The following is a 144,179-nucleotide window of genomic DNA, read 5'->3' on the forward strand; positions in this document are numbered from 1 at the left end:
TGGCAAAAAGTCTCTCTCTCTTGCAACAAACACAAGTCTGGTTTTATACAATGGGCTGTGTGATTCAACAAACGAGTACAGGTGGTGCTATTCACAGGAATGTTCACTGATTGGTCCAATCAGCAGACACCTCAACGACCACCAATCAGGAACATACAGGACACCTGTGATTAGGGCAGAAAGAGTAGAAACACACAAAAACACAGGATACCTGTATCCGTAACACTCCCACCCTTAAAAGAGCAAACCAAAATGGTTTGCGACACACGTACCATCACAACACCCAAAATTCAATAATCCTCCTGCCGGGATAACAAAAAAACCTAGATCATTACACACGAGACAAAGCATCTGCCAACACATTATCTAACCCCTTTTTGTGGCGGATCTCCTCTTTCTGCCCTAATCACAGGTGTCCTGTATGTTCCTGATTGGTGGTCGTTGAGGTGTCTGCTGATTGGACCAATCAGTGAACATTCCTGTGAATAGCACCACCTGTACTCATTACATCTGCTCTTATTGACCCCATAGGCTCCAAAACAATCAGACACAGGAAATTATTCCAAATGACTTCTAGATTGAGACTATGTGTTCTTTAGTTTAGTTATTCTCACTAGAATGAATGATGTGATTCAAACTCGTCTGGGTTGTTGATGACAGGTGTTTATTTTCCTTTTTTCTTTTACACATGACATAACTGTAACCTCACACGTTTATCTCTGATGAGATACACTGATACTCAATGAGGTGGTTGTTTAAAAGGAAGGCTTTCCTCCTGTTCACAGACAATCAATAGCACATACTCTGTAGCTTTTTTCCAATATCCACACTAGCATACTTAGAATGAAGCATGTATTGGGCATGCATTCTAAGTTGTACGTAGCCTGGCTGACTACACAGTGAGCTGTGACGTCAAGAGGCTGGTGTTAGCAAGACTAAGTGGTACGCTAGTATGGATATTGGAACAGAGCCCTGTGAGTGCTTGTGGGCCCACAGCGCTCCTGCATTCTGATAGGTTATCAAAGGGGTTGTGGGGCAGAAGTTTATAAACCAGGAAGACACACATCTACAATGTATATTCAATTGTCTACTCAATTTCCATGAAATCCTTTAGATCCGCCAATGAACATTCTCGTACCAGCATGTTTTCCTTTTCTAATGCCTTCCACCCAGATTGAAGACCTGCTAGTCAGGGTGAAGGGTCCTCAGAGTTCACTAGTCTGACCTGCTTTCCCTACAAGTCCTCTACGGAGAAACTAATACAAAAACATTTAGTAAATCAAGTTCTAAGTCTTCTTGGTTCTTTCCCTGTGGGAGAGGGTAAAGCGAACACAGTTTATCAAGCACACACTGTAAACAGGGGAGCAACATTAAAAACCTCAATGGCGTACCATAGAATAGGCAACCCACTGGGCACCGACGTCAATTCAACATCTATTCCACGATGACTCAACGTAATTTCATTGAAATGACGTGGAAACAACGTTGATTCAACCATTGTGTGCCCAGTGGGGAGGGACCGCAAAACAAAGCATGACAAAGTGCTTCTTTCTTACAATGACAAAGTTCATGTTTTAGAAAACAAATAATGTTCTTTCATATTTGTTTACTTTTTAGTCGCTGAGAGGTAGAATTAAGCATTTGAATTTAAGTATGCAGGTTTGGTTGTCTGAATTTATCTTATCACTGAATATTATCAATATGAGTAAACCCATCACAGTTGACTAAGCAACCCCAGCCCTCTGAATATCCTGTGAAATCTGTACAAACATTTGTATTAATAAATTTTGTATCATTTTGATTTTTGTTCTGAAATTCTTTTTACTGTATGTATGTATGTATGTATGTATGTATGTATGTATGTATGTATGTATGTATGTATGTATGTATGTATGTATGTATGTATGTATGTATGTATGTATGTATGTATGTATGTATGTATCTCAAATGTCCCGTAGTACTGTAGCTGAGGAAAGGTTGCTTTAGTTATGGTTTTCACAGCACCCCTGAAATCTACAGGACACTGTGTAGTATGCCTCTATGTTTAATACTGTGATTGGCTCTGCCAGTTCATCGTTGGGTTGGGGTGATGTTGTGTGTGGAGGGTAAAATAATCAGTTGGAGGTATCCGAGTGAACACTTCCGGGTCCTTCTATGGGTGAGGTCACTGATGAGGGGGTCGGCGCATCCTGCCACCCACCGTTTGTCTGTGGAGTAAAAAAAACATCACATTTCTAGAGATAGAATTGTGATATAATTTGTTGTATGCCTCAGGTCAAATTTCCTGATAGATACAGAAATAATTACACATACTGTATATTATTTTATCTGCATCTGTAGCTAACATGAAACTCTTGAACTGACAAACACCCTTTTGCACTCTGCGGGATTATGCATCTTCCAAATACATTATAGTACAATTACTCTATCAAGGCACAACAATATAAGACTCCACCTCCCATCTGTCTCAAAATGGCCTCATGTACAGACAATAAAGAGACATGTTATTGAAAACATTTAGACAGCTCTTGCACACAACCTCCAAGATGGTTGATGGGAGAATCAATTATAGTAAATTATCACATCGGCTACTGGGTTGAAAATATAATGGTTTTGTAAAATAGGAGGCAATTTCAATTCCCCGAAGATAGGTAGGCTAAAGAGCATTTGGGACATTAATGGCAATTTCCATGCCATCGGTGAAAGCTGTTGGAGATGGGCTTTGGCACCCTCTTATTTTCAAAACCTGTTATTTCACATAGAGCCAGTCTTTCATCACATTGGAACCGAGGGGAGAGAAAAGAAAACGTTTCAAATCTTCAGCTTTGGTGACACCCTCCGCCTACTTCACAGCCGTAATTACTGTTCAATGATAGAAGAGGAGAGCTCTGCCATGTGAATGCTGCTTCCTGCCTCAGCTCAGTCATTAGAAACCTCAGAATGAGTGGAAATTGTTTCGCTGCACAATAAAAAGCTCCATCCAGGATTGAAAGCTTCTATAGAAAAATCGAAACGTCTAAATAATAACATGATTTCTACAATTTAAAAGAAGTGTCTTAGAATGACATAAACTTTTCTGTGTTTGGATTTGGCATAGGCCTATTTATTAGGCCTATTTATTCACTGCAAGTTGATGTTTGAATACTTGAAAAAATTATTGCATTCTGATTCGGCTCAGATTTTGAGGTATCGGGGCGGAGGGTCACAATATCTGCACAGACAGTTGTGTGTTGAAGACTGATGTCCTGCAAATGTGAATGCCCGTACTGGTTAGCCAAAGGCTGCCTCACAGAAACTACCTTCTATGCATTGACTAACATACCGCAACAGACCGTGATCTTATCATTGCCCATTTTCATCAGCCTTCATTTAGCTTAGTTCCAGCATAGTTTACTGAGGAAGCTTAGGAGGGGTTGAATGGAGAACATATTCATTCCACCACCACTTCCTTTTTTAGCATCTTGTCTAGGAAATTACAGGGCTCGCTGCTGTCAGTGTCATTGTGGTTGTTGGACGAATGATGCAACCAATGCGCTCGGACTGCTGGACCAGACCCCCTCTCAGCCTGCTGTGACTGTCTTATTGATTCCCCTCTCTACAACACAGCCTGTCACTGTAGATCTTAACACTATACACACCCCCTCCAGTGTTCCCAGCCCTGCCCAGCCCTGACAAAACCCCCTACCAGAGCGTGCTGTTCTTTAACATTGGCTGGCCGAGTTATTTTAGGGTGGTAGATAAATTGGACTAGAGCTTGTACTCCGGGGTGATTGTATTTATTTATTTGGCCCCAAATGAGGTCTGTGCTTCTTTTCATTTGGTGCCATGTGAGCTGAGTGTTGGACAGGCAGGGTGACACCTGTGGCCTTGCTCCTGTCGGCTGCAGGTGCCTCGCTAACACTAATGTCACCAGACAGACAGGCTCTAAGCGTGTCCGTACGTCCAGCTGACCGGCTTCTCGCTCCGTCTGACTCCTGCCTCGTTGCCTGGCGCCCGGGGCATGACCGGCACAGGGGCCGTTGCCTGGACAACAGCCCAGCCACCAACAGGCCACTGCTAACTAAGTGGTATCCCACACCCGTTGGCTTTGAAATAATTGGGCAAAGGGACAAACTGAAACCCTAATAAAGACAACTTTCTATCGAATTGTTGGTTAAATGTATGAACGCATTGCATCGGAACAAAAGAAGAATAGCTATAGAAGTATACTATAGAAATAGTTAGCTTCTTTTCCTTTCAAAAATACCAAAGTAAGAATAGAAAGGCAATATTGTGATGAAATGACAGAAGGTTGTTGTTCTTTTTTGGTGGTGGTGTTCTTACGTTGATGCCCTGTGGACTGTACATCTGGCTGGCGGCGAGGCTGTCACTGTATCCTCCTGTCTGGCTGATAACATGGCGAAGAGTATCCACCTGGAACGGACACACACACAGAGAGAAAAGGGTGGGTCAGACAGACAAAAGCTCTACATGACAAAGACCTTCATACATAAGAAAAGGTCAGTCTGATAGCAAAAGGGTATCATGCACTGGGAAAGGTTACAGCGACAGTTTAGAATGATCAGGTTTAACACAACAGATATCACAAATGAACAAAGACCAATGACCACAAACACCATCACGAGGGAACTCATATGAATATCTGATTACAATTCAAAAAGGAACAAAACTGCAACAAATCATGCAGCATTGACTATTTCCAATTGCTTCTACGACTCAAAACTAATCTCCTCTCCTCAGTGGCTGGGAAGGCATTTTGAAGTGCGCAGCCAAATGACCTTTTGACAAGGACATTGTTTTTCATTGAAGTATCAACCCAGGAGACCTCTTATCCACCTTAGGGGGTTAATCCTATGCATATTTATGAAACACCCGAGCATTTGGAGAGTTGATTTAAAAAGAAAGTAGGGATGGATGGAGGGATAGGGCTGGGGGGCTAGAGGGGGGTGAATCAAATGAGAATATCACCACTGGTGGTGACTCTCCCACCCAACCTATGGTGAATGAGACTCCCTCCCAATCCCAACACTCAGAAACTCTGTGTTGTTCATAGTTGTCCAACAGGGCAAGGTCAGAGAACTGTTGTGCACCAGTGGCTACGACAACCGTTGTCAGGAGTGTTGACGAGTCTTGTATTGTTTCCAAAACTGTCTGCAGTCGTCTATTCATTCATGAGCCTGACAATGGCCACCATATTAGTGCTATGGCTAAAGGCCACATATAACCTCTGTCTCACGGACTAGGTCAAGTGACTCTGCTCTGGGCTTTTGATGATTTCAATGGAACTTTATAGGCCGGGCAGTGCCTGAACAACTGAGCAGGGAAATTCAGTCTAATAATATAAGACCTTATATGGCTGTCCGCCTTGGTTGGTTGACTTTGCCTTCAACAGGCCATTAATAGGCCACTGTATGACTGCTAGCTGGGTTTCTATCTACATGACAACTAGTGTACCAATAATTCATGGTTTACGTACTATTCTCTGCGAGGATCCTACCTGGGACTGAACGTTGGCCCCCACCCCAGCCCCCTGGTATGAGTCCCCATTCAGAGCCTGCACACTCATGAACAAGTCTCCGGAGTTTGACATGTTAAAAGAGCCAGCAGAACCTGGAAGGACAGAGAGTGAAAGAGAGAACGAGAGAGAAGGGGGGGAAGGACGGTAGAAAGAGAAGAGAGGAGAGGAAAGAGGAGTTAACTTGATCATGCAACAGAAAAAGTGCAGTCAGGTGGGTTAGTGGTGGAGGGTTGAAAGCCAAATGTGGTGTAGTGAACAGGGAACCATATCAGTGACCAGTCACCATCTACACTGACTACAGTGAGGGAAAAAAGTATTTGATCCCCTGCTGATTTTGTACATTTGCCCACTGACAAAGACATGATCAGTCTATAATTTTAATGGTAGGTTTATTTGAACAGTGAGAGACAGAATAACAACACAAAAATCCAGAAAAACGCATGTCAAAAATGTTATAAATTGATTTGCATTTTAATGAGGGAAATAAGTATTTGACCCCTCTACAAAACATGACTTAGTACTTGGTGGCAAAACCTTTGTTGGCAATCACAGAGGTCAGACGTTTCTTGTAGTTGGCCACCAGGTTTGCATACATCTCAGGAGGGATTTTGTCCCACTCCTCTTTGCAGATCTTCTCCAAGTCATTAAGGTTTCGTGGCTGACGTTTGGCAACTTGAACCTTCAGCTCCCTCCACAGATTTTCTATGGGATTAAGGTCTGGAGACTGGCTAGGCCACTCCAGGACCTTCATGTGCTTCTTCTTGAGCCACTCCTTTGTTGCCTTGGCCGTGTGTTTTGGGTCATTGTCATGCTGGAATACCCATCCACAACCCATTTTCAATGCCCTGGCTGAGGGAAGGAGGTTCTCACCCAAGATTTGATGGTACATGGCCCCGTCCATCGTCCCTTTGATTCAGTGAAGTTGTCCTGTCCCCTTAGCAGAAAAACACCCCCAAAGCATAATGTTTCCACCTCCATGTTTGATGGTGGGGATGGTGTTCTTGGGGTCATAGGCAGCATTCCTCCTCCTCCATACACGGCGAGTTGAGTTGATGCCAAAGAGCTCAATTTTGGTCTCATCTGACCACAACACTTTTACCCAGTTCTCCTCTGAATCATTCAGATGTTCATTGGCAAACTTCAGACGGCCCTGTATATGTGCTTTCTTGAGCAGGGGGACCTTGCGGGCGCTGCAGGATTTCAGTCCTTCGCGGCGTAGTGTGTTACCAATTGTTTTCTTGGTGACTATGGTCCCAGCTGCCTTGAGATCATTTTCAAGATCCTCCCGTGTAGTTCTGGGCTGATTCCTCACCGTTCTCATGATCATTGCAACTCCACGAGGTGAGATCTTGCATGGAGCCCCAGGCCGAGGGAGATTGACAGTTCTTTTGTGTTTCTTCCATTTGCGAATAATCGCACCAACTGTTGTCACCTTCTCACCAAGCTGCTTGGCGATGGTCTTGTAGCCCATTCCAGCCTTGTGTAGGTCTATAATCTTGTCCCTGACATCCTAGGAGAGCTCTTTGGTCTTGGCCATGGTGGAGAGTTTGGAATCTGATTGATTGATTGCTTCTGTGGACAGGTGTCTTTTATACAGGTAACAAACTGAGATTAGGAGCACTCCCTTTAAGAGTGTGCTCCTAATCTCAGCTCGTTACCTGTATAAAAGACACCTGGGAGCCAGAAATCTTTCTGAATGAGAGGGGGTCAAATACTTATTTCCCTCATTAAAATGCAAATCAATTTATAACAATTTTGACATGCGTTTTTCTGGATTTTTGTGTTGTTATTCTGTCTCTCACTGTTCAAATAAACCTACCATTAAAATTATAGACTGATCATTTCTTTGTCAGTGGGCAAATGTACAAAATCAGCAGGGGATCAAATACTTTTTTCCCTCACTGTATATGTACCTATGGAAATGTATTGGCAAGGGGTGTTCTAAGCAAACTATCCTGGACTAATAATACTACACAAACTACTCCTTCTGTGGTAGTTATGATGATAATCGTATTATCAAGAATATTGAGGTTAGGGGTTAAAACCGGGGTGAAACTAATGCAGAATAGATGGATTGTCTTGCCATTTAAGTTCCTTGCTACCGGACCGGTTGGATCATTAAGGAAGTGCTAATCGTTCGACAGGAAGAACTGAAAGAATCCTCTTTGTCCTTTAATGGAGCCAAACTCCCCAGATGTTAAAGGAGAACGCAGCCTAACTTGATTTCAAGGCAGAAAAAACACAAGACTAGACCATAACCCAACACAGCTGAAGAGTCAACATGATGACAAAGGCTGGGACGCCTGTCATCAGCTTAATGACACACAAGAGGTCAACCGGACAAGTTACAGGATAGATATTTGTCTAACCAAGAGTCCAAAATGGCACCCTATTTCCTATATAGAGCAGGGCCCATAGGGTCAAGAGTTCAATATGTCTACTGTGTTTACCCGACAAACCCCAGAGAGAGAGCGAGAGAGAGGGAAAGGGCCAGAGGTTATTGGGTTAGTTTAGGAAAGGAGGGTGCAGACAGTATTTTGTTATTCAAAAGGAACAGAGCCAGAGACTGGATTCTTGAGTTGGGTGCCAGGGTTGCATAAAGCCAGGTTTTCTAATCAGTGCTCTATACCTCTCTGCTCAACTGTGTCATATTTCTGAACTGAATTGTCCATACTACTGTAGTGTGGATATCTTTCAATGTAGCCTATATAATGCTTTAGCACTATTTGATCTAGCATTGTTCAGTTGGGTATACTATGCAGTCAAACCAACATTAACAGTACTAACTTGGTCCTATACTGGTCAGATCCATTATGGCTGGCTGGTATTGATACTGACCTGCAGAGGTGGGGGTGGAGGGGGAGTTGGCCTGGCTGCCATGGGCTGATACATTGGTTGCACTGACGGCTGTCTTCGCGGCATACATGTTGGCTTCCTCTTGGAACTTGCCAATGTTTTTCTTGTATCGGATTCTCTTGTTTCCGAACCAGTTCGATACCTGTAACAGAAAGTACGTATTATTAATTATGTTTTACATGACAAGAAATTAAACTAAAGTTTATTACAACAATTGTTTGAGCAAGGTATTATATAGAAAACATATATTTTAAGAAACCAGATTGTCAAGAAACCAGATTCCCATTGAGATTGACAGCGCTCTGGTCAAAAGTAGTGCATTATGTAGGGAATAGGGTGCCATTTGGGATGCAGCCTCTGCTAGCTGACTTCCTGTTACATAGCAGTGTGCTTGCAGTTGTCGAAACAAATTACCATGCTAGCTAGATAGCTCATAGGTTTATGTGGGTCAAGAAAGACTATGTGGCGGAATACTGTACCTGTGACACTGTGATGGAGCACTTCTTGCCCAGCTCTTCCTTGGCCTCCTCACTGGGATAGGGGTTGGACAGGTGGGAGTAGAAATACTCATTTAGGATCTCTGTTGCCTGCTTGTTGAAGTTCCTTCTCTTTCGTCTGCAGAGAGAGAGCCAGAGAGAGAGAAACATTGAATATAACAATTACAGGTCATTTATTTCATTACAATACATTAGAGAGAGATATCTGGACTACATTATCTCTGTTTGTCATCACACTCTACAAAAATATGTTGTCTTCGGTGTAGAGTGACCCAGGATACACTTTTCATCAGCAGACACACGCAGAGAGAGACACACAGACACATGTCACACACACTGTACCACACAGACCTGGCGTCGAGGAAGCGGGAGCGTAGGATCATGACGGCCTCGCAGGTGCTCTGTTTGAGCTGCATCTGGATGGAGCTGAACTTGCGGTGGATAATGCCCACCATACGCTCGATCTCTTTGGGTGAGATGGGCCGTGTGCGACTCTGCTCCCTCAGCAGGTTCATCACATGGGTGGTAAACTCATTACATGCCTAAAGAGACAGACAGACACACTCATATGAGGCAGATAGCAATCACACGCACTTGGATACAGCAGAGAAGTAAGACACTGTGAGCATTGTTAGTATTATAAGTATCATAAGTAGTAGTAGTAATCAATGTATAGTAATGTAGTAGTAATGTATTGCAGTGCTGTGGCAGAAACAATAGCAGTGGATGAGGTAGACAAGCAGTGCGACTTTCTTTGTATATTGAGGAGACCTTTCTTCAATCGTGAAGAAAAAAGTAACAAGTAAAGACGTCTAAAATGACAGGAGGCTTTCATTCCTGTTCACGTTTAGCAGGTTTGAACTGTCTTCCTGTCTCTCTCGCTCCACTTCTCTCTCTGTCTTTTCACTCAGTGTCTCTCTCGGTCTCTCTCTCTGTCAGAATCAGTCACTGGGAAGTGTCTGCTGCGTTTGGGGTCAGGGGAGTCAGTTGAAACGAGACTCAGTTCGTTGCAACAGCCGTTCCACCCGTACACTCAGTAGCAGCAGTACACATAGCGGTGACATGGATATTCTCAGGTACAAATGTAACACTGTGACAGGAAGTGATGATGGGCCTGCTTTGAGATGATGACAGGCGGTAATATATTTGACATCGATGGGAAGGACGGGATGCTCTCTTGGAGCTAGGACTTGTGTGACTGATAAACTGATTGCCAGCTGGAAATGGATTTCTGAAAGCGTGGTTGTGTGCACTGACTTGTGTGCAGTCTGAGTGTAGTGAGATTGCAGTGGGGTTGTCTATTGGAAGGGAGAGAGGACAGTTACAAGGGGCTTGGTCCTCAATATATAGTGAGATGGCAGAAATCAGAGTAGAGGGACGCTTAGGGAGAGAGGGGTTGCCTACAGGAAGTGAGAGGGGTTGTGAGGATCTTCTTAGAGCAGAGAGGGCTTATGGGAAGGGAGAGAGCGGTTACGAGGGGTGTGGTCTGTCCTCACCTGTTCATACTTCTCCAGCTCTGTGTGGTAGATCCCACGGATCTGAGTAAGCTTGGCCCTATAGTCTGAGTGTTCTGTTGAGTTGTCCTGGCCCACCCCTCCTCCCGCTGCTGCCGCCGCTGCTGCCGCTGCCGCAGACCCGCCCCCTTTCTCTGGTCCGGACACGCCCTCCGCCAGCAGCATGTTGTCCAATCGCATGAGCTGGGCATCTGGAGCATCCTCCTCCTGGGCGCCACGGATACTGAGCACTGTAGAGACAATAGTTAGTAACAAACTTCTCTGGTGAGTAAAAAACTAACACAACACTGATGCAATGCAAAGTCTGATGATCACCACCGCAAAGAAAAGAGGCCCAGTTAATATGAATGAACAATGTTGTAATAAAAACCACTATTTGGGTGAGAAGTGGAGTGAGTGTACCAGTCACCAACAGTGAGACCGCAGTCTACTACTGTACTTTGTTCTTTCCACAGTCTTCAACCTGTTCTGTGTGAAATATGACCATCTCTTTAAAAGCCCACAACTGTGCCATAAAAACATGGATGTTAGTGAGGCTGGCAGCACCCAAGATGATAAAACTATAATCTCTTCGATTTTGAATATCATTTCATGTATTTAATTAACACAGACTTCCATAAGAGTTCATTTTTCCTATGCACTCCAGGGAAGCAGATGAAGATATTTACTCAGTGGCTAAAACAATAACATTGTGTCATAAAAAGATAAGAATCTTCCCGGACAGGTAAACTAATAATATCATCACAACCTAACGGGTTAAAATGGTGTAATAAATGACACGTCTAATATCAATATGGATAATCTCAGTGATAAGGGACAAAAACAATTTATCAACACCAGACTAAGAGGAAAAGCAAAGATGCTGTCTTAGTCTTATTTATGCGTCACAGTCACACCATGATCATTGTTTTTCAACTTAAAGATGCAAATCGCTCCGCCATTTCCTGGTGGCTAAAATTCTAAAATAGTTTATGTGACAAAACAAGAAAGTATAGTGTAGAGAATCATTGTACCATCTAAACCGCTGTAAAATATATTTTCCATAAACCAAAATATTGTATTTTCAACTGTTTGAAGCTGGTGCACAAAAGCAAAAGTAAAAGACGCAAAAAATAAACTTAAGAACAGGAAGCATAGAAATAGGGCACATAGAACAGCTTAGACTTGCTTTCAATTAGAATGACAGATCTATAACACACATTTCTATGTGAATTTGGTCGAGTTGCCCAAAAAGTTACATATTGCAGCTTTAATAAATAAATACTAAGCTAGATTTGGAGTAATAGCTAGAAAACAAGCAGCATAATTCATGGACTCCCTATGGCTGAAGAAAGGGTGCTAACAAGGTAGTTGTCAGACCTATTTAGGCTACTGGCCCTTCAGGCTACTGGCCCACTGCTGGCCGTGTTCACACAGTTTGGGGTGTCCAGTCACAGTGGTGGGTGTAGTGGCCCTAGTTTGAACCTGCACCTCACCCCTCACACCCCCACAGGCACTTAGCTCTCTGCTCCTCCCCCCTCCAGCCAGTACCACAGAGTGCAAAAGGAGGTTTCATGGCACATACCCCCCCATGCACACAGATACACACTTATCTACCCACTCCCACGCACGCAACAATGTTCACTTGTGATTGTTCACTTTATGTGACTGTGTTTCACTATGGTACTGGACCAACAGGGCTATGTTTCACTATGGTACTGGACCAACAGGGTTGTTTCACTATGGTACTGGACCAACAGGGCTGTGTTTCACTATGGTACTGGAACAACAGGGCTGTGTTTCACTATGGTACTGGACCAACAGGGCTATGTTTCACTATGGTACTGGACCAACAGGGCTGTGTTTCACTATGGTACTGGACCAACGGGGCTGTGTTTCACTATGGTACTGGACCAACAGGGCTATGTTTCACTATGGTACTGGACCAACAAGGTTGTTTCACTATGGTACTGGACCAACAGGGTTGTTTCACTATGGTACTGGACCAACAGGGCTATGTTTCACTATGGTACTGGCCCAACAGGGCTATGTTTCACTATGGTACTTGACCAACAGGGTTGTGTTTCACTATGGTACTGGACCAACAGGGCTGTGTTTCACTATGGTACTGGACCAACAGGGCTATGTTTCACTATGGTACTGGACCAACAGGGCTGTGTTTCACTATGGTACTGGACCAACAGGGCTGTGTTTCACTATGGTACTGGACCAACAGGGCTATGTTTCACTATGGTACTGGACCAACAGGGCTGTGTTTCAGTATGGTACTGGACCAACAGGGCTGTGTGTTCACTATGGTACTGGACCAACAGGGCTATGTTTCACTATGGTACTGGACCAACAGGGCTGTTTCACTATGGTACTGGACCAACAGGGCTATGTTTCACTATGATACTGGACCAACAGGGTTGTGTTTCACTATGGTACTGGACCAACAGGGTTGTTTCACTATGGTACTGGACCAACAGGGCTGTGTTTCACTATGGTACTGGACCAACAGGGCTATGTTTCACTATGGTACTGGACCAACAGGGCTGTTTCACTATGGTACTGGACCAACAGGGCTATGTTTCACTATGGTACTGGACCAACAGGGCTATGTTTCACTATGGTACTGGACCAACAGGGCTATGTTTCACTATGGTACTGGACCAACAGGGTTGTTTCACTATGGTACTGGACCAACAGGGCTGTGTTTCACTATGGTACTGGACCAACAGGGCTATGTTTCACTATGGTACTGGACCAACAGGGCTATGTTTCACTATGGTACTGGACCAACAGGGTTGTTTCACTATGGTACTGGACCAACAGGGCTATGTTTCACTATGGTACTGGACCAACAGGGCTATGTTTCACTATGGTACTGGACCAACAGGGTTGTTTCACTATGGTACTGGACCAACAGGGTTGTGTTTCACTATGGTACTGGACCAACAGGGCTATGTTTCACTATGGTACTGGACCAACAGGGCTATGTTTCACTATGGTACTGGACCAACAGGGTTGTGTGTTGTGGACCACCTTGCTCTCCCTCTGTCTGCCACTAGAAGGCTCCCTAAGTAAAGGAGCAGAGCTGTTTGTCTCCTCACAGAGGTGGTGAAAACAACCAGGTGTAGCCTGTTCATTTCATCCACCATCTTTACTAACAAAGACAGGCAGCATAAACTACACTATCAGGACATAGTACACGTCTGCATAAATTAATATGTATACTTACCAACTATAAGGGCTAAATAATTCCCTTTAAACATACAGTATTTACAATTGCTAAGAGTGACAATTTGACAGAATCATGGTAAATGACAGTGGCTTGCTGAGAGAGATGTGCTGGAGTAGACTGTCTGTCTGGCCCAGGTTACAGTGTGTTGCTATGCTCTGGTCTATGGCTTTGTCCACGAGGATGAACTGCCTGCCTGCTGACCTCTCCAGCAAGAGAGATGTCAAGATGGATTCCTAGGCCCTCACGGAGAAGCAGTCTCTCACATGAACCCTCTCCCCTCCTCCTCCCCCTTCCTCCCTCCTCCCTCCCCCCGATCAGCTCCACCATCTGAGCATGCAGACTCTCAATGGCTATCAGATGACTGGAAAGGTCAGGGGTTCAGAAAGGAGAGGAGTGTGTGCGTGTGCGTGTGTGTTTGTGTGTGTGTGTATTGCAGGTGTTCACTTCTGTCAATATTCTGTCAATATTTATCCTGCCTGCATTCCTTGAAACTTAAAAAGCCCTAAAGCTACAGCATTTCTATCTCAGTCAGTCATCTCCTAACTCATTTCTCATTCCTCAGCTGTAGAACCTTCCCAGCAGACCAAAACACAACAGTCCAACTCTCAGACACTGTCTCTCCAGTCACACTCACTATCTCTAACCTCTGAATTTAAAAGACTGAGGCGAGAGATAGAGAACAACAGATACTATATTGCCTTGCTATTCCTCGCAGACTCACACCAGTAGGAAAACTGGACTAGAATCCTATGGGGTTCTTCTGACAACAACATGTAGGCTACTTCCAACTGGAGAGGAAACCTAATGAGGCAAACAGTGATTTTTTCATTCCCCGTATCTTTCAGTGCAAGACTAAAAGCATGGAATGGATTAAATAAATACAATTAATAAAGATAATCATACAATTCACTGTGCTGTGACATAATTACTCAAACCATAGCCATCAGTTTTATTTATTCCTGTTCAGTAACGACAATGAAATCGATTAAAGGCCTTAATGCCAGTCCAGCATCAGTGAACTTTAAAACTTTACATTATCATAATTATCTGGCAATAGGAGGCAGATTCATAACGCTACTCCACAAATAAATGGCTCTTCTCTTTCACAACATAAAATGAAAACCTTGGTATTGACCATCTGTGCATGGATGAACATGGTTGGTTTGTGGTGGTTCTTATCTCAGACTAACAGTGTGTTTCTATAAAAAGACTGCCATCATTTCATCTTGACCATTACAGACAGGCTTTAATTGAACAGTGAGAGGACTCACAATCCCTCCCTCCCTCTGTACTCATGTTTAATTCTCTCTCTCTCTCTCTCTCTCTCTCTCTCTCTCTCTCTCTCTCTGAGGGATGAAGAGATCCCCCACAGAGCAAGAATATGACCAATAAAATTGCCAAATAACCATCCATCTATTAAATAACTGAAATCCTCTCACGTTCTGAATTAAGACTATTGCTTTGCTTTCGTTCAAATGACAGCTCATAGTCCAAACTTTTCTGTCTCATTGGGGTGTAAGATATTTGCAAAGCACAAGTCTGTACAAAAACACAAACCTACCACACAGCCACCCACACAAACACACAGAAAATGTAAAACATCCCTCTCTGCATATTGGCAAACTACCTCTCTCTCAGCCCCCAGCCCTGGCTCCCAGTGAGCGCTTTTAAATGAAAGCATGTTTAATTAATGACGTTGAAGTATTCTGTCACAATTAGGAAGATGTACAGCCAAACAAGGCAGCAGTGATGTCCCTGACAGCCATGATGAAAGTTTATCCTCCTCACCTCTGACTGGCAGCATGCAGCCAACGCTGGACCGGTTCCATTTCACATCGATACAGTAACGCAATACACTCCTCTGCAGTTCGGTGTGTACGTGTGTGTATATGTCTGTGTGTGTGTGTGTGTGTGTGTGTGTGTGTGTGTGTGTGTCTGTGTGTGTGTGCGCGCGCGTGCGTATGTATGTACTTCCTCTGCCTCGCTCTGGACCACGTCGCAGTGCCAGGCCTATAAGCAGGGTCTGTATTGATTCTGTGGACACACGTCATCCAGGGTTTCAGCAATTCATAAATCAGCTGTGTTCCTGACACAGGAGTGAGGTGCCTGTCTGTGTGGGCCTGTCACAACCCTCTGTGTGTGTGTGTCTGTGTGTTTGGGCCACAGTCAGTGGGAGTGGTAGCGACAGCAACATGATAATGGAACATCACTACCATTCATCCCTGCCACATGACATTCTGGGACAGAAAAAACAACAACCTGAAATCCTGAAGAAGCAGTATAATGATTTACAATGGACATGACAAGTATCACAAACAACTAAAACAAATGATCAACAATATCCCTAGTCCTTAAAGGGAAATTTCACCGCTATTTCATTGTATATGCCCATTAATATGGATTCATTGTTCAGGGCATTAAACTCATACACTGCATGTGTTGGCATCATGGTATGAGGAATCTGTCAGCATAGAAACAAGAAATTCTATTCATTTCAGTGTGGTTCATCTGATAGAAGCATAGGCTACTGATGCTAAGCAGCGCAATAGTTACTAAATGTATTGGTATCTACCGACATGGGTAGCACTGTGTCTATTAAAGTCAGTCAACAAGCATTTTATGTTCCTTTTTTTTAAGCAGTTTTGTCCTTAGAAAGGTTTACTCCCCAATGTGGTCACGTGAAAGCCTCCTTGGCCCAAAATGTCCACTCCATCACCAGATAATGGGGACTAGAACAACTCCAGTTGACAAGGGCAAAGCCATAAAGAACCTCTAAAACACTTGCTCTATTCTTTATCAGCCATCTCCAGAGTCATGTTTGGAAGTGGGCAGAACCCAGAGTGTTATAGCTGACAGAGGCCGGGCAGACGACAATGACAATAAAAAAATAAGGGAACAAGAAAGAGAGAGAGAGGAGGAAGAAGGAAGATTGGGAAAATAAGTAGAGAGGGCTGGATGGATGGAGGGAGAGAGGAAAGGTGAAAAATAGAAATGGAATATGAAAGCGAGGAGGTGTCAATTAAAAAAATGAACCCCAGTGCATTTGGGAGGTGACAGCTGGTGGGAGACGAGCTGACAGGCGTCACATTAGGCGGATTTGGTGGCCGCTCCCTCCCTCTCCCCCTCCCCCTCTCCTCTGCACTGGTGACTGATCGACCGACCGATGGTTCCTCATGCAGTCAGAGGCAGTGAGAGAGGCCAGACGAGGCAAGGCACGGCAGCGCAGGGCAAGGAGAGCAGGGCAAGACAAGGTCCACACAAGGCACTCAGCTTGGTGGGGTTTTTTCAGATAAACTTTCCCCTACATCTACTCTTAATAACGGTAATTATGGTGCCGGTCATCTGAGGCTTAAGCAGGTCAGGCTGAGGCTTGAGGGGCTGGTCCCGATAACGAGGCAGCAGCAACCAACCAATGCCTCCCTCCCGCCAGAGGAGAAAAGACCATTCAGACACCCCCATCCCCTCCCTGTCCCACACAGTTAAAGGCCCCTTCATTAAAATAATTCATTATTCAAAATAGGCAATACATTAGCCCCCCAGCAATTGTCAGTCCTTTCTTAAGGTGTCTTAAAATATATCGTCTTGATCTAATCAAACCCATGCTCGGCTCATGCAGTTTTAATCGCCCTGGGGCGTCAATGGAAATCATGATGGCTGAATATCCTCTTCTTGATAAGTCACGAGTGTTGTTGAGCAGGGAGCTGTATAGTCAGCTGACTATGAGATAAAGGCCTCTATATTAAGTATTATATAGTGCATTCGGAAAGTATTCAGACCCCTTCCCTTTTTCCACTTTTTGTTACATTACAGTCTTATTCTAAAATTGATTAAATACTTTTTTTGCCACATCAATCTACACACAGGATTTTAGAAATGTTTGCAAATATATTAAAAATAAAATTTAGAAATACCTTATTTACATAAGTACAGCACCTTGTAAAAGTATTCATCCCCCTTGGCGTTTTTCCTATTTTGTTGCAATACAACCTGTAATTTAAATGTTTTTTTATTTGGATTTAATGTAATGGACATACACAAAATAGTCAAAATTGGTGAAGTGAAATGAAAAAAATTACTTGTTTCAAATAATTCTAAAAAATAAATAGTTGTGGAGAAGTACAGACCAGGGTTGGGTTATAAAAAAATATCAGAAACTTTGAACATCCCACGGAGCACCATTAAATCAATTTTAAAAAATTGAAAGAATATGGCACCACATAAAAACCCGCCAAGAGAGGGCCGCCCACCAAAACTCACGGACCAGGCAAGGAGGGCGTTAATCAGAGAGGCAACAAAGAGACCAAAGATAACCCTGAAAGAGCTGCAAAGCTCCACAGTGGAGATAGAAGTTTCTGTCCATAGGACCACTTTAAGCCGTACACTCCACAGAGCTGGGCTTTACGGAAGAGTGGACAGAAAAAAGCCATTGATTAAAGAAAAAAATAAGCAAACACGTTTGGTGTTCGCCAAAAGGCATGTGGGAGACTCCCCAAACATATGGAAGAAGGTACTCTGGTCAGATGAGACTAAAATTTAGCTTTTTGGCCAACAAGGAAAACGCTATGTCTGGCGCAAACCCAACACCTCTCATCACCCCGAGAACACCATCCCCCACAGTGAAGCATGGTGGTGGCAGCATCATGCTGTGGGGATGTTTTTCATCGGCAGGGACTGGGAAACTGCTCAATCTTCCAAAGATTTGAGACTGGGACGGAGGTTCACCGTCCAGCAGGACAATGACCATAAGCATACCGCTAAAGCAACACTCGAGTCGTTTAAGGGGAAACATTGAAATGTCTTGGAATGGCCTAGTCAAAGCCCAGACCTCAATCCAATTGAGAATCTGTGGTATGACTTAAAGATTGTTGTACACCAGCGGAACCCATCCAACTTGAAGGAGCTGGAGCAGTTTTACCTTGAAGAATGGGCAAAAATCCCAGTAGCTAGAAGTGCCAAGCTTATAGAGACATACCCCAAGAGACTTGCAGCTGTAATTGCTACAAAAGGTGGCTCTACAAAGTATTGACTTTGGGGGGGTGAATAGTTATGCACACTCAAGTTCAGTTTTTTTGTCTTATTTCTTGTTTGTTTCAACCCCAAAAATATTTTGCATCTTCAAAGTGGTAGGCATGTTGTGTAAATCAAATTATAAAAATCCCCAGAAAATCCATTTAAATTCCAGGTCGTAAGGCAACAAAATAGGAAAAATGCCAAGGGGGGTGAATACTTTCGCAAGCCACTGTGTTCAGACCCTTTGCTATGAGAGTCAAAATTGAGCTCAGGTGCATCCTGTTCCATTGATCATCCTTGAGATGTTTCTACAACTTGATTGGAGTCCACCTGTGGTAAATTCAATTGATTTGACATGATTTGGAAAGGCACACACCTGTCTATATAAGTTCCCACAGTTGAGGTCGAAGAAATTGTCCGTAGAGCTCCGAGATTGTGTCGAGGGTACCAAAAAGGGTACCAAAAAATGTCTGCAGCATTGAAGGTCCCCAAGAACACAGTGGCCTCCATCATTCTTAAATGGAAGAAGTTTGGAACCACCAAGACTCTTCCTAGAGCTGGCCGCCCGGCCAAATTAAGCAATCGGGGGAGAAGGGCCTTGGTCAGGGAGGTGAACAAGAACCCAATGGTAACTCTGACAGAGCTGTAGAGTTCCTCTGTGGAGATGGGAGAACCTTCCAAAAGGACAACCATCCCTGCAGCACTCCACCAATCAGGCCTTTATGGTAGAGTGGCCAGACGGAAGCCACTCCTCAGTAAAAGGCATATGACAGCCCCGCTTGGAGTTTTCCAAAAGGCACCTAAGATTCTCTGGTCTGATGAAACCAAGATTGAACTCTTTGGCCTGAATGCCAAGCGTCTCGTCTAGAGGAAACCTGGCACCATCCCTACGGTGAAGCATAGTGGTGGCAGCATCATGCTGTGGGGATGTTTTTCAGCGGCAGGGACTGGGAGACTAGTCAGGATCGAGGGAAAGATGAATGGAGCAAAGTACAGAGAGATCCTTGATGAAAACCTGCTCAGACTGGGGGTGAAGGTTCACCTTCCAACAGGAAAACAACCTTAAACACACAGCCAAGACAACGCAGGAGTGGCTTCGGGACAAGTCTCTGAATGTCCTTGAGTGGCCCAACCAGAGCCCGGACTTGAACCCGATCGAACATCTCTGGACAGACCTGAAAATAGCTATGCAGCAACGCTCCCCATCCAACTTGACAGAGCTTGAGAGGATCTGCAGAGAAAAACGGAAGACACTCCCCAAATACAGGTGTGCCAAGCTTGTAGCGTCATACCCAAGAAGACTCAAGGCTGTAATCACTTCCAAAGGTGCTTCAACAAAGTACTGAGTAAAAGGTCTGAATACTTATGGAAAAGTGATATTTTTTTATTTATTTTTTTGCAAACATTTCTAAAAACCTGTTTTTGCTTTGTCATTATGGGTATTATGTGTAGATTGATGAGGGGGGAAAAAAACAATTTAATTTAACGTAACAAAATGTGGAAAAGTTTGCACATCTTCCAACGAACTAAATGTTCTAGCAGGGCTATTAGTAAAAAAACTAGTTAATAATGCTTAGTTTACTCATGGTCTCTCATCTCAGAGAGATGAAAACAGCTGTGCTCTTGAGTGTAATGAGTCATCAAGCTGGTGAATTACTACAGTGATTGTTTACCAGTTATTTTTCTATCTTTTTGTATTTACCTGTGTTGAAATGTCATATATTTTACCTGTTCTGTAACATGGTGTATGTGACACATATAGGGCCTAGGGATGATTCATTTGGGGGAAAACCATAAAGATTTAAATCACATTTAATTATCAACATCCCTCCCAACTCTAGATCTTATCAATCAAATAAGTCAATTTTATTTTAATGTTGTTAATTGTACGTGTGTGTGTGTGTGTGTGTGTGTGTGTGTGTGTGTGTTCGACTGTGTGTCACTGATGTACCTAAGGGACCGGGTCATTGTGATTTAATCTCCATTCCTGAGGGGGGAATCAGTTGGGGGTACGTTCATTACCTCTGGCGTCTTCCATCTACCCATCCAAGCTCTAACTAATTATAACCAACACACCTACTGACTGTCAGCATGGAAATGGGAAGACTGATTGTTTTGGGGTTCCCTCATTGGATAATAAAATATGGGTGGGTAGTTAGAATTAGTAATGTAGTGCCAGGAGTTTTTTCCTGGTGAGGTCACGAAAACCTCAGGACCTTACAAATATGCCCTGAATGGTTTTCCTAACTTCCGGCAAGGACTTGTTAGCCTGAAAGTCATGCAGCAAATGGCAGCAGCCACCAGAGACAGACGCAGTGCTCCAGAAGTTGGTGAAGCGATGGAACTGCATGGAGCTCAGAGGTGAGTGTCCACAAGTAGCTGGAGTCCTGCCCTTTACTGTGGCCCTACTGTGGCTCTACATGGGGCCTCTCTGCAACACACTGATCAGGCATCCAACGAGAGGCCAACAACATGCTCCTTCTGGGGTCCCTGTGGTGTGTGTTCGTGTGTATGGCACATTTCATAAGGCTCCGCTCTTTGACTGGTGATGAGTTTATGCGAAGTAATTAACAGTAATTAATCCTTAATTACAGTAATTAGCTGAGTCGCAGTAAATTAAGCCACATCTGGAGGCAGGCAGAGAACTAGGCTATACAAGCCAGGGCGGGTGGGTTTATTTTTGACAATGGGGAGACGCTGACTCCATCTGACAGCATTTGGTTAGGCCTACCTGGAACGTTCCAGAGTTCCCTCTGTAGTTTAGGGGGTGTTTACACCCCTGTGAGGGAGATAGGGGTCCTGGGACAAGGGAAGGATGAGTAGGGGGTTTGTTGGTGGGAAACAGATTAATTATAGAACAACATCATCTGATCTCTAGCAGGCAGAGGACATCCACCATATGGCCACTCGTAAACAACCACACTATTGCCACACTCCTCACACTCTGCCACCGCCATTAGAACACGTGAGACATTATTGTGACGTAAGGAGATGTGAGAACACAGATTTTCCCACAAACCGTTGTTGTTTAATTTTATTTTACAATGCAGCTGGTTGGTAACAAGTATTTAGCAGATCCACAGAAAGCAAAGAACAAGAGGAAAGGAAGCTTCAATGAATGCCTGAATTTGTGATACCATGACTGTATGTTCTCTGACTCATGTTTAGATTCAGACTCCCTAAACCTGAACACTACAGAGTATAGAGTGATAGAGAGTGAGGACCATTAATATTGTAAATCTTGAGCACTATAGCTGCTCTGGGTGGAAATATTGCCTCATCGCATTTATCAGGGAGTCTCCAATCCCATCAAGGCTGAAGTCAGTCGGGAGAAAAAGGAAAGCTGCAGATTTCTGCCGAGTGTGCGATTTGTTTGGATGCTGTCACTAGCTACCTGAGATCCCCAGGAGGGTTACTGTTGTCGCGACTGAGTCCTGCTGTAAAAAACACTGCCTGTGCAGTAAAACAATGTGAGCCCTCACACTGAATTACAGGAGGCTCTGCTCCACATACTGAGACAAGACCAGCATTTAACCCAGGAGAAAACAGGAAACCATAAAATAATGTACAATACTCTCCTTCCTTCTGTCTGTTTATCTTACATCTCAAAACTAAAGGAGAAATATGACACAACCCAACGCTGTGAAATGATTACATTTGAACATACCCCCTGACCCTTCGTTCATACTTCAATTGCAAAGTTTCTTCATCTGCATTAGTCTACCACCGTTGCCTTCCATAGAGAGGATTAGCAATCTACTTAATCGCAGTAATTAGCTGCATGGATCATCGTCCACAGAGGGAGAGAGAGAGGGAGAGGGTGAGAGGGGGCTCCTAAGGACCGGCGAGATCAGGGCTGTTGAAGCTGGAGCTGGGGCGGTGGATACTGGATATGACCGACAATCCTATGCCTGCAGGCCCCACACAGTGAGTGTCTCAGTCTATAGTAGACAGTGGCATGGGGCACAGGCCCCTCACACACCCCACACCCTTCCCAAAACTATCACCAATGTAGCGGACCCAGCTAGTCATTAATCATAGCCATAGGCCTTTGGGGGGGTTGAATTGATGCAAGAATAGTGGGTCACAGGGAGCCCCTGCTGTCAATCATCAGTGTGTGTGTGTGTGTGTGTGTGTGTGTGTGTGTGTGTGTGTGTGTGTGTGTGTGTGTGTGTGTGTGTGTGTGTGTGTGTGTGTGTGTGTGTGTGTGTGTGTGTGTGTGTGTGCATGCGCGTGTGTGTGGGGCAGGGTCATTGGATTAGCCTCCAGCCATGTTGACGGTATAGCCTAACGGTGGCAAAAAGTGACAATTCAAAACAGAGATATAAAATGTACTGCTAGACATCATTTGCATGAGAGACAGATCAAGTCGACAGTCATTCTTGCACCAAAAGCAAATATTTGTCTTTAACTGTCAGGGAAGGTTGAAGTCTCACATCGACAGTACTGCTAGCCCCGGAAGAATCAACAAACTGCAGTAACACTATGCAGAGAAGGGTCTGTTATTTCTGCACATCACACAAAGAGAGAGGACCTGGCCCTGTATAAACTCTGTTATCGCGCAATACTATACACAGGTCAACACTAGACTTGTCCCAAGTCTGTTTGTGCTGTCTTACCAACTCGCTGTGACAATAACCATAGGAGTTGGCAAGATCTTGGGACCAGGCTAGGTGGAGACTACAGAAAGAGTACTGACTCAGGTCCTGCTTGCTATGTATCAGAATCTGAGTGAAGATGTTTTTAAGACAGTGGGATATAAGGAGTTTTCTGTCGGTCAGCCCGTACACACCTGCCTCTCCAGCTGGACCCCCTGGTTCCCCCCTCCCCTCCTCCCTCCCGCCATTGTGAATAACTCCCAGCTGCCAGGCTTATTTTTATCCCCAGTTTGATTTCCATACCTGCGGGGAAGGAGAGTTGTCACAGTCGGGCTGGATGTCTCTCTCTGGAATACTGCATGTGAATGAAAATGCACTTTGCTGATGCAGTTAAGTTCTTCTCATCCTCACTCTCCTCTCAGGAGCGAGACTGTGATGTTATTGATGTACGGTGGATAATGTACAGCCTGATGTTCACCATTACTCTATGACCACAGAGGGGTGACACACTACAGGAGTGTCAATGTGGACGAACCTTTCGGATTATCAAATAAAACATACTACTACTAAAACCCACTATACTATGATAATAATGCCGCTAATGATAGTGTTACATTTCCCTACTGGTGATGAAAGCCCCAGAACATCAGTGTCCGCCCCTAAATAAACGGAGTGAAATAACAGAAATGCTGTTCTTTTTCCTTCTCTCTCTGATTATTTTGGCAGCAACACTAAGGGGTAAGCAAGTGCAACAACAGCAGCATAGATATTTTTTCCTATATTTATTTTTTCCTGTCATTTTTTCTTTCCTGATGTGTTGGGCTGAGGATTCATGCAGTCAGCGGATTACATGATCAGTCTGACCTAGTTGCTTGATATCTCCTGAGACCTGCGATGCTGCGATGCCAGGCTTTCTGCTGCACAGTACAGCCTTCCCTTCCACTGCTACACTACACTACAACATGCACACTGTGTAAGGGAAGAAGAGGGAGAAATGTGACAGGTTGACAGTTGTCTTCTCCTGCTACTCGAACAGTAGCTACCAGTCCCTGTGGTGGGTTGGTTAAGTGCCCTCCCTCTCTCTCTCTAACGGGGAGCGTGTTAAGCTATGCTAATGCTAATTTAGCTAATGCTAAGTGTGACTGGTGTGTCTCAGTATATTAGGGAACTAATCAGCTAGACTCAGCAGGTGCATTAGCCCTCTGTCATTTTAACCTGGACTTTAAGTTAATTGAAATTCAATTGAGGAACTGCATGATCGTCATTGCAAATTATGGGAACGCTTTACATTTTCTCAATCTCACACCACTAGTATGAAAAATGTATGCACTCACTAACTGTAAGTCGCTCTGGATAAGAGTGTCTGCTAAATGACTAAAATCTAAAATCTAGAGCATTTGTAGTGGACCACATTGCCGATGAGCATAATGACTGACACACTTAAATCAAGGTGTAGATTAAAATGTCTACAGTGTTGGTTGAACAATCCATCACTAAACCACCACTCAGTCGTAGTGTATGTCTTGAAAGTACAGTACCTTAAAATACTATTTTACAGAACTATTGTTAACGCTTTTCTGCTTTGTGCAATTAAGGTAAAACATAAATGATGTTCATATTAGCATAACAACAGATCCATTTGAATTCTCCCAGTGAAGAAAACACAATCTCAAATGAAGTTTCTCAAAACACAATGGAAATTACTTTAAAACACATACACACACACACAAAACCTTGGCAACAGCAGAATTAAAAGCACGATCCATTAAATCAAACTAAAACAATTACTATGACAATATGGAACAAGAACAAAAGCTGGAACATCAGTCAGCGAAAAAGTAAGTGAAGAAAAACAGAAATATTACAAAATACATAGTATATACTAATGGGGAAAAAACGATGTGCAAGGTAAGTGCACAGTCAATAGCAAAAAAGCAATAATGAGAGTTGTAACTGTAAACTGAACAGACTGACAGGAGAGAAGAGAAGAAATACAAGGCCACAATGATTGCCAAGTTCAGTTTATAAAAGGAGGGGGAAAGGGTAAAACAGTGACGTTATCCTTGCAAGGTGAGGTATTGAAAGGTATTTTTTTTACCCCTATCTTTTTTGAGAAAACAATGTCTTACTTACTAAACAAAATCCCTTTCTCTAAGAAATTATTAGTATAAAATAATATAATTTTCTAAATGTTTGAGCATTTAATATAGCTCAGTATTTTAATTATTTATTTAATAGTATTTTTTTTGTCTTTATCAAGGGTGCCAATCATTTTGGACCTGACTGTACATCAGTGGAGGCTGCTGAGGGGAGGACGGGTTATAATAATGGTCGGAATGGAGTGAATGGAATGGTATCATCTTTATTTATTTATTTTTTGGGGGGGGTTCATGTGTTTGATTTCATTACATTCACTCCATTACAGACATTATTATAATAATAATAATAATATGCCATTTAGCAGACGCTTTTATCCAAAGCGATTTACAGTCATGTGCGCATACATTTTTACGTATGGGTGGTCCCGGGGATCAAACCCACTACCCTGGCGTTACAAGCGCCATGCTCTACCAATTGAGCTACAGCTATGAGCCGTCCTCCCCTCAGCAGCCTCCACTGCTGTACATAAATATATGGAACATCCATCCATCTTTACAGACGGGGTGTAGAGGGTGAAGTAGCTGTGTCTATTTGGGTCAAGCCTATCTCCTCTTTGTGACAGAGTCGGCAATGTTATTTTCTGTGGGAATTTGGGGTGCATGTGTGTGGTGGTAGTGGAGGGGGGGAGATGTGCTCCTACCAGATTAGGGCTTGGTCTGTGCCAAGGTTATAAACAGGCTGTTATCAGCCTTCCAAACAGAATAATCCTCCCTGTATCAGCACCCAAACATATGGGCCCACACAAAGACCCAGTCGCCCTGACAGACACCCCCATTTAATTACACACAGAGCAGGGCCAGTACCCCTCTCGCTCACTCTCACTTTATATCTCCCTGTCTCTCTCTCCTTCTCTCTTGCACACACACACACACACACACACACACACACACACACACACACACACACACACTGAGAGAAAGGTGGATATTTTTTAGGTAGGATATTCCCTAATGCCCAAAATGAGTATTATACCACAACATCCTGCGTTCAGCACTCCAATTCATGAATGAGTTTATTAGATCTGAACAGCAGACAACCACATCAACTAACGTCACAGTCTGTTTCAGTCAAGTCTCAACTGCCTGGGACTGGGACACTCATCCCTTTCCCTCACTTTTTATATACTGCCTACTAGATTTTAAAGTCTTGTTCAATAAAGTAGAAAATGTCACAGAGGTGCAATAACCGCGATCACATAAAATCTTGGCGGCTTGGACAAGCTATGCAAAAATGACACTGTCCCCTTCCACTGGTGCAATAAAGTTTTATTTGGATGAATCGGCCATAAAAAAGGGTTTTGAAGGTTGTCAATGGGGAATAATTGGTCTGGTTTATTGCTGTGATCATATTTCTCAACAGCTTTTTTCCCTGTCCGCTGTATGACTCAGACTTAAGTCATGTTGTCGTTAACCTTTAACCACTATAGCTGAATGGATGGAAAATAAATATTTAAAAAACAGAGATGCTATGATATGACAATCAGCTGCTATAGTAGTTTCCCAAGCTCCAGATATACAGGACAATGTCACAATGTCTATCCACCTCATTTTCGAACGTTGCTATGGGCACAGCCAAACAACAGAAGTGATGGATTCAAGTTGTTTGCAAGTGATTTCCAGTTTTCTAATGGTTGTAAATTCCTTTGGGTCTTCTTTTTCACTGTGCTCATCCCTCTGTCTGTCCTGTGCAACTATTTGCAATACATCAGTGCAACAATGTTATCATAACCGGCCAAAAGTGATCACACCAATGCACTTACTCTCCTCAACTTTCCCCGACAGTTAAATTGGCCTATGCTGTAGACCTGTTTTACATTCAGCAATTAGCAAGAGCAAGCCTACTTCTTTCCCTGAATAGGCTATTAGGCCCAGTATAAAAAATATATCAAAATAAATGTCCTATATCTTTTGTAGCCTATAGCTTTTGTAGCCTATAGCTTTTGTAGCCTATAGCTTTTGTAGCCTATAGCGTTTCCTGGGATTTCACGAGAAGAGGAAGGGCCTATTGCGGAGAGGCTGGCGTAGGTTATAGCCTATTACACAACAGCTGGAAGAGAGAGACCAGTGATGTGTAGCCAAAGGAAGATGCTAAATATAAGCTAGATATTAGGTCATTCATTAGCTAAATATTATGCAACCATTTGGATCAGTTTGGGTCTATTCTCAACAGTTTAGAAGGTCCAGAAAGGTACATGAGCAGGCCACTCATATTATGTTTTTTGTCAGGATGTAGCCTATCAGTGTTAAAGATAGGCCTACTAAAGGAAAATACGGTTTTCTCCTTTCCAACTTCCCGCCTGTTCTTAATGCTGTAGTAGGGATGGGCATTTGACATGTTTGGACTGTCCGAGTACTCGCACTTGAATAAAAATTTCAAATTTCAAAATGTTAGAAAACAAGGCCCGCACTGGAAAAAACATTTTTATTTAATGCCAACTGTCACACTCTGGCTCCGGGACTTTGTATTTGAGCCAGGGTGTATTCGTTTTGTTGGGTTTGGTTTGGTTATGTTGGGTATTTGGGTGTGCTTGGTTTTGGTTGTTCTTGTTAGTCATATGACTCCCAATCGGAGGTAACGAGTGTCAGCTGTCGGCTCGTTATCTCTGATTGGGAGCCATATTTAAACCGTGTGTTTTCACCTTGTGTTTGTGGGTTTTTGTTCTATGTTCCTTTTGGTCAGTGTACCGTGGACTTCATTGAGTCGTCTTTTGTTTGTAGTTCGATAACGTTTATTTAATAAAGTCATGTTTCTTGGACACGCTGCGCCTTGGTCATACTTGGACGACATAGACGACCGTGACAGAAAAACCCACCAATCTAGGACCAAGCGGCGTGTCAAGCGGCAACAGGACCCACATACACAGGATTCATGGACGCCTATAAAGGATTCATGGACATGGGAGGAGATACTGGATGGAAAGGGTCCTTGGGCACAACCGGGAGAATATCGCCGCCCTCGTGAAGAGCTGGAGGCAGCTAAAGCCGAGAGGAGGCGATATGAGGAGGCAGCACGGAGGCAAGGCTGGAAGCCCGAGAGTACTACCCAAAAATTTCTTGGGGGGGGGCTTAAAGGGAGTGTGGCGAAGTCAGGTAGGAGACCTGCGCCTACTCCCTGTACTTACCGTGGAGAGCGAGAGTACGGGCAGACACCGTGTTACGCAGTAGAGCGCATGGTGTCTCCTGTACGCGTGCATAGCCCGGTTCGGTACATTCCAGCTCCACGTATCGGCCGGGCTAGATTGAGCGTTGAGCCGGATGTCATGAAGCCGGCCCCACGCATCCGGCCACCAGTGCGTCTCCTCGGGCCGGCTTACATGGCACCAGCCTTACGCATGGTGTCCCCGGTTCGCCTACATAGCCCGGTGCAGGTTATTCCACCTCCCCGTACTGGTCGGACGACGGGGAGCATACAACCAGGTAAGGTTGGGCAGGCTCAGTGCTCAAGGGAGCCAGTAAGCCTGCACGGTCCGGTATTTCCGGCGCCACCTTCCCGCTCCAGCCCAGTACCACCAGTGCCTACACCACGCACCAAGCCTCCTGTGTGTCCCCAGAGTCCTGTGCGTCCTGTTCCTGCTCCCGCACTAGCCCTGAGATGCGTGTCCTCAGCCCGGTACCTCCAGTTCCGGCACCACGCATCCGGCCACCAGTGCGTCTCAGCCGGCCAGAGTCTGCCGTCTGCCCAACGGCGCCTGAACTGCCCGTCTGCCCAACGGCGCCTGAACTGCCCGTCTGCCCAACGGCGCCTGAACTGCCCGTCTGCCAAGCGCTGCATAAGCCGCCCGTCTGTACTGAGCCTGCAAAGCCGCCCGTCTGCCATGAGCCTTCAGAGCCGTCCGCTAGACCGGAGCCGCTAGAGCCTTCCGCCAGACAGGAGCCGCTAGAGCCTTCCGCCAGACAGGAGCAGCCGAAGCCTTCCGCCAGACAGGAGCAGCCAGAGCCTTCCGCCAGACAGGATCAGCCAGAGCCTTCCGCCAGACAGGATCAGCCAGAGCCTTCCGCCAGACAGGATCAGCCAGAGCCTTCCGCCAGCCATGAGCAGCCAGATCCGTCAGCCAGCCATGAGCAGCCAGATCCGTCAGCCAGCCATGAGCAGCCAGATCCATCAGCCAGCCATGAGCAGCCAGATCCGTCAGCCAGCCATGAGCAGCCAGATCCGTCAGCCAGCCATGAGCAGCCAGATCCGTCAGCCAGCCATGAGCAGCCAGATCCGTCAGCCAGCCATGAGCCGTCCAGCCAGGATCCGCCAGAGCCGTCCAGCCAGGATCCGCCAGCCAGCCAGGATCCGCCAGAGCCAGCCAGCCAGGATCCGCCATTCAGTCCGGTGCTGCCCCTTAGTCCGGTGCTGCCCCTTATCCTGGTGCTGCCCCTTAGTCCGGTGCTGCCCCTTAGTTCGGTGCTACCCCTTAGTCCGGTGCTGCCTCTTAGTCCGGTGCTGCCCCTTAATCCAGTGGGGTTAAATTGGAGGGTGGTCATTTGGAGGAGGCTACGTAAGCGGGTAGTGACTATGGTGGGGTGGGGACCACGACCAGTGCCAGAGCCGCCACCGTGGACAGACGCCCTCCCAGACCCTCCCCTAGACTTTATGCTGGTGCGCCCGGAGTTCGCACCTTAAGAGGGGTTATGTCACACTCTGGCTCCGGGACTTTGTATTTGAGCCAGGGTGTATTCGTTTTGTTGGGTTTGGTTTGGTTATGTTGGGTATTTGGGTGTGCTTGGTTTTGGTTGTTCTTGTTAGTCATATGACTCCCAATCGGAGGTAACGAGTGTCAGCTGTCGGCTCGTTATCTCTGATTGGGAGCCATATTTAAACTGTGTGTTTTCACCTTGTGTTTGTGGGTTTTTGTTCTATGTTCCTTTTGGTCAGTGTACCGTGGACTTCATTGAGTCGTCTTTTGTTTGTAGTTCGATAACGTTTATTTAATAAAGTCATGTTTCTTGGACACGCTGCGCCTTGGTCATACTTGGACGACATAGACGACCGTGACACCAACAGATTGCAACAATGCCTAATTTATCATAACCATTATAGATAAGAAATCCTAATTGCTAAATTGCCCCATATACACTGAGTGTACAAAACATTAGTAACACCTTCCTAATATTGAGTTGCACCCCCTTTTGGTCACAGGCACTAAAATATTTTGTCTTGCCCATTCACCCTCTGAATGGCACAAACACAATCCATATCTCAATTGTCTCAAGGCTTAAAAATCCTTCTTTAACCTGTCTCCTCCCCTTCATCTACACTGATTGAATTTGATTTAACAGGATCATTTGAAACGGGCCTTAATTTGGCGAGTTGAAAGACATTTTTTCAGGGTTACAAACCAAAATCGGTCTTCTTTTTGATATACAGACATTCGATTCACACTGAACAGAAATATAAACGCAACATGTAAAGTGTTGGTCCCATGTTTCATGAGCTGAAATAAAAGATTGCAGAAATTTTCCATACGCACAAAAAAAGTATTTATCTCAAATGTTGTGCACAAATTTGTTTACATCCCTGTTACTGAGCATTTCTCCTTTGAGAATATAATCCATCCACCTGACAGGTGTGGCATATCAAGAAGCTGATTAAACAACATGATCATTACACAGGTGCACCTTGTGCTGGGGACAATAAAAGGCCACTCTAAAATGTGCAGTTTTGTCACACAACACAATGCCACAGATGTGTCAAGTTTTGAGGGAGCATGCAATTGGCATGCTGACTGCAGGAATGTCCACCAGAGCTGTTGCCAGAGAATTTAATGTTCAATTCTCTACCATAAGCCGCTTCCAACGTTGTTTTAGAGCATTTGGCAGTACGTCCAACTGGCCTCACAACCGCAGACCATATGTAACCACGCCAGCCCAGGACCTCCACATCTGGCTTCTTCACCCGCGGGATCGTCTGAGACCAGCCACCCGGACAGCTGATGAAACTGTGGGTTTGCACAACCGAAGGATTTCTGCACAAACTGTCAGAAACCGCCTCAGGGAAGTTCATCTGCATGCTTGTCGTCCTCACCAGGGTCTAGACCTGACTGCAGTTCGACGTCGTAACCAACTTTAGTGGGAAAATGCTCACCTTTGATGACCACTGGCACGCTGGAGAAGTGTGCTCTTCACAGATGAATCCCGGTTTCAACTGTACCAGGCAGATGGCAGACAGCGTGTATGGCATTGTGTGGGCCATCGGTTTGCTGACGTCAACGTTGTGATGGTGGGGCTATGGTATGGGCAGGCATAAGCTATAGACAACGAACACAATTGCATTTATCGATGGCAATTTGAATGAACAGAGATACCGTGACAAGATCCTGAGGCCCATTGTCATGCCATTCATCCGCCGCCATCACCTCATGTTTCAGCATGATAATGCATGTCCCCATGTCGCAAGGATCTGTACACAATTCCTGGAATCTGAAAATGTCCCAGTTCTTCCATGGCCTGCATACTCACCAGACATGTCAGCCATTGAGCACGTTTGGGATGCTCTGGATCGACGTGTACGACAGTGTGTTCCAGTTCCTGCCAATATCGAGCAACTTCGCACAGCCATTGAAGAGGAGTGGGACAACATTCCACAGGCCACAATCAACAGTCTGATCAACTCTGTGCGAAGGAGATGTTTCGTGCTGCATGAGACAAATGGGGGTCGCACCAGATACTGACTGGTTTTCTGATCCACCCCCCTACCTTTCTTTTTTAAAAGTTATCTGTGACCAACAGATGCATATTTGTATTCCCAGTCATGTTAAATCTATACATTAGCGCCTAATTAATGTATTTCAATTCACTGATTTCCTTAAATGAACTGTAACTCACTAAAATCTTTATTCTGCCTGTTATTTGGAATTTTCCAAATGGATGAACAATTCCACATTGAACACTGTACGGTGATGAATTACGGCCACGACATCTGTTTGGTGAGTAGGCATATACTTAATGATTCTGATGAAAATACACTCTTTGTCTTTATCAAACTATTGTTTTTGCATATTTTCAGTGTGGAACCTGTCTATGTTTAGGGGGGTTATAGCCTAGGCTAAACAATTCTAAATGGCACTAGCAGTTCACAAAGTAGCTTAAGAGAAAAATAGACGTGACACAATTATTTCAAAACTGCAGCACACATACTTCAATCAACCAGTCCATTTTGAATGTGTGATAAAACTGTCGTCATTCGGCAAGGAATGTAGCTTGTGTATCCCATCAGTTAGATACGTTTTTATAGGTATTTATTTCTGTAGGCCTAACTGGCGCTTATATGCGCTCTCAGCACACGTGTGTAGAGGCCGTGGTCGGAATGCAATTGAGTGAATGAGACACGGGGAGAAAGGGAATTTAGGGAGAAAAATGGTGTGATGCTTGGTTTATTTTTTGTTGTGCCCTGCAAATGCACATGTACAAATAGAACACTAGAGTCAAAGCAAATTAAGTTTGTCTTCAAGACAAATTTAACCTTCCATTCGGGCAGCCATAAAGCACATTCCACCAAATAGTTTTACACTATTTGAAAAAAAAGTGATCTCTGGTTAAAGATCAAGCTTTGACGTCCGTTCGAGTACTGGATTACTCATGCCCACCCCTATGCTATAGCCAATTTTACATTCAGCAAACAAGAGCAAGAGTGCATTTCTCCTCCAATAGGCTATTAGTAATCAAAATAAGTCTAAATAAGTGTCCAAAAAGCTTTTGTAGTCTGGCTTTTCCTGGGACTCAATGTAAATTCAACAGTATCATGTTGTACTGTGTGTATTGCCAGTAATACGTCTATAGGGAGCATAGAATCATCCTCACTAATACCTGGTTGAGTGCATCGAAATAAAAGGGATGCAGGAGGAGTCAATATGTATTCGTGTCTGCCTGTATGTGTGGGAGTCCTACACGCTTAGAAAAGAAAGTGCTATCTAGCACCTAAAAGGGTTCTTCGGCTGTCCCCATGGGAGAACCCTTTGAATAACTATTTTGAGTTCCATGTAGAGCCCTTTACACAGAGGGTTCTACATGGAACCAAAAAGGGTTCTCCTATGGGGACTGCCGAAGAACCCTTTTGGAACCCTTTTTTCTAAGAGTGTACTGAAACAAAGTATGTGGACTATCCATCCTTACGAGGGAGCATACTACGATGAGCCACTCATCAGATCACTATTGCCTCCTTGGAGCGGCACTCTGCCAATGTGCTTCTGCTACGGTGGGCTACCACCACAGAAACACACTGACACTGTTTGTCTCCCCCACTCCCTGTCTCTCCACACAAACACACTGTGTCTCCCCCACTCCCTGTCCCTCCACACAAACACACTGTGTCTCCCCCACTCCCTGTCCCTCCACACAAACACTGTGTGTCTACCTCCCTGTCTCCCCACCCTGATGGTGGCCCATGGTGAGGTGAGGGGGGTAAATAGCGTCGAGGCACAGCACAGGGATGGTGACGGTGGCTAATGATCTCCCCTCTGTTCCAGTGGGCTGAGAGAAACCATTACCTCTCGCCACATTACCCTGCCATCCCTCACATCCCCCTCTCCCTGTCTCTCTCTCCCTCTCTCTTTGTTATTTCTCTTCTCTACCTCGTCTCTCTCTCTATCCTCTCTCTCTCTCTCTTTCTCTCTCTATCCTCTCTCTCTTCTCTACCTCATCTCTCTCTCTCTCTATCCTCTCTCTCTTCTCTACATCGTCTCTCTCTCCTCCATCTCTCTTCCTCTCTCTCCATCTCTCTCTCTCGCTTTTCTTTCCCAGGAGCACCTTGCTGCTGCAGTCATGGCTGCTTGGCGGTGCCATTTCTCACCTTCTTACCTCCCCCTCCTCCTCATCCCCTCCACCTGCTCCACCTGCTCCTCCTCCCTCTGAACCCCCAGCTCTATACATCACATTTAACACTTTGACAGTAACAGTCTATAATGTTTCTATTCTACAAAATCACTCTGCCAACTCTGGGATAGCAGAGCAGAGACTGAGGAAAATAAATACCACTCTCAGCCGTTGGCAGTAAATTCTAAGGGAAAAGGAACAAAAAGAGACTCTTATTGCCTCTTACAATGGCTCTGTCTGCCTCTGTCCTTTAGCGCAAATGCAGGGTAATTCCAATCAATATATTTATCAACCTTTACTGACAAAAACAACAGCATCCATTGTGAGGCTTGTCACAGGACACTTTTAAGTGTTACAATGTGTCACACACTGGAGGGCACTTCAATTATTCAATTCAAAACTAACATGAATAAAAAAATCTAAAATAGTGTAAATAAATGATGTGCCTTGATGCATGACCTTTGCACATGTCTTAATATGTCAGTAGCACCAGAGATGGAAAGGGACATATGAACATGAAATATGTAGCATTAAAGTATGAAAATACCATAGAGGCATTGAATGGCTAAGACAGGAGACAGAAAAAATTGAAAACAGATTCTAAAGAAAGGGAGTGATGAAGAATGATCTACAACACCATGAAATTCCACGAGTTAGAAAAGGAACACCCCGATCCTACGTTGTTGGACTACATTCTGTTTCTCCCCTCTGTGATTTGTGTTCTGAGGGAAAATATACTTTGGTGAAATTCAATCTTTCCATTCGTTTTACTTTCCCGGAGTATTAGCTTTAATGTATCGTCAGCAGGATTGGCTTTGAGGGGGCATTAATTTCAATTCGCCGATTTAAACACTTCAGTTTGTCGCCATCCTTCATCACAGCCCGCCACCAAGTCAACAGACACAATGGGCCTATTTTTCAATCTAATAGCGGAGCTTACTGCATGTGCCTTTGAATGAGCCACTCCAAATTTGACTTGTGTTTCAAAATGAATTTGAATAATTAATTACACGTTAAAACAGAAATGAAACCGAGAAACGAGCTCGGGGTGGGAGCAGGAAATATATTTGCCCTGGGGCCAGTGGATTTCTCATCCTAGCCGAGCAGCGCAGGGCAGAGCGGGCCCAAGACCAGCCAGGCTTAGGAGGTAAGGAGAGCCAGAGTGTGCAATCTCCAGTGAATCTAATGAAACCAAGTAAAAGATAATGTCACAATTCATCACGTCAAAGCCAGAGTACTGAACTTCCTCTGAGTGACCCTGGAGGTGACAGAAATCCAGAATACTGAGGAAATCAGCCTTTTCAAAGTAGCAGGCAGTAGTTCAACTAGGCCTACGCCGGATTCTGACCTGACTCGCATGGTGATTGGTGGACGAGTAAATCCCTAGCTAACCCCCAGCCTTAAACTTTTTCTCTTTCTGTCCTATAAAATTGGCAATTTCAAAAGGCGATAAGGGGTTGTGCATTCACATAAATGTTACATTACATCGTATTGCATCAGCCAGAATGACACCAGTAGTATTTTATATCCATTCTAATACTTAATCATCCTTTTCTCATATTAGTTCTGGGTGGATACAGTATTCACCAACACTGAAGGTTAGTCCTTAGTCCCCCTGTTTATTTTCTGCCTCATTTTACCGCATATGACTTTTGGCAAAGCTACCTCCTTCCGTGACTTGTCCTTGTCCCATTCCTTTGCAGGGAGGGAGGTTGTCGTTATTATTTAAGTTTCTACGGCCATTACATTAATAATTGAGTGTGTGAGAGGAGACCTAGGCAGCCGCGAGCAGGCAGCAGGCTCCGCCAGGCACGCGCTGCATTGGGCTTCCTGGTGAGGAGTGTATTAAAAATGTGTGTGTTTATGTCCCCAGGGCATCTGTCCTGGCTGCATAAAATTGAATTGGTTATATCTAATATATCATCCCCTAAGGGGGAGTAGAGAGGGGGGGGGGTGAGATGGTTGCATCCTGCCATCAGGGGAATGAAAGCCGCGTCTGCCTGGGCTTGAGGATCCAGAGAGAGAGAGCGAGACAGAGAGAGAGAGAGAGAGAGAGAGAGAGAGAGAGAGAGAGAGAGAGAGAGAGAGAGAGACGCATGGAGCCTTGACATTAATGTCCCTGAATCAAATCGATGGATGTCCGAATTCTCAATGTGTATGGCCTTAAGGCTTGGAGAAGAAAACAAGCTCCAGAACCAGATTAAAGCCACTCGTTACAGCGCTCTCTCTTTGTTCAGTACTGGTATCTCTGACTGGGTGAAGTATTCTAAAGCATCACTGTATAAAACGGAGGGATGGATTTTTCATGGACCAGATTACCACCAACACCACCAGACAATACAACCAGAAGCTTATGGCAGCATTCATTTAAATCACTAAGAAGATTAATGTTTGGAACAATGTATGTGGATGTAGTAGATCATTCTAAACCCATGATCCCCCCTTTCATAGACTGAGCCACTGATGAAAGACGCTCATACCACTCTCCTCGTCTGTTATCTATCCTCTGTGCTCCCATCATCCCCATCCCCCACTCCTCCACCTACCTATGGCCCTAGCTAGCTCCTCAGCCTCAATTTATTCTGCGCCGCACCTTTAAGGGCCTGAGTCTCCAGACAGATGAGCTTTTTAACACTACCATTAAGGTCAGGGCCTAAATTATTGATCCCCTGTCTCCATCAGCATAGCGGTCACGTAGCCAGTATCACAATCTAACCCCCCCCGGCCTCCCTCAACACCGCCCGCACACCGCACAGCCGCCCGCTCACACAATTAGAGAGGGATTCTCATTAAGGATGAGAGAGAGAGAGAGAGAGAGAGAGAGAGAGAGAGAGAGAGAGAGAGAGAGAGAGAGAGAGAGAGAGAGAGAGAGAGAGAGAGAGATGAGAGAGAGTCCATCTCATAGACAGAGTGGGAGGGTTGACAGTGGCACTTTATACTCTCTCCCCTCCAGCCCCTCCACCCCTCCCTTTATCCTCCACCCCCTCCAGGCCTAAAATAACTCTCTAGGCGGGGCCTAAAAGGACAGGTCTTATCCATGACGAAATACACCCGATAAGGTGGCTGTAATTTTGTTTTTATAAAAGAATAATGCATGGAGAATAAAAGAGGAGGGGAGGCTGAGCCATGCAGAAGGAAGGAGGAGAGGAGAGGGGGAAGCAGCATAAATAAAGATGTGGTGAGGTGGAGGGTGGGTGGGTGCTGTTCCACCAGCAGCTCTCATAATGAATCCGGAGGTCCTGGATCAATAACGTCAGCACACTGCTGACTACACATCAGAAATGCAAAAGGATCTCTCTTTCCCTAGTGTTTCTGCCCCTGCTTTGGTTCTAGCCAGCACTAACATAGGACTTATTACTCCATCTCTATTCTACAACACCTATTTGAAACAATAAACCCTCAGCTAGCTATCTATGTCATAAAAGCTCTAATAATGCAACCCTAAAAAGATATGAACATCTGCTATGACTATTAACAACAGTTTGCGGAATTTCATGACAAATGAGTTTGTGTTTATGACAAGACTGATTTTAATCACAACAAAGAAAAGACAAAAGATCCCCATGCTTTTCCAGGTACACTAGGGCTGTATGTTTATGTAAATGAGTCTACTGGAATGGTATCAAGCAGCCGCAGCACTGGCATTGACTTGGTCTGTAAAAAAGTGCCCTCTCTCCCCAATCGCTCATACAGAATCATAGCCTAATGGCAATCCATTAACATAATTGCCAACACAACTAGTGTTCCGTGTCTGAGAGCCATTCCCTATACTCTAGATAGAAACAAGGAAAAGTGGAGTGAAGATGAAATTAAGCCAATCTGGGACACCCCCCAACAACACACACTACATACAAAGCGTGTGTGTGATTGTTAGATCCCCCCCCCCCCCTCAAAGCTAGCATGTTGTTATGTGGAGACCCCCTGGGAAGGCCTTGGCGGCTCCTGGAGTGTGGATTGTGTGTGTGTGTGTGTGTGTGTGTGTGTGTGTGTGTGTGTGTGTGTGTGTGTGTGTGTGTGTGTGTGAGCGAGAGAGAGAGAGAGATAGAGAGTGCAAGAGAGAGCGAGCAAAAGAGAGAGACGCTTCCTTCATGTTTTGGTATAGCTTGGTTCAGCAGTCAGACACTGGGCGAGACATGCACTTCACACCTAACACAACCTGCCAGGCGAAATGAAATTCCCATTCTATTTAATGAATCCCTAATTAAAATATATTACGCCACAGATTCCAGAAATCTCTCTTAATATGCAAATGTGGCCAATTCAAAGGATATTTACATATAATTAATTAAGGCGGCGCATTCTCTTAGTCTAATGAGCTGTGGCCTGAGCCTGCCAAGGAAAACTAAACGCAGGGCTCAGGAGGAGTGCTTAAGCATCGGGCGACACTCTGGATCACACATCTCTGTTGAGTCAGGAATGTCAGCCATCAAACCATTATTGAACTAAATAACAACATCAGGCAGCCCATATACAGTAGGTATACTGAGTAGCAATGTTCCCTCTAAGCTGCACAGCTGCCCCAGGACTGCCACGCAGAAAAAACACCAGCCCGCGCAGAGATGCACGAGATTGAACTTCACTATCAACGTTTCCCTCTAATGTGGGAATTTCGATCGAATCAACATATTAGGCCCTTTCAATGCAACATACCCAAACAAAATCTAACTATGCAAGTGTCACACCCTGATCGGTTTCACCTGTCTTGTGCTTGTCTCCACCCCCCACCAGGTGTCTCCCATTTGTCTCCTGTGTATTTATACCTGCATTTTCTGTTTGTCTGTTGCCAGTTCGTCTTGTCCGTCAAGTCCTACCAGCGTGTTCCCGTGTTTCCTGTGCTCTAGTTGTTGTTTTTCTTAGTCTTCCCAGTTCTGACCTTTCTGCCTGTCCTGACCCTGATCCTGCCTGCCGTCCTGTACCTGCCTGACTCTGATTTGGATTACGACTCTTTGCCTGCCTTGATTTACCTTTTGCCAGCCCCTTGAACTATAATAAACTCTGAGACTCGTACTATCTGCCTCCTGTGTCTGCATCTGGGTCTTAGCCTGAGCCGTGATAGTACGAACTGGCCACGACTGACCCAGCAGACTCCCAGCAAGGAGCCACCATTGGAGTTACTGTAATTCCTTATGGAAGGACTCCATACCCTGGTAGAACGCCATGACCATGCGTTCGATACATTGCTGGAGCAATTCCGCAGATTCCCTGCTAGGCAGCAAGGCACAACAGTAAACCCCAGACTCTCAGCAACCCCGCCACCAGCGGCGCTTCTTCACAGCCTATCCCGGTGTCCTTAGAACCTCGCTTACCTCCTCCGGAGTGCTATGCTGGAGATTATGGAACCTGCCGGGCCTTTCTCTCCCAGTGCTCCCTCACCTTCGAGCTGCAGCCTTCTTCGTTCCCCTTGGACCGCTCGAAGATAGCGTACCTCATAACGCTGATGTCCGGGAGGGCAATTGGCTGGGCTACGGCGGTGTGGGACCAACAGTCCGCCGTTTGCCTCAGTCTGGAGGAGTTCGTGGCGGAGGTACGAAAGGTGTTAGATTCTCCATTGTCCGGGAGAGAGGCTGCTCGTAAGCTTCTCCAGCTATGTCAAGACTCCCGTAGTGTGGCAGACTAAATCAAATCAAATTTTATTTGTCACATACACGTGTTTAGCAGATGTTATAGCGGGTGTAGCGATTTGCTTGTGCTTCTAGCTCTGACAGTGCAGTAATATCTAACAATTTCACAACATATACCCAATACACACAAAACTAGTAAGGAATGGGATTTAAGAATACATATATGGACAAGCAATGACAGAGCGGCATGGACTAAGATACAGTAGAATATTATAGAATAGAATGCAGTATATACATATGAGATGAGTAGTGCAAGATATGTAAACATTATTAAAGTGACTAGTGTTCCATTTCTTAAAGGCAGCAGCAGCCTCTAATGTGCTAGTGATGGCTATTTAACAGTCTGATGGCCTTGAGATAGAAGCTGTTTTTCATTCTCTCGGTCCCAGCTTTGATGCACCTGTACTGACCTCACCTTCTGGATGATAGCGGGGTGAACAGGCAGTGGCTCGGGTGGTTGATGTCCTTGATTATCTTTTTGGCCTTCCTGTGACATCGGGTGTTGTATGTGTCTTGGAGGGCGGGTAGTTTGCCCCTGGTAATGCGTTCGGCAGACCGCACCACCCTCTGGAGAGCCCTGCGGTTGTGGGCGGTGCAGTTGCCGTACCAGGCGGTGATACAGCCCGACAGGATGTTCTCAATTGTGCATCTGTAAAAGTTTGTGAGGGTTTTAGGTGGTAAGCCGAATTTATTCAGCCTCCTGAGGTTAAAGAGGCTCTGTTGCGCCTTCTTCACCACACTGTCTGCGTGGGTGGATCATTTCAGTTTGTCGGTGATGTGTACGCCAAGGAACTTGAAGCTTTCCACCTTCTCCACTGCGGTCCCGTTGATGTGGATAGGGGGGTGCACCCTCTGCTGTTTCCTGAAGTCCACGATCATCTCCTTTGTTTTGTTGATGTTGAGTGAGAGGTTATTTTCCTGGCACCACACTCCCAGAGCCGTCACCTCCTCCCTGTAGGCGGTGGATTTGTTCGACATGTTCCTTCATGGATTATCGGAGTTGATTAAAGATGACTCCCTCATAGCCTTGACCATCTGGATCGATGGGTGGCTACGGGAACGTAGGAGGGAGAGGGAATCTGTTCCCTGTCGCCCTCGCTCGTCCTCAATTTCCACCTCGCCTCCGAGGAATCCCTAAAATCCCATTAGTCTATATTTCCGAGTGAATCCGATGTCACCCGAGTTCTCTCGGGAATCACAGAGGGCTGCCGACTCGCCTCCTCCGGAGCCCATGCAACTGGGCAGGGCGCAGTGGTCTAAGGCACTGCATCACAGTGCTAGCTGTGCCTCTAGAGATTCTGGTTCGAGTCCAGGCTCTGTCGCAGCCGGCCACAACCGGGAGACCCTTGGGCGGCGCACAATTGGTCCAGCGTCGTCCAAGGTAGGGGAGGGTTTGGCCGGCAGGGATGTGGGTTCGTTTCCCACGGGGGGCCAGTATGAAAAAAAATAAAACATATGCATTCACTAACTGTAAGTCGCTCTGGAAAAGAGCGTCTTCGAAATTACTAAAATGTAAATGTAAAATGTAAATAGCTAGATTGTCTCCTGCTTACGCAGACTAAACACCAAGAGCTGTCTGTATTGTGGAGCTATGGGACATTTCTTATCTACATGCCCATTAAAAAGACCAGGCTCATCAGTAGGTACAAGTACACTGGTGAGCCATACAGGGAGTTTCCAATCCCTTACTATTCGTAACCCCTTCTATGCTACCTTGTTGTGGGGAGGCCAGTCCAAATCCATCCGGGTGCTCATTGACTCTGAGGCCGACGAGAGCTTCATGGACACTACCCTGGTGTCGGAGCTGGGCATCTCCGCTCAACCCCTTTCCATTCCGATGGACGTGCCGGATGGGCGCTCTATTGGCAGAGTCAACCACAGTACGGTTCCTATCCACCTGCGAGTGCCAGGAAACCACAGTGAATCCATGCAGTTTCTGCTCCTGGAGTCTCCTCATGTACCCATGGTTTTGGGGTTTTCATGCCTCCAGAGGCACAATCCCCTTATCGACTGTGCTACGGGGTCCATCATAGGTTGGAGCCCATTTTGCCATGCTCATTGTCTGAAGTCGGCCCAGCCTGCCCCGGGACGTCTCCCTGCTGGCTTGGGTAGAACCTTGGATCATTTCCTTTGTTCCCGCGGAGTACCAGGACTTACGGAAGGTAAGTCAACTCTTCCCGGGCCACATCGGCCCTATGACTGTGCTATCAACCTTCTCCCGGGCACCGAACCGCCTCGGGGGCGACTTTATTCCCTGTCGGGTCCGGAGACCAAAGCGATGGAAGGGTATATTGAGGACTCTCTCGCTGCAGGGATTATGGGTCCATCTTCCTCCCCCGCCGGCGCAGGGTTCTTCTTTGTGGAGAAGAAGGACAAGACCCTGCGTCCGTGTATCGACTACCGAGGTCTCAATGACATTATGGTTAAAAACCGTTACCTGCTACCACTCACCTCCTCAGCTTTCGAGCCTCTCCAGGAGGCGGTCATTTTCTCCAAGTTGGACCTTCGGAATGCTTACCATCTGGTTCGGATACGGGAAGGAGATGAATGGAAGACTGCCTTTAACACGGCTAGCGGGCACTACGAGTACCTGGTGATGCCGTTCGGACTGACCAACAGTGTTCCAGGCCCCGGTCAATGATGTTGAACCGATTTGTGTTTGTCTACCTCGACGACATCCTCATTTATTCCTGGTCAGCTCAAGAGCACGTCCTCCATGTCTGACAGGTCCTCCAGCGTCTCCTGGAGAACCAGCTTTTCGTGAAGGCATAGAAATGTGAGTTCCATCACTCCACCATCTCCTTCCTAGGATACGTCATCGCTGCAGGGAATATTCAGATGGACCCTGACAAGGTGAGAGCTGTGGTGGATTGGCCTCAACCCACATCCAGAGTGCAGCTGCAACGTTTCCTGGGGTTTGCCAATTTCTACCGTTGTTTCGTCCGGTGTTACAGCACCCTTGCTTCCCCCCTCTCTGCACTCACCTCTCCCAAGTTTCCGTTCATATGGTCTCCAGCAGCTGACCAGGCATTCTCAGACCTCAAGCAGCGATTCACTACAGCCCGCATCTTAATCCATCCAGACCCGTCCCGTCAGTTCGTGGTGGAGGTCGACGCCTCGGCCATTGGAGTGGGGGCTTTCCTGTCCCAGCGTTCTGCCCAGGACCAGAAGCTGCATCTCTGTGCCTTCCTTTCCTATCGTCTTAACCCCGCTGAGAGGAACTATGACGTGGGAAATCGAGAATTACTCGCTGTTAAGATGGCGTTGAAGTGGAGGCACTGCTTAGAAGGGGTGGAACAGCCATTCTTGGTGTGGGGCCCGGATGTTTGTCCCGGTCTCTGCCCGTGCTCCTGTTCTGGAATGGGCACATTCTTCGAGACTCACCTGTCATCCTGGCTCCAGTCGGACCTTGGCTTTCGTCCAACGTTTTTGGTGGCCCACCATGGTTCCTGACGTCTCTGCGTTCGTTGCTGCCTGTACTGTGTGTGTGCAGAACAAGACTCCACAGCAAGCTCCGGCTGGCCTCCTTCAACCACTCCCTGTCCCTCACAGCCCCTGGTCCCATATATCCTTAGACTTCGTCACCGGCCTCGCTCCATCAGATGGCAACACCACCATCCTTACGGTGGTGGACAGGTTTTCGAAAGCTGCCCATTTAATTCCCCTTCCTAAGTTGCCCCCAGCTAAGGAGACGGCCCAGCTTATGGTGCAGCACGTCTTCCGGATCCATGGACTGCCGGTCGACATGGTCTCCGATCGCGGTCCTCAGTTCTCGTCCCGGTTCTGGAAGGCGTTCTGCACCCTCATTGGGTCGTCGGACAGCCTGTCCTCTGGCTTTCATCCCCAGTCTAACGGCCAGTCGGAGCGAGCCAATCAGGACCTGGAGACGACTCTTCGCTGCCTCGTCCACCAATCCCACCACCTGGAGCCAGCAACTCGTGTGGGTGGAATATGCCCGCAACACCCTTCCCTGTTCTGCTACGGGTCTCTTGCCTTTTTAGTGTTCCCTGGGATATCAGCCCCCGCGCTTCCCGGAGCAAGAGGTCAGCATACCTTCTGCCCAGATGTTCGTCCGTCGCTGTTAAACTGTAACTTGAAGCGGGTAAAGCCTCAGTGTTCACAGTAAATGCGCGCCGGAAGTTGCACAGAATGTTTACAATGTTGAAGTTTCCGCTCAGCAGACCTGAAATTTGCTCAGTGCCCCCCACCCCCCAAATGGAAGGAACATTGCTGAGTAGGTTTATGACTTAGAGTGAATGGTAATGAAATCAGTATTACTGTAGCTCTGTAGGTATTCTTTATGAATTTCATGTTCCATTAGGTGATTTGAAGGTGATTCAGAGGCCTGGATGAGAGAGGAGACGCTCCATCCCCATCGCCTTGCTCTCTCCTTTCCAGGCTGTTCTAATTTGACACCCTTAGCATCGGAGAGGTCATCTAGGTGGGGGAATGGGAGGACGCATCAGAATTCATTAAGACTACAACCCTCTCCCCCCATCTTCCCCCTCATCCAACACTAATGACATCAGAGGTTAGCAGAGAGGCGGCGAGCAGAGAGAGAGGGAAGAGAGATAGAAAGAGACACGGTTCATGGGCTTGATACTCTTCCTTACGACTGTGTAACATAACAGACCACTGTTTGCTAGGTACAAATATATTTCTGAATCTCCTTTTAAAATGCAAGTTCTGAAAAGGTGGCAGTGTGAAAGAAAACCACTCTGCCTTTGACAGTCGTAATGCACTACGACAACCTGAGCACTTTCCTGCAGTAGGCTATACAATGGTGGACTGCACTGTTGAAAAGCATAATCAAGTTGCTTTAGCATTCTGAAATAGATGTTTTGCTTGTGCAATCAGATCTTTTGAGTGTTTAATGACCCTGTGCAGCTACAGTAATCTATGGCCTCCACCACCACTGAGATGTGTAGTGCTGCCATACGTCAATGGCAGCCTCACGTAACCTGTCTAAAAGTGGCAGCTAGATTGTATTGAAATAGCCTGGGTATGTTCACCACCAGGAGCTGAGCAGTTACCTGCCGCAAGCATTAAGAAAGGCTTTTGAATAACAGCGGGGACCAAAGTGAACATCATTTTTAAAACAACAGCACAGAGTGGCAGCTTTATTTTTTAGATCACTTAAAACATCACATCCCTTCTTGTTTCTCCATTGAGCCACTGAGGAGATGGTGGAAATATTCTATTGCTTGATGACAGAAGGAAAAGGACTGAAAAAGGTATAATAATACAGAAGCATTTTCGATCCCCGGGACCACCCATACGTAAAAATGTATGCGCACATGACTGTAAGTCGCTTTGGATAAAAGTGTCTGCTAAATGGCTTATTATCATTATTATTATTATTAGCTACACTGAGGGTACAAAACATTAGGATCTCCTAATATTGAGTTGCACCCCGTTTTGCCCTCAGAACAGCCTCAAGTCGTCGGGGCATGGACTACAAGGTGTCGAAAGCGTTCCACAGGGATGCTAGTCCATGTTGACTCCAATGCTTCCCACAGTTGTGTCAAGTTGGCTGGAGGTCCTTTGTGTGGTGGACCATTCTTGGTACACACGGGAAACTGTTGAGCGTGGAAAAAACAAGCAGCGTTGCAGTTCTTGACACACTCAAACAAATATTTTGTCTTGCTCATTCACTTTTTGAATGGCACACATACACAATCCATGTCTCAATTGTCTCAAGGCTTAAAAATCCTTCTTTAACCTGTCTCCTCCCCTTCATCTACACTGATTGAAGTGGATTTAACAGGTGACATCAATAAGGGATCATAGCTTTCACCTGGTCAGTCTATGTCATGGAAAGAGCGGGTGTTCCTAATGTTTTGTACACTCAGTATGTTGATGCTCATCGGCCAATCAAATCTTCCCTTCAAATCGATCCTGTGGTTTAAATGCCTCTTTCCCATCCATCCACCACAACCATTAATCACAACGTCTCTCCAGCCAACCGTCTGACTCATAAATTTAATTCAAGCCTATTACTAGTGAACTTTTAAAGCCATCCTTCATTAATGTTAATGTTTTTTTTTTAGTGGAGGCCAATGGTGGTTAGAACTACATGGCCACTTTCCCAAGCTTGTTTAACAGGCTCCAGACAGAGATGGATGCTCTGTGCCACCTGATAGGCTCTGGGAGCCATCCATCACCCTGAAGACCCACCCACACAGCCAGCAAGTCATAACAGGGCCAGGCGGTAGTGTGGTTGATTGACAGCTTTATATGTGTGGCGGCTGGAGTGATGGAGGCTAGACTAGATGTGTGGTTTGTGTTCCAGGCCTCTCCAGTGGCCTACTTTCTGAAATGAGTGGACAAGTGGAGAACAAAATCAAATCAAATCAAAATCAAGAGCGAGAGAGTAAATCAATCACAATGCTGCCATGTGAGAATACATGAGTGATATCAAACACACAAACAAAACACTTACACAACTTATTAGGCAAATTAAGTTAAAACAAATTAAGTAAACATATTAAAAGCTGAATATAACTACATAAGACCAGGAAAAAAAGAGGAAACCCAATTCTGTCTATTGCTTTTAATGACGCTCCGAATGAATTCAAAGCCAATCTAATATGTCCACAGTTCCAATGGTTGTAACACTAAACAGTACAAGCAAATATATATCAAACAACCATAAATCATTAAACGTGATTGATTGGTGATATTTAGTATTTTTAATGTGTTTTTAATGGTGTCCAGAAGCTCATTGTACTGCGTTTAGTTTTAAAACATCAACAGTTATTATCGTAAACATTATTATTACACTCCCATACTCCCCAATTAGCTCTATAAATAGACATATTCCTGAAATGGCACAATAAAACAGACCAAACTGAACACACACACACACACACACACACACACACACACACACACACACACACACGCACACACACACACACACACACACACACACACACACACACACGCACGCACGCACGCACGCACACACACACACACACACACACACACACACACACACACACACACACACACACACACACACACACACACACACACACACACACACACACACACATTCTGTATTCTCTCTCTCTCACACACACACATACACACAAATGGCAGCGCACAAAACATTAAACAGCTATAACAAGAACAAGGACGTGGGAAGTGTAAAATTCTTTACATGGTAGTAATGTTTTATGAGAGGCCCCATATGGGTTGTATATTCTGGATGTGGTGCCGTCAAGGAACAGAAAGAGAAAGAGAAGGGGGGTGGGGGGGTTCAGTTCGTTCACAGAATACATACTACATTTGGACAGTTAGTAGTATCACCCCAGCGGCGCGGTACACCGCACATTCGCAATGCCCCATTTAACCGCACACGGCGCTCCCCTCTGCTGGCTTCATTTGCATACTTCAGCAGGGCCTTGTCGGATGAAGACGGATGGAAGAAAATCAGACTCACTGAAACAACTGTTTTATCAAGGTTAAACTATCCACAGAGCTCTTAGACCCCTTCCTTTACCCTGCAGAGGCTCTCCCAATATCAATATGATGGTATCGGTGGAGAGAGGGAAGGAGAGGAGGGACGCGCTCTATAAAAAGGAAGTAATGGGGACATAAAGGGACTTTTTGTATTTGTGGGAGGAGACTGCTAAACATGTTGTTGAAGGCCATCTCCTATAACAATAGGTGGCTAGGAGGGGGTCTGAAGAGGGCAAAGGTCAAATCTCACAATAGAAGAGTTCTCTTCAGATCAACAGTGACACAATATTGCCCACAATAACTTTGGATATTAGTGTTGACATTTGAAAGGATAGAGGTCTGGAAAATGTATTATAATTTATTGCTACAGGACAACTGTACTTGTATGTCAAAATCTTTATGGCTACATTTGCACCTCCCAAATGAATTTTGTTGGGTGTTGGCTACACATCCAAATCTAATTTTGTTTTAATGGACAGTATTCACTTTCATATGGTTTAAATTCATTTATGTTCCCTTCAGTCTAAATTTACTTCCTAGCCTCGGTGGTGTGAGCGCAGTAGTTAGCCAGCCGTCAATATGATCACAACATCTATTTACGTCCCTGTGTCATAAAACAGCCGTGTTTAGCAGCGCAGTGACGACGAGAGAGGAGAGGAGGAAAACTAAGGGGAAATAACACACAGGCAAATGAAGACCAAATCTGATGACCAATCTTAAACATCGAAACGTATACAGAGAGTCCGGTAGAGAAACAGGACCTGCAAATGTCAGCTTAACACTTAATGGAGACATAGTCATGTAAAGTCTCGTTAAATTTGCAACACATGCCTCTCGACTCAATTTCCATTTTGTTATGCAATGCATGATCTTGCCCCCTGTGCCCTTCCCAACTCTGTGCTCCAACGGTAAGGGGTACATGGTCTAATAATACAAGTTAGAGAAGTCTATAATTTGCTGATTATGCTCACGCTAAAAAGGAAAATGACAGCAATTAACATCATATCAGTGGGAGTTAACTGTCCAGAACTAACACAGCCAAAGGCAAGCTGGTAGACAGCAGGGACGGGGTGGGGGAAACCAACAGCTTAACATCTTTGGGGTATATGCAGTATGGCTAGGGAGAATCATAGAGAGAATAAGCTGCAAGATCCAAAGTGTATTTAATCAGTTTCACCGTATAGGTTGTTGTCATGGTCAACAGGTATTGGTTTGGACATATTTTTACATTTTATTCATTTAGCAGACGCTCTTATCCAGAGCGACTTACAGTTAAGTTAGTGAGTGCATTCATTATAAAAAAATAAAAATATCATACTGGCCCCCCATGGGAATCGAACCCACAACCCTGGCGTTGCAAACGCCATGCTCTACCAACTGAGCTACAACCCTGCCGGCCATTCCCTCCCCTACCCTGGGCCAATTGTGCGCCGCCCCAGAGCCTGGATTCGAACCAGAATCTCTAGTGGCACAGCTAGCACTATGATGGAGTGCCTTAGACCACTGCGCCACTCGGGAGATTCTAAGGCATATCACACACACACCACAAATTGCCGAAACATGTCAGATTATACATTCATATCATTCATTCTAACGATGGAACTGAGGAAATCGGTATAACCCACAACACACTTAAAATACACCAAATATAATTTGTTCTCCTGATCCATGATCTGAAACGGTTTTGTTTTCTTACTATAAAGTCTATGTCACAGGACACTCTTCAAGTCCAGGTTATTGGGTTTCCATCCCCCCTTGAAGAACCCTCCCTGGGTGTGTTAAGGGCACTTCAGAGGACCCCTACTATCTGGCTTCCAGAGATAGCCTTTACTGTGATCTGTTGCCAAGCAGCCAAGCCAAGTGCTGACCTGTGCTAACACTGCTGCTCTCACCCCGCTGTGCTAAACACTACCTGGGATGTCACTCATGTCCGCCCTGGGAAGTGATCCAAAACCACAGCTCTACTTCCTCCCCCTCCTCACCCACACCCACACAGACTTACCAGCTAGCTATCACAGGAGACTGGGAGCTGATCTTATTTCAATTCCACAGCTACATATACACACACACACATACATAAACTGAGTACAGAGACCGACACACACTGGGGATTGTGGATGTGAGGTGGTTTGATTCTGCAGACCACAAACGATTCAGGATGGATGCTAAATGTCTCTCTCTCTCTCTCTCTCTCTCTCTCTCTCATTATTCTTTGTATGTTCCTATCCTCCTGCTGAAGGTGGTGGGGTGACAGAGACTCATCTGTGGCCCCTTTGTCTCTCACAGCAACGGCAAGGTTTATTAACATAAATTAGAATAGCTCACAGAGCCTACCTCGTCGTTATGCGTTACCCACGGCAACCTCTCCTCCACTCTCAATCCAATACGCCATTTAAGATTAGGGAGGACGTTTTTTCTATTACAGCATATTGGATGACTGTCATTCATATTCCATTCACCCAGCTCAATATAACATCGATAGGTTTAGTCTACTAAATTTTCCCTGTACCCATCATGAGGTTGCTATAACCTAGTCTACGAATGAAAGTTTATACACAGCCTACATCGTTGTCACCATATTAGCTAATGTCACAGTCAACATAGAAGAACTAACGCGTTAGTAAACCCGCTACAATCACGCAGTACAGTGTACAGCAAGCAGTTTAACAGTTTCACCGGCGGGCTACGGTGCCAATACATTTATAAAACCAAAAGCTTACCTTGACTTGGAAGAGTTCCAGTGTTGGATAGCCTTAGCCAGCTAGCTAACATAAATAGCATTCCTCTCTGTTTGAGCCGGGTGTTTGAGTAGGCTAAATTAGTTAGCTGCATTATCTAGCTAAGTAAGTGAAAGTGAAAAAAATACAATGATATATAGCTAGCTCTCTCTCTTCCCTCTCTCTCTGCTGCTTCTCCTTAATTTTTGAAGAAATGAATTTGTTCAAAACTGTTAAACTATTGTCTTTCTCTCTCTTTGAATCAACTACTCACCACATTTTATGCACTGCAGTGCTAGCTAGCTGTAGCTTATGCTTTCAGTACTAGATTCATTCTCTGATCCTTTGATTGGGTGGACAACATGTCAGTTTATGCTGCAAGAGCTTTGATAGGTTGGAGGATGTCCTCCAGAAGTCATCATAATTACTGTGTAAGTCTATGGAAGGGGGTGAGAACCATGAGCCTCCTAGGTTTTGTGTTGAAGTTAATGTACCCAGAGGAGGACGGAAAATAGCTGTCCTCCAGCTACACCATGGTGCTAACCGAGAGAGTGCAGTTGAAACTACAGTAGACCATAATTTAATCAGTTATTTAGTGACATTAATATATTTAGTATAGTTTTGTATATAAAAAAATATGAAATTCACTGAGTAGGATCGTCCTCACCTTCCTCCTCTGAGGAGCCTCCACCGGTGTGTGCGCATGTATCTCTGTGTGTAAGTGTGTGTGTGTGTGTGTGTGTGTGTGTGTGCATGGCACGTGCAACTGTGTGCGTGAATGTGTGAGCACCTTCCAGTATTTAAATGAGAAACTACTCTGCGATGAGGGAGAAATATCCACACCCATCTAACCCCCCTGTCCTGATTAAAATGAATGGTGCTATCTGCACTGCATGAGTCACTACACCAAGGCATTACTATTAGTAATTGAAACATCCCAATCACTGCTCATCCCCATCTGATATGTAGCACCTGATTAATAATATAGAAATACACTGACAAGCTTTCATCTGTGGCAAACACTGCACTACAGTACATAATAAAAATATGATGCATACGCAGACACAAACACACAGACATTGATTTTACACTTTCACATCCTTGTTCATATTATAGCTATTTCATGTTTTGTGCACTGGAATTTGTGTGTGTGTGTGTGTGTGTGTGTGTGTGTGTGTGTGTGTGTGTGCACGCGCTTTTACAGCAGTCCAGTTACCATCCTCACCAGCTCCAGTGAGAGTAGAGCCGGAGAGGGAGCAGCAACATTGATTGGTGTTGATTCCATCTGGGCAGTGAGCAGCGACTGACAGTGCTCCTAAGTCGCAGCGAAAGGCAACCATTAATCTTGGTCTGGTTTAAGTAGCGTGTATTAATTTGTGTCATTTCTACTAAGTTGGGCAGGGAAGGGCCTCTCGCCATTTCATGTTTGACTGTTCACCGCAGCCGAGGGGATTCCTTTATACACTGCCAGCATGCTGCCGGCTGATGTGCTCATCAAATGTGAGCAGCGGGGCGCGAGAGAAATGTAATCCAAGACCCTTGAATTAAACGATATCAAGTCCAGGGGTGTTTATATGGCAACCAACCAAGATATTGAAGAAAAATCTGAATGGTTGAAATGCATGGTGGTACAGTACAGTAGACTACATTACTACATTATATTAGCCTACAAACTACAGAAATAAATCATAAAAACTGACTTGTTCCACAGCTGTGAATAAGGAACCTCATTCACCCTCAACAACTAATTGACCGACCAATTATTTGAATTCCATTTCGTTCTGTTTTTTTCTGTGAGCGCAATGTGCAGTTTCTCTAGAGATAAATCAGATCAAGCCTGAACTGTGCGATGTAGTAGGGAGTTGTAGTTTCCAACAGGCCAATATTCTACATAGTTTAGCGCAGAAAATGTGGTAATTAACTACAATTACCATAATTCACTACACGCCTACTTGTCCGGTCTGTGGTGCAGACACAGAGACTGAGATAATGGACAGAAGGATGCACAAATCGAGAGGGATAGAGAGCAGCTGCTTCGTGAGGTATCTCTACCTGAAAATACATGATCTAAGTGATTGATAATTGATTGATAAAGAGAAATGTGAATAAATTATGGTTAATAAGATATAAGCAGTAATGGGCAATTACTACCATCAAGGGACTTTTATTAATTGTTTTATTCTTGTTGTTACAGCATTCAACCCACATAATGCATTTAATGTCCCCAAATATTTATCGAAATCGAAATCGAAAACCGTGATAATTTTTTAAATAATCAAACCAAAATCGAACACACCTCAAAAAGCACTAATTGCTCATCACTATTAGTTACTGTGTAGTGACACTACACCTACTACCAATGACATTTAATTCCACGTTATTACAGAAACTGAGTGTGATTTGATCCTCTTTTCATACAGAAATAAAGCAGACGGAATTGTCAGACGGCTTTCTAGGGAGTTTTTCCTAGCCTCTGTGCTTCTACATCTGCATTGCTTGCTGTTTGGGGTTTTAGGCTGGGTTTCTGTACAGCACTTTGTGACATCTGCTGATGTAAAAAGGGCTTTATAAATAACATTTGATTGATTGATTGATTGAAGGAACATTACATCTACTGTAAGAAAACCACTAAGAAATTGCTCCCAAAGAAGAACAATAGTCGAGGAGGCTCTCCACTGCAATTATGCTGTTATTGTTTTCTAGGACTGAAAACTGCACTAGAGACAAACATCAGATAAAACAGAAAACTCCACTGCGCTGTGGAGCAAATTTCCTCTATAAAGCAATTTAGTGTCGGATAAGTGGGAAGGCATTCTTACCGTAATGGATCTGAATATGATATATGTCAGACAAGTAAGAACAAAACCTTTTATAAAAGCCGCATTTGCAGAATGGCCGATACGATACTGCTGTATCAGATAACCAAATTAAGAGAAGTGCAGTTAACATAGACTGTAAATAGAAATACAATACATTCATACTTTTTGTTGAATAAGTGCAATGAAATATCTCTCTCTGTCTCTCTCCCCTATAGCCGCAGGAAGGGGGGTGCTGAGGGTGCTTCAGCACCCCCTGAAAAATCATATAGTAGTTAAGAATATTAAAACTTAATTTATTTTTAATTCATCTAAAAGTTGAAATTTTACTTTATATTTATTCATTCACACAGACGATGCATTCAAAAGTTAAATTTTTTTAATTTTGATGATTTGAAGTGGCAACAAATGAAAATCCAAAATTCCGTGTGTCACAAAAATTAGAATATTACTTAAGGCTAATACAAAAAAGGGATTTTTAGAAATGTTGGCCAACTGAAAAGTATGAAAATGAAAAATATGAGCATGTACAATACTCAATACTTGGTTGGAGCTCCTTTTGCCTCAATTACTGCATTAATGCGGCGTGGCATGGAGTCGATGAGTTTCTGGCACTGCTCAGGTGTTATGAGAGCCCAGGTTGCTCTGATAGTGGCCTTCAACTCTTCTGCGTTGTTGGGTCTGGCATTCTGCATCTTCCTTTTCACAATACCCCACAGATTTTCTATGGGGCTAAGGTCAGGGAGTTGGCTGGCCAATTTAGAACAGAAATACCATGGTCCGTAAACCAGGCACGGGTAGATTTTGCGCTGTGTGCAGGCGCCAAGTCCTGTTGGAACCTGAAATCTCCATCTCCATAGAGCAGGTCAGCAGCAGGAAGCATGAAGTGCTCTAAAACTTGCTGGTAGACGGCTGCGTTGACCCTGGATCTCAGGAAACAGAGTGGACCGACACCAGCAGATGACATGGCACCCCAAACCATCACTGATGGTGGAAACTTTACACTAGACTTCAGGCAACGTGGATCCTGTGCCTCTCCTGTCTTCCTCCAGACTCTGGGACCTCGATTTCCAAAGGAAATGCAAAATTTGCTTTCGTCAGAAAACATGACTTTAGACCACTCAGCAGCAGTCCAGCTCTTTTTTCCTTAGCCCAGGTGAGACGCTTTTCGCGCTGTTTCTTGGTCAACAGTGGCTTGACACGAGGTATGCGGCAGTTGAAACCCATGTCTTTCAAGCGTCTCTTGGTGGTGGATCTTGAAGCCCTGACTCCAGCAGCTGTCCACTCCTTGTGAATCTCCCCCACATTTTTGAATGGGTTTTTTTCACAATCTTGACTAGGGCGCGGTGATCCCTATCGCTTGTACACTTTTTCTGACCACAGTTTTTCCTTCCCTTTGCCTCTCAATTAATGTGTTTGGACACAGAGCTCTGAGAACAGCCAGCCTCTTCTGCAATAACCTTTTGTGTCTTTCCCTCCTTGTGCAATGTGTCGATGGTCGCCTTTTGGACAGCTGTCAAATCTGAAGTCTTCCCCATGTTTGTGTAGGCTTCAGAACTGGACTGAGAGACCATTTAAAGCCCTTTGCAGGTGTTTTGAGTTAATCAGCTGATTAGTTTGTGGCACCAGGTGTCTTCAAAATGTAACCCTTACACAATATTCTAATTTTGTGACACACGGAATTTTGGATTTTCATTTGTTGCCACTTCAAATCATCAAAATTAAATGAAATAAACATTTGAATGCATCAGTCTGTGTGCAATGAATAAATATAATGTACAAGTTACACCTTTTGAATGCAATTACTGAAATAAATCAAGTTTTTCAAAATATTCTAATTTACTGACTTTTACCTGTATACACTGCTCAAAAAAATAAAGGGAACACTTAAACAACACAATGTAACTCCAAGTCAATCACACTTCTCTGAAATCAAACTGTCAACTTAGGAAGCAACACTGATTGACAATACATTTCACATGCTGTTGTGCAAATGGAATAAACAACAGGTGGAAATTATAGGCAATTAGCAAGACACCCCCAATAAAGAAGTGGTTCTGCAGGTGGTGACCACAGACACTTCTCAGTTCCTATGCTTCCTGGCTGATGTTTTGGTCACTTGTTAATGCTTGCCGGTGCTTTCACTCTAGTGGTAGCATGAGACGGAGTCTACAACCCACACAAGTGGCTCAGGTAGTGCAGCTCATCCAGGATGGCACATCAATGCGAGCTGTGGCAAGAAGATTTGCTGTGTCTGTCAGCGTAGTGTCCAGAGCATGGAGGCGCTACCAGGAGACAGGCCAGTACATCAGGAGACGTGGAGGAGGCCGTAGGAGGGCAACAACCCAACAGCAGGACCGCTACCTCCGCCTTTGTGCAAGGAGGAGCAGGAGGAGCACTGCCAGAGCCCTGCAAAATGACCTCCAGCAGGCCACAAATGTGCATGTGTCTGCTCAAACGGTCAGAAACAGACTCCATGAGGGTGGTATGAGGGCCCGACGTCCACAGGTGGGGGTTGTGCTTACAGCCCAACACCGTGCAGGACGTTTGGCATTTGCCAGAGAACACCAAGATTGGCAAATTCGCCACTGGCGCCCTGTGCTCTTCACAGATGAAAGCAGGTTCACACTGAGCACATGTGACAGACGTGAGAGAGTCTGGAGACGCCGTGGAGAACGTTCTGCTGCCTGCAACATCCTCCAGCATGACCGGTTTGGCGGTGGGTCAGTCATGGTGTGGGGTAGCCTGACTGCCATTAGGTACCGAGATGAGATCCTCAGACCCCTTGTGAGACCATATGCTGGTGCGGTTGGCCCTGGGTTCCTCCTAATGCAAGACAATGCTAGACCTCATGTGGCTGGAGTGTGTCAGCAGTTCCTGCAAGAGGAAGGCATTGATGCTATGGACTGGCCCGCCCGTTCCCCAGACCTGAATCCAATTGAGCACATCTGGGACATCATGTCTCGCTCCATCCACCAACGCCACGTTGCACCACAGACTGTCCAGGAGTTGGCGGATGCTTTAGTCCAGGTCTGGGAGGAGATCCCTCAGGAGACCATCCGCCACCTCATCAGGAGCATGCCCAGGCGTTGTAGGGAGGTCATACAGGCACGTGGAGGCCACACACACTACTGAGCTTCATTTTGACTTGTTTTAAGGACATTACATCAACGTTGGATCAGCCTGTAGTGTGGTTTTCCATTTTAATTTTGAGGGTGACTCCAAATCCAGACCTCCATGGGTTGATAAATTTGATTTCCATTGATAATTTTTGTGTGATTTTGTTGTCAGCACATTCAACTATGTAAAGAAAAAAGTATTTAATAAGATTATTTCATTCATTCAGATCTAGGATGTGTTGTTTAAGTGTTCCCTTTATTTTTTTGAGCAGTGTATATAATTAATTTTTTCAAAAAAGTAGTGGACTGGACCTTTACTAGTTATGTATTATTGGACCAATATAGCTGTCTCTAGCATGGCCAAAAAATAATAATTCTGAACAGTAGGCTACATGTAGATGCAGAGATAATGGAGTATTTGAAGTCGCAAGATCAATGGGAACCACTTCACCTTTTAGCTTTATGAAATACTCCCAATATCTAGGTGATTTATGCACACTTACATTCAACTGAGGAATCGATACTGAACAATATTCCTCCCAAAGGGAAATTCCTCTTATTAATATAACTACTGGTTGATGACCCAGAGGAGGAACAGTACACACCGCCTCCCCCACACACACACACACACACATTTTATGTTCTTCTATCCTCGTGGGGACCTAAAATTATACTGAACAAAAATATAAACGCAACATGCAAGAATTTCAACGATTTTACTGAGTTACAGTTCATATAAAGAAATCAGTCAATTGAAATAAATAAATTAGGCCTTAATCTATGGATTTCACATGACTGGGCAGGGGCACAGCCATGGGTGGGCCTGGGAGGGCATAGGCCCACCCACTGGGGAGCTAGGCCCAGCCAATCAGAATATGTTTTTCCCCCACAAAAGGACTTTATTACAGACATAAATACTCCTTAGTTTCATCAACTGTCTGGCTGGCTGGTCTCAGACGATCCCGCAGGTGAAGAAGCCGGATGTGGAGGTGCTGGGCTGGACATACTGCCAAATTCTCTAAAACGACATTGAAGGCGGCTTATGGTAGAGAAATTAACATTAAATTATCTGGCAACAGCTTTGGTGGACATTCCTGCAGTCAGCATGCCAATTGCGCGCTCCCTCAAAACTTGAGACATCTGTGGCATTGTGTTGTGTGCAAATTTTAGAGTGGCCTTTTAATGTCCTCAGCACAAGGTGCACCTGTGTAATGATCATGCTGTTTAATCAGCTTCTTGATATGCCACACCTGTCAGGTGGATGGATTATCTTGGCAAAGGAGAAATGCTCACTAATAGGGTTGTAAACAAACTTGTTCACAAAATGTAAGAGAAATAAGCTTTTTGTGCGTATGAAAGATTTCTGTGATCTTTTATTTCAGCTCATGAAACATGGGACCAACACTTTACATGTTGCGTTGATATTTGTGTTCAGTATAATTTCCATTAATAATGATATTTTCCCTAACACCCTAACTCTAAGCCTAACCCTTACCATAACCCTAACCAAAACCCTAACCCTAATTCTAACCCTAATTGTAACCCTAATCCTAAACCTAACACTCTCATGGGGACATTTCTCTCATGGGGACGTGTGAAATGTCCCCAAGAGGGAGAATTTTCCTTGTTTTACTATGCTTGTGGGGACATTTTGGGATTGTATGTCCCCACAAGGATAGAATAACCAACCAACCAATGCACACACGCACACACAAACACACACACACACACGCACACACACACACACACACACACACAATTCCACCATATGACCATTCCAATAGCCAGACCTGTTATCATAGCAAATTAACAACTCCCACCTCAGATATACAGGGTGTAATTAGCCTCTTTAAACATGATTAGACATGTCTCAATTACCACACTCACCATTTGCATAATTTAGACGCTGTCCTAATTGCAAGTGTGGGTTCAGATGATGGGAGAATAGGAGAAACACTGGACATGTCTTGTCGGTTCTGAACAACTGAAGTGATTCTGAAGTGTGTCTGTCTGATTGCACTGTCAAAGATCTACAATGTAGATAGGAAGAGAATCTTCTTCAGGACCCAGATGGGAAAGACATTGTATTCATTTTCCCACCAGTAAAGTTGTCTAGTCTATTTCTGTACAACATACATTTTATGAAAGTTAAAGTTTTTTGTCAGCGCCGCCAATTATCGAACATTTACATTTCTAGGAAGGAGAGTGTCATGAGGTTTGTTCATACTACTAATTAATTGAGAAACTTCAAAAGACGTTTGGGAAACTTTGTTATTTATGAAAGAGAGAGAGAGAACCGAGAGAGCCGTGGTCACTCATATTTCTGTGGCTGGAATAAAATGCTGCTTCTGCACTTCCAACAGGCCAGGCCAGATATACTGTCTGCCTGCTAACACCAACAGGCCAGGCCAGGGACAGATATACTGTCTGCTAACACGATGGGGAAACCAAGGACATAGACATTAGTTTCAGGACAGACCGCGGCACATCACAGACTAATGCCTTCATCTGTCAGCGGAGATGAGTGGGAAGGAACAAGGAGAGGGAACACTAACCTCTGAACTCATCATGGACAGCCATGTCAATTAAATACTGAAAAACAGCAGCAGCAGCAACACAACAACAGTGTCCAGTCCAGACTCTCTCCATGGCTAAACCAAGCAGACCATCATTCACAATACTGATGTAAGTGATGTGTTTACTAGCTTACTGGGCTATAAAACCAACTGAATAGTTATCTGACATTCCAGTATCACTAAACTTACTGCAAGTCCACCACTAAATCATTAGCTAGCAAATTCATAGCCATCAAAGCAAATTTAGTCAAACAAAATATGTGCAGGTTTGCTGTATTCTAGTCTAATGAAAGGATACCAGTGTTCTCCAGATGTGTGCTTCGGTATATAAGAACCACCACAGACTTCAACTTCAATCACAGGTACAATCTGCAATGCTGCAATATGCTCAACATCGAAAGCACAGTATTTCTATTATCCAGTATGTGAAAATTAGTAGCTTGGTGACATGGGTCACTGGGTTCACCAGGTCCTTAGCTCTGACAACTACCAGTGGTGTAATATATTCTACATCTGATCATATTTGACATGCAGGAGCTATCCATTTGACCTGAGTCTGGGAGTAATGTGCGGCTGTCGACATACACTGGCCTGGTGAACAGTGAGAAAAGGAGAGAGAGAGATTGAACATGTTTTTGTAAGAGAGAGAGAGAGAGAGAATTGAAAGTGTTTTAGAGAGAGAGAGGAGAGAGAGAGAGAGAGAGAGAGAGAGAGAGAGAGAGAGAGAGAGAGCGCTCTAGCCTGTAACCTGACACCTAGAAATGTTGACTTGGTGTCTGGCTTTTCTTGCTCTGTCAACCTGTACGTGCCAGCTCCACTATCCGTAATGGTTCCACACAGACACACACACACTCGCTCTTTCACATGCAAACACACACACACACAGGATGTATGGCAAATGAAAGCACAGTGCTAAGCACTTACAGGAATTTTACAAATAAAGATACGCTTTCCTGAAATAGCTGGAAACACTGAGGGCAACCAGACAAACAATATTGGACAATTCTGTGTACTGTACCACAAAGTATTTCTAATGAAAAAAGTTGTAGTTTAACTATGGTAATCCTCTGTAAAACAGTAAGATAGAAGTGTTAGAGGCAAAAAAAATGAGAGAGCGCACAGATGTGCACACAGACACAAACGCAGGCACGCATCCATGCACAAGTATGTGTGTGAACGCACACACACAAACACACGCACACCAATAGCACATGATACAGTATACCCAGGTGATTTTACCTTTAAAAAGGGCGGCAGGTAGCTTAGTGGTTAAGAGCGTTGTGCCAGTAACCGAAAGGTCGCTGGTTCTAATCGCCGAGCCGACTAGGTGAAAAATCTGTCGATGTGCCCTTGAGCAAGGCACTTAACCCTAATTGCTCCTGTAAGTCGCTCTGGATAAGAGCGTCTGCTAAATGACTAAAACATAACTTTTCCTTGAAACATTAAATCAGATCTAGAAAAGGAAAGCCAACCTACAGCGCCATATCTATGACCTCTTAGTGCTGTCACGGAAGGGGACACAACAGTCGCATAAACCAGGCTGCCTGCTGATTTAATAGTCTCTCCTTTGCAATCCTCCAGAGACTCTGGCTGCAACAATGTAAAACTGAGGAGAGGCTGAGTCTTTATAAAATAATATAAAAAAGACCTGACAAATTATGGGCTGTTCTCTTTTTGCACACTCTGCTCTCAGCACATTTGGCTGTAAATGTCATGGCGAAGTCATTTTTTGCTGTTGCTGCAGTGGACTTCTGGGCTTCTGTCTGCTCTTCACAGCGGGAAAACGATCTATGCCCACAAGATGAACAGCAACTAGATATAAAGATAGAAGGAACGGTATGATACCAAGTGATCTTAGGTCTTTGTATTCTATAAACCTCATCAAAACTACAATTTGCATACCGCCCCAACAGATCCACGACCGACGCAATCACTGTTTATTTAACTAGGCAAGTCAGTTAAGAACAAATCCTTATTTACAATGACAGCATGGCCCCTAAGACCCTCACAAACTTTTACAGATGCACCATTGAGAGCATTTTGTCGGGCTGCATCACCGCCTGGTAAGGCAACTGCACCGCCCTCAACCAAATGGCTCTCCAGAGGGTTGTGCGGTCAGCCCAACGCATCACAGGGGGCACGCTGCCTGCCCTCCAGGACATTTACAGCACTCGGTGTCAAAGGAAGGCCAAGAATATCATCAAGGACCTCAGCCACCCGAGTCACGGTCTGTTCACTCTGCTACCATCTAGCAGACAGAGACGGTACAGGTGCATCAAAGCCAGCACCGAAAGACTGAAAAACAGCTTCTATCTCCATGCTATCATACTGTTGAACAGCCATCATGCCATCTCCTGTAGTAAGAGGCAAAAATGCTTACTCACACAAGCTCACACACACACACACACACACACGCCCATACTCACAAACACACGCAAATACACACACACACAGCCAACGCTGCTGTCCCATGTAGATTGTCTTCAGAAAGTATTCACACCCCTTAACTTTTTCCACATTTTGTTGTGTTGCAGCCTGAATTTAAAATAGACTAAATTGAGATTTTGGGTCACTGGCCTACACACAATACCCCATAATGTCAAAGTGGAATTATGTTTTTCGAAACTTTTACAAATTAATTAAAAATTAAAAACTGAAATGTCTTGAGTCAATAAGTATTCAACCCATTTCAATAAGTATTCAACCCCATAGTCTCCTGAGTGGTGCAGTGGTCTAAGGCACTGCATCGCAGTGCTAGCTGTGCCACTAGAGATCCTGGTTCAAATCCAGGCTCTGTCGTAGCTGGCCGTGACCGGGAGACCCATGGGGCGGTGCGCAATTGGCCCAGCGTCGTCCAGGATAGGGGAGGGAATGGCCGGCAGGGACGTAGCTCAGTTGATAGAGCATGGCGTTTGCAACGCCAGGGTTGTGGGTTCGATTCCCACAGGGGGTATGAAAAAAAAAATTGTAAGTCGCTCTGGATAAGAGCGTCTGCTAAATGACGTAAATGTTATGGCAAGCCTAAATAGGTTCAGGAGTAGAAATGTGCTTAATAAGTTGCATGGACTCAATCTGTGTGCAATAATAGTGTTTAACATGATTTTTGAATGACTATTTCATCTCTGTACCCCACACATACAATTGACTGTAAGGTCCTTCAGCCTAGCATTGAATTTCAAACACAGATTCAACCATAGAGACCAGGGAAGATTTCCAATGCCTCGCAAAGATCGGCACCTATTGGTAAATGGGTAAAAATCTAAAAGCAGACATTGAATATCCCTTTGAGCATTGTGAAGTTATTAATTACACTTTGGATGGTGTATCAATACACCCAGTCACTACAAAGATACATCCTTCCTAACTCAGTTGCCGGAGAGGAAGGAAATCGCTCAGGGACTTCACCATGAGGCCAATGGTGACTTTAAAACAGTTAGAGTTTTTTTTATTTATTTAACCTTTATTTAACTAGGCAAGTCAGTTAAGAACAAATTCTTATTTACAATGACGGCCTACACAGGCCAAACCCGGACCAATTGTGCGCTGCCCTATGGGACTCCCAATCACAGCCGGTTGTGATACAGCCTGGAATCGAACCAGGGGATCTGTAGTGATGCCTCAAGCACTGAGATGCAGTGCCTTAGAACGCTGCACCACTCGGGAGCCCAAATGGTTTAATGGAGTTTAATGGTTGTGATACTAACCTAACTGACAGAGTGAAAAGAAGGAAGCCTATACAGAATAAAAATAAAATTAGGCACTAAAGTAAAACTGCAAAAGATTTCGCAAAGAAATGAACTTTATGTCCTGAATACAAAGTGTTATGTTTGGGGCAAATCCAACGCAACACATCACTGAGTACTATTCTTCATATTTACAAGCATGGTGGTGGCTGCATCATGTTATGAGTATGCTTGTCATCTGCAATGACTAGGGAGTTTTTTTGGGATAAAAAAACAAACAGAATAGAGCTAAGCACAGGCAAAATCCTAGAGGAAAACCTGGTTCAGTCTGCTTTCCAACAGACACTGGGAGACAAATTCACCTTTCAGCAGGACAATAACCTAAAACACATGGCCAAATATACACTGGAGTTGCTTACCAAGGCAACATTGAATGTTCCTGAGTGGCCTAGTTACAGTTTTGACTTAAAATCGGCTTTAAAATCTATGTGTCACGAGTTACAAAGCCAGAACCCAGAAGCAGACCAGGACAAGGTAAGTTGAAACGAAGGTGAGTGTTTATTTACAAATTCAAGAGTGATGCTGAATAATCCAGGGAACAGAGCGGGCGGCGTTGATTAGTTGTTGGGGGTGCAGTGGTTGATCCAATCATGGCTCGGCAGCCGCGACCACCAGGCAGAGGTTGGATGAAGGTTCCGGACGAGTGACTGCAGATGGAACAAAACGGAGGTAAGTAAACAACAAACCAACAAGGTGCAAAACAACAAAACTAACGCTAGAAGCTCTAAGACTGATACTCTGGTAAACCTACTGTTCATGGCTAACGATCCGGCAGGGAATGGATGTTAGGCCAGAGCCTAAGAAGGGTGATGATCAGGACCAGGTGTGCAGATTGCTGATGGGATGCAGGTGCGGAAATCAAGAGAGCTCCCCGGAGCGTTCCAGAACCCTCGGGAAACTGGAGATCCCGAGCAGAAAAAACTAGTCCACAGACAGGACCCGACTCAGACTGCCGGGATCGTTACACTATGGGAAGACTTGAAAATGGCTGTCTAGCAATGATCAACAACCAACTTGACAGAGCTTGAATAATTTTTGAAAGAATAATGTGCAAATCTTGCACAATCCAGGTGTGCAAAGCTCTTAGAGACTTACCCCGAAAGACTCACAGCTGTAATCGCTGCCAAAGGTGATTCTAACATGTATTGAGTCAGGGGTGTGAATACCTAAATTAGATATTTCTGTATTTAATTTTCAAGACATTTGCACAAAATTCTAAAAACAGGTTTTCACTTTGTCATTATGGGGTATTGTGTGTAGATGGGTGAGAGAAAAAATTACTTGATTTCAGGCTGTAACAAAACGAAATGTGTATTAAGTCAATGGGTATGAATACTTTTTGAAGGCACTGTATATAGAGACATTAAACACTGGACACTTCCCGTTTTTTTTATACCGTTTTCTACACTGTGCATTCATATACCGTATTCTCACATAGCTCATTCTAATATATCTACTAATGTACATAGCATTTTTTTTACACTGTTTATACACACTGCGTATTTATATACAGGATTCTTGACATTGCTCACTGTAATTTATCTACGGTTGTACATATCATTCTTAGTATATCTTTTTGGTGTATATATGCATAGATTGCATTTGGATTACTAAAACAGTGTTGGATTCATTCTGACATTCTTGATTTCTTGTTTTTTGATTATTTATTATTTGTGTACATGTTTGACATTTTACTGCACTGTTAGGAGCTAGTAACACAAGCATTTCGCTGCACCCGCTATAACATCTGCTAAACTGTGAACTCGACCAATAACCTTTTATTTTTTGCATGAGTAACAACAACACCTCAATGGACGTTGTGTGCTTGCGTTCATGTGTGAGTTTGCGTGTGCGAACCAGTAAACTCTTCAATAGGGATTCCCCCATGGTGCTTTTATCTTGAGGGGCCAAGTACATTGAATTCGGAACACCCAACTGAAACCCTGTCAAAGGAAGCGAACACTGGACAGAGGCCAAAACATTAGCAGAACTAAATCCACTTAAGAGATAGGAGTACAAAACTACAAAAACAACAACGCAAATCTATGTTGAAACGTTACCTTCAACACCATTTTTTACCTCTAAATTAAGACGGAGAAAGTTAGCAGGCCAAGAGAGCCATTATAGTCAGAAGCCCCTATGTTCCTGGTTGCCAGGAACGGTGGGAAGAGAAGAGAAGCAGGGGGGGGGGGGCATGAAAAGGTCCAACTCACTTTGTTCTTCTTCATTTTGGAAACGAACTCTGGTTGAACCCAGAACGATGCCAGGCAGCTTGAAAAGAACCAGGCATAACTCTCTCCCTACTCTAAGCATACTCCTCTGAGAAGGAAGGGGGCCGGGGCCCAACCTCACTGGCTTCTCACAGACTGGACTTCATTTCTTCTCTCTCCTTTTTTCTAAAATGAAAACCACACACGGTCCACTGCTAATAACTCGTCTTTTTTGAAGCCCTGTGCCAGAGTCTGACTCACAGTAATGAAATGTCCGTAAATTAACCTTTAGGGCAAATTAGGAAGACGATACCACAGCCTCCTTTACTGATTCCATTTGTTTTCTTATTGCTCTTGCTGGCTACAGATGGTCATGATAGTCGCTGGAAACACTTTTCACTTTAAAGTCGGCGTGAGTGATAAGATCCTCTAATAATTTCAAAATAATATCCTGTTAAAAGGCATGTTCCGAGATATGTCTTCAGAGATATGTCTTCAGAGATATGTATTAGATTGCGGTTTGACTTCCATTTTCTAAATATCTCTTTAGTAGGCTAGAACTTGGACTTTTTCCAAGAATATTCACATGCTTTCTTAGATAAACAGAGACAAGCGCTTCGTCTTTTTAATCTTGTGTTAAGTGCCTATATTTCACAGATTCTTCTACATGACTTTGACCCTCGCTTCAAACCCAAACAGAGAGAATCCCTCTGGCCAGCATCAGCATGTAGAAACACTCACAGCATGTCACAAACAAACAGCATCACACTTGCCAAGGAAAAACATGTTGACACAAAATGAAGTAAATAAGTACAGCCCTAATAAATGTCTCAATGACACCACCTTGGACCTACAGTAAAGACCTTTCCTCTCTGCTGTCTGTTCTGAATGTGTGTTCTGCTTTTGTCTCACTGACTGACACACATAAGGATGTTTGGTTGTGTGGTAATAAATGTAGATACAGTTGCATTGTAGAACCATATTGTTAAGAATATGGGTTAACCTCCTGAACACATACAGTATGTTTAGAAATATAATATAAATATTTATAATGTTCAAAATATGGTGTTATAAATAACAATGTGGGCTCTAAGTTGTTCTGGCCATAATAACTTCATAAAAACGCCACTTAAGACAAAAAGATTGAGAAAAAAGTCATTGTTTCAATGTGGTAGAATTTCACCTTACCTGTTTTCTCTTTTATATCACACAAGACGTTGAAGAGAGCTGGTTTCATCCTGTGACAGTTCAGTGCATGTTTCCTATAAAAAGGGGAAACACACACAACTTACAACCAAATTCAATAAGATGAAGAGATAGTAATAGTTGCAAAAGTGTTCTGCATGTGCTTGTATCATATCTAAAATGAGGAGACTTGTTTGATCACTGTCAATTTGATAAGGAAGAATAAAGCTCATCCTTGCAATTGGTATTAACAATGCATATTATTCTGAATTTACACACAAGTCTTGACCAACCCTTCAATCAAAGTGATCTAAACTAAAGACCCATTGTATAGCATAGTCTTATTCTTTATTAGAGAAAATACTTCGGTGTAAAATGTAATTTTCTAGTGTCTCCATTGTCTCATCAAACCCCACTTGCAACACTTACCGTCCCACTACACTTCATCCATAACCCCTAAGATTAATTAACATGAATGGCACGGGTCATTTCAATTTTACGTCACGGTGGGATGTCAGTAATGAATATGATACAATCTATCCTATGTAATCTATTCTTGCACAGGAGCACGAATAGATGTGATCGTTGGCTCAATTTCGAGGCGCAGCACTGGTGCTATGATAACCTTTATTGCCATTGGCTAAAAAGAAACAAATTATCCAAAAGGAATGCATCCCCAACATGTAACACTGCGGGCAATTACTGCGTAATCTAATTTGTAACAAGATAAAAGGCGATTGGAAATTGGGAAGAGGATGCAACCCGCTCAGTTGTAGTTGCAGTAGCTTAATATCGTCATTCTTTTTTAAACATTTTTGATGATACTGTTAATTTAAAAGTTAACTTTCACAAAATAAAACTGGTCGGCTGAAGGTAGTTTAACGTCAAGCACTTCATCCCCTACGAGCAGTTGTTGCGTTCGGGTGGGCGTAATTGTTTTCGTTGGATAGCATGAATGCACATCATATTATTACAATGTAGGCCTACAGTATTTATTTCTTAATTCATAAATATGCTATTTTGGTAAGGCTTTGAAAATAATATAATTTTCTATGCCACCGTACCTGGCCTGCGCTTCGTCCAGGCTTTGGTCTGTGATGGTCATTATTTGCTGTAATATGTCTCCAATGTCCTGCTTTCTTCCATCTCCGTCCGTCCCTCCCGTGCCATCCTGCATATTTTGCGCCAGGCCGGGGTGTCCGGCCATTCCCACGCCGTGGGAGTGCATCAACCGAGGCTGCTCGTCCATCCTTGACCGCGCTCTTTGCCTCGCCCCCAACTGACCAACACTTTTTTTTCACGGCAACAGAAGAAATATCCTTGGAAATTCCTTTGGATCCCTCCGTCTCTTTCCTCCTCTCTCACCCACTCTATCTCTCTCTTTTCTCTCTCCCTGGTAAGCTTTCCTGGATCGGAAAGGGAAGGATAATGACAAACGCGCTCTCTCTCCCAGCTGGTTTGGTTGAAATCTGATATGAATAGCTGCTTTAGGCTCTGGCCACTCCTGCACAGCTACTGTAGAAAAAAAGTAGATTCAACTTTAAAGGGTTTCAAATCGTGTCAAATCTGACATGCACAGAGCACGTAATATGCTATTCCCAAATTCCTCGAAAGCTTGATGGACGGAACATGTAACAGTCACTCTCTCAGAGGGTTAGTGAAAGTATCACCAATTGTTATTGTTTCGCTTATGTCTGTAGCAACTGACACACAACCAGAGTATGGAATAAAAGCCTCCGCCCCCTGAGCCACGATTGGAGAAGAAGAGCGCGTAAGTCCCACCTCTGTCTCCTCAAGGAACGGCAATCATCTTTTTCGGGAAGGTTGGACGGTTAACATTGGGTCTGGACCTTCTTTAACAGCTCAATGGTCTGGACGGGGTGGCAATACAATGATGGATAGAGACTGAATATTTAATAAATAATTGGGCTTGGCACCAAAGCTCTGTACCTGATGTCACAAGGAACAGACACTCCCCCTTCTGAAATAAACGCATTGTCTTCTTTCAGTGTAGATTCACCTGGCTATTGCTTATTCAAACAAGGCAACTATGTAAATATGTCCTCCCCCAGTAATCTCTATGGCAATCTGTAATTTTGTAAACGTCAGATCTCTATGGCACCACGCATCACTCACCCAAGTTTCGTCAAAATCGGGCAAGTGGAGTCTGAGATAACGCGTGGGTTTGCTAGACTCATATCAATGAGCATGTGTACCAAATTTCATCACACTGAGTCAAACAGATCAAGAGATATGAACATGTTCCCGTTTTATAGCACCACCGTTAGGTCGATAGGAATGTTCTTGTATATGTTAAGTCTTGACAGTGTTTGCAACATGTGTACCAAATGTTGTTACAATATGAATATCCTTGACTGATTTATATACATTTATGTGCCAGACCATGCCCACGTGAATGTTTATTGGTCAATAGCGGCCATGTTGTTTTAGGTTACTAGTCTGGAAAATATTGTGTTGAGAGACCTTTGTCCATAGATGCCACATCTCAAGTTTCGTTCAGATCAGTCATTCGGTGCCAGAAAAGTAGAGTTTTAAGGGCTTTTCTCAAAATTCAAAATGCCGGAAAATCCATCATGGCGGACGTTAAGGGTCCCTGAGGCAAATTGGTTCCTTGTGAGGAGAGGGACCTATGTAGTGAATTTATTGACTTTAGGTCAAATGTGGTGAGGGGCATGACCTTCAATGTTTGCATTTTTAATCTCTTGTTATAGCGCCACCATCTGGCCAATCAGTGTAATTTTGTAAATGCCAGATCTCTATGGCAAGACTCATCATTCACCGAAGTTTCATAGAAAATTTGGTCAGTGCTGTCTGAGATATCGCGTGTGACTAACGTACGAACGAACGCACTAACATACTAATGGATGGAGACAAATTCACAGTCCCCTCCCCGATTTCATTGTGGGGGGACAATAAATCAATATGCCAACTAAAAAGTAGAAATTTACTTTTCTTTTTACCCTGAAATAGATACACTTTGGCTTTAACTTTGATCAGTTGTCTACAGATATTCGCTACAAATCTATTTATTTAAGTCTATATAATCTGAGCTGTTATGATGTTATTACTATGTTATAAAGACTACTGATAGGACATGGCTATAATGTTGGAAACAGTATTTGTTTTAACACAGGTTGCTGGTGTTTTAAATGTCTTGGATACCTCAGAGCAGCACAATTGATCTATGCTATCACCGTGCTGCCCTCCTCTCCTGTTATGGCTAGAGTTAAATCGATCAGTCCGTTTTCTCATTAAGTCCTGAATAGAAGGTGAGGCAGTTATTGTCCCAGGGGGCAGGGGGAGGTGGTGTGTGTGTGTGTGTGTGTGTGTGTACATGTGTGTTTGTACGTGTGTGTGTGTGTGTGTGTGTGTGTCTGGTCTCTATACTGCAGGACTGCACACCCAGTTTAGACTCATGCTCTAACCTTACACCCTGACACTACACTCAGGAGTTTGCCCTCTCTTTACACATATGCCCCTTTATGTGAATAAAACTGTGATGGATTTCTGACATATGAACATACCGTACCTTTCTAATCTCTTCCCAAAGAGCCTTGAGGTGGAGTAACAGTGTTGTATAAATCTCTGTCTAGCTCAGTTTGAAACACATGAAAGCCAGTGAGACCATGAGAAAAACTGAGAGTTTCCATCTAAAAATACATTGTTTAAATGGCTAAATAATTGAACAGTGCACCAGGGGTACTCGCTATTGTGATTCCTGAAATACAGAGCCTGTTGGAGTATTTTTCAAATCCAAAATTATACTTTTGTTACATTATTTGCTAGCACAGCTGGTTAGCTAGCTCTCAGTCTCATTGACCACCAAATGTTGCTAATGCTAGCTATCTAGCTAGCCACTTAATATAACTTGTTTTCTCGAAATGTATGTTAGCTAGCAAAGTTAGCCATGATATTAATACAACTCTCATCTGCTGTCAACATCAGGATACAATTTGAGGGCACTAGTTTGCTCCAAAAGTGGTTGTAGCTTTGACTTCATGCTGACAGTGAATTCAGAGCCATTCAGTGGTTAGCCACACTACAAACATAATTTTACCAGGTTCCCGTGAAGCAATTGTAATGACAGTCCACCACAACATACCCGATAGTTTCCTGATTAGCAAGGGGTAGTCTGTTTAATTTCATTGTGTATTAAATACACAGTTTGAGATCATTGTGAGGGGATTTTGCCAATGGTTAGAAGGGGGAATTGGGCTTCCCGGGAAAATGTTGTCCTAGGTTGCAACAGTAACCTAGAGGGGTGGGGCTTATTGAAGAGTCAATTCTCAGTATTTACTCATGCACAACAGAAAATAATGCCTCTCAGATATATGTATCATCTCCCTCCTATCAGGTCTCCTTCGTAAAAGAGGTCTCCTGACATCAATGGGACTTCCTGGATAAACAAAGTAAGTAAGTGGGATACATTTTCAAACAATAATAACTTTCATGTTTTTCAGAATAAATCATACAGAATGACTGGAGCTATAGGCTAGTTGTGGAGTTAGTTAGCTACAATACCTATCTCTCTAAAAAGCATCTTATCCACATACAGGATAATGTAACACTGATCTTAAAACAGGAACTGAATAAACAAGACCTTGTTTGTGGCTCTACCCTACTTACAAATTCAGTAAAACAGCAGTGGAGCCGTAATTATTTTTTAAAACTGACATTGCACATTCCCCTTTATTAAAACCTAATGTGTTGCTGCAGCGTTCATAAGCTCACCAAAAATATCCAGCCGGATTTGATTAGAATTGCAAATGAAGCTCACTGAAAATAACATTCTTACAAATATTAGATATTTCCTTCTTACATAAATGGGGAGAGTTGTTTTTGTAATACAACTTTGTTTCATATTCAAGCAGTTCTATATTCCCAATAGTAATAGGATTTAGTTTCATTTACTCCTATTATACAAAATAATCTCCAGCCAAATAATTTGAATATGTTTGAAAAAAAATACCATACAGATTCTGCTAGAGCTCAGGTTGGTATTGAATCATCCTGAACAAAATCCCTATGATTTTGAGCTACACAACCAAATGGATGCTGACTCTACATACACCTACCTAACAGTACCAAGGTCAAACAACTCACTACACAGAACTGCAGGTCAGGACAGTACTAGACAAGTTATATACAGGTTGATGTAGAAAACCATGACTGCAAGGTACATAACAATACATCTCTCCAGGAAGTAACCTTGATGAACAATTATGTTGTTTGCAGCTTCCAGCGTTCCTCAAGCATGAATAAAGTGGGGCACAGAGAGGGAGAGAGAGAGAAAGAGAGAGAGCGAGACCTGGGCTCATCTTGAAACTACTCACCGACCGAGTGATGGTGAAGAACACAGCCACACCTTAATGTACACAAAAGACAACTTCAACTCTTTAATTAATCCCATTGCAGGAAATAAAAGAAACAGTTGTTTTCAACTTGAATTCCAAAAAGGTTAAATACACTACATGACCAAAAGTATGTGGACACCTGCTCGTTGAACATCTCATTCCAAAATCATGGGCATTAATATGGAGTTGGTCCCCCCTTTGCTGCTATAACAGCCTCCACGCTTCTGGGAAGGCTTTTCACTAGATGTTGGAACATTGCTATGGGGACTTGCTTCCATTCAGCCAGAAGAGCATTAGTGAGGTTGGGCACTGATGTTGGGCACAGTCGGCGTTCAAATTCATCCCAAAGGTGTTTGATGGGGTTGAGGTCAGGGCTCTGTACAGGCCAATCAAGTTCTTCCAGACAGTTCTTTGTGCATGGGGGCACTGTCATGCTGAAACAGGAAAGGGCCATCCCCAAACTGTTGCCACAAAGTTGAAAGCACAGAATTGTCTAGAATGTCATTATAATAATATGCCATTTAGCAGACGCTTTTATCCAAAGCGACTTACAATCATGTGTGCATACATTTTTGTGTATGGGTGGTCCCGGGGATCGAACCCACTACCTTGGCGTTACAAGCGCTGTGCTCTACCAGCTGAGCTACAGAGGACCACGTTATATTCTGTAGCATTAAGATTTCGCTTCACTGGAACTAAGGGGCCTAGCCCGTACCATGAAAAACAACCGCAGACCATTATTCCTCCTCCACCAAACATTACAGTTGGCACTATGCATTGGGGCAGGTAGCATTCTCCTGGCATCCGCCAAACCCAGATTTGTCCGTTGGACTGCCAGATGGTGGAGCGTGATTCATCATGCCAGAGAATGCAATTCATCATGCCACTGCTCCTGAGTCCAATGGTGGCGAGCTTTACACCACTCCATCCGACGCTTAGCATTGCGCATGGGAATCTTAGGCTTGTATGCGGCTGCACGGCCATGGAAACCCATTTCATGAAGCTCCCGACGAACAGTTCTTGTGCTGATGTTGCTTCCAGAGGCAGTTTGTAGCTCGGTAATGAGTGTTGCAACCGAGGAAAGACCATTTTTACGCTCTACGCGCTTCAGCACTCAGCGGTCCCGTTCTGTGAGCTTGTGTGGCCTACCACTTCGCAGCTGAGCCGTTGTTGCTCCTAGACGTTTCCACTTCACAATAACAGCGCTTACAGTTGACCAGGGCAGCTCTAGCAGGGCAGAAATTTGACAAACTGACTTGTTGGAAAGGTGGCATCCTATGACGGTGCCACGTTGAAGGTCACTGAGCTCTTCATTAAGGCCATTCTACTGCCAATGTCTATGGAGATTGCATGGCTGTGTGCTCGATTTTAATAGACCTGTCAGCAACGGGTGTGGCTGAAATAGTAAAATCCACTAATTTGAAGGGGTGTCCACATACTTTTGTATATATAGTGTATCTAGGGGTAAACCTAACAAAGGATATTTCAAAGCTATATATATAAACCAATTATCCTAAATATTCATAAAGATATAGAGAGATGGTCCCTTCTCCCTTTAGATTTCAGCTCTAGAATAGAGACAGTTAAAATTAATATTCTCCCCAGATTGCTTTACCTATTCCAGTCTCTACCAGTTGAGGTCCCCCTGAAAAAATTCAATCTGTGGGACTAGTTAATATCACGGTTGATTTGGAACGGCAGGAAACCAAGAATTAGATATTCGACTCTACAGCTCCCTAAAGACAAACGGGGGATGGCACTACCTAATCTTAGGGAATATTACTTAGCTGCACAATTTAGGCCACTAGTGTGTTGGTGTGACTCACAATACAGTGCTATATGGAAAGACATTGAGGCTGCAGTTCAAGGTCACCCAATCCAGTCTGTAGCTGGGGATAAAGACACATTTGGGACATTAACAGCAATACTTAACCCTATATAATCATTTACATTATACCTCTGGTTTCAGATGGTGAAAGCTGGAAAAGGAAATCAGAATGTTGAAATGGTTTGTGTTTGATCCAACATTTTAACCAGGTATCTATGATAAAGAAATGTAAGGAATGGGCTGAGAGAGGCATGACAGCATGTTGTACCATTGTAGAGGATGCAGCACTCTATTTTGAAAAATAGATAAATATTACCTTCTTCAATACCAAATATGACTATCCATGTGAAACTAAATGCATTTAAACAGGCAATGTCCAAGACAATTTATTTACTCTGTCATAGCCTGATAGCCTCTAGAAAATACTAAACTCTTTATATTAAAATGGGAAAAGGAACTGAATATAGACATCTCAGAGGAAGACTGGGACAATATATATGCAGTGCTCAACATACTTCTACCAACTCAAGAACATGGAGAGAGTTTTGTTGGAAAAATATGACCTGTTATTTTATCACTCCTAGAATCAAAAGTCAAAAGCTAGGTATACAACAGCAATGCTGGCAGCTGTGTGAGTGACGACGTGTGAATGAAGGAGTCAGGCGCAGGAGGTAAAATACCGAAGTCCAGAGTTTATTTTTGCCGTTTACATAAATCAAACGCCCCAAGCGTCAAATGAAACTATTACAAGAGGAAACATCCACCTTGGCATAAACACAGTGAATAGTAGCTCAACCGCGCTACACGCTCTCACAACAAACAATCACTCACAAAGACAAGGGGAACAGAGGGAACACTTATACACATACGAATTAGGGGAATGAGCACCAGGTGTGTGTGATTGACAAGACATGACAAGTGGAGTGATGAGAATGGGATCGGCAGTAGCTAGTACTCCGGTGACGACGAACGCCGAAGCCTGCCCGAACCAGGAAGGGGGGGCAGCCTCGGTGGAAGTCGTGACAGTGTGGCCATGTAGATGCCAACCACACCCATGTTTTTTGGAACATCAGAAGATGTCATTGTATTGGGATAATGTGTGTTCGGTGTTAAAATATGTCCTAGGATATGAAATCCCTAGAACTTGCCCTGTAATGTGCCTTGGTAATGTTCCAGAGAATGTAAGGGGCAGTGGCAGATACCTGATAAACGTTCTCCTTGCTCCAAGTTAAAAAGCCATTACCAGGAACTAGTATAAAGTAGAAGCCCCAAAATTTGAAGTATGGAAAAGTATTTAATATGGAAAGCTTGACATAATTTATGCCTCAAGACTCTAAAAACCTTGTAACTGGGAGAAATGGATATCATTCACAAACCAGAAAGACTTGATGAACTAATATCTAGTTAACAATACATCACAACTCTATATATTATTCTGTACATATTGGATGGCAACTTCTGTTTGCTTTGATTTATTCTTTAGTTTCATTGTTTCTGTTGTTGCTTTTTTACTGTTTTTGTTGTATTGCTTTGAAAAAGACTAATAAAATCCAATGCACACACGGTCAGTGATATTAGGTCGAGATGGGCATGAATTAAACTTTAATCAAGCCTCAAATAGATTAGACAGCAGGAGTCGACTCAGCATTTCATAGGGTCTACATGTGACGAGTACTGAGGATACGAAGAGGCAGGATGCAGACATCAACAAGGTAAAGGTTTACTTAACGATGCGAAAGAGAATAACAACACAACACTAACAATTACACACAACACAACACTGAACAGTCCAGGGCTATATAGTGGTGGTGATGAGATGAGGTGCAGGTGCGCTGGAGGTGATTAGGGTGCATTGGGTTTCCATTCTTGCGTTGCCGAGGTGGTGCGTTCAGACCGGTGGCTCAGGAGACCGGCGAATCAGAGCACCGGAGGGGAGCAACGGGAGGAGACGTGACAATTCACTGCATTGACCCTCTCCTCCAGTACAAGAGAAGAAAAATACAGAATACAGATATGGCAATGTTACAGTATATGGCATATACGAAGCCAGTCATGGCCATTTACATGTTAAAAGTAGATAGGGTTTATTATCATTTTGTGAAACAGTCCAGAGAAGCAGACACCAGTGATATACACAGTAAGTGTCAGCCAACCAGCCAGCCACAGGACTTCCATGCATGTTTACATTAGCTATAGGCCCTTTAGCCATAAGGCTGTAAGCACCCAGACCTCATAAAGCTCTCTGCTTTAATTCTGCCTGCTGGGGAAAGGGAGACTGATGTGACTGATGCATGAGCCTCAGAGCCCACTAGCTGCTCCTTAAAATTTCAAACATTAATTTGCATTCATAGAGAGACTACTCCTCTCTTTGTCACAAGTGTTTTCCTTTTTTTCATGTCTGCCTCCCTCTAAAAATCCCTGGTCGACTCCTGGTGGGAGTGAGCTGGGAAAATCCGACCATCAGGGACAACAAGACAAATGAATGCCGGATTCAGACCTGTGTGGCTTCAACAATGACAGATGGAGAAGAGCTGTCCCTCAGTCAACAGGCATGCTTCATTTTAAAAATAATACATCTGAATCTTCCCCTTCATGACAAGTGGTGCCTTATTTCACAGATTCACTTCATGTGTTTGTGAGTGGGTGTGTTTGATGGGTGGGTGTGATGGGTGTGTGTGATGGGTGTGTGTGATGGGTGGGTGTGATGGGTGGGTGTGATGGGTGGGTGACTGGCGGGGTGGACAAGGGGTACAGCTTGCTCCCATTCCACCTGGGTGTATCTCAGCTGCTTAGCATGTGTGTGTCAGTGTGTGTGTGTGTGTATCCTTCCCCTTTATCATCCCAATACTAATCAACAAAAGGTCCACCTGTGACCGTTTAACCAGTGAGGGCCAGAGCACAGTAAAAAATGCTACCACAGTAATGCGGTTGGTAACCTATTGTACCGTGTCGTTGCTCCCAGAAAGATCACATCAAATAAAGAAAACTATAAGATGAGATACTGTAGGCAGGCCTCACATAACAGGTAGGCTGATTAAAACAGACATAGTCAGATATATTTCTTTGACCTATTTTTATCATGACATTGTCAATTACTATTATTCCATATTAAAACATTTTTTTATCACACATGTAAACTGCTCTATGGGTTCACATTATAAAATGACTAAAAATGAAGTCTCTTATAAATTGTTGGCGATAGCAATTTCTTTTTCTATAAAGTAAGACTACAATGGGAAGTGCAGGTTGCATATGCTCTTAACACAGCACAACTGTCCCCTGAAACATGTGGCACTGGAGGAGCATGATAAAACAGGGGAACATCTGGTGAGCCGAGCATGGTGCCAGGACAAGACAAAGCCATGTGTCTAGGCATGGATGAGCACGTACCACCTAGCTGCATACGCACACACACACACACAAACACGTACCACCTAGCTGCACGCACACACACTAGCTGCACGCACACACACATGCGCACACATTGATTGTGTACAAAAGGGTGCACACAAAGCACACAAGCAAACAAAAACAAACAGGACACGGTAAGAGAGTCCACTGTGGAGACATGACTAATCTACATGCTCAGAGGCTTATGTTAATAAGTGAATATGCATGAGAGAATACAATGATATGCCTTGGAGCAGGCAACCAGTTCTTTTAGGATTACTTTACCTCCAAGCATTCTATCTGTTGGCAGTTAGCACGCAACACAACGCAAGCAGGCTGATTTCAATGGGCTGATGAGATACAGTAATGCTAAAGGTATGTTAATCTGTAAAAAAAAATTTTTGGTCAAAAAATCTGTTCAAATAAAAATGTTAAATGGTGCAGACAGACATGCAGTACGATGCATTTACATTACATTTTAGTCATTTAGCAGACGCTCTTATCCAGAGCGACTTACAGTTAGTGAATACATTATTATTATTATTTTTTTATACTGGCCCCCCATGGGAAACAAACCCACAACCCTGGCGTTGCAAACGCCATGCTCTATCAACTGAGCTACATCCCTGCCGGCCATTCCCTCCCCTACCCTGGACGACGCTGGGCCAATTGTGCGCCGCCCATGAGTCTCCCAGTCGCAGCCGTCTGCGACAGAGCCTGGATTCGAACCAGGATCTCTAGTAGCACAGTTAGCACTGCGATGCAGTGCCTTAGACCACTGCGCCACTCAGGAGCTTAGTAGTAGGATGGATGTCAGTCATGAGCAGTTCCTTGAAGTTCTGATTAGAAGGATATTCTAATTTTACCATTTACACTTTACCCAACTCACATACAGTATTTTGGTACTGAGGCTGTATATATAAGGTGTTACTTTGGGCACTTAGATTGAAAATACTCAGACATAGAGGTCTTCACGGGTCCAGCCGAACCTGATTACCCAGTGCCCGACTCAGGACCTGAGTGGGTGGGTCGTGTCCAAAATTCTGTAGTGTACCCTCAGATATGGATCTGATTTGATTGTCACGGGTCTCAGGTATGTGTAATTATAACTGATTTGGACCCGAGAGAGAGATAAAATGGTCTCCTTTATTGCTCAGGCTTTTCAGGCTTTTCACAAGAAAGGCGTGTAGCTTGTTGATGTTGTCGGCCAATCATCAAAGTGGCTCTGTGTGTGCCGTGGCAAGCAAGTTAGGAGATCAATGGAGGATGGAATTAAAATGACGGACCAAGAGCCAACAGGTAGGCTGCTACTCTGAATATAGTTTTTGTTGTAATTGTGTAGGACGGGGGAAAGCGCAGCTTATATAGCCTCAATTCGCCTACCCAGACTAGCTTTTCTTCTCAATTGAATGCAGTCAAGGCACTATGTAATCAGATTGGATTATAAATAACCTAGCTTTGGCAGCTAGAAGTTAGTAACTAGTCCTTCCTAACTGGCAGGGATAAGACAGAAGTGTTGGGTGCTGCTGACTCATAACCATAAGGCACACTCATAAAGCAGAAGCTAGGCTACCAAGAACAGGGGTAACAAGCCCCCTACCTTCATCCCTTCTCCAGCTCTGCAGTATTTTCTCTCCTCTAAGCAGGGAATCACAGAGACAGAATATAGACAGAATAGAGAGAGAGAGAGAGAGAGAGGGAGAGAGAGAGAGAGAGAGAGAGAGAGAGAGAGAGAGAGAGAGAGAGAGAGAGAGAGAGAGAGAGAGAGAGATGTTTTTGAGATGTATTTGGCGGGGAAACGGTTAAAGACATAAAGACATACAGTGCCTCAGCCCTGACCTCTTGGCCTCCTAGGTATCCCTTTGCGCAGAATTCTTATTCCCCACCAAACTGACAAAGTGTTTTTAATCTTTTCTTTCTCTCTCTCCTGGAGGTTGGGGAAACAAAAATCAATAGCTGCTGGCAGGCGATTTAGCAGCAGGGTGAATTACAGGCCTGGGCCGCACTGCAGCCATAGCATCGGTGCATCAGGAAGGCCTTGGAACCAGGAACCTTGGGAGAGGCGTTGGAGACACGGAGGTTGCAGGGTCACATTGGGTCTGTGGTCTGAGGAGCATGGTATTTACTGCCCAGCCTCTCCGAGACGAAAAATAACACACAGAGAGAGAGTAGAAGACCGGGAGGGAGGGAGAGAGAGGGGGAGAAGAAAGAGGGCTCTTATCTCGGGTATCTTTTCTCTGTGTCACAGTCCATTGGTTTAGTATTTTCTCTCATTTTCAGAGGCTGAAAGTGAACAAGAAGGCATCATAGACAAAAAAACCTGAGGAGAGAATACTACCGTAAGCAACCATTATACAAACCATACATGTAATGAAAATTACATTGTCACAATATATACATAAGGTACGTCAAAACTAGTCTGGCACAAGATTTGGTTCTGGATTCCAAGATAAGTCAAAACAAACACAAACAGGAACTGCAGGGCTAAGTTCAGCTGTGTTTAGATGCTTAGTTGTCACTTTATGAAACGTCATCAGTGTATGTACTGCCAGGTATGGTGTCAAACGAAATAAAATAAAATGTAATTCTCCCAACAGGGAAATTATTCATTAGTGTTTGATGATTTAGAACCTGGCAGTGCTTGGCTTTGCAATCAATATGCGTGCAGTCACCTTTCAATACTTGATTTCTTGTATAATTAGCTTATGTGCACCAGCGGTTCTATTGTGAGCAGGGCCTAGTTATGGAGAGTCCTTCTATTTCTGACATCACTGTTAGACTGTTAAATGAAAAAGAAAGATTAAAACAGTAGGCAATTAAAAAAGTAATGTTACAATTCATGAAAGTGCAAAATCAATATGATATTTTTAGCTTCATAGTCAAAGAACCTAGGATTGAAAGTTTAACCTTCAGTGATACCATGCAGCACACATGGCTGTTTCTCTCCCTCCACCATCTAGCCTCAAACTGAAATGATAACAGTATCAGTGAATGGCAGATTTGAGTAAATGTCTTAAAAAACCAACTATGTGTATCAAAGCTTACTAAATTGTGCCTTTCTGTGAACAAGTGCTGATGGGGAGTTTGTTTCGGGAAAGCTGTTTTAAAAATGTGTCAGATCACTCAATTATCACAACTCTAGACAGCTGGCAGGCAAACAATTAGGAATGTGAGGATGATAATGAACTAAATTCTTAATTGTTTTGTTTTTAAAGTAAGCAGAAAAATTCTGACTAGGGCACGGCCAGATGTACCCTTGTTGACTCTTCTGATGCTCTTAGTCTGATGCTCTTATGTCAGAATCAGTTAGTAAGTTGAGGATCTTTTCCCAGACACCTATGACCCTTTCCTCAAACGGAACCCACTGCAATCAATTTAAATGTGCTAGTGATTCTTCCTTTTCCCAACACCCCTTCCCTATGTTATCTTTCTTCCTTTTTGATGCACCTCTGTGCTAATCTCAATTAAACCCAAAACACAACAAATTATCCTAAACTGCTCCAAAACCCCTGCAGAAGGGCACTTGTCTGTCTCTGCGCTGGTTGGTATTTGCATATTATAGTATTTTCTGGTGGAAAATGAGCTGTAGAAATTAATTCAGGATTAATTGGTGCCTTCATCTCGTTAGGACAATCTAATTTAGGGGATGATGGAATTGTTTAGACTCCCTTTTGCATAATTGGATTGCACTGAATGGCTTGTCATTAGAGTCTTTTTAGCGTCGTCTGTGGGCCCTCTCTCTTCCTGGCACCAGAGTCATAAAGAGCGATCATGTGTTACGCCAGTGTTTTGCTAACCCCTGGAACACATCACCATGATGATGTAGCAATAGACGAGCATGTGGCAAACAGTGCAACAGTGATTAACTCTTTTTTAAGTTCATTAGTATAAAGCTAACAGCATGCCATTGAGGAGCTCTCACATAATATAAAGACATTAGCATGTGGCTAACAACAGAGCAATGATCGACCGTTAGGGGAAGCCATTAGCATGTAGTCAAAGCTGCGTTCATGCACTCTGTTGTTTCGTAATGACAGATTGACAGTTTTATATGACTTTCATTGGATGAGATGACACCTTGTCATTCTGCCAATCCTAAATCAACAACAAGTCAAGTGCACTACACTTTTTATGATATATTTGTAATTTTTAAAAAACACAATACAACAACACGTGGATACAATGCATTTTTTAAAAAAGTTTAGAAACGTATTTAAATGTTGATCCTCTTGTTAACAAAATATATAATTATTCAGTGAACAAGACATTTAAAATGGAAAACGAATGGAGTTGAGTCAGTTTGGAAAAGTCAGCATGGCTTGAGCGGAGGGCGCATCGATGATACAGTAAAGCCAGGGAGAAAGTCAGTCTGTCACACAAGCCAGGAGCTCTTCATCAGGGCCCATCGCTTTGTCCGACATTCCCAGATCCTCCATAGTAGCCGCTCCTACGTAGGTAGCTGATCCTCCATTACCGACAGTGTAGCACCCACCTGGGTGATGCTTCGGCTGCAGTAAAGCACCAGAAAATCATCCACACATCAGCAGTGGTCAGGAACAGTCCCTCTGCCTCTCTGACATCTCAGACACTGCAGGTTCCACCTGCCAACAGGGAGGTGAAACAAAAAAGCCAGAGCTGCTTCTGCATTATTTAAATATTACAAAAAAACATTTTTACAAATTTTTACAAAATGTTCAGGAGCTCTCTTCCTAGGCGACCTCATGGCACTTTGACTTACTTTTAATCCTTTCAATCTTAGCAAAATACCTAAAAGTATTTGTGATGGTTAGTTTTGTCTTACTGTATGCTGATTGAAAATCAAAAGAGGAAGTGACATGTATGAGTTCATGTAACTCTCACATAACACCTATTTTAAAGTCCTGTTAGGTTGGTTGCGTGTTAGATTTAGAATTTATTTTAAAATTGCTTTATTGATCTTTAAAGCACTACGTGGCCTTGCAGCCAAATACATGTCTGATATGCTTTGAAGATATGTGCCCTCGGTTGTCCCTCAGATGCTCTGGCACTGGTCTTTTAGTTGTTCCAAAGGTCAGAACCGAAACATTTGGTGAGGCTACCTTCAGCCACTATGGTACTGGCCTTTCGAACAGCCTGCAGGAGGATCTGAGGGCCTCAGAAACTGTAGACATTTTAAAGAAAAATCTTATGACACACCTTTTTAGCCATGCTTTTACTTATAATAATAATATGCCATTTAGCTGATGCTTTTATCCAAAGCGACTTACAGTCATGCATGCATACATTTTTGTGTATGGGTGGTCCCGGGGATCGAACCCACTACCTTGGCGTTACAAGCGCCGTGCTCTACCAGCTGAGCTACAGAGGACCACTACTTAAGGTGATTTTAGTCATACTATCTGTTTGATTTATTTTATTCCATTCTATATATACAGTGAGGGAAAAAAGTATTTGATCCCCTGCTTTTGTACGTTTGCCCACTGACAAAGAAATGATCAGTCTATAATTTTAATGGTAGGTTTATTTGAACAGTGAGAGACAGAATAACAACAACAAAATCCAGAAAAACGCATGTCAAAAATGTTATAAATTGATTTGCATTTTAATGAGGGAAATAAGTATTTGACCCCCTCTCAATCAGAAAGATTTCTGGCTCCACGGTGTCTTTTATACAGGTAACGAGCTGAGATTAGGAGCACACTCTTAAAGGGAGTGCTCCTAATCTCAGTTTGTTACCTGTATAAAAGACACCTGTCCACAGAAGCAATCAATCCGATTCCAAACTCTCCACCATGGCCAAGACCAAAGAGCTCTCCAAGGATGTCAGGGACAAGATTGTAGACCTACACAAGGCTGGAATGGGCTACAAGACCATCGCCAAGCAGCTTGGTGAGAAGGTGACAACAGTTGGTGTGATTATTCGCAAATGGAAGAAACAAAAGAACTGTCAATCTCCCTCGGCCTGGGGCTCCATGCAAGATCTCACCTCGTGGAGTTGCAATGATCATGGGAACGGTGAGGAATCAGCCCAGAACTACACGGGAGGATCTTGTCAATGATCTCAAGGCAGCTGGGACCATAGTCACCAAGAAAACAATTGGTAACATACTATGCCGTGAAGGACTGAAATCCTGCAGCGCCCGCAAGGTCCCCCTGCTCAAGAAAGCACATATACAGGCCCGTCTGAAGTTTGCCAATGAACATCTGAATGATTCAGAGGAGAACTGGGTGAAAGTGTTGTGGTCAGATGAGCAAAATCGAGCTCTTTGGCATCAACTCAACTCGCTGTGTTTGGAGGAGGAGGAATGCTGCCTATGACCCCAAGAACACCATCCCCACCGTCAAACATGGAGGTGGAAACATGCTTTGGGGGTGTTTTTCTGCTAAGGGGACAGGACAACTTCACCGCATCAAAGGGACGATGGACGGGGCCATGTACCGTCAAATCTTGGGTGAGAACCTCCTTCACTCAGCCAGGGCATTGAAAATGGGTTGTGGATGGGTATTCCAGCATGACAATGTCCCAAAACACACGGCTAAGGTAACAAAGGAGTGGCTCAAGAGTGGCCTAGTCAGTCTCCAGACCTTAATCCCATAGAAAATCTGTGGAGGGAGCTGAAGGTTCGAGTTGCCAAACGTCAGCCTCAAAACCTTAATGACTTGGAGAAGATCTGCAAAGAGGAGTGGGACAAAATCCCTCCTGAGATGTGTGCAAACCTGGTGGCCAACTACAAGAAACGTCTGACCTCTGTGATTGCCAACAAGGGTTTTGCCACCAAGTACTAAGTCATGTTTTACAGAGGGGTCAAATACTTATTTCCCTCATTAAAATGTAAATCAATTTATAACATTTTTGACATAAGTTTTTCTGGATTTTTGTTGTTGTTATTCTGTCTCTCACTGTTCAAATAAACCTACCATTAAAATTATAGATTGATCATGTCTTTGTCAGTGGGCAAACTTACAAAATCAGCAGGGGATCAGATACTTTTTTCCCTCACTGTACATATGTTTTATTAGTCTCTCATGTCCACAGTTTTTTATTATTTATTATCTGGTTTCCACCAGTTCAACAGCGCTAATGTTACCAGGGAGACAAGATCACAACTTTCCCCGGTGTACAGTAGAGGAACGTAGGTATAAACTCTACTACAACAAAAGGTTGACCTCAGACATTATTATATTATATTATATTATATCATCATTATCACTTAGCCAGACGCAGGAGCAACTCTTTTTTTTTTGTGGCATTTTCAGAAATCTGACAGGCATACTTCACATATAGAAAAACAATATATTTCAATAAACAGACTGAGCAAACTTGTACAGACAAAGAATAAATAAAATAACATAATAATACAACATTTAAAAAGGAGTAGGTATATCTTTATTGTTCTGCACTATGATAACATCATCATTTTTCTCTAACACAAATTGTAAAGATATTATTCTGAGGCCACTCTTCTCCGGTAAACAACGCACAGTGAAATCTAATCTATGATGGTAATACTCAGGCTGTGCCCAGTTAATTGAGTTGATGTAGGCTTTGTGTGTCCCTAGAGGACCTCTGCATACAGTAAAGAGAGGGAGGAGATCAGTTAAGTCATATACAGTACATATAGGCTACTGTATGGGTCAGTTTTCTGGACACGTTTAAGCCTATAGACAAGATGTTATAGATACAGTATAGGACCAGGAGTTTTTCCTGAGCACATGACCGGACCAGAAAAAAACTATATTAATAAACTAGTGATAGTTCAAGGCTTGTGTTAAGACGGTAATATAATGCCAATATGGGCATGACATGATGACACCAAATTCAGTGGATGCTGTAAAATGCACTGTTGCTGTGCCATAAAACCTCTTCCCAGGTATAAAGAATAGGGCTCTTTGTAAAACTACCTTCTCTCCTTGCACCTACATGTTATATTTATAGTGCTTACTTATTGATCCAGTCAGCAAGCCTTCTCTTGACACAGTAAGTTCTCAATTTCTTACTGTTTCACATATAATACATTTTCAATGCACTTGTTTTCAGTGAGTTTCAAGCCACCCTGCTCCACATCAAATGCCATTTCCATTATTTGAATACTTGCAGTATTAAAACATTAACTATTCATGACTTTTGGGAAGGGAGGAAGGGACAGGCTGTCCTTAAGGGTGAGTGTCAGCCAGCGTTCGCTGCAGAGAGAATGCTCCTGGGAGAAGAACATTAGGAACCATCAGCCTGACAGACAAATCATTCTCTCATGTAAACATAAATATGAGAGTATGTTTCTAACAGCCATCACGGTATCTGTTGCTAGGCTACGTTGCATTAAGCAGCGTAGCTGTCCCTGTTCATTTGGCTCCTGGGATTTCAGGCTGTACCATATAACCTGCTGACTCTTAATATGACTCCCCTGATCATATGGCTGCTGGTTATAAGTATGGTGGCACCTCTGCTTCTAACATAATAGGTACCTACAGGGTAATGACCCCTAAATATGAATAATTGTTTCAAAAGAAAATTGGTTTTTCAAAGGTTATTTGACTTTAATGTCTCCACACCTGGTACTGAGGAGGACTGTATTTTCCTAGGTAGGATTGTGCACACACACACACACACACACACACACACACACACACACACACACACACACACACAAAAACAATATGATGCACAGAGCTCCATAAAGGTCATTCATTGCTGACAGAACAGTGATCCCAAAACGCCTCAACAAAAAATGCAATTATCTATTCTCACAAAGGAAGAAAGAAACCCATCTTGAACAAAAAAAGAGCCCCAAATGATGTCCAAAACCAGCACAATTGCAACAAGAAGTCTTCCCCAGATAATTATGTGAGGCATGGATGAGGAGAGAAAGATGGTGGAAGGTGGTGGTCACTGAGAAGAAAAGAGAGAGGTAAATTAGGAGAGGGAGAGAGGAGAGCCGCCAACAGCTGGTTTGAATAGATTGTGTGTGGGATGAATTAAAAAGTTGAACCTTTCCCGGACCGTATTCAGATGTCTGCCGCTGGGTGATTAATCATGGCCGTCAGGATCTGTAATCCTTTTCAATGGGAAACAAATGCTGCGGCCGGCTAGCAACTATTTGTCTGTTCCCTCAGCACCCAGGGCCTATAGGCTGCAAGGCAAACCTGTTACCTTTTTCACACTACTCAGCCAAACCAAGCAGAGTGGAACTGTATTGTGTCGGCCTGGTTACGCATCCACCATAGTTTCTGGAACTGTGCTGGAATGGAACTGTGCTGTGAAAGGAAAATAATCAAGCCAGCACAGTACAGTTCAGGTTGGCATGATAGTGTGAAAAGTGTATGTTTGCCTGCCTGGCCAGGACACAATACCTGAACCACAGAGGAGAAGACAGAGCCAGGGGAGGAGGGGCTGTGGACAGATACACTGTAATATGCTCCAAACAATGATGGGACTTACACACATTACTAACAGGCTCAATATCAACAAAACAGTTTAGCTCTGTGTCAGTGGTGTAGGCAGATATTGCCATGTGACTGGACCTGAATAAAAGTGACTGGGCCAACATTTTCCAGCAGAAATACAGCAGAAATACCCCAACATATTTAAGTGAAAATGTGTTCAATCACATTGCATCATGTAACACATAACACATGATAAATGTGACCAAGAAACACCACAAATTCCCCTTGGAAAACAAACCCGTTATTAGGCCTAGTGCTAAATAGGCAGCGCAACTACACAAGTTACAACCGCTTACAACAACACCGCTGACAAAACAGGCCGACTGTCCGAGTCCGACAGTAAACAAACATAATGAAATTCACCACTTCATAGGTGGCGTGTGAGGTTAATGTTTGGGGAACTAGCTCAGCCCCATCTAGAATTTTGTTCTTTTAGGAGGATCCGGGAAAGAATGTGCCTTTTATAAACACATTTCTACAACACTTTACATGTTTGAAGACATTCTCAGAATCATTAATAGGCTACTACAAAAATGACAGGGTAGGTTTAGGGTACTCAGCTGACACTGACAAAGAGAGATCAATAAAAGCGACCTCGTCTTGAATGTAACCATCTAATCTGGGCCTGCGAAAAGGGGAGACGCATTGTACAATATGACGTCCATCTTGACTGGAGGAGGAAATTATTGTCCTAAACTTTCCAATGGCACCGACTCACCCAATAATAAAGACGGGGGATATGGCCAACGCTCTCCGATAGTGCCAAGAGACTAGTCCTGGTGTAGCCTACAAAAAAAAATCAACTACACTACACTTCACGCTTAAATAATTTGAAAGGATAATTCGGAATATATGTGACTTTTGTGAAATTTTGCAATAGGTCTACGGCTATTTGATTCTCATTGACAGCCGCAACTCCACAATCAGCTATTTCATATTTGCCGCGCGCGCAGCCCAAATTGCGAACTTCCCGACTGTAGGCTATATGCTTGTGATTTGCCATATGATTGAGATATAACCAATTAGATCCCAGGACCTTCCTATTTCATTTTCAACATTTCACAACAAATCATTTCTTTCATTTATTTATATTGTTTATATATTTTAAACCAGCCTGATTGGGTAGCCGTGGCTTCGCTTCTGCTCTGTGTTTTGGTTTTGTGTATCCATTGTGTCCTTTGATCAATAGGGCTAATCAAGCCACACACATGACTATAAAGAGTAAAATCTAAATTCTATCTGTATGTGCTTTTGTAGCTGTTTCTTATTAAAACAATTCAAGTTCATGAATGAAGTCAACATGTGTGACCAGACCAGATGAAAGTGTATTCTTTCCTTCTCCTCCTTCCCCCCTTCTCTCAGTTCTACTGGTATCACTCTGCACCTTTGGGTACTTTGAGTCAGTGAACTTCATGTCACGTTTCAACATTGTGGTAAAGAGCTGATTTAGTTTTAGAAAGACAGTGAGAAAGTCAAGAGCCAGCAACATCAGGAGCCCGGGAGGAGAAAGTGTGTCATCAGCATAAAAATAGAAGCCTGCTAACGAATTCCTAATCATATCTCCCATTTCCTCAAGGGGCTGCACTAAGGAGGTTAGAACACCGGGTCTTAGATGAGAATTTGTGGCACATTAGCCTCAGATATTATTTCTTGCCATTTTAAAGGGCTTTCAGTATTATTGATTGTTAAATCCACGCACCATCGTCTCCCTAAACTACAATACATGGCTTTTCTCGGCAAGAATTAGATTCGCATTTCATTGCAGGAAAATGGTAAAAGCATATAATGGAGGAGAAGCATTCTCCATTATTTCTGATGGAAAACGTGTAGAGCTACATGACAGGAATACTTTGCTCTGCCTCTGTCAATTAATCACTTGAAAATAATCTTAAAGCATTACAATTACATTTATCTACATTCATGAATATAGGCCTATAGTGTTTACCACTGGCACAGATTTTTTTTTAAATAAGCTATTTTTTATGGGAAGTAAATTGCTTAATTAAAATGTTGACATTTTGTTGTCATTTGAAGGAAAGTGTCACAAATAACCTGATAGTATGACATACTTATTTATAAAGGCTTTCTTTTTATTCAATGAATAACTTAATTCAGTTGTACAGATTTTCAAGAGCCCTCCATAAGCCAATACTCCATGTGTAACGTAGCTAATAGCTACCCACACTACTTGACAAAAAGTATGTGGACACATGCTCGTCGAACATCTCATTCCAAAATCATGGGCATTAATATGGAGTTGGTCCCCCCTTTGCTGCTATAACAGCTTCCACTCTCCTGGGAAGGCTTTCCACTAGATGTTGGAACATTGCTGCGGAGACTTGCTTCCATTCAGCCACAAGAGCATTAGTGAGGTTGGGCACTGATGTTGGGCAATTAGGCCTGGCTCGCAGTCGGCGTTCCAATTCATCCCAAAGGTGTTCGATGGGGTTGAGGTCAGGGCTCTGTGCAGGCCAGTCAAGTTCTTCCACACCGATCTCGACAAACCATTTCTATATAGACCTTGCTTTGTGCACGGGGGCATTGTCATGCTGAAAGAGGAAAGGGCCTTACCCAAACTGTTGTCACAAAGATGGAAGCACAGAATAATCTATAATGTCATTGTATGCTGTAGCGTTAAGATTTCCCTTCAATGGAACTAAGGGACCTAGCCCGAACCATGAAAAACAGCCCCAGACCATTATTCCTAGTCCACCAAACTTTACAGTTGGCACACTGTCTCAGCCTCCAGTATCTATGCTGCAATAGTCTATGTGCCGGGGGGCTAGGGTCAGTCTGTTATATCTGGTGTTATTCTCCTGTCTTATTTGGTGTCCTGTGTGAATTTAAGTATGCTACCTCTAATTCTCTCTCTCTCTCCCTCCCATCCCGGAGGACCTGAGCCCTAGGACCATGCCTCAGGACTACCTGGCCTGATGACTCCTTGCTGTCCCCAGTCCACCTGGTCGTGCTGCTGCTCCAGTTTCCACTCTTCTGCCTGCGGCTATGAAACCCTGACCTGTTCACCGGACGTGCTACCTTGTCCCAGACCTGCTGTTTTCAACTCTCTCTCTCTACCGCACCTGCTATTTCAACCTCTAAATGCCCGGCTATGAAAAGCCAAGTGACATTTACTCCTGATGTACTGGCCTGTTTCAACCTCTACAACCACTGTGATTATTATTTGACCCTGCTAGTCATCTATGAACGTTCAAACATCTTGGAGAAATATCTGGCCTTAATGGCCCTTTACTGTTATAATCTCCATCGGGCACAGCCAGAAGGGGACTGGCCACCCCTCAGAGCCTGGTTCCTCTCTAGGTTTCTTCCTAGATTTCTGCCTTTCTAGGGAGTTTTTCCTAGCCACTGTGCTTCTACATCTGCATTGCTTGCTGTTTGGGGTTTTAGGCTGGGTTTCTGTATAGCACTTTGTGACATCTGCTGAGCACTTACAACAGTTGTCCGGGGCAGCTCTAGCAGGGCAGAAATTTGACGAACTGACTTGGAAAGGTGGCATCCTATGACGTTGAAAGTCACTGAGCTCTTCATTAAGGCCATTCTACTGCCAATGTCTATGGAGATTGCATGGCTGTGTGCTCGATATTTATACACCTGTCAGCAAAGGGTGTGACTGAAATAGCCAAATCCACCAATTTGAAGGGGTGTCCACATACTTTTGTATATATATAGTGTTTGTTTTCACACTGTTGTCACACAGTGTAATCACTTCCAAAAAAGTATTCAAAATCCTTTCTATTCAGCACTAGGCAAATGTCAGTGTGCCCGCTGCCTGCTGAGTGAAAGGACCCTTTGATACGTGGGTAAAGGTTGGGAGGGCAGTAATTTAGCTTGGGCACAGAACGTACTGTATGGCATGCTGGCAGACTGGGAAATGGGCAATGCAGATGCAGAGGTTCCCAAAGCTTTTGTGTTGCTGTGGCTTCTGTTGGACCATACGTCTCCAAAATGTTCCCCATTGGCTGTTCCACAGACAGGAACACATCAAACAGAGTCACAAAGCAGACAGGCAACTTCAATATAAATAGAATGGCAGGCACTGCTATCTCCCCATCTGACCCGACCCTGATATTCCCCCACCCTATTCCCAATATAGTGCCTTACTTTTAACCAGAGCCCTATGAGTTAATGGCAAACAGTGTCATTAAAAGGCTGTAGAGGCTAAGATGGGGCCTCAGAGACAAAGCTGCGCTGGGGGTGATCAAACACGAAGGCAACACCTTAGCAGTGGACAAACTAACACCAACACAATGGCATGCACTGATGGTTGCCTTGGAGATGGAGAAAAACAGAGCATAGCGCCAGTAAGGACAAAAGAGGAGAGGGTCAGAAACTGTGGGTGGCTGGCAACACAACAGGCTCTGTAAACTAGCCTGAGTTTACCCTCTGAGCCCAATACAAACATACTCTGTCTATACAAGTGATGACAGAAAATAACTGAAGACATTGAAATTCGTAGGGAGCAAATTCCACCAAAAGTTATTACCTCAAGGACACAACTACTGTCCTTCAATTACCAACAAGATAACCATATCATAATTTAGGATGTTGAGATGAAATACACAAAAAGGCCATTTGATGCTTGATACTGATGTGTTTGATTTACAAACCTGCACTAAAGAACCCTTTAAGAAGTTCTGCGCTATTGCCTAATTGTTTGGCATAGCACAACATAGATCCTATAAATTGCTGTTTATTGTTCTATATGTAATTCTAGGCATATCACTGACTGAATTGATGTCTCAACTGAGTATTTACAGTACCATTCCTTACAATACAACACATGCTGGATAAAGACGGAGTAATGCATACCAGGTTCTTATCTCATATAGTGAAGAAATGAAACATCTTTAAAGATCCAATGCAGATGTTTTTATCTCAATATCAAATCATTTCTTGGTAGCATATAGTACCTTTAGTGTTATTGTTTTCAATTAAAATGGTCAAAAATAAACAAAAATAGTTGATTATCAAAGACTGTCTGGGAGTGGTCTGAGTGGGGAGGGGAAAACTGAAAATTAGCTGTTATTGGCAGAGAAGTTTGGAACTCTCTTTCTTATTGGTTAATTAACCAATTTACTTCCTGATGATGTCACCAGCCAGGCCAAAACTCCATTCCACCAAAACAGGCTGAAATGTCAGGCATTCTTTTCAAACAGCTCTTAAACTAAAAGGGCATTATCATAATTTTCACAACTAAAAAAAAAAAAGTATATATAAAAAACAGGAAAATCACATTTTTGACTGCACCTGGCCTTTAAAATATCTAGTTGATGTATTTGAGTCAGCAGTGACCTAGAGGTTAGACCAAAACCATTATGTGAAGTTCACATCTTGCAAATCGTAAAAGTCCAAGATAATTATAGTCTATCTACAAATGTATCTATGTCACATTTGTCTAACTGTCTAATTAGAGCAGAAATAGCAAGCGGGGACGTTGATAATTAGATACTGATCCATATGGATGTGTGACGTGAGGAAGGAGAATCTCTGGTGTCGTAGTCTTGAACCAGCTGTTTCTCCCCCCCAGAGAAAGCTAACACGCTCTGAACTGATAGGCTACGGATGTACTAGGACCTCAAGTTCTTCTCTACTATAAAATGTCCAACAAAGCCGGGGATATGACCCTTTGAGGACAAGGAAAAGAAGCATGCAATGTGCACTGATCAAAACTAGCATACAGATAAGGCTCATACAGTACATTGTGTATCAGATGAGAGCAAAGCATAACATAATTCATTGTACATGACACTGAGTGTTATATCAATGTCAGGATCCTATTAAATTAATATGGGGTGTCACATGGCCTAATTAAGCAGAGAGTTACAGTGGTTCAGAATATCACATTTCATAAATTATCTAATTATCTTAATACTAGGATAGAACACTGTATGTAGTGCATTTTTTTGCAATGCCAATCACAAAATAGTAAGACTTGATTTGGAATTACAATTGATCTGGGCTGTTTTTTCACCTGTTTGTTTTTATACTTGCTGGTATAAATCATATTCAAATGTAATCGAAACTGTGGGGAATTAATTCAATTGAGTAAGCTAGCTGAGAGAGCAGAAATACTTTGGAATTTATCGAGGGTACGTGTTTGATGGGTTGATAGCTGCATGGCCTATTTATTGATTTTTCTCTCCAACTTTCCTATTTGTGTTTTTGTTATTCAGTGGGTATACTGTAGTGCTAAAATAGTCTTTCCAGCAGCCAGTTCTGCTTGCTATAAATTCCTTTACGGTTTTGATTCTTGTTGTTATTTTATTCACTAGCTGTCTCTTTTTCACTATTTATTCATGATGAGATACCCAAAACACAAAGGAGGTATTAATTCTCTCTCTCTCTCTCTCTCTCTCTCTCTCTCTCTCTCTCTCTCTCTCTCTCCCTCCCTCCCTCCCTCCCTCCCTCCCTCCCTCCCTCCCTCCCTCCTGCCTGCACAGCACTCCTCTCCACCTGCCCAAGCTGCTGTGGCCTTGTCTGAATGCTGCGAATTCCCAGTCCACTGCAGCGTATCCACATGGAAACACCACAGATGTCAGCATTCACAAAGGTGCAGAAACAAGGAAAGTGATAGGATGAAGATGTCAGTTATGGCAAATAGAACTCTGCCTCTCTGTCACGTCATTGGAACATCTCTGTCTTTGATTGTTGTTAGGCACTACTCACACTATCTAATAAATGTCCAGAAGAACATATAGGGCTTATCCCAAAGAGTTCAGCTGTAGGCAAATACACAATCATAAAATTATAAAGCACAGATTCCGAAGACATGATGCATAGGAGGTCCTAACTCCAGCATAAAGAAAGTATATAAATCATTACCTCACAGCATGTGGTGTTTTTTTGTCCCCCCATCGATTGTTCACTGACCTAGGGCCTTGAGATATCAAATCGTCTCCATATACAATTTAATTCCTAGCAGAGAGGAGACGGGGAGTTTGGAAGTGACTAAAGCGTTTTAATAGTTGGAAGGGAATTAGGAGGAGGCTCGAGATGTTGATAGGCTTTCTGGTTGTTTTCCCTTGGTCCTCTGGGGCTGGAGAGAAGGATCAGGGGGTGAAAAGTCAAAGGGAGGACAAGGTGACTGATTGAGCCGAGGCAGCAGGTCAGCACTAGGCAGCTGAATCAAACTCAGTCAAGGATTTTCCCCCCGACTACTATCAGATATATCATCTGGCTCTGTCAACACTTCTGTCCAGCTGGATGCAGTACACTTATTATTTACACATGTGCACATGAAGAGGGACATACACAGTCACAGAAATACGCTCTCTCACACACAAACATGAACACATATGGAACACATATTAGTAGTTGTGGAAATGAACAATAAACCTAGGTAATCAACAGTTCATTTGAAAATGAAATAGGGTACAAATCTGTATTCTTTGAAGTACAATGCCAGTTGTATAACCCTGACAATTCTATCAAACGAAATCATTTGCACAGGGACAAAATTACAATTGAAAACCACCTCTAACATTTGAAATATGACAAGCAATTAATATTTTTTTAAGTATATTATGCTCCTCTAACATCAACTAAGGACGGTGATAATCAAAAGGAAAACCCATGGGGAATATGAACTACCATCAATTAAAGTGGACTCACAGAAGTAGACCAATTCCACTATGGACATTTGAAAAAAACAATTATATTACACATGATTATGTAAAATACATTAGCCAGACAATTAGGCGACTATAATTGCATCTAAATTACACATTGATAGAAAATAGAAATGAATCCACCAATCTACAGAGGTTTGATCGGTCCCTTTCTAAGAAACCTCAGATACACGATTCTTCCTTTCAATAATCCTTTAGCCATTTTATTCACTGGATTGTCATTACAAAATTCAATTACGTGGAACACCTGAACTAACAATATCTCCTAGCCAATTATGCAGTGTCTGGGAAACCGTTAGCAAACAAATTACCAATGTTCATGTGAGAGATTGACTTGATATTCTTGGCGTTGTATGCACAGTTTGCACACAAAGGCAGCACTGCCCCACACCTCCCCTGTTATTGCCTATTGTTGACTGACGAATGAAACAGCTTGGCCTTGATTTGAGAATAAAATGGAAATCTAGTCTGCGAGGCTGTTCAGTAGAAATAGAATAGTAATTCTATAGAATAGTTTTTCTATTTCTATGGGCTGTTCCCTCTCCTCCATTGCATAGCTAATCAATGATTCTCTGAACACTATTGTTTGGCTTATCACCATAGAGATACATGGTTATCACAATAGAAATATAATCTATTTGTATGGTTATTACCATCAACATTCTGTGAAAAGTTTTGGAACAAGAAAGAGACAGCCACAATTTCAGCTTAACCTTCTCTTTCTCCTCCTCTACTCTCTCGCATCTCTCCTTAACATTTCAGCCTAACTTTTAAATATTTAACAATGAAAAGTAATCAGAAGAGATCTTGGCAGTACTATAGCCCTGAGTATTGATTGGGCAGTGGCCCAACATTCCCTCACTAAAGAAAGATTAAAATAACAGACTCATCAAACACATTTATGGAGTCAGTGACCTCAGCCAATCCTGGAGTAGGGAGTCCATAAATCATAGTCCATCTCTGTTACACACAGTGAGTCTAAGGCTCAGTACAGGGAGTCCAGTAGAGGACGGGAGACACTACCGTTACAGTACATAAATCTACAGCAACTCCATGTGGCAATGTTAGGGGGAATTGAGGATTCACTAGCTACATGATGGGTGTGGGATGACAAGATGTCATTCCATATTAAGACCAAATTTAAATACTGGAATACAGGATTTTAAAAAAGTATTGTGAAGCATACACGGTACACAACACATTTGTGTCCCATCGCCTGGAAATTTGTATTTGCATGGGTCTGTGTGTGGATATGTACGTGTATGTGTGTATGTGTGCATGTGCGTGTGTGTGAAACACACAGAGAGAGATGTATGTATTCAGTCACAGCTCTGGCTGTCCCTCTTTTTCAAACCAAAGCACCACCTGTCAACCTCTTTTCATTACAATTTCCTATACTCCTAGACCTAGCCTATCCACCTGCAGTGGATGGAGCTCCGTCGCTCCCCCCAATCAGATTGAGGCGCTCTCAAAGCCAGGAAAGACGTTCCTATCTCTCTGATCCTGCTCTCTACGCCTGACTCCAGCCTGTGAGGCGAGGAAAGGAAAGGCGGGAGAAGCCAGGCAGAAAGGCAGGGAATCTTGGTTTGCTATCAACAGCTCAGGAGAGTAGCGTTGGCAGCAAGATTGATGACACCCTCCCCGCAAAGTAACAAAGGAACTCCTGCGCATAAGGGCCTGCTTATGGGGCCTGATAGACTTGTCATCCTCTTAATAAACACAGCAGATATGTCAGCAGCAGCAGCAGGAGGGACTGAACCAGACCCAGCAGACCCACCCAGCCACAGGCAGGACCACCGGCTGGCCTGGCACACCCGGCCCTGGGCAGCTCGCTCCATAAGGGGGCCCCTGAAGGAGCTGGAAGGTAGTGCCAGGAAATGATCAGAACATAAACTGGCAAGATATTAAGTATAAATCAATATTTCACAGACACTAAAACCTATACCTGTCTGTTGTCAGAATGGGTTTGCCTGGCAATTGTTCAATGCAACCGAGCTAAGGCAGTAGTTCCATTATGCTACAGTCGATACCTGTGCTAAGATGGGGAAGTTATTAATGTTGGAACTAGGGCCAAAGCTTTTGGTGGATAATATTTATTTCAGGGTTGGCGTGGTTGTAAGAGGTTTGGTTTGGTGATGTGCTTTGTGAAAACAGCACAAACACTCCCAATAATATATTTCCAAAACCTTCAGTTGAGAAGGAATATATAACTTTTATTACAGTATGTCAGCTCTTCAATCATGTTATTTTTGTGTGCCCAAGAGGACAACAGCTGTGCCCCTTGCCAAAGCAACACCAAAACTCTAGCAGTCCCTCTCCAAAACTCCCTAATCACAGTAATGCTTAGGGGACAATAGTCTCATTATTCACTAACGCACTGGAAGATGTAGAATATGTTAGCATATCATTTGACTTTCGCCAGTGGCTGGGTTTTATTGAAGGACAACACAAAGGGGAAATGGACACACTGGAAAGGATTAAAAAGCTAAATTTAAAATCTTAATAAAATAAATCTCTAGTTAACTGTGTATTTCTGTATTATAAATAACAACAAGTAATCCAATGGACAAACGTCACATCAGCCCTTCTGATTTTAGCTTCAGTGGTAAAAAATTAATAAATAAAAAATCACAAGCTTGAGATTCAAAAACAAACATTATGTTTATTGGTTTCTACTACTTTGGAAATGCATCACCAAAATGTACAGTGTATGCTAAAATCCAACAATAATGGCAGCAAAATGAGGGGCAATGCCTTTTGAACAAGCAATATTTTATCAAGTTTTGACAGCCAGCATGGATATAAGAGGCTAGAACAGTAAACACCCAAAAAATGACAGGGAGAAAAAAACATTTGATATAGTCTGCCATTTACAATATTCACTTATTTTTTTTACAGGAAAAGACATTGTCTCTGTCACGATTCAATCTACAGCCCTCTCCCCAAATGCTGTATAATACCTAGCGAAAGCCAGCAGGGTGTGAAATGGTGTTTTGAAATAAATGAAACCGACTATGAAACAGTGCAGTTGGGAGATATTGCTATGTCAAGCTGACAGGCAATGCCCGGAATGAAGCAAAAAAGTTATTATCCCAAAGAAGAGCCAAGCTGGATTAAATAAAACCCATGATGCCAATAGCAGTGAGTGTCTTTCTCCGTCAGCGGCTCCATTATTGGCATAGAAGAGGAGGGCAAGGCATCATGGGAAATCAATTTCAGTGTCTTCATTCAAAACTCACATCTTAAACTCAATTCAGAGTATGTTCTACAATATAAAACAAATGTTATGCTGAAAATCTTCTACTTTGTGATCTGAGTCACGGGACTAAGTATTGAATTAAGCACAATTTACAGTATTTAATGATGCCTTATTAATTAATGTATGTAGTCTTTGGTTATTGATGATCCAAATAAAGTGTTTAGGGAAGCAGCATCCCAAAAGACCCCTTTAGCTTTAGCTTTACAACTCCAGTGGTGACGAGTCACAGGGGAAGACTTTGGGTCATTGGCATAGTGATATAATGCATGGGACATTTAAAGCTAAGAGACAGGCACATTGTAAGCCTTGTACATTTTTAAGGTGGACTCTTATCCTGGGTTTACACAGGTCCTGAGGACCGCCAGACAATGATATATGAGAGACACGGGACAACGGGGGTTGAGGTGGTAGAGGTAGAGAGAGGGGGATGGAGAGTTGATAGAAGAGAGGGGAGGGGTGTTTTGAGAGGAAGGAGAGAATATTGTCTGTGTAGTTGGGGAGGTTGGGGGAAGGGAAGGGTGAGTGTCATGGATGAAAGCGGCATGGAAAGTGAACCTCTCTTAATGCTTTGTCCCTACTGATCTTAGCCTCAGACAAACCTCTGGCCCTCCTGGGACAAAGAGGACTTAACTCCGTAGGGCGATTATTGTCCTGGATGAGACACTTCAACACACAGTCTGCCATAAACGTTTGACTAAAGTTGATATATTTTCTTACTAATGGAATGGGAGGCATTACTACCAAAACAATTTTGCTACTTTTTCATAACATGCTAAAACTCTATATGGCAAAAAATCTATGTCATCGCCATAATAGATCTGATAGCAGTGTTCTGTATTGGTCAGTGGTTCCCCCTTCTGGTGAATGATCAGACATGTTTAAAAAGGCTTTCCCCATTCACATCTCTACTGTGGCTGTTTGTGCTTACGGACATCCTTACTATCTATTTAAAGGAAATAAACTTGACGTAACTTTAATATAGAAAATATATAGTTTTTATTTGTATTATCAAAAGATAGACTAGTCCTCCTTGATTTTTGAGAGCAAGGATCCCGAGGATGAGTGGGTAAGGTCAGAATGAGGCAGAGACGTTTGAGGACTACAACAACATAAAACAAAATGGATTTCTCCCATTACTAACTGTTCTTTCAATACTGTAATATATGTGTACCAATAAGCTCTATGAGGTGCATTAATAGGCTTACCTGAGAATGGGACCAATAGATTTTCTGCGTTGGTTGGACACCTCCAGTTGTGGAAATCTAAGAGAAATGATTACAGTACAGGTAAGTACTGCAGACAATAAAAACCCAGAGAGACTACTGAACTGTAAACAGCATGGGTCACCGCTACCTCATGGCAGTTGGTTGGGAACTTAGAACTTACTCAGAGGAGGCAGGCGTAGAGACAGATCTCCGTCTACCCATGGGGCTCTTGGCAGGGCTGAGAACACTGGCACACACTGCAAAATAAACATCCCAGACAGGTCAGTGTACTCTATGACACTCAAGGCCGGCTCCAGGCATAAGCGGTTGCTTAGGGCCCCTGGCCGCTAGGGGGCCCCCAACCCAAAACATTTATAAATACATTTAAAAGACACTCAGTTTTTTGGAATTCAGTTGGGGTCTCAACTTACTGTTGAGAGTTAGAATAGTAGAATATACAAGGTGCAAGTTCGAAATTTGGTTGTGCATGAGCAGTTTTTCTTTTGTTTTGTCAGTCACTGACAGTCACTCAATTAGCCATGTCAGCTAACAATTTTTAGATTGGTAAGTTAGTCTAGCCAGTTATCTAAAATTGTAGTAACCATGGCCGAATACCGACAGGGAACACAGGGCACGTGCCCAGGGGCCCTGACCTCCAGGGGGCCCCCAATGATTTTGTTAGTGACTCTCACTCAGATATAATGAACATGGCAAAAATGTATCTCTGCCCCATGGCAAAATGAGCAGAATTGCAGGGCCCTCAAAAGGCTAGAGCCGCCCCTGATGACACTGCACGATGTGTTCATCTCACAATGCAATAAATAACCCTCAGTATTGCACAATTATGGGCTAGATTTTTTTAAGGGAAGTTTCTTACATTCTAGTCTGGTTTGAGGGAGGACCAGATTGAGACCATCCTGAACAGTAAACCTTAGGGTGGCGCAATCGTCTGTGGACAGAGATAGAGGAACATCTCATTGAACTTTGAAAAACAGATTGTACCACTCAAAACCCCACACACCACTGCATACTTTCCACTGCATACTTTCCACTGCTTTACATAAGCCTAGCTCTATAAGGGGTCATCATTTTATATGAAGAACTGTGTTGAAATAACATCCCTCAGGACTCACCCGTCATGGACATGGTAGTTTGTACCTTCCGGTACAAGTCAGAGTTTAAGGGATGGAGGTAGTCATGAAGATCTGTGGAGTCTTCTTTCTTAGAATAATCTCCAACTATACCTTTTTTCACCTTTTGGCTACAGAACCTGCATGGCAAGCATAGTCATCATCGGATAGTACAAGATCACATGATAAGGAAAGACTTTTGGCCTTAGTCATAATTTATCAGTCCTGTGGGCAAAAGGTTGGGAGAGTTTTAGAAGGTGCTGGGCACACTTGGGATGAGGTGTTGCCCACGCACTCACTTTTTCCAGCAGAAGATGAGGTTAGGGAAGATAGCCATGATGGCTTCATGGAAGAGCCCTCGGTCTACCTTGCCCATGGCAAAGGCCTGCTGGATGGAATCCCTGGCACTCTCTGCTATGTTAACCTGTAAAAGGAGACAATGAGGACACACTATCAGATACCGGTAGATCAGAATCATGAGATAGATTACATAGATAAAGTATTTAAAATGATGGAATTATAAAAATATCCAACTGGAGTCTGTGTTCTCATTAGTTTTGAATCTAATATCAGCCTCCTTGAATTGTAATGTAAAGCGCAAGCTAAATATCTCACAAATGTTATCACTCAGCTCTAATATGTTAAGACTGTTCCTGTGGGAGGTCAGAGGGGCTAGGGGGTGAGATACAGTCAGTGGATGAGTTAGTTAGAAACCATACCCTGAGTTTGGGAGAGATCTCTGACTTGAGAAAGAGCTTGATGATCATCTCTGCTTTCTGGTGGAGCAGGGCATTGTCATTCTCCCCATACATGCCCGCTGACGCCATCATAGTGTCCGAGTCTGCCATGTTCCTGAAACTAACACAGCACCACAGTAGACACAAATATAGTTCCTTTGTCAGTTAATGATGCATTTCAGGTTGGTAGGCAAATCTGAAATACACCCCATCCAGGAACTAAATCACAAATGCTCTCAATATTCAGTTTAGGACATTATAATAGATTAATCAAAAATCACCTCTCTGTCTCCAGGTAGAACGACAGATCGTTGACAAGGAACTCCACTGTTATCAGTTTGCGGTTGATGACTCGCCTCTTCAAGTTGGACGAGTCTACGTCCTCCGAGCACAGGTCAACAGATTCAATTTGCCGGCTCCCCATTGATGGTATGTACCCTGAGAAACGTAAAGTTATGAATTAATATAACTACTGTTCCCTGAAGGAACCAGTACCATCAGCTGAGAAGCCAAGGGGGGACAGCTGTAAACTGGGTATACCCCACTTGGGTTCTTGAGAGCTAACTGTGAACTGCAGAGTGAATAGTGGCATCCAAGCTATAAAACCTGGGTAATGTCCAGCTCACCTCCACACAGATATCACTAACAGTCAATTCCCTTAAATGACGCCCACTACACCGCATACCACTAGATAACACCTGCTTCTTGCTGCTATATGCCAGGGAGATAGCCTCCATAATCCTGTGGGAGAGACGTTGCTTAAAAAGCTTTCCCGCGGACTGGACAGAAAAGAAAGCTGGTCTCACTAGCGCTGTGGCGCCAGGCAGCCCAAAAATCTGAGGGGGCACAAAATACGTCAGGATGGCTGGTGGGTGGTCCAGAGGGGGACTAGTAAATTGGAGGATTTTGCATTTTTCAAACACCCAAAACAGCTTTTTCCTACAATCTAGAGACATAATCATTATGCTTAATTCTATGTAAAAAATATGTATATTTTTCTGCATATCTAAGCATACCTCTTGAGCTGTCTGTATCCTCCTGACTGGTGGTTCTTTTTTTTAAAGAAACGAAATATGCTTCTCTGCATCTCTGCTAAAATCTGGGTAAATGATTGAAAGGAATGCGAGTCTTATTCAGTCCATTTAGTTATTGCTTGCTTTTCTAAAGTCTACCAACCTTGCCAGCAGGCATGCCAGCTAAGATAGTTCGACAAGCTAGCTACTCTAACTTGATTGATAGCCTGAAATGTCTTCTTGGTAGCTAGTTATGAGGTTGGGAGATTGTGAACCTACTGTATCTGGGCTAGCTAAAGCCAACTTCATAAAATTGTGGCTAGTAGCATTACGGAAATAAATAAATACAAATTAACAGGACAAATCTGAGGGGGCACGTGCCCCTGTGCCCCCTATGGGCAATGACGCCACTGCACTAGCACAGCGTTTCCCAAACTAGGGATCAGGAACCCATGTTGGGTCACCTGATTTGAAAATGGTAGTAGAGCAAGAGCTCTGAAATAAAATTACAATAATTGCGCTTGGTTCATAGAACCGGGTTTACATTAGTAGATGCGGTTGTAATAAACAGAGAGTTTTCTGTTTCTTCCTACAAAAGAACTCAGGCTGATCTGTAAGAGACTGTCATAGCCCCAATTAAAAATGTAAACATTGGCCATTGATCACATCACCTTTTTTTACATGGTGGGGTCGCAAATAACTTTTTATATAAAAATGGGGTGGCGGGCAAAATACGTTAGGGAAAAGGGAAAAGCTAAAGGGGATAGCTAGAAGGCTTAAGACCTGTAGAACTTGTGACTGGGCACATAGGCTGCGTTAGGATGCACCATCACCTGGACTTGCCAGGGGTAAACTGAGTACGGAAAGCGTCACGGATCATGCGTGGGAAAACCCAATGCAATTAGCCGAAGCTAAAACCAGGAGCAGGGAAGCATCTACACTTTTAAAGTGGAGATTGAACGACCCTGATCAAAAAAGGCCCACAATAGAACAGAGTTCAAACGCACACCATTTAAATAGACACAATCCTTCTGTGGAGGATGCCTCATGCTGAATAATAGCAATACATTTGGAGGTAAAGCTCCAGCCATCAGATTTGGAGGTAAAGCTCCAGCCATCCAGGCCCCTAGATTCCAACTCTTGGCTGCAGGTGCCAACTCTCCAAACCTGGTCTCAGAGCATTTTGTATTAGTCTGTACCTAAATCCGAGACACTTCATTTAGTATATGTTATGTTTGGTATGGTTACATAAGACAGATAATTACTTAAGGCCAAAACGAAAAGAGTGTGGTTGGTCGGGGTAGATGGGTGAGCGTATAACGCGAATTAGCAACTTTTCAACGACTTACTACTTTTTAGCTTCTTTGCAACTACTTAGCATGTTAGCTAAACCTTCCCCTTCCCTTATCCTTAACCATTTTAGCTAACCCTTCCCTAACCCTAACCATAATCCTAACCTTAACCCTTAACCTTAACCCTAACCCATAACCCTAACTCCTAGCCTAGCTAACGTTAGCCACCTAGATATAATTCGTATCATATCATACGTTTTGCAAATTCGTAACATATAAGACGAATTGTGTGATGGACATCCACCAATTAATACATACCATACAAAACGTAACATATCATACTAAATTGAGTGTCTCGGATTTACGTATAGAATAATACTAAATGCTCTGAGACCAACCAAACCCCCAATGTGCCCGAGACGATAAGCGCGCAGTGTGGGTGGCCACTAATCTCCGCCCAACAAGCAAATTATATCCGAGAACCATGGCTTCTTGGGCCATCAGGAACAAGAACCAACGACAAGCCCTACAGGTGGAAATGCGTAGAGTTTGTGCATGGCCACTGATGCACTAGCGTATCCACCATGAGCCACTGTTAGGAGGGAGAGAGACCAAGTCCCTCCTTGTCGTTCGAGTGTCAGAACACCATCACCATGTTACTATATGGGCGACGGAGGATAAAATGCTGTTGAAAGAAACCCACAGCCTAACCCTAACTCTATCCCTAATAACATCAGCTACATCACAAGTAAAATACTGGAATGGAAAAGCTAAACAGAGGAACTTACTTAGAGAGAAGTCATGCCAGTTGTGTCTGAGGTAGGCCTCAAACTTGCTTCTGGTCAGAATGTCCTTCATGGCATTACGGAATTTACAGATGCTTTTGATTAACCTGGAGAAGACGCTCCACACATGTTTCTATAAGAAGAAAAAGAGGAACGAATTTTGTGATAAAAGAATAGTTAACTTTAAAGAAATATAGACGATATGTGCCACATTAGGAATTGAGAGCAGTAGTAGATTCTAAGTTTGAACATAAGTCTCAGCCGACACAGGTTCATAGTAAAGTGGTGACAACTCACCAGTTTGTTTGTGAGGATGACGGTTCTTTTGCTGGTGTCAATAACATTGGTACAAGGAGGAAAGGTCTCTTGATACTTTTTGAACCTGCAGAAGAATAAGGTCCACAATAAATACAAATCAATGTTTTTTATTCATATTCTTTAGCCATACTTTTTAGATTCATCCATAATTGTCTTGTTAGAAAAACATTGTTGTATAGAACATCCTACTGTTTGGCTACCATGCTGCACCATACATAATAAATTATACAACATTTTTACTTTGTACAAAAGAGGACACAAACATTTTGTCCCACAAAATAATATCTGTATCCATGAAACCTTAATGCTTTGAAGCCATGCAGTAAAACATCTGTTGGAAAATGTGCATGTTTTATAGACATGTTATGATCCAACTACACACTTTAAAAGGCAGATGTCCTGCATACTGCAGATAGTGTCTAAAGATAGCAAAAATTCCCAGATAAACATGTGGTGAGCAGCATTAATAAGAAGAGGTATTTTAAATTAACTCATAATATAATAAACTGCTGTAATAACAAAAATAAGTTGGAATCACTTATCAAGGTTCAGTACCAGGTTGCCTCCAGAGATTTGATAACCAGATCCTGAGCTGCAAAAAGTATGTCGGGAGAAACATGTCTCATCTTGGGGATCTGAGAGATGAGGTTGGCACTGCACTGAAGATAATCCTCTACAATGACAGACAGACAGACAGGGGGACTTCAATTATGTTTGTTAATAATATGCTGGGTTCAGTGTGTGGAAAGGCAAACGTGATTTACGGTCTCAAGCAGCCCCAATGGCCACCAGAGGGTGCTATTAGAGGTCAAACAACGGCAGGAATAATAGCGCCCTCTGGTGGACCTTGGGACTGGGTCTCAAGGGGAACGTAGGCAGGCAGCTGATCGGATAAAAAGGCTTTCTTCATTAGCTGTGATAGCAGTTAATAACAGGCTGCTATTTATTTTTGATATATAGGCGATAGGGCCTACTTTCTTAATTCTCAACGTAGAAGTCCCCTGGTCTTTTAAACTCCCATGGCTAGTTGCAGGGTGAAGGATTGAATTTTGAAAATGCTCCGTTATTAAATTAAATACATTTTTGCTCCATGAAGTAATCCAACAGTGTATACACCGCCATCTAGTCCATTTCTGATCCTCTCTCATTGATTGAGCCAGGTGAGTGCCATTCAAAGCGACTCTTGATTTCTGAGTCTCGCTCATGACGTGCTGCACTTTGGGGTGGAACAAAGTCTGTCCTTTTGAGTTTTGAATCAGAGTTTCTACCCGACAAAGTCATGTTAGGATATATCATTTATCCTGTTAGAGCTTTTGTGCCGAACACACTGTGGTGTTTCAGGTGCCACGTTTATGGTCATGTAGCAGCAGTGTGTAGGAGGGAGATTCCAAGATGTGGGAAGTGTGCAGGAGGGCATGGGACAGAGGATTGTGTAGTTTTGGTGGACAAAGTTGTGTGTGCCAACTGTAGGGGTGCCCATGTTGCTGAAGATCGGAAGTGTCCAGTGCGAGAGAGGCAGGTTGAGGTGACCAGAGGCAGTGAAGAAAGTAGTGGCGCAGTGGTCTAAGGCACTGCATCGCAGTGCTAGCTGTGCCACTAGAGATCCTGGTTCGAATCCAGACTCTGTCATAGCCGGCCGCGACCGGGAGACCCATGGGGCGGTGCACAATTGGTCCAGGGTAGGGGAGGGAATGGCCGGCAGGGATTTGGCTCAGTTGGTAGAGCATGGTGTTTGCAATGCCAAGGTTGTAGGTTCGATTCCCTCGGGGGGCCAGTAAAAAATAAATAATAATAATTAAAAAATAATGTATGCACTCACTAACTGTAAGTCGCTCTGGATAAGAGCATCTGCTATATGACTAAAATGTAGAAGATGATGGGTCAAGGGTGAGAGATCCTGAGAGGATCCCTTTGAGTAGTAGATATGTGCCAGCACAGAGTGATAGGCCAATGAGTGATATATGCTTCAGTAAGGTTGGCTTCTTAGCGTTCATAGCAATGATTATCAACTGTATCACAGAAAATATATGTTTTGGTGGCAGGTGCAGAGAAGTGCTTGGGTGTATGAGATCTGACTTCAGAAGAGTTACAGGGTGTGTTGAGTGGTTGTGTCCCATCCTCCCAGGCCGTTGGCATGGTGTAGGAGCAGATAGGGTCAAAGTAGTGGAATGGTGGAGGGTGTTCAAAAATTTTTTTTTACAAAGTGTAATGTATTTACACTCCAGTCCAGTTGGTAGCAGTAATGCACCCTGTGATTGCCAACCACCATTTAAAAACCAAAGAAGAAGAAGAAGAATACTTTGGAGTGGACAACACCCACCTGTCTCAATCAATAAGAGAAGATCAGAAATAGACAAGATGGTGGAGTATACATTGTTGGATTACTTCATGAAGCAAAAATTTATTTAATTTATAACAGAGCATTTTCTAAATTCAAACATTAGCCATCTAGCCATCAGAGTTTAAAAGACACTGGGGACTTCCAAGCCGAGAACTAAGAAAGTATCGCCATGTAAGGGTTGGTCGAAAATCTGTTTCTTAGGCTATGGCTAAATAGCAGCCTGTTATAAACGACTATCACGGCTAAAGATGAAAGCCGTTTGACTTTAGTCCCATCAGCTAGTAGGCAGACAGGAGGCAAAGGATAAGGTGCAAAAATTGTGGGTTTTATTAACAAAATGGTAGAAGTGGTAGCAGGGGTAGGCCTGCATAATAATGCTGCCAAAAATATGCACACACACTTAACCTACAAAAACAAACAATGTGGACAGTCATATGCTTTCCCCTCACAAAATCAATTAGGCCTACAAAATGAACTCACTCCTAAATCAGGATTTGGCCGGTAGGAAACGGGCTATGTCAAGACAAAATACAGCCTAACCACATATGGATACTGTCCCCTTCAGAGCATACAGATCACTGGTAAAGCCAGGTAGAAATACCTTGAGCCCACTCCCTGTGCAAAACCATTGCCTCAACAAGCAGGGGTGCACATAACAAATTAACTGGTTGAAACCTAATTTACAAGCTGAAGACTACACACACGTGTAGAAGTAGACTATCATAACACCACATCATATTCACAGGCCTTTTTCAATCTAACCTGTATACATTTTTAATACGAGAGCTCTCATTAAACAAATAATAAATTGACAAAATAACAGAGACGTCGGGGAAAGGGGGTGCGCGCTTCTGAATCAAATGCGGGTGTACGCAGAGAGGATGTGCACGAGTGGAGCTCAGAGAAGCTGCAACAGCCACGTGGCAAACACAAAAATAAATGCACAAACTGAAAGAAAATAATTTCACTGAGGAGACCTGGGCCCTGTTACAAAGACAACTGGAAGACTTTTTGGCAATGAAGAGTAGTGAGCAGTTGTAGGCTACACCAACCTGGACTTAGGGGTAGGCTTAACATAGTAAACATAAATCCGGGACACTCCAATTAGTATGATATATTACGTTTCGTATGGTATGTTTTAATTTGTGGATGTCCATCATCCATTTTGTATGATACGTTAAAATTGCAATTCGTACAATATGTTACGAATTTGCAAAACTTGTATATATGTCACGAATTCCAATTTGTTGTGGGTAATGTTAGCTAAGTGGCTAACGTTAGCTAGGTGGCTAACGCTAGCTGGGGTTAGGGTTAAGGTTAGAAGTTAGGTTAAATGGTTAAGCAAGGGTTATCTAACGTGCAAAGTTGTTGCAAAGTGGCTCAAAAGTAGTTGCAAAGTTGCTAATTAGCTAAAATTGTAAAGTTGTCTGTGATGAGATTCGAACACACAACCTTGGTTTTTACCTTCAGTAACCTTCTGTCTTATGTAACCAAACATAACATATCATACTAATTTGAGTGTCACAAATGTACGTTTACTATGTTACATCTAGTCTATGAGACCAGGCTGGCTGCACTTTTCTTTAAAAGAGTAGGCAAACTATAGTGCTATGCACATATCATAATTAGGCTAACTCGAGCGCACAAGAGTGTGGCTTTGACTTGAGTTGAGCGTGAGTGTGATGCGCATAGTGACATAACATTGCCTACTGTACAGTGGGGAAAAAATGTATTTAGTCAGCCACCAATTGTGCAAGTTCTCCCACTTAAAAAGATGAGAGAGGCCTGTAATTTTCATCATAGGTACACGTCAACTATGACCGACAAAATGAGAAAAAAAATCCAGAAAATCACATTGTAGGATTTTTAATGAATTTATTTGCAAATTAATGGTGGAAAATAAGTATTTGGTCAATAACAAAAGTTTCTCAATACTTTGTTCTATACACTTTGTTGGCAATGACACAGGTCAAACGTTTTCTGTAAGTCTTCACAAGGTTTTCACACACTGTTGCTGGTATTTTGGCCCATTCCTCCATGCAGATCTCCTCTAGAGCAGTGATGTTTTGGGGCTGTCGCTGGGCAACACGGACTTTCAACTCCCTCCAAAGATTTTCTATGGGGTTGAGATCTGGAGACTGGCTAGGCCACTCCAGGACCTTGAAATGCTTCTTACGAAGCCACTCCTTCGTTGCCCGGGCGGTGTGTTTGGGATCATTGTCATGCTGAAAGACCCAGCCACGTTTCATCTTCAATGCCCTTGCTGATGGAAGGAGGTTTTACTCAAAATCTCACGATACATGGCCCCATTCATTCTTTCCTTTACACGGATCAGTCGTCCTGGTCCCTTTGCAGAAAAACAGCCCCAAACCATGATGTTTCCACCCCCATGCTTCACAGTAGGTATGGTGTTCTTTGGATGCAACTCAGCATTCTTTGTCCTCCAAACACGACGAGTTGAGTTTTTACCAAAAAAGTTATATTTTGGTTTCATCTGACCATATGACATTCTCCCAATCCTCTTCTGGATCATCCAAATACACTCTAGCAAACTTCAGACGGGCCTGGACATGTACTGGCTTAAGCAGGGGGACACGTCTGGCACTGCAGGATTTGAGTCCCTGGCGGCGTAGTGTGTTACTGATGGTAGGCTTTGTTACTTTGGTCCCAGCTCTCTGCAGGTCATTCACTAGGTCCCCCCGTGTGGTTCTGGGATTTTTGCTCACCGTTCTTGTGATCATTTTGACCCCACCGGGTGAGATCTTGCGTGGAGACCCAGATTGAGGGAGATTATCAGTGGTCTTGTATGTCTTCCATTTCCTAATAATTGCTCCCACAGTTGATTTCTTCAAACCAAGCTGCTTACCTATTGCAGATTCAGTCTTCCCAGCCTGGTGCAGGTCTACAATTTTGTTTCTGGTGTCCTTTGACAGCTCTTTGGTCTTGGCCATAGTGGAGTTTGGAGTGTGACTGTTTGAGGTTGTGGACAGGTGTCTTTTATACTGATAACAAGTTCAAACAGGTGCCATTAACACAGGTAATGAGTGGAGGACAGAGGAGCCTCTTAAAGAAGAAGTTACAGGTCTGTGAGAGCCAGAAATCTTGCTTGTTTGTAGGTGACCAAATACTTATTTTCCACCATAATTTGCAAATAAATTCATAAAAAATCCTGCAATGTGATTTTCTGGATTTTTTTTCTCAATTTGTCTGTCATAGTTGACGTGTACCTATGATGAAAATTACAGGCCTCTCTCATATTTTTAAGTGGGAGAACTTGCACAATTGGTGGCTGACTAAATACTTTTTTCCCCCACTGTATATATGATACAAAGTCAATGTGATTATTCATGAACCTATAAGTCAGGAAAATAATTTCCTTCTTAGAGGACAAATTATTCTATTATAATCTATTCATTGTGGTTACTAGCGTCTGCTCGTCTGAGGAAGCGGGCCACGATGCTGTTGATCTTCGTCTTCTGGAGGAGGCTGTCGACGTGCCGCAGCTTATCCACCTCGTGGTAGAAGTTCAGCGCTCCGTGAGCATCATAGGCCCTCAGGTAACGCTTGAAGAATTCCAGGTTGGTAGGACTTCTCATCACCTCCCCTAAAAACCTTGGTCTCATGGATGGTTTTTTGGCAAAGCTGTGGTCCTTGTCCTTCATCAGGTGGAACGGCTTCTTAGTACTGGATGTCACCACTGGCTTCTTTGTCTCCTCTGAAGGACACATTTTATTGTTATGTTTCATTGACTTATTAATCATTGAAGCTGATATGAAAAGTTTGAATGTAATACCCTGTACTGGCTTCCAGTCATAGTAGAGCCTGTGAGTTTTACTGATCGCCTCCACAGCCACCTTGGGGTACTTCTCAGCAAGGGTTTCAAACGGAAGGTCATACAGATCTGAGAGGTGAGGAGAAAAAAACATGCCTCTGTTTTACACCAAATGGTGTGAGGACAACTCTTGTCCGTAGAGTACTTCTATTACAACCAAATGCTACTAATTTAGTTCTTACTGGTCTTCCTGTAGTGCAAGTGGACAGAGCCTCCCCTGCTGATGTCCTCTAGGGGCAGCAGGGCCCAGGTCTCCTCAGTGAGAGGCTCAGCAATGGCCTGACAGAGAGCCAGAGCCTCCCTCATCCTCCTCACCTGCTGCTCTGGAGCAGTGGGAGCACTGGAGGGCGCTGTCGCTCCATGACTCACTTTCCCCTTTACCTCATTCTGAGTGAACTGAGAGATAAAACGATGGAGCGATGAGTAAAACTACAGAAGGACTCTGGAGTAGCTGTTTGAGAATTCCACTATCCTAATAATCAGGTTAGAAATTAGTTGGTTACCAGATAGAAGAGAAGGACTTTGTCTTCTTCATCCAGAAATGCATTGTAGCTGGGACCCAGAATCTGCTCAAATGGAAAGAGGGAAAACCTTGTACTGACACTGAATACATGGCTTTGTAATCAAGGAGTGAGAAGAAGTATAAATAATAAATCACTTTGCTGTCAACCACATACTGCAGTCAAAAAAGATTTACCACCCACCTGGCATAGTTCCTGCTTGGCCGTGTAGATCCAGGGCATCACATTGCCAGAGGGGAGGAGGTTTATGAGGTGGCAGACGGTGGATTTGGTCAGGTAGGTGGTGCACCGCTCACCCTCAGGGCGACTAACACACTGCCACGCATCACTCAAGTACACAGCCATTAACTTTCTAGCCAGCACCTGTCTCAGAGCCTTGGAAGGGCCCTCCTCCATCTTGAGCAGGAGGTTGAGGAAGCCATCCAGCTCCTGCCACAGTCCCAGGTGGTGCAGCATGACCCCCTGGCCCCTGACCCTAAGGAAATTCTCATAGGGACCCCCAGCAAGAGCATCAGCGGACAGGGCCAGGGAGAGGTGCTCATCGTAGTGTGGTGTGCCCCAGACCGTTCTGGAAGGAGGAGAGGGAGTAGGGGGGACAGGGGTGGTGGTGGGGGTGATGGAGGGGAGGTGGCAGATGGGGGTCTCCATACAGGCATGAGGGGGGATGATGGGGTCACTGCTGCTGCTGCTGTCCAGACTGGACAGGCTCTTGGATGGGAGGATGGGCATAACAGGGAGGGGGCCAGTTCTGGGCCCAAGAGTAGCAGAGCTCACCTTTCTGAGGAGAGTACTGGTACTTCTCTTTGAGCTCCCACTTTCTCCTCTCTTGCTTCTGCCCTCCCTCTTGCCACTGCCCCCATGTTTCTTGTCACCACCGACCACAATCTCCTCCCCATGCCTACTCATGTAGTGCACTATATTGGTACACTCTCCCTGGTCTCCGTCTCCGGCCATGGGCAACCACTGCTGCATGGCCGGCCCATCAGGCTTCCCTGCTGCCCCAACCCAATGCCCTGTGCTAGGCCTCTGATGGGCCCTCCACAGCAGCCTCTTCCTGACTTTGGAGCAGTAGGTCCGGGTCACTGTAAGGCCCTCTGAAGGTGGCGAGCCTAAACTCCACCCCATTGGGTCAAGCGGAGCCGGGTTCTCTACCAGGGTGAGGTTAGAGGCAACGTCCTCGTACTCTTTGGCGATGGAGGCACACTCCTTCAGTTTGGTGATGGAGAGCTTACAGGAGCTGAGGTACTGGGGCAGCCAGTAGGACTGAAGACAGCATAAGGCTTTGGACCTCATCTGATCCAGAATCTGATCCATCCCACCAGGTTCACTCCCTGAGAAGATCTTCAACAAACCCTCTGAGGAGAACCATGGTATCAAAAGAGGTGACATGGTGGTTAACATTGTGTCATGGTGGTACACATGGTGACATGGCATGACAATGGTGTTTACGTACCATGAAACACGTTTAAACTATGTACTGTATAGTATCCATGTTTACTTTGTTGGTATGCATTATAAAAGCCTACTATAATATCGCCATACCAGTCAAAAGTCTACTCATTCATGGGTTTTTCTTAATTTTTTACAATTTTTTACATTGTAGAATAATAGTGAAGACATCAAAACTATGAAATAACACATATGGAATCAAGTAGTAACCAAAAAAGCGTTAAAAAAATCTAAATACATTTTATATTTGAGATTCTTCAAATAGCCACCCTTTGCCTTGATGACAGCTTTGCACACTCTTGGCATTCTCTCAACCAGCTTCACCTGGAATGCTTTTCCAACAGTCTTGTAGGAGTTCCCACATATGCTGAGCACTTGTTGGCTGCTTTTCCTTCATTCTGCCGTCCGACTCATCCCAAACCATTTCAATTGGGTTGAGGTCAGGGGATTGTGGAGGCCAGGTCATCTGATGCAGCACTGCATCACTCTCCTTCTTGGTCAAATAGCCCTTACACAGTCTGGAGGTGTGTTTTGGGTCTTTGTCCTGTTGAAAAACTAATGATAGTCCCACTAAGCCCAAACCAGATGGGATGGCGAATCGCTGCAGAATTCTGTGGTAGCCATGCTGGTTAAGTGTATAAATAAAATAAATCAATGACAGTGTCACCAGCAAAGCATCCCCACACCATAACACCTCCTCCTCCATGCTTTACGGTGGGAACTACACATGCAGAGATCATCCGTTCACCCACACTGCATCTCACAAAGACACGGCAGTTTGAACCAAAAATCTCACATTTGGACACCAGACCAAAGTACAAATTTCCACCGGTCTAATATCCATTGCTCGTGTTTCTTGGCCCAAGCAGGTCTCTTCTTATTATTGGTGTCCTTTAGTAGTGGTTTCTTTGCAGTAATTCGACCATGAAGGCCTGATTCACACAGTCCCCTCTGAACAGTTGATGTTGAGATGTGCCTGTGACTTGAACTCTGTGAAGCATTTATTTGTCACAACACAACTGATTGGCTCAAACGCATTAAGAAGGAAATCAATTCCACAAATTAACTTTTAAGAAGGCACACCTGTTAATTGAAATGTATTCCAGGTGACTACCTCATGAAGCTGGTTGAGAGAATGCCAAGAGTGTGCAAAGCTGTCATCAAGGCAAAGGGTGGCTATTTGAAGAATCTCAAATATAACATATATTTTGATTTGTTTAACACTTATTTGGTTACTACATGATTCCATATGTGTTATTTCATATTTTGATGTCTTCACTATTATTCTACAATGTAAGAAATTGTAAAAATAAAGAAAAACCCTTGAATGAGTAGGTGTGTCCAAACTTTTGACTGGTAGTGTATGTAGCAGGGCAGTGTCAATCAATCATCAATCAATTTGTATCTCTTCAGTCCATTTAAAAACAATATGTCACGAAAGTGCTTTATACAATAACAGTAGGCTAACCCCTGTATGCATCCCAAATGGCATCCTATTCCTTATAGTGAACTACTTTTGACCAGGGCACATAGGGCTCTGGTCAAAAGTGGTATACAGTAAAGGGAATGAGGTGATATTTTGGATGCAGGCCCTCCTGTGTTACCAGAGGGGATGCGACAGGTGGTCATGATGATGGAGCCTTCGGTGAGATGGACAGCTCTGATGACAGTAAGCAGGGCCTGGTAGCGGTTCCTCTGAGTCCTATCCTGCTGCCAGTGTATCTGCAGGAGACGCTCCACTCTCACAAAGAACGTCACCAACTCCTCTCCTTCAGGTACACAAGACGCGCGCGCGCACGCACGCACACACACACACACTGAGGACGGAGGAGTAACATTCATTGAGGGCAGAGCCTAATCGATTGTAGGGGGGATTTTAGGGACCAACCCAGACGACCAAGATCGACGACGACCCAGATGTCATATACTCACAAATCTTTGCTTACAATCATATCATGAGTAACCTGCTTAATTACTCACACATACCTTAAAATTGTCTACTCTAAAGTATACAAGTGTTTTCCAGCTTTCTCTGTGCCTCAGATCACACAGGAAACAGAATTCTCAGAGGGCTCAACTCGTGACAATCCAACCTTAAACTGGCTGAACATCTCTCTCTCTGTACCCAAAGTAGCAAATGTCTCACTATTCTCATTGTTGAATTGAAAGTTGTATCAGTTTCATATCAACCAACATATGTACTGATGCATATACGTAACTCAGAATGACTATATCATCTTGAGGCCTTTTTAGGCCATTTGTCTTTTAGCTCTTCCACCATACTATTGGCCTTGGCTTTTTTAGCCTCTGGCGCTATTAGCCTTTGCATTTTTACCTGTACCCTGAAAGCTCTGTATTAAAAGGTTTACTTTGACCGGATCCTGGAACTCAAGTCTCCTCTTTTACCTTTTCAAAGTCAACTTGCTACTGCAAAATTCAGTCTACAACTCGCACAAAACCAAATTTCACACTTTGTGGTTGAAACAAACAAGGGCCACTGACCACATAGCTTACATTTCTGTAACTTCCTATCTCAGGGGTATTATGAAATTAAATTTCACATTTTCAAGGCCATAAAATATATTAAAGTAGTTTCTAAAACCTAAATAATCTCAGAGACAATAAAAAGACGTACCACGAGTGCCTTTGACAAAAGAACAGAAGCGCCTCATCCCTCTCACACTGCCCAGGCATCTCTTCAGCAGCCACTGGTCTGCAAATGTCCACTTCAGCACCTCTGAGAAGGGAATAGCACAATCGACAGGTGTGAAGAAGACTAGAATAGAATAGAATTACATAGCATCCTGCCCCTCCCTAAGGAATTTTAACCTCTGATAAAATTCCTTGTCCCTCCCTTTCATATACTGCACACTGGTCACAACACATGCTCTCATCAATACATTTGGTCTATGCTTATATATTATCTCAATGCTTCAAATGGTTTGCTAATACTCAAGACAGCCTGGCCTACTATGACGGGCTGTACCATTGTCTAATGCTTTATTGATAATATAAAAATAATAATATGCCATTTAGCAGACGCTTTTATCCAAAGCGACTTACAGTCATGCGTGCATACATTTTTTTGTGTATGGGTGGTCCCGGGGATCGAACCCACTACCTATTGACAGCTGTATAGTCTTTCTCTGGGATGGAAACGAATATTACATATTTTCTGATGTAAGAGTATTTACCTCCATCATCCCTGTATTGATTTAGTCTGTTTCCATGTATTGATTTAGCCTAACATTATCTTAACCAGAAACAAAGCACACTCTTGCACAACAATCTATTCAACCGATCTACTTCAAACACTGAAATTACTGTTTGATGTATTTAAGTCTTGACCTTTAGCTTGGCATGATGAAAACTGCAGGAACTCTTTACACAAGGAGTAGTAGTGATACAGCTCTGTCTGTTTGAAGTAAACGAACCGATGCACGCTTAGCCATACAAGGAACCCGCCTCTTCTCACATCCTACAATGGCAATGAATGACAGGCCAGTCAGTAGCAATTTGACTTATCAGCTTGAATGTGGTAATCTTGTTGATCATTTGATTGTTTTGTACACCTAAATTAGTGTGAGTACTTCATTCACTTTTCTAATATGTCTTGGTTACCTGGATGTGTGGAATTTCAGGACAAAGGTACCACTTGTTTTCGGATAGAACACATAACGGAGTCTGACCAAACACCTAGGCCAAGATAAACGTTACAGAAATGTGTGTATCCAAGATATACAGAAACTACAATGGTGTTGATTAACAAGAAATCCGTACATACTGGCAAATTCAGAAATGTATTGAAGAAATCCACAAAAACGTCATCCTTGAAAAGGTCTGCAAGCGCTTTATCACATTGTCTTCCTAGAAATAGACCATAGTCAAAAGTCTGTTTTCTTAATTAATAAAATGTTCATAAATTATTAACTTTCAATTGAAATTCAAATGTTGTTACTGATCCAAATGAGCATGCATAGAGTAAAACCATGCATCAGTCATAGCCACCTACCTGTTTTTGGTGTCATTTGAATTGTGTACCCTCGCATCTTAAACTTCCAAAATACATCTATTTTGTCTGATCTATGGCGTTCTGGTAAAATGATGTAGTTGTCTATATATAGATGACAACAGCCCTATAGGGACACCATGACTATTTTCTTTACAGAATAAAGTGTTTCCACAAGTCTTGCATTCTTGAAGTGATGTCATAAATGTCAAAAGTTCCAAAGGTATCATTGTTGGGTGAAATTGGAATGTCTTGTCTTGACACCAGCTCACACTTTGTACTCAACCAATACCTCAAGGCCAAAGAGATGTATTTATTTATTTTTATTTATTTCACCTTTATTTAACCAGGTAAGCCAGTTGAGAACAAGTTCTCATTTACAACTGCGACCTGGCCAAGATAAAGCAAAGCAGTGCGATAAAAACAACAACACAGAGTTACATATGGGGTAAAACAAAACAAAGTCAAAAATACAACAGAAATAAGTATATATACAGTGTGTGCAAATGTAGCAAGTTATGGAGGTAAGGCAATAAATAGGCTATAGTGCAAAATAATTACAATTAGTATTAACACTGGAATGATAGATGTGCAAGAGATGATGTGCAAATAGAGATAATGGGGTACAAATGAGCAAAATAAATAACAATATAGGGATGAGGTAGTTGGGCGGGCTAATTTCAGATGGGCTGTGTACAGGTGCAGTGATCGGTAAGGTGCTCTGACAACTGATGCTTAAAGTTAGTGAGGGAGATAAGTGTCTCCAGCTTCAGAGAGTTTTGCAATTTGTTCCAGTCATTGGCAGCAGAGAACTGGAAGGAATGGTGGCCAAAGAAGGTGTTGGCTTTGGGGATGACCAGTGAGATATACCTGCTGGAGCGCATACTACGGGTGGGTGTTGCTATGGTGACCAATGAGCTAAGATAAGGCGGGGATTTGCCTAGCAGTGATTTATAGATGGCCTGGAGTCAGTGGGTTTGGCGACGAATATGTAGTGAGGACCAGCCAACAAGAGCGTACAGGTCACAGTGGTGGGTAGTATATGGGGCTTTGGAGACAAAACGGATGGCACTGTGATAGACTACATCCAATTTGCTGAGTAGAGTGTTGGAGGCTATTTTGTAAATGACATCGCCGAAGTCAAGGATCGGTAGGATAGTCAGTTTTACGAGGGCATGTTTGGCAGCATGAGTGAAGGAGGCTTTGTTGCGAAATAGGAAAGGCTTGTCCTGCTACTCTACAGTGAACATGATATGATATATAATATGATATTATATATGATATACTGTATACCACAGGAGGTTGGTGGCACCTTAATTGGGAAGGATGGGCCCGTGGTAATGGCTGGAGTGGAATAAGTGGAATGGTTTCAAATATGTCAAACACATTGTTTCCATGTGTTTGATGCCATTCCATTTCCTCTGTTCCAGCCATTATTATGAGCCGTTCTCCCTTCAGCAGCCTCCTGTGATATATACCATTATATATTGACCCCTTTCTCTAATCCCCATCAATATTATTATTATTTATTATAATAATTATAATTATTATAATACTATTATTGTTGTCATTATCTCACTTCGCTTTAGCAACAGTGGCTTTGTCATCCATGCTAATAAAGCTTATCTGAATCTAAATCTGAATCTGATATGGCCTACTTCTGAATAATACTGTACATAAATTAACATCCTGTAGTAGTTCATTGTGCAGAACTCTGATTTGATCAATGTTCCAGAAATGATAAATGTGTACCTACAAATGCTAATGTAAATTATTTCTATAGCATACTAAGGTTCTTCATCAAGTGTATTATTTTCTAAGATGCGAAACTAGTTCAAAAATATGTAATTGGTATTCAGTATAGGCCTTGGCTGCTAGTATATCTGAGTACATCAACAGACAATAGCCTATTTTTACCACGGGGTGGCGTTTGGAATATAGCTAATGCCAGCCAGCGCATATTAGATACAGTGGGTTCCGTACTGGATACATTGTAAAAGTGTCATGCAATGCCACGCAATGCATTTTAACTATACCAGAGGGCGTTGCGCCTCGAACCCCGTCCAATGATCGAGCCGCTTGTGCTTTCAATCACCTTGGAATACACAAAATGGTTTTTCTCTGACCAATCAAAGACGCCGAGCTACAGCTCTCTTGTTATAAAAGAAACTGAAACGTGAGTTAGAGGCTAGAGAATGAGAGAACAACTATCGGGATATTGCTGAACATTACAGTGGACCTGCCTGTCCTTTAATTTTACATTTCAATTTTCTCGTTTTTACAGGTAATTTACTCTCTTTTTCCTTATGATAAACTGTATGTCTACCCTTATATGTCCTATTCTATTGTAGCCTAGTTATTTACGCGTTCCAGATAAGATCGCACCTTTTTGTTTTGTTTCAAATTGGGACACTTTGTCCTTTCAGTTGAAATGGTTGTCTTTAGTCATATTTAGTATAGTTTGTGGTGTCTTTGCTGATTTATTGATTTCCTCTCTATGATGTAGTGTTATTAATTGTGCTGTAAATGATGATGTAGGAAGTGTGATGTAATAGTCAATTGCAATAGTGTAGCCATGACTCCAGTGGGTGGGAACTATGACTCCAGTGGGTGGGAGGGTATTCTGGGAATGACGCAACAAGAAGTAGGCTCGTCGGTTTAATTGACGGTCGTAAAGGATGCTGATGATGAAATATTGGTGAGAAATGTGTTAATTAGCTTTATGGTGGTCTGTAGCCTACCAATCTAGGAATGGTCATCTGATAAGCACGCTGTGATCAATATGGCAGAAATATATGTATTTTTGTCAGACTTGCTCTACTTGAAGTGGTGCAAACATCTGTTTTGACACTAAAGAAAATGCCTAAGTAAGATATCCATCTTCTCATGCAAGCTTTGATTTAGTTCTGGAACAGTGAGCAACCCTGTAGCTCAGTTGGTAGAGCATGGCGCTTGCAACGCCAGGGTTGTGGGTTCGTTTCCCACGGGGGGCCAGTATGAAAATGTATGTACTCACTAACTGTAAGTCGCTCTGGATAAGAGCGTCTGCTAAATGACTAAAATGTAACTAGTTGTTATGCAACACATCCTCCTTCAATGGAATAAATACTGATCAACGAGGTGGCTGCTTTGATGTGTAAACTCATCATACCTGTTTATTTATTTTTTGTCTCTCCCTAGGTGTTTTATAACAAATAAGATGGCTACGTCCTCCAGTGCAGAACTGAGTAAGGCTGTAAAACAGCAGTACATGGAACTCCCTCAGGGAGACAAAGTCCAAGTCATGTATGTCTGGATCGATGGAACCGGAGAGGGACTCCGCTGCAAGACCAGAACATTGGATTCGGAGCCCAAGAGCATTGAAGGTAAGCGACGACTGTTGGTTGACATTTGACGTAAAGTTCCAGGAGATGTATGCATATGTATTGTTTTGTAGCCTAGCCTACCTAGTTGTTTCAAGTGACTTGAGTAAACTCACTCCTTCTGTGGCTTGATTCTGTAGAACTGCCGGAATGGAACTTTGATGGCTCCAGCACCTACCAGTCTGAGGGCTCAAACAGTGATATGCATTTGATTCCTTCTGCAATGTTCAGAGATCCTTTCCGCAAAGACCCCAACAAACTGGTCCTGTGTGAAGTGCTGAAGTACAACCGCAAACCTGCAGGTAATTTATAATTTTTGGTGTACATCGGTCTTGCTAAGCTTTTTTTATTTCATATATTTTTATTTCAGTGTCTAATATAGGTAAGTTCTTTGCACAGAAACCAACCTACGTTTGACGTGTAAGAAAGTCATGGACATGGTTGAGAACCAGGTCCCTTGGTTTGGCATGGAGCAAGAGTACACCATTTTGGGCACTGATGGACACCCATTCGGCTGGCCCAACAACGGCTTTCCTGGCCCACAAGGTAAAGACTGTTCTTAGTGGTCTTTGACTGGCCATGTAAAATTCCTCCTCAGATGCATTAGTTTGAATGTGATGGGTACTATTCTTGATCTAACCCTGTTCTTATGTGTACAGGTCCCTATTACTGTGGAGTGGGAGCTGACAAGGCTTACGGTAGAGATATTGTGGAAGCCCACTACAGAGCCTGCCTGTATGCTGGGGTCATGATCTGTGGCACCAATGCTGAAGTCATGCCTGCACAGGTAAGAACAATATCTTTATGTTTTGACTTAGTCTAATGGCTGATCCTATGCAATGACAGACTTACCAGCAACTGACTGATGTACTCAAACTCTGGTTTGTCTTTCTAGTGGGAGTTCCAGGTTGGCCCTTGTGAAGGCATCAGCATGGGTGATCACCTCTGGGCAGCTAGGTTCATTCTCCACCGGGTGTGTGAGGACTTTGGCGTGGTGGCCTCATTTGACCCCAAGCCCATCCCTGGAAACTGGAACGGCGCTGGCTGCCACACCAATTTCAGCACAAAAGAGATGAGGGAAGAGGGCGGGTTGACGTGAGTACTGGATCATATCAAGATGCATTCATACTAGGTTTAATCATTAGTCCCGAGTGGCGCAGTGGTCTAAGGCACTGCATCGCAGTGCTAGCTGTGCCACTAGAGATCCTGGTTCGAATCCAGGCTCTGTCGTAGCCGGCCGCGACCGGTAGACCCATGGGGCGGCGCACAATTGGTCCAGGGTAGGGGAGGGAATGGCCGGCAGGGATGTAGCTCAGTTGGTAGAGCATGGCGTTTGCAACGCCAGGGTTGTGGGTTCGTTTCCCACGGGGGGCTGGTATTAAAAAAATAATAATGTATGCACTAACTGTAAGTCGCTCTTGATAAGAGCATCTGCTAAATGACTAAAATGTAATGTAAATGTAGTCTTATTTATTCAATTGCATTTGGATGTTGAGTAAAGCCAGACTTATTAGAATGCTCTTCAGGCAAAGCAGATGGTGTTGACCACCTGTGAGCTTTTCTGTGATTAACTAATCTCTTTCTCTCTGCTCCAGGGCCATTGAGGAGTCCATTGAAAGGCTGGGGAAGAGGCATAGCTACCACATCCGCGCCTACGACCCTAAAGGGGGGCTTGACAACGCCCGTCGCCTCACCGGACACCATGAAACCTCCAACATCCACGAGTTCTCTGCCGGCGTGGCCAACCGCGGCGCCAGCATCCGCATCCCTCGCACCGTGGGCCAAGAGAAGAAGGGATACTTCGAGGACCGCCGCCCGTCTGCCAACTGTGACCCGTACGCCGTGACTGAGGCTATGATCCGCACCTGTTTGCTCAGCGAGGAGGGAGACGAACCTGTGGACTACTAGATCTAACTAGATCCACAGCCCTCTGGACTGAATCCCCTTCGCCTCCACCCCTCTCCTTTCTAAATGGCTGAAAAGTCAAACTAGTACTGTATTTGTCATTATTTTTAACTGAAATTATTCTAACCTTGTATTTCTAAATAGTGTGAAGTTGGCTGGTCAACTTAACATGGAATTAAATCTGGTGGTTAACATATGAAATGTTTTAAAAAGATGGTGGCTGACAGGGCATTGTCTTTCCCCTCTCATTTGAGTGTTTTCTAGTGGGGAGTATTATGTAACATAACTGTCTTTTAAATCCCCATTTGATCTCGCTTTCCCTGCCGTCTGTCGAACTGAAATAAACTAAAGCACATGTGGACACTGAAGACTATGGCTGGGCGGCATGTGTAATTTTCTTAATGACCTATGGCTAGTTTGTGTACTTTATGCATGTTGACCTGGCTTTTAAACTCTGTACCATTTTAATTCAATATTGCTAACTATAAGAAAAAGTGTGGTTTTTAAATGCCAACATTCTTCAGATTTTACACACTACTGGATCATGTTGTATGGTACATTCTTCAGCCGTCTGGCCCAAATCCTGTTGTCTTATCCGTTTGGGTCTGTCTTACCATTTGTAGAGTTCCTGTAAGACTCATGAAGGAGTTTTATCCTTTTTGTCAACTGATATATTGTTATGGCACATGATTTGTTAAAACCTGAATTTGCTGAACCTGGTGTTTTTTATTGAAACATTTAATTTTTACCATGACTTTGACTTTGTTTCTTGTCTCAACCGGTTTACTAAAGGCCAACATGGCTGCGTTTACACAGGCAGCCCAATTCTGATGAAAAAAATCAATATATATTCCACTAATTAGTCTTTTGACCAGTCAGATCTGAGCTGCCTGTCTAAACACAGCCCATTTGGCACGTAGGACTAATGCAATGGTATAGCAGAACCAAGGCATTTCTCAAGTGAAATCAAGCTGATACAAATTCCTTTGAGGAAATTCATCACATTGCATATAATCCCTGTTGAGAGCCAGCCTGCAAAACTGGAAGTCGGAGGAAAGGGTTTGAGTGGTGGATGGTCTCTGTGGATTGTATTGCATTTAACACATTGAAACAAGCACTGCAGGGTATTCTCTGGCATTGATGCCCAGGAACATGATCACAGTAATTGAATATGGAATAGAAGCCTTAAAATATTTCTCACCAGCACATGTGCACAAGGGAGACATACATTTTCAATCAAGATTAATCTGGAATCATAAACTTAAACTAAATCCAGGCTGTACCTTTTATAGACCCTAATTAACATGGTGTGAATAGTGTTGTGTATCGGGCTACAGCTGGGCATGTTGCTCTTTCATGCAAGGGTGTTGGGGAATGTTTTCCAGCTACATGTAGGAGGAGATTTACAACTGAAAGGACTGCTGAGTTGGAAAACATCTAGCCTCCCCCACCAGGGCTGATAGTATCACGGCTAGGAACAAAACATCCAGTATAACCTCTCTTTGCTCTCACGCCCAAAGTGTGGTACTTATAGCCTGACAAGTTCATCACCAAGTGACAAGCAGCTGCCTACCATTGACGTTGGCACTGATTTCTTTGCCACATTTCATTGTTGAATGACTACGGTTCCCATCTTGGGATTCACAGCCAATCATTTCTGAGTGAGGTGTTTACTTGGTGTTAGGACTGGAATAGGTTGTACATGGTGTCCTCACAAGACTGGTTCTCTGTCTGAGAGGAGGTAAGGGTATTTCCTGCATGCCTGGGGTCATGTGAGGAGAATATGGCTAGAGATATTGTATCAAGGAAGGGCTCCTCAGATAAACCACCCTTGTCCTCCGGCATGGTTGGTAGCAGACCTGGAGGTTAAACTTTACTTTCAACATTGTTTGACCTGAGAAGTATGACTTTATTATTCTGTTCAATTTCGCCTCTGCAGCCCAGGACATGCAAGACTATATTCAACTCACACACAGTAACTGATGCACATTTCATTTCATTTGATCGGGCAATCCTGTTTTAGATGACTGCGCCACTGATTTTCTTAATAACATTATGTTATCCACTTTAAAGTTTGTTAATCAATTTAAGCTCCTTCTGGGACTACACACACCTCTCACATGGATACTGAGGGAAATGCCATATGATCCTACTGATCTGAGCTTGCAGCGGTAGCCTGATCCTGTGTTTCTGCTGATTCATCACTGTCCCCTCCCTTTGCTAGACTGGACCAAACCAAGAAATGTTGATATTTATGGGACAATAACAAGTCTTTTAGCCAGGGAAGATGTCAGTCAGTCATAGAAATTACCCTGTAGAGTCGTCAGGTGTTAGAAAGGTTATTTGTTTACTCTGTAAGGGAACAAGGGGGTATTTTTTCTCATAAGGGGTATACTACAAATCAGTCAATGCGTTAGCCAGCTAACTTGCCTAAATATTCTGAAATAACATGAAATGGGTATGGTCTACTTGACTCAACATCCCAAAACACATCCTTAAGTTTAGTTTTCTTAATGAACCAGAAAATCGATATTTATTTCTGGTTGTTTGTTCAAAGCTAGCTGGCTAACTCATGTTGTGCTTTGTAGTGTACCCCTCCGGACTTCACGGGACATACATAAATATTGACTTAGCCTTTCCTCCCTCTGCTGCCTGCCTGCTGGGGAAGGGAGGGCTGGCAAGTTTTGTTGCGGGACTTTTTACCTAGATATCATCTGTCCCTACAACAGAAAAGTTACAACGCTTACTGATTGGCTCAGTGAGAAGCAAGTCAGCCAATCATAAAATAGAAAGCAGGTCATATCCGCACTATGGAGAAAAGATGCCTGGAAAATGTCTTAGACATGTACAGAAAAGTTGCCTGGCAAATGTCTTAGACATATACTTTAACTTTGTCATGTTTTTCTTGGCATTTTTTTCCCAAATTCTAAAAATAAGTCCCTGCTCCAAAGCAGGTCTTGTGCTTGTATGTTTTTATATCAAAGTGTTACTGCTGCCTTTAGTAGACTGTCAAGTAATAAGTACCACAAACATTAGAAATGCAATGTTTTGAAGTCTTCCTACACTTTATAAATCTTAAAATATCATAAAAAATGTATTCTAGGAAATCTTTGTTGACACAGGCCCCACCCCCATCTTGAGAGAAAATTGATCAAAACAAAAATATCTGTAGGGGAGAGTGGTGTATGTGAGAATTTTTTTTACATTCAGCATCACTATGTCAAGTAAATTAAGGAGGAATAATAAATAAATAAAAATAGCAAACGCTCTTATCCAGAGCAACTTACTGGAGCAGTTAGGATTAAGTGCCTTGCTCAAGGGCACATCAACAGATTTTTCACCTAGTCGGCTTGGGGATTCAAATCAGCAACCTTTACGGTTACTAGCCAAACGCACTTAACCGCTAGGCAACCATGCATGTACATTGCAAGTATCAAGTATTGCAATTACAGTTAACCAGCTATCTGCCACCCCACTATTAGGTCTGGACCCCTAAGCATGAGTAGTGAATTTCTGTAGATGCAAGTATCGATGATAGAGGCATTCAATGCAATACAGTAAGGGATACATTTGTATCAACAACTCCTATTCAACATTGTAAGATGAAATAGCATCGTGGGAGGAACAATGTGCGTTTATTGCTTGTAACACATCGTTCCATCCTTAACCCATGCATGCATGTCTATGGGTTTTCCAGTTTGCACTGGTTATGCTCTCTTACGTAACAGAAAGGGGGGGTGTAGGCAGGGGAGGGGGTTTAAACCACATAGGATCTACATACACAATTTCTGTTTACAGTGTCACCAAGCAAGCTTTTGGTTGGACAGCCGCCATGTCACCACCATTCAAATGTCCATCCCCCCACATCCCCTTCTTGGAAACTCAATTAGGGGATCCCAGCTTGCATATCAAATTCCAGTAGGCTCTTCCCTGAGAAGCTGGAGCCATGCAGAGAGGGAGTCGCTTGGACAAAGGATGGGGATGGACGCTGCTGCTCTGTTGCTATGACGACCACCGGAATGTACAGGCTTGGTCGAGATGGTTCTTGTTTGGACTGGGAATAGGAGAGGAGGAGAGGGGTGTGAAAAAAACATCCTTGTTATGTAACATGGAGAAAAGAAACTGAATCAGTTCTCACAAATGGAACCTTGTGCAATACCCGCAACCATAGCCCGGTTCCAAGATTTGGGTCAGTCAACCATGCAATCATGCAATCACGTATCAATTCTGTCAATGCAGATTTCCGCCCGACTTTGCCCTTTATCACCATAGTGTTAATAATGTTTAAGAGAACAATGCATGGCATATACAGTCTTATTAGGTCATTTAGTGTGTAAAACAGCATATCGTTGCATTTAGAGCCATCAGAGCAATCAATCAGCTGTGTTGAAGCTCTGCCAATGTCTCTCTGCATTGCATTGCAAAAACACTCTTCTCTCTAGCCGTTGTCTGACACATATTATGCCAGTTCAATCCAGTGCTTCACCGTTTCCACTCAAATGTACAGCTAGTCAGACAAAGCAGGTTAGATATAGACGGAATGGTGTGATATAAAAATAGCAAAAGAGAGAGAAGAAAGAATGGATGGAATTCATTCTGCAGAGGACCATGTGGCAGAAGTAGACTAAGTGCAGACTAGGAGCTGTGTCTGTCTTGGCAAGGAATGACTATAATCCTATTAAAGATAAAACAGTGTGAGTTTTAGGAGCGTTTGAAGTAAAGAGGGGGATTTGCTGCATTCCCCAGTCTGTCAGAACCCACTATCTATGACTGGACACTATCTCATAGCTGTCAATTTGCCTGTGTCATGGAGGAGCTGTATTACTGCTTCTTGCCCTGTGAAAGGAGAACATATTGTATCTCTATTGTGTCCATGGATGCACACTGGGTACCCTGTACACACTCATATACATTACTCATGCACAAATGAACATGTAGGTACATATAAGCATGCACACATGTACACGTCAGAATCACATGTACAGACATGCATGTGCACATTGGCGGAAACAAACATGCTCATACAGCAGACACACGCACGCAAACAGAGACAGAGGCAGCACGCTGCACGCTAGGAGCCTCCTGATTGGTTGAGCAGTGTGGTGTGATTGGACTGATGCTAGATTCTCCTAGGCCAGTCTAACTCACCTGCGACGCAATTGGCCAAACCATTTTGTATGACACAGTGACACAGTTTTCACTATGCTACACTGCTGCAGACTACTGAGATAGTTTATTTGTCCCTGTATGACTGAGGGTGCAGTGTGATTAGCACAACACTTCAGTTTATTACTCCTCAAATAGTGAAAGTGACTTGCTTTGACCATTTAAATTAGGGTTGGAGAGAGGGTTTGAAGTGGACTTGTGGCAACATGTCTTACTGAGGGCATGTACCGTTGACTAAATTGGAAACCTTTAGATATCTTGCCGCATTTTCTCTGATTAGATTGGATGTCAATGGGGACACAAACCGGCTGACTATGAGCACACCATTAGGTTGCTAGTGATATCAGAACATGCTGTTGATTCATGACAGATGGAAGCTAGGCAATCAAACAGCCTTCCCACTGGGCACACACTGGTAGAATCAATGTTGTTTCAATGTAATTTGTCAACGTATTGTGACGTGGAATCAACGTTTAAAATACATTGGAATTGAAAAAAGTAGCCAACAAGCACTGTTTTCATCTCATTTCAACCAGCATTGTAAACATTGAAATTAGGCTACAACTTCAATTTAAATACATTGACTTAACCTGACTAACAGGTTGTTACATCAATCTAATCTCAACATAATCATCAGAACTATGTATACGTTAAAATTGTGTAGAAAATTCTACATAGAAATGTTTTTTTAAAAAATCATTCTATTGTATATTCAATAGGGAAGAGTCGGGTCAGTTGAGCCAAAGGGGTAAGTTGAGCCACCCTTGTTTCTAGAAAACCATATACAAAATTAATAATATATAATAATACCAACCAGTAAGAATTCCGGCTCTCACAGACCTGTTAGTTTTTCTTTAAGAAGCCCTCCTGTTCTCCACTCATTACCTGTATTAACTGCACCTGTTTGAACCCGTTACCTGTATAAAAGACACCTGTCCACACACTCAATCAAACAGACTCCAACCTCTCCACAATGGCCAAGACCAGAGAGCTGTGTAAGGACATCAGGGATAAAATTGTAGACTTGCACAAGGCTGGGATGGGCTACAGGACAATAGGCAAGCAGCTTGGTGAGAAGGCAACAACTGTTGGCGCAATTATTAGAAAATGGAAGAAATTCAAGATGACGGTCAATCACCCTCGGTCTGGGGCTCCATGCAAGATCTCACCTCGTGGGGCATCAATGATCATGAGGAAGTTGAGGGATCAGCCCAGAACTACACGGCAGGACCTGGTCAATGACCTGAAGAGAGCTGGGACCACAGTCTCAAAGAAAACCATTAGTAACACACTACGCCGTCATGGATTAAAATCCTGCAGCGCACGCAAGGTCCCCCTGCTCAAGCCAGCGCATGTCCAGGCCCGTCTGAAGTTTGCCAATGACCATCTGGATGATCCAGAGGAGGAATTGGAGAAGGTCATGTGGTCTGATGAGACAAAAATAGAGCTTTTTGGTCTAAACACCACTCGCCGTGTTTGGAGGAAGAAGAAGGATGAGTACAACCCCAAGAACACCATCCCAACCGTGAAGCATGGAGGTGAAAACATCATTCTTTGGGGATGCTTTTCTGCAAAGGGGACAGGACGACTGCACCATATTAAGGGGAGGATGGATGGGGCCATGTATCACGAGATCTTGGCCAACAACCTCCTTCCCTCAGTAAGAGCATTGAAGATGGGTTGTGGCTGGGTCTTCCAGCATGACAACAACCCGAAACACACAGCCAGGGCAACTAAGGAGTGGCTCCGTAAGAAGCATCTCAAGGTCCTGGAGTGGCCTAGCCAGTCTCCAGACCGTTTAGTGTGTTAACACACTATTGGTGGTTTGTTGTGACCAAGTGTTGGTGCTAAACTGTGTGTTACTGGATGCTAGCATGCTAGTTAGCTAGTTAACACACTATTGGTGGTTTGTTGTGACCAAGTGTTGGTGCTAAACTGTGTGTTATTGTTATTGGATGCTATCATGCTAGTTAGCTATGGTGTCATAGTTAGCTAGCTGAATAAAGTGGGTTGAGTCTATTCCTTTAAACATTGAACCGCTGTGGTTCACAACAATTCTGATTTCTAAAGGTGGAAGTTGGGAGAGTTTTTGTTCGGGTGGTTCAGTGAAACAATTTTAGTTTCTGAGGTAGAAGTTTTTGGTGAGGGAGGCCCTGCTCTCTCCTCTCCCAGATGCTTAGCTCATTTCATTCCGATCTCCTCTGCATTTTTGTAGCCATTTGCTACAGCCTGTCAACTATGCCTCTGCCTATCCCTGTTCTCTCCTCTCTGCACAGGCTACACAAACGCACCACACCGCGTGGCTGCTGCCTCTCTAACCTGGTGGTCCCTGCACGCACCCCACACCTGGAGTTCCAGGTCTCAGGCAGCCTCTGGAACTGCCGTTCTGCTGCCAACAAAGCTGACTTCATCCCAGCCTATGCCAACCTCCAGTCCCTCGACTTCCTGGCGCTGACGGAAACATGGATTACCACTGAAAACACTGCTACTCCTACTGCTCTCTCCTCGTCTGACCATGTGTTCTCGCATACCCCGAGAGCATCTGGTCAGAGGGGTGGTGGTACAGGAATCCTCATCTCTCCCAAGTGGACATTCTCAATTTTTCCCCTACTCTGTCTATCTCCTCATTTGAATTCCATGCTGTCACAGTCACTAGCCCATTTAAGCTTAATATCCTTGTCATCTATCGCCCTCCAGGTTCCCTTGGAGAGTTCATCAATGAGCTTGACGCCTTGATAAGTTCCTTTCCTGAGGATGGCTCACCCCTCACAGTTTTGGGGGATTTCAACCTCCCTATGTCCACATTTGACTAATTTCTCTCTGCCTCCTTCTTTCCACTCCTCTCCTCTTTTGACCTCACCCTCTCACCGTCCCCCCCTACTCACAAGGCAGGCAATACGCTTGACCTCATCTTCACTAGATGCTGCTCCTCTACTAATCTCACTGCAACTCCCCTCCATGTCTCCGACCACTACTTTGTTTCCTTTTCTCTCTCGCTCTCCTCCCACACTACTCACTCTGCCCCTACACAGATGGTAATGCGCCGCCGCAACCTTCGCTCTCTCTCTCCCACTACTCTCTCCTCTTCCATCCTATCATCTCTTCCCTCTGCTCAATCCTTCTCCCTCCAATCTCCTGATTCTGCCTCCTCAACCCTCCTCTCCTCCCTTTCTGCATCCTTTGACTCTCTGTGTCCCCTATCCTCCCGGCCGGCTCGGTCCTCCCCTCCAGCTCCGTGGCTTGATGACTCATTGCGAGCTCACAGAACAGAGCTCCGGGCAGCGGAGCGGAAATGGAAGAAAACTAAACTCCCTGCCGACCTGGCATCTTTTCACTCCCTCCTCTCTACATTTTCTTCATCTGTTTCTGCTGCTAAGGCCACCTTCTACCACTCTAAATTCCAAGCATCTGCCTCTAACCCTAGGAAGCTCTTTGCCACATTTTCCTCCCTCCTGAATCCTCCCCCCCCCCCTCCTCTCTCTCTGTGGATGACTTCGTCAACCACTTTGAAAAGAAGGTTGACGACATCCGATCCTCGTTTGTTAAGTCTAATGACACTGCTGGTCCTGCTCACACTGCCCTACCCTATGCTTTGACTTCTTTCTCCCCTCTCTCTCCAGATAAAATCCTGCGACTTGTGACTGCAGGCCGCCCAACAACCTGCCCGCTTGACCCCATCCCCTCCTCTCTTCTCCAGACCATCTCCGGTGACCTTCTCCCCTACCTCACCTCGCTGATCAACTCATCCTTGACCGCTGGCCATGTCCCTTCCATCTTCAAGAGAGCGAGAGTTGCTCCCCTTCTCAAAAAACCAACACTCGACCCCACTGATGTCAACAACTACAGACCAGTATCCCTTCTTTCTTTTCTTTCCAAAACTATTGAGCGTGCCGTCTTTAGCCAACTCTCTTGCTATCTCTCTCAGAATGACCTTCTTGATCCAAACCAATCAGGTTTCAGGACTGGTCATTCAACTGAGACTGCTCTTCTCTGTGTCACGGAGGCTCTCCGCACTGCTAAAGCTAACTCTCTCTCCTCTGCTCTTGTCCTTCTAGACCTGTCTGCTGCCTTTGATACTGTGAACCATCAGATCCTCCTCTCCACCCTCTCCGAGCTGGGCATCTCCGGCGCGGCTCACTCCTGGATTGCGTCCTACCTGACCGGTCGCTCCTACCAAGTGGCGTGGCGAAAGCTGTCTCCGCACCACGTGCTCTCACCACTGGTGTCCCCCAGGGCTCAGTTCTAGGCCCTCTCCTTTTCTCCCTATACACCAAGTCACTTGGCTCTGTCATATCCTCACACGGCCTCTCCTATCATTGCTACGCTGACGATACACAACTAATCTTCTCCTTTCCCCCTTCTGATAACCAGGTGGCGAATCGCATCTCTGCATGTCTGGCAGACATATCAGTATGGATGACGGATCACCACCTCAAGCTGAACCCTGGCAAGACGGAGCTGCTCTTCCTCCCGGGGAAGGACTGCCCGTTCCATGATCTCGCCATCACGGTTGACAACTCCGTTGTGTCCTCCTCCCAGAGTGCGAAGAGCCTTGGCGTGACCCTGGACAACACCCTGTCGTTCTCCCGCTAACATCAAGGCGGTGACCCGCTCCTGCAGGTTCATGCTCTACAACATTCGGAGAGTACGACCCTGCCTTACACAGGAAGCGGCACAGGTCCTAATCCAGGCACTTGTCATCTCCCGTCTGGATTACTGCAACTCGCTGTTGGCTGGCCTCCCTGCATGTGCCATTAAACCCCTACAACTCATCCAGAATGCCACAGCCCGTCTGGTGTTCAACCTTCCCAAGTTCTCTCACGTCACCCCCCTCCTCCGCACACTCCACTGGCTTCCAGTTGAAGCTCGCATCCGTTACAAGACCATGGTGCTTGCCTTTGGAGCAGCGAGGGGAACGGCACCTCTGTACCTTCGGGCTCTGATCAGTCCCTACACCCAAACGAGGGCATTGCGTTCATCCACCTCTGGCCTGCTGGCTCCCTTCCTCTGCGGAAGCATAGTTCCCGCTCAGCCCAGTCAAAACTGTTCGCTGCTCTGGCACCCCAATGGTGGAACAAGCTCCCTCACGACGCCAGGACAGCGGAGTCACTCACCACCTTCCGGAGACATTTGAAACCCCACCTCTTTAAGGAATACCTGGGATAGGATAAAGCAATCCTTCTACCCCCCAACACACACAGCGGAGTCGCTCACCACCTTCCGGAGACATTTGAAACCCCACCTCTTTAAGGAATACCTGGGATAGGATAAAGTAATCCCTACCCCCCCAAAAAAAAATTGTAAAGTGGTTATCCCACTGGCTATAGGGTGAATGCATCAATTTGTGAGTCGCTCTGGACTAGAGCGTCTGCTAAATGACGTAAATGTGCCCTTGAGCAAGGCACTTAACCCTAATTGCTCCTGTAAGTCGCTCTGGATAAGAGCGTCTGCTAAATGACTAAAATGTAATGTAAAATGAGGAGTGGGCCAAAATCCCTGCTGCAGTGTGTGCAAACCTGGTCAAGACCTACAGGAAACGTATGATCTCTGTAATTGCAAACAAAGGTTTCTGTACCAAATATTAAGTTCTGCTTTTCTGATGTATCAAATACTTATGTCATGCAATAAAATGCAAATGAATTACTTAAAATCATACAATGTGATTTTCTGGATTTTTGTTTTAGATTCCGTCTCTCACAGTTGAAGTGTACCTATTATAAAAATTACAGACCTCTACATGCTTTGTAAGTAGGAAAACCTGCGAAATCGGCAGTGTATCAAATACTTGTTCTTCCCACTGTATATGTTTGGAGGAGGAGGAATGCTGCCTATGACCCCAAGAACACCATCCCCACCGTCAGACTTGAAATTTAGTTCAGGTGCATCCTGTTTCCATTGATCATCCTTGAGGATTTTCTACACCTTGACTGGAGTCCACCTGTGGTAAATTCAATTGATTGGACATGATTTGGAAAGGCACACACCTGTCTATATAAGGTCCCACAGTTGACACTGCATGTCAGAGCAAAAACCAAGCCATGAGGTCGAAGAAATTGTCCGTAGATCTCCTAGACAGGATTGTGTCGAAGGCACTGGGGAAGGGTATCAAACCATATCTGCAGCATTGATGGTCCCCAAGAACACAGTGGCATCCATCATTCTTAAATGGAAGAAGTTTGGAACCACCAAGAATCTTCCTAGAGCTGGCCGCCCGGCCAACTGAGCAATCAGGAGAGAAGGGCCTTGGTCAGGGAGTTGACCAAGAACCCGATGGTCACTCTGACAGAGCTCCAGAGATCCTCTGTGGAGATGGGAGAACATTCCAGAAGGACAACCATCTCTACAGCACTTCACCAATCAGGCCTTTATGGTAGAGTGGCCAGACAGAAGCCACTCCTCAGTAAAAGGCACATGACAGCCCGCTTGGAGTTTGCCAAAAGGCACCTAAATGACTCTCAGACCATGAGAAACAAGATTCTCTGGTATGATGAAACCAAGATTGAACTCTTTGGCCTGAATGCCAAGTGTCACATCTGTAGGACACCATCCCTACGGTGAAGCATCGTGTTGGCAGCATCATGCTGTGGGGATGTTTTTCAGTGGCAGGGACTGGGAGACTAGTCAGGATTGAGGGAATGGTGAACAGAGCAAAGTACAGAGATAGACTGGGGCAAAGGTTCTCCTTCCAACAGGACAATGACCCTAAGCACACAGCCAAGACAACGTAGGAGTGGCTTTGGGACAAGTCTCTGAATGTCCTTGAGTGGCCCAGCCAGAGCCCCGACTTGAACACGATTGAACATCTCTGGAGAGACCTGAAAATAGCTGTGCAGCGACGGTCCCCATCCAACCTGACAGAGCTTGACAGGATCTGCAGAGTAGAATGGGAGAAACTCCCCAAATACAGGTATGCTAAGCTTGTAGCGTCATACCCAAGAAGACTCGAGGGTGTAAACGCTGCCAAAGATGATTCAACAAAGTACTGAGTAAAGGGTCTGAATACTTATGTAAATGTTTTTTTTTTATAAGGCTGTAACGTAACAAAATGTGGAAAAAGTCAAGGGGTCTGAATACTTTCTGAATGCACTGTATGTTTTTCTTTTATGTAACACCAGATAAGCACCACACGTAGCCGGGTGACTAGGGGACTGGGTGACGACCAGGAAAAAGCTAATGAGGTGGTTTTCACGCTGCTCAGCATAATAACTATACCACGTCGAACAAGGTGGGTGTTGATTATACGGCTTGTCATACAGAGATACGTTTATGCTTCAGACAGACTGCTTTCTTTTTATGAGGTTGGTTCACGCAAATAACATCTAGTGGGAAACTAATATCACGACCAAATTAGATGCTGAATCTAATCTGAAAGGCATGTGACCCAATTAGATAACCAATTATGTACAGTGAGGGAAAAAAGTATTTGATCCCCTGCTGATTTTGTACGTTTGTCCACTGACAAAGAAATTATCTGTCTATAATTTTAATGGTAGGTTTATTTGAACAGTAAGAGACAGAATAACAACAAAGAAATCCAGAAAAACACATGTCAAAATTTTTATAAATTGATTTGCATTTTAATTAGGGAAATAAGTATTTGACCCCCTCTCAATCAGAAAGATTTCTGGCTCCCAGGTGTCTTTTATACAGGTAACGAGCTGAGATTAGGAGCACACTCTTAAAGGAGCAATCAATCAATCAGATTCCAAACTCTCCACCATGGCCAAGACCAAAGAGCTCTCCAAGGATGTCAGGGACAAGATTGTAGACCTACACAAGGCTGGAATGGGCTACAAGACCATCGCCAAGCAGCTTGGTGAGAAGGTGACAACAGTTGGTACGATTATTCGCAAATGGAAGAAACACAAAATAACTGTCAATCTCCCTCGGCCTGGGGCTCCATGCAAGATCTCACCTCGTGGAGTTGCAATGATCATGAGAACGGTGAGGAATCAGCCCAGAACTACACGGGAGGATCTTGTCAATGATCTCAAGGCAGCTGGGACCATAGTCACCAAGAAAACAATTGGTAACACACTACGCCGTGAAGGACTGAAATCCTGCAGCACCCGCAAGGTCCTCCTGCTCAAGAAAGCACATATACAGGCCCATCTGAAGTTTGCCAATGATCATCTGAATGATTCAGAGGAGAACTGGGTGAAAGTATTGTGGTCAGATGAGACCAAAATCGAGCTCTTTGGCATCAACTCAACTCGCCGTGTTTGGAGGAGGAGGAATGCTGCCTATGACCCCAAGAACACCATCCCCACCGTCAAACATGGAGGTGGAAACATTATGCTTTGGGGGTGTTTTTCTGCTAAGGGGACAGGACAACTTCACCGCATCAAAGGGACGATGGATGGGGCCATGTACCGTCAAATCTTTGGTGAGAACCTCCTTCCCTCAGCCAGGGCATTGAAAATGGGTTGTGGATGGGTATTCCAGCATGACAATGACCCAAAACACACTTCCAAGGCAACAAAGGAGTAGCTCAAGAAGAAGCACATTAAGGTCCTGGAGTGGCCTAGCCAGTCTCCAGACCTTAATCCCATAGAAAATCTGTGGAGGGAGCTGAAGGTTCGAGTATCCAAACGTCAGCCTCAAAACCTTAATGACTTGGAGAAGATCTGCAAAGAGGAGTGGGACAAAATCCCTCCTGAGATGTCTGCAAACCTGGTGGCCAACTACAAGAAACGTGTGACCTCTGTGATTGCCAACAAGTGTTTTGCCACCAAGTACTAAGTCATGTTTTGCAGAGGGGTCAAATACTTATTTCCCTCATTAAAATGCAAATCAATTTATAACATTTTTGACATGCGTTTTTCTGGATTTTTTTGTTGTTATTCTGTCTCTCATTGTTCAAATAAACCTACCATTAAAATTATAGACTGATCATGTCTTTGTCAGTGGGCAAACGTACAAAATCAGCAGGGGATCAAATACTTTTTTCCCTCACTGTATATAAACCCTGGATTGCTGATGCTATGTATTGGCCAATGAGAGGCTTTGAAGCCACCGGTCGGCCTTATTGGCACTCCCCAAAGCAGCAGTCCTCCTTTGGAATGAATGGAATTCTACAGTATTTCAATTAAATGTTTCAAGGACAAAGTTACATGTGTTTAAGTATTTTGTTGTTGTAGTGGGAACAGTAACATTAGTACTTTCTAAAAATGTTTTTATTTATATTTTCATTTTAAAAAAATATTAGCTCACATAATATAATTTTAAAGTATGCATTAAAGGTAGATTCAGCTAAATGACTTTGCACAATGTCATCCAAAAAGTTACTGGAAGCACCTGGATGATCATCAAGACTCATGGAAGAATGTTCTATGGACAGATGATTCAAAAGTATAACTTTTTGGACGACATGGGTCCCATTATGCCTGGCGAAAACCAAACACTGCATTCCACAGTAAGAACCTCATACCAACGGTCAAGCATGGTGGTGGTAGTGTGACGGTTTGGGGATGCTTTGCTGCCTCAAGACCTGGACGACTTGCCTTAATAAAAGGAACCATGAATTCTGCTCCGTATCAGAGAATTCTACAGGAGAATGTCAGGCCATCCATCTGTGAGCTGAACCTGAAGCGCAGCTGGGTCATGCAGCAAGACAATGAACCAAAACACACAATCAAGTCTACATGAAATGTTCTAAAAAGTAACAAATGTGATGTTTTGGAATGGCCAAGTCAAAGTCCAGACCTAATAATTGAGATGTTGTGGCAAGACTTGAAATAAGCAATTCATGCTTGAAAACCCACAAATGTCGCTGAGTTACAGCAGTTCTGCATGGAAGAGTGGGCCAAAAATTTTCCACAGCGACGTGAGAGACTGATCAACAATTATAGGAAGTGTTTGGTTAGAGTCATTGTAGCTAAAGGTGGCACAACCAGTTATTGAGTGTAAGGGGGCAATTACTTTTTCACACAGGGGCATTGGGTGTTGCATAACTTTGTTTATGAAATAAATTAAATACGTTTGTAATTGTTCTGTTATTTGTTCACTCAGGTTCCCTTTATCTAATATTAGGTTTTGGTTGAAGATCTGATAACATTCAGTATCAAAACATTTGCAAAAGTAGAGAAAATTAAAAAGGGAGCAAATACTTTTTCACTGCACTTTACCGTGCAACAATATGTGTTTATTGGTTTACCACAATTGTAGATGTAAAACCCTGAAACAGATTGGATCGTTGGCATAGAATTGCCAACAGTGTCTCAGGATTATCTAGTAATTTTAGACAGACGTCAGCTGAAAGAAAACTAGTCAAATGTTTGGACACACCTACTCATTCCAGGGTTTTTCATAATTTTTAAAAATGTCTACATTGTAGAATAATAGTGAAGACATCAAAACTATGAAATAACACATATGGAATCATGTAGTAACCAAAAAAGTGTTAAACAAATCCAAATATATTTTATATTTGAGATTCTTCAAATAGCCACCTTTTGCCTTGATGACAGCTTTGCACACTCTTGGCATTATCTCAACCAGCTTCATGAGGTAGACACCTGGAATGCATTTCAATTAATAGGTGTGCCTTCTTAAAAGTTAATTTGTGGAATTGATTTCCTTCTTAATACGTTTGAGCCAATCAGTTGTGTTGTGACAAGGTGGTGGTGGGGGGGGTATACAGAAGATAGCCCTCTTTGCTTATTTGGCAAGAACAACTCAAATAAGCAAAGAGAAATGACAGTCCATCATTACTTTAAGACATGATGGTCAGTCAATACGGAACATTTGAAGAACTTTGAACGTTTCTTCAAGTGCAGTCGCAAAAACCATCAAGCGCTATGATTAAACTGGCTCTCATGAGGACCGCCACAGGAATAGAAGACCAAGAGTTAACTCTGCTGCAAAGAATAAGTTCATTAGAGTTACCAGCCTCAGAAATTGCAGCCCAAATAAATGCTTCACAGAGTTCAAGTAACAGACACATCTCAACATCAACTGTGAATCAGGCCTTCATTGTCGAATTGCTGCAAAGAAACCACTACTAAAGGACACCAATAAGAAGAAGAGACCTGCTTGGGCCAAGAAACACAAGCAATGGACATTAGACCGGTGGAAATGTGTCCTTTGGTCTGGAGTCCAAATTTGAGATTTTTGGTTCCATCCAGCGTGTCTTTGTGAGACGAGGTGTGGGTGAACGGATGATCTCTGCATGTGTATTTCCCACCGTAAAGCATGGAGGAGGTGGTGTTATGGTGTGGGGGTGCTTTGCTGGTGACACTGTCTGTGATTTATTTAGAATTCAAGGCACACTTAACCAGCATGGCTACCACAGCATTCTACAGTGATAGGCCATCCCATCTGGTTTGGGCTTAGTGGGACTATCATTAGTTTTTCAACAGAACAATGACCCAACACACCTCCAGGCTGTGTAAGGGCTATTTTACTAAGAAGGAGAGTGATGGAGTGCTGCGTCTATCACGTTTCAGGAGAAGACCCAGATGCAGACAGTGTCGAAGTAACAAAAGTTTATTACAAAAACAGGGGTCAGGCAAACGACAGGTCAAGGGCAGGCAGAGGTCAATAATCCAGGGTGGTGTGACAAGGTACAGAACGGAAGGCAGGCTCAGGGTCAGGGCAGGCACAATGGTCAAAACCGGGAAAACTAGAAAACAGGAACTTGAGAAAGACAGTAGCAAGGGGACAACCGCTGGTAGGCTTGACGAAAGAAAATGAACTGGTAATAGACGAACAGAGAACACAGGTATAAATACACTGGGGATAAAGGGGAAGATGGGTGACACCTGGAGGGGGGTGGAGACAATCACAAAGACAGGTGAAACAGATCTGGGTGTGACAGCATCAGATGACCTGGCCTCCATAAACCCTTGAATGAGTAGGCGTCTCTAAACTTTTGACTGGTACTTTTGACACACACACACACACACACACACACACACACACACACACACACACACACACACACAACGGTACTGAAACTGTTGTCTAGCTTTGTGCACCCAAGTGTCACGGTTTCGGCCGATGCTGCTCCTTCTCCTTGTTCGGGCAGGCTTCGGCGGTCGTCGTCCCCGGAGTACTAGCTGCCACCGTTCGTTGTGTCTGTGTGTGTTTGGTTTGGTCTGATTTGTTACACCTGTTGCTCATTTCGTCTTGATTATGTGTCCTTTAAGTTCTCGTTGTTTCTGTCTTGTGGTTGTGTGTAGTTGTTCTATGTCAGCAGGTGTTGCCAGTCAGTTTGTGCTCTATGTTATTAGAGAGTCCGCACGTTGTGCGTTTGTTGTACTTTTACGCTGAGTGCGTTTATTTTTCCCTTGTTCAACCGGCTCTGTTTATAGCCGTTGTTTCTGTGGACTTTATTAAAGTGTTTTTGGACTTGCATCTGCATCCTGCAATTGATTCCACACCACACCTACGCCCGGCCTTGACACCAAGACATACATGACCATGTCTGACAGACAGAAATGTGTGTGGGTTTTGAAGACTCTTCCACAATCTGTCTGCTTTTGTCATATTATTTTCTGTGAAGAGGTCAACATTCTTAAAATACTCCAGTACTCTGAGATTGCATCAAAAGTAATGGATAAATCGCTGAACTGAGCACTTTAGGCCTTGCTTTAACCCAAAGATGTACAAATGATTACATGGAGAGAGATAAAAAAAATGCCCCTTGCCACCCACACTGCCTTGAGCCCCAGTGAGATTAAGGCCTGATCATGTATTTGATGGTAGTACAGCAGTTTTCACAGAACCATTCGCCTGGTGGTGTAGTCCTAATCCCAACAAATACTTTATTTTCCTCTGAACAGCGTGGTTGGATTTGCTTCTAATAAAAGGGGTAAAGGGAGAAAAAGAAGAAACTGTTGCGTCTGTCAGTTTGCGATTGTGAAGATTGTCATCCCTGAGAATCAATTGACTGTAATCCGCGCAAAGTAATCAAAGCAGAATTATGCACACCAGGCGAGGATGACACATGTTCCCCTGAGCACCTGTTCTTGGTGTGTGTCTTGGGGCTGGTGGAGCAATAGGATCACTGTCCCAGAGGGCATAGGGTTTTGGGGGGTGGTGAGGGGGCGCAGATGAGCATATGTGGCTCTGAAAAAACTGTAATGCCCCAAATTCCTAGATGGGACAGAATGTTTGCCTTACTTGTTGATGGTTCAGTTGAGACACATGAAATAGCCAGCGAGTGACATTGAACTGAAACATCACCATCATAAAAAAAACGCATGCCTGAGGACTTCAGCATAACGCCTCAGTGCACTAGAGAACCAAAACTATATTTGGAGAGTTTTTGTAATAACTCTCCAAAAATAACTTTGAGGCCTATTAAACCTGACTTCAGTGTATCAAATGAAACGTCTGGCCATTTATACACTGAGTAACCTTGAAGAAATGAAAGTGCATGAGATTAATGATTTAATCAGTCGTCATGTGAAAAGAACAACTGTACTTTGTTAGAGAACCAACGTCAATAGCAGCACGGTGAAACAATAGAGATTACTACTTGTGACCAGATGGACCATAATCTCCACTGCCGATGTTTTACTTGACCTCTTCAATGACTCAATGATAAATACATGTATGTGGGCATTTTCTCCAGCTCAGATTACATCTTATCGTTTCAGTGATATGATTTAAGTAGTTCTTAAAATATATGTATCTATCACATCACTCACTATCAATGTGAGACTAGTTGTGTAAAGAAAACTATTATGTAAGCACTGTACTTTATAACGATGAGCTATTTTTGTTGCTGTGATGTGACACTTTGCCAAACTCTTACAGCAATGTTTAAATAGTTCAAATTTGAGAACCCATGCCAGAGTAGAGCAATAGTTATTGAGTTATTCTCCACCTGTTCATGCTTTGCCCAGCAGTTATAGTGCACCTGTGCTTAATTGGTACAATTACATTTCATTCAATTCAATTTAAGTAATTTACCAAATAATAATTTCCTGAAGTTTATGGGAAAGGTGAAGACGTTAAGGAAAAAGATAGACATTTACATTTCAGTCATTCTTATCCAGAGCAACTTACAGTAGTGAGGGCATACATTTTGTACTGGTCCCCCATGTGAATCAAAGCCTCATCCCTGGCATTGCAAGCACCATGCTGTACCAGCTGAGCCACACGGAAGCTGCTACCGCCAGGTTGTTTGGATGATAACGCCTCACCTCTGACATGGACAGTAGCTACCCACTGGGCACTAACTTGTTGAATCAATGATGTTTCAATGTAATTTGTCAACAAATTGTGATGTGGAATCTACATGGAAAATACATTGGATTTGCAAAAAGTGATCAACGTAAACGGTTGTTTTGATGATGAAATTTCATCGTAAAATTAGGAAGGTGTTCCTAATGTTTGGTATACTCAGTGTATGTACACTGCTCAAAAAAATAAAGGGAACACTTAAACAACACAATGTAACTCCAAGTCAATCACACTTCTGTGAAATCAAACTGTCCACTTAGGAAGCAACACTGATTGACAATAAATTGCACATGCTGTTGTGCAAATGGAATAGACAACAGGTGGAAATTATAGGCAATTAGCAAGACACCACCAATAAAGAAGTGGTTCTGCAGGTGGTGACCACTTCTCACTTCTCAGTTCCTATGCTTCCTGGCTGATGTTTTGGTCACTTTTGAATGCTGGCGGTGCTTTCACTCTAGTGGTAGCATGAGACGGAGTCTACAACCCACACAAGTGGCTCAGGTAGTACAGCTCATCCAGGATGGCACATCAATGCGAGCTGTGGCAAGAAGGTTTGCTGTGTCTGTCAGCGTAGTGTCCAGAGCATGGAGGCGCTACCAGGAGACAGGCCAGTACATCAGGAGACGTGGAGGAGGCCGTAGGAGGGCAACAACCCAGCAGCAGGACCGCTACCTCCGCCTTTGTGCAAGGAGGAGCAGGAGGAGCACTGCCAGAGCCCTGCAAAATGACCTCCAGCAGGCCACAAATGTGCATGTGTCTGCTCAAACGGTCAGAAACAGACTCCATGAGGGTGGTATGAGGGCCCGACGTCCACAGGTGGGGGTTGTGCTTACAGCCCAACACCGTGCAGGACGTTTGGCATTTTCCAGAGAACACGAAGATTGGCAAATTCGCCACTGGCGCCCTGTGCTCTTCACAGATGAAAGCAGGTTCACACTGAGCACATGTGACAGACGTGACAGAGTCTGGAGACGCCGTGGAGAACGTTCTGCTGCCTGCAACATCCTCCAACATGACCAGTTTGGCGGTGGGTCAGTCATGGTGTGGGGTGGCATTTCTTTGGGGGGCCGCACAGCCCTCCATGTGCTCGCCAGAGGTAGCCTGACTGCCATTAGGTACTGAGATGAGATCCTCAGACCCCTTGTGAGACCATATGCTGGTGCGGTTGGCCCTGGGTTCCTCCTAATGCAAGACAATGCTAGACCTCATGTGGCTGGAGTGTGTCAGCAGTTCCTGCAAGAGGAAGGCATTGATGCTATGGACTGGCCCGCCCGTTCCCCAGACCTGAATCCAATTGAGCACATCTGGGACATCATGTCTCGCTCCATCCACCAACGCCACGTTGCACCACAGACTGTCCAGGAGTTGGCGGATGCTTTAGTCCAGGTCTGGGAGGAGATCCCTCAGGAGACCATCCGCCACCTCATCAGGAGCATGCCCAGGCATTGTAGAGAGGTCATACAGGCACGTGGAGGCCACACACACTACTGAGCCTCATTTTGACTTGTTTTAAGGACTTTACATCAAAGTTGGATTAGCCTGTAGTGTGGTTTTCCACTTTAATTTTGAGGGTGACTCCAAATCCAGACCTCCATGGGTTGATACATTTGATTTCCATTGATAATTTTTTGTGATTTTGTTGTCAGCACATTCAACTATGTAAAGAAAAAAGTATTTAATAAGATTCTTTCATTCATTCAGATCTAGGAGCAGTGTATATACAGTGAGGGAAAAAAGTATTTGATCCCCTGCTGATTTTGTACGTTTGCCCACTGACAAACAAATGATCAGTCTATAATTTTAATGGTAGGTTTATCTGAACAGTGAGAGACAGAATAACAACAAAAAAATCCAGAAAGACGCATGTCAAAAATGTTATCATTTGATTTGCATTTTAATGAGAGAAATAAGTATTTGACCCCTCTGCAAAACATGATTTAGTACTTGGTGGCAAAACCCTTGTTGGCAATCACGGAGGTCAGACGTTTCTTGTAGTTGGCCACCAGGTTTGCACACATCTCAGGAGGGATTTTGTCCCACTCCTCTTTGCAGATCTTCTCCAAGTCATTAAGGTCTCGAGGCTGGCGTTTGGCAACTCTAACCTTCAGCTCCCTCCACAGATTTTCTATGGGATTAAGGTCTGGAGACTGGCTAGGCCACTCCAGGACCTTAATGTGCTTCTTCTTGAGCCACTCCTTTGTTGCCTTGGCCATGTGTTTTGGGTCATTGTCATGCTGTTATACCCATCCACGACCCATTTTCAATGCCCTGGCTGAGGGAAGGAGGTTCTCACCCAAGATTTGACGGTACATGGCCCCATCCATCGTCCCTTTGATGCGGTGAAGTTGTCCTGTCCCTTAGCAGAAAAACACCCCCCAAAGAGCATAATGTTTCCACCTCCATGTTTGACGGTGGGGATGGTGTTCTTGGGGTCATAGGCAGCATTCCTCCTCCTCCAAACACGGCGAGTTGAGTTGATGCCAAAGAGCTCAATTTTGGTCACATCTGACCACAACACTTTCACCCAGTTCTCCTCTGAATCATTCAGATGTTCATTGGCAAACTTCAAACGGCCCTGTATATGTGCTTTCTTGAGCAGGGGGACCTTGCGGGCGCTGCAGGATTTCAGTCCTTCACGGCGTAGTGTGTTACCAATTGTTTTCTTGGTGACTATGGTCCCAGCTGCCTTGAGATCATTGACAAGATCCTCCCATGTAGTTCTGGGCTGATTCCTCACCGTTCTGATGATCATTGCAACTCCACGAGGTGAGACTTGCTTGGAGCCCCAGGCCGAGGGAGATTGACAGTTATTTTTTGTTTCTTCCATTTGCAAATAATCGCACCAATTGTTGTCACCTTCTTACCAAGCTGCTTGGCGATGGTCTTGTAGCCCATTCCAGCCTTGTGTAGGTCTACCATCTTGTCCCTGACATCCTTGCGGACCTCTTTGGTCTTGGCCATGGTGGAGAGTTTGGAATCTGATTGATTGATTGCTTCTGTGGACAGGTGTCTTTTATACAGGTAACAAACAGAGATTAGGAGCACTCCCTTTTAGAGTGTGCTCCTAATCTCAGCTCGTTACCTGTATAAAAGACACCTGGGAGCCAGACATTTTTCTGATTGAGAGGGGGTCAAATACTTATTTCCCTCATTAAAATGCAAATCAATTCATAACATTTTTGACATGCGTTTTCTGGATTTTGTTGTTGTTATTCTGTCTCTCACTGTTCAAATAAACCTACCATTAAAATTATAGACTGATCATTTGTTTGTCAGTGGGCAAACGTACAAAATCAGCAGGGGATCAAATACTTTTTTCCCTCACTGTAGTAGTGTGTATAGACAGTATGGACAGTATATGAATAGAAAAGTTGTGTACAGCAGTAGTTATATAGGATGAGCCTTGACTAGAATACAATATATACATATGAAGTAGGTAAAGCAGTATGTAAACATTATTAAAGTGACCAGTGTTCAATGACCATGTCCATACAGTAGGTCAGCAGTCTCTAAGGTGCAGGGTAGAGTATTGGGTGGTAGCGGTCTAGTAACAGTGACTAAGGTTCAGGGCCGGCTAGTGGTGATTATTTAACAGTCTGATGGCCTGGAAAAAGAAGCTGTTTTTCAGTCTCTCGGTCCCAGCTTGGATGTACTGTACTGGCTCCGCCTTCTAGATGATAGCACGGTGAACAGGCCGTGGCTCGGGTGGCTGAGGTCCTTGATGATCTTCTTGGCCTTCCTGTGACACTGGGTGCTGTAGATGTTCTGGAGGGCAGGCAGTGTGCCCCTGTGATGCGTAACCATACTCAATAAGTCATATGGAGAAAAAAAGTATGAAAATGTATGCACTCATTACTGTAAGTCGCTCTGGATAAGAGTGTCTGCTAAATGACTAAAATGTAAATATATCATCAATGATACTATTTAGGCCTATACACCATTTGCAAAGTCATCAACAGATATTGTTTCAATTCAACCCAGGGTTCAACTGAAAATAGACAATAAATGGTTGATGTCGAATTTAATCTTTAAGTAAATCAATAAAATTCAATCAATCAAATGTATTTATGAAGCGCTTTTTACATCAGCAGATGTCACAAAGTGCTTTACAGAAACCCAGCCTAAAACCCCAAACAGCAAACAATGCAGATGTAGAAGTAATGACTATGTTGGATTCACGTCTCCCTTTCAACCAAACAACTAAGTTAAAGAATAGGACTAAATCAAACCAAACTTTATTTAAAGTGCATTTAAAGTTTGACTTGATTTGATTTAGTCCTATTTTTTTACTTTGATGTTTGGTTGAGATGGAGACCTGAATCCAACCTATCAATTATTAATTTGTAGACAAACTGGAAGTCAGCGGCACAAA

The 144,179-nt window shown here is 43.6% G+C and overlaps 3 protein-coding genes across 5 annotated transcripts; 1 reads left to right on the forward strand and 2 right to left on the reverse strand.

Moving 5' to 3' along the window:
- Positions 1 to 647: 647 nt before the first annotated feature.
- LOC121580977 (pre-B-cell leukemia transcription factor 1) lies at positions 648 to 67,358 on the reverse strand. 3 transcript variants are annotated; one of them, XM_041896228.2, is made up of 9 exons: positions 66,693 to 67,358; positions 65,632 to 65,705; positions 10,368 to 10,615; positions 9,223 to 9,413; positions 8,854 to 8,989; positions 8,357 to 8,516; positions 5,498 to 5,610; positions 4,324 to 4,413; positions 648 to 2,207 (listed from the first exon to the last, which is right to left on the reverse strand). In XM_041896228.2, the coding sequence occupies exons 1-9, from the start codon at positions 66,875 to 66,877 to the stop codon at positions 2,115 to 2,117; spliced, it is 1,290 nt and encodes a 429-aa protein (XP_041752162.1). In that variant the 5' UTR covers positions 66,878 to 67,358; the 3' UTR covers positions 648 to 2,114. The 3 variants fall into 3 exon arrangements, with proteins under 3 accessions (XP_041752162.1, XP_041752161.1, XP_041752163.1); XM_041896227.2 differs by having other exon boundaries at positions 5,477 to 5,610; XM_041896229.2 differs by lacking the exons at positions 648 to 2,207; positions 5,498 to 5,610 and having other exon boundaries at positions 4,325 to 4,413; positions 66,693 to 67,357.
- A 10,660-nt stretch (positions 67,359 to 78,018) lies between these two features.
- LOC121581314 (regulator of G-protein signaling protein-like) lies at positions 78,019 to 114,859 on the reverse strand. The gene is made up of 20 exons (XM_041896846.2): positions 114,791 to 114,859; positions 114,518 to 114,647; positions 113,805 to 113,906; positions 112,774 to 112,938; positions 109,904 to 111,075; positions 109,703 to 109,765; positions 109,382 to 109,595; positions 109,161 to 109,268; positions 108,792 to 109,082; positions 103,582 to 103,699; positions 103,006 to 103,090; positions 102,712 to 102,841; positions 99,900 to 100,056; positions 99,601 to 99,739; positions 99,181 to 99,305; positions 98,885 to 99,021; positions 98,629 to 98,700; positions 97,933 to 98,008; positions 97,752 to 97,808; positions 78,019 to 80,822 (listed from the first exon to the last, which is right to left on the reverse strand). The coding sequence occupies exons 3-20, from the start codon at positions 113,839 to 113,841 to the stop codon at positions 80,762 to 80,764; spliced, it is 3,207 nt and encodes a 1,068-aa protein (XP_041752780.2). The 5' UTR covers positions 113,842 to 113,906; positions 114,518 to 114,647; positions 114,791 to 114,859; the 3' UTR covers positions 78,019 to 80,761.
- A 2,498-nt stretch (positions 114,860 to 117,357) lies between these two features.
- On the forward strand, positions 117,358 to 121,193 carry LOC121580976 (glutamine synthetase-like). The gene is made up of 7 exons (XM_041896226.2): positions 117,358 to 117,462; positions 118,359 to 118,543; positions 118,681 to 118,842; positions 118,940 to 119,086; positions 119,200 to 119,327; positions 119,436 to 119,635; positions 120,136 to 121,193. Exons 2-7 carry the CDS (start codon positions 118,378 to 118,380, stop codon positions 120,446 to 120,448), a joined length of 1,116 nt encoding a protein of 371 aa, XP_041752160.1. The 5' UTR covers positions 117,358 to 117,462; positions 118,359 to 118,377; the 3' UTR covers positions 120,449 to 121,193.
- Positions 121,194 to 144,179: the final 22,986 nt, after the last annotated feature.

Source organism: Coregonus clupeaformis, chromosome 14 (assembly GCF_020615455.1).
Source record: "Coregonus clupeaformis isolate EN_2021a chromosome 14, ASM2061545v1, whole genome shotgun sequence".
NCBI classification, from domain to species: domain Eukaryota; kingdom Metazoa; phylum Chordata; class Actinopteri; order Salmoniformes; family Salmonidae; genus Coregonus; species Coregonus clupeaformis.

Coding starts and splice junctions, on each gene's coding strand:
- LOC121580977 (XM_041896227.2), bottom strand. CDS start 66,877: ATGGACGAGCAGCCTCGGTTGATGCACTCCCACGGCGTGGGAATGGCC. Junction 65,706..66,692: donor CTGGACGAAGCGCAGGCCAG/GTACGGTGGCAT, acceptor CCCTTTTTATAG/GAAACATGCACTGAACTGTC. Junction 5,611..8,356: donor CTCCACCCCCACCTCTGCAG/GTCAGTATCAAT, acceptor CTGTCCTTCCAG/GTTCTGCTGGCTCTTTTAAC.
- LOC121581314 (XM_041896846.2), bottom strand. CDS start 113,841: ATGAGGCGCTTCTGTTCTTTTGTCAAAGGCACTCGTG. Junction 109,766..109,903: donor CCAAGCAGGAACTATGCCAG/GTGGGTGGTAAA, acceptor CCATTTGAGCAG/ATTCTGGGTCCCAGCTACAA. Junction 109,269..109,381: donor CTTGCACTACAGGAAGACCA/GTAAGAACTAAA, acceptor CTCACCTCTCAG/ATCTGTATGACCTTCCGTTT.
- LOC121580976 (XM_041896226.2), top strand. CDS start 118,378: ATGGCTACGTCCTCCAGTGCAGAACTGAGTAAGGCTGTAAAACAGCAG. Junction 119,328..119,435: donor CTGAAGTCATGCCTGCACAG/GTAAGAACAATA, acceptor TTGTCTTTCTAG/TGGGAGTTCCAGGTTGGCCC. Junction 119,636..120,135: donor AGGGAAGAGGGCGGGTTGAC/GTGAGTACTGGA, acceptor TCTCTGCTCCAG/GGCCATTGAGGAGTCCATTG.